Below are 137,959 nucleotides of genomic sequence, written 5' to 3'. Positions count from 1 at the left end.
ACACACACACACACACACACACACACACACACACACACACACACACACACGTCACACACACACACACACACACACACACACACACACACACGTCACACACACACACACACACACACGTCACACACACACACACACACACACACACACACACACACACACACACACACACACACGTCACACACACAGACACACACACACACACACGTCACACACACACACACACACACACACACACACACACACACACACACACGTCACACACACACACACACACACACACACACACACACACACACACACGTCACACACACCCACACACACACACACACACACGTCACACACACACACACACACACACGTCACACACACACACACACACACACACACACACACGTCACACACACACACACACACGTCACACACACACACACACACACACACACACACACACACACACACACACACACACACGTCACACACACACACACACACACACACGTCACACACACACACACACACACACACACACACACACACACACACACACACACGTGACACACACACACACACACACGTGACACACACACACACACACACACACACACACACACACACACGATTTCCTGTTTCTGGTTCACAGAGTATCAATATCAGTAGCTCAAGGAGGCGTCACTGCGTTCTTACAAATCCATATACGCTACACCACATCTGCCAAGCAGATGCCTAACCAGCAGCGTAACCCAACGCGCTTCGTCAGGCCTCAAGAAAAGAAATATATATATAATAAATAAAATTAAAATAAAATAAAACCAAATAAAAAACACACACACATATATATATATATATATATATATATATATATATATAAATAAACCAACACTCTTTATCTTTCCACAGTGGCGGAAACATTGCACCGCACCACTTTATTTGCACAGTGACTCATGTGTGTGTGTGTGTGTGTGTGTGTGTGTGTGTGTGTGTGTGTGTGTGTGATACACATTCTTCTGAATGCCTCTTGTTTTATTTGTGAACGGGCTGATCTAGTTTTGCGCTGGGATACATCGATACAGTTGTTTTGTATCAATTTTCATTGTAACTGCCCTGCATTGCAGTTCAAGTTACACAAGCAGATGAATCAGTATGAATATACATTTGATGTATAACGACTACACAAGGATGCTGTGCCATCACACGTGGAGACGGAAGACCATTTCATAACTCATATCACATTGTCAAATGTATCTGGGTATAGCAGATAATCATACTGAACGAAGTAATAATCAGTCATAATGCAATAATCACGATTTCACATTTTCTTAATACTCGCGTGCGCGCGCGTACACACACACACACACACACACACACACACACACACACACACACACACACACACACACACACTCACTCACTCACTGACAATCACACACACTGCACACTTCCCACGCACACCTGAGACAGGATGAGGTTAATGTCAGGAAAAAAAAAAAGAGGAGAGACCCACATCCTGTTCGATCGTTCAAGCAGTTATTAGGAGTGGTCCACCAGAAAACCTGAATAATTGACAAGACAAAATAGACATAGCCCACCCTTCCCTGAAGCGATGAACTGCAGTGTGCACACTCCACAACATCAGTTCACGGCTAAAGCGTCAACTTGTCCTGTTCCCCAACCAACCAATCGCGCGCTGTGTCGCAAAGACGGAAGCTGAAACCGCGCACCCCAACTTTGAGGCAGCTGAAAAGCGCTGAATGTTGATGTCCACAGAGCTGTGAGTGATCCCAGCGGTTAACATTGTTAACGGCTATTTTTTGATAATAATAACAATAATAATCAGGCTTATGTTGCGCAGTAACCCAATGATCTACAAGATATACAAATTGAAGACGTAAAAGTATGTAAAGAAAGAAAAAAAAAGAGAATAAATGAACAAATAAATAAAACAAATAAACATAGCCTCACATCACTTTTGCTAAAATATACACATTTCAGACTAGTACTCACATCACACTGACTAAAACTGACATACTTCAAACAAAGTGACATAAAAAAAAAAATGTAGATCGTCACAAGCGATATCACAGCCTCCGTATCACATAGGTCCAAATCACAGAAAGACAAAACATATCACATTCACCCCCAGTCAAAACATGCACCAAGGAACCAGGCCTCGCAGAACCACATCAAAAATCAATATTTATCATATACTGTGTACATGTATTCTGTGTGTCTGTGCTAATGATATTCGGTAAGATAATTCGGCATAATCGTTGTTTCTTGTTATTATGCTTATTTCTTTCTTTCTTTTCTTTGCCCTTATTAATATAAAAAAAAAAGTGTGGTTTTCTCATAGAAAAAAAAAGAAAAGGAATATCTTTGCTCATTCCATACCACTCATAAAGAAAATTCAATCAATCAACCTCTCAAACAAAAGAATGTTGTTTGCCACGCTTACTTTTTTCCGTTTTTTTTTCGGGCCGCGAGCACGCGCGCGCATACACACACACACACACACACACACACACACACACACGCACGCACGCACGCACGCACACACACACACACACACACACAAACACACACACACACACACACACACACACACGCACACACACACACACTGACGCACACACACACACACACACACACACACACACATACGCACGCACGCACACACACACTGACACACTGACACACACGCACACACACACACACACACATACACACACACACACGCACACACACACACACACACACACACACACATACACACACACACACACACACACACACACACACACACACACACACACACACACACACACACACACGAGCAGGTACAACAACACACAACTTTTCTTTATTGATGAAGACGCAGCGAACACCTTGCTGAGGAGTTTGATCAGCTGTGAAGGACGACCAGGTGAATGATAACGCGGAAGTGGTGCTTGTAATCTGATAATAATAATGATAATAATAATATTAGTGTTCATTTAGCGCTGAATCTTGCGCCGAGACAAATCTAAGCGCTTTCACACCAGTCATTCACACGCATGCATAACTCTAAAACAGAAGAAAACTGAAGACAAGGAAGAGGAAGGAGGGTCGGGGGGGGGGGGGGGGAGAAGGGGGGGGGGGTTCTTGTGAAGAGGTGGGTTTTAAAGCCAGACTTGAAAGTGCTGAGTGCGGAGACCTGACGAAGCGAAAGAGGAAGTTCATTCCAAATCAAGGTCCAGAGACAGAGAAAGAACGTTGTCCAACAGTGGAGTGTTTGAATCTGGGTATGCGTAAACAGAGTGGATCCGTAACCGATCGTAGTGAGCGAGATGTAGTGCAGAGGTGAAGGCAGCCACAAAGATAGGAAGGGGCAGATTTGTGAATACATTTATAACATAGAGTGCTGATCTTATACTTTATTCTGTGTGAGACAGGGAGCCAATGGAGATGTAGAAAAATAGGAGTGATGTGCTCAGGTCTTTTCTTTCTGAGGACGAGTCGGGCAGCAGAGTTTTGTATGCGCTGAAGGGACTGAATGGATGAAGCAGGCAAACCAGATAATAGGGAGTTACAGTAGTCATGGCGAGAGAGAATGAGAGAAACGACAAGTCTAGATGTTGCGTCGGTGGACAGATATTTCCGAATGGAACTGATGCGTCGCAATTGACAGTAGCAGGAGTGTCAGCTCACAGCCCACAACCGGGTAGATCTGACTGGGGCTGACAGTCCTGGACAAGAAGACACGATAAACCGCCAAGGCCCCCCCTTGTGCAGCGTAGTGAACTGAGCGCACATGGTTCCGTAAAAGTGGAGGAAGCGGTCGATCTTGACCAGCTATAAATGACCACGAGGATCATTCAGTTCGAGGCAAAGGCAAGGCAAGGCAAAAGGTTTATTTCTTGTGTCCCACGGGAGCATCGAAACGTTACATACATACATATTTTACATATACCATACAAACAATACGAGTGATATCAAAAGAACAAAGAGGAAAAAACAAAAGACCAGTAGGCACCGCCAGTATACATCAATAAATAATTCGTCCTCATCTATTAACCACAGGCGTAGCTTTACCGAAAGGAACTACAAATAGAAGAGACAAATGCTTAGTTTTAACGATAATTTTTATTCTTTTTTTTTCTTTTGTTTTGTTTTGTTTTGTTGGGGGGGGGGGGGTTGTTTGTTTGTTTTGTTTTGGAAAGCAATAAGTGGAAATTAAGTGAGTTTAGGCGGTTTCTATAATATCTAGGTAGATACTTTTGTCTGTCACTTTCAAAGAGAGGACTCATCAGCAATGTCGGTAGTGTAACATTTATCACAGCTTCTTTCGTTTCTTGGTAAATTGTTGAAGCGCTGACTATTAACAGGCAAAGCAGGCTAGCCTAGAATGATCCAGGGTTAAAGTCCAGCAGAGGGGTAATAAGAGGGCTAATTACACCGGGGTTTATTTGAGGCTAGCCCAGAATGACCCCGAGGGTACAATTCAACGGGGAGGAGAGCTAGTTTAAGGCTGTCACACCAAACAGTTTCTTACAGTTCTACAATCAGCCGTTTCGCTGACTACTGTGTGCGGCGCGCGCACACACACACACACACACACCACACACACACACACACACACACACAGAGAACGTAGAAACAAGCTCCACGCTCTTTAGTGAACTGCTGTGTCTGGCATACACCACTGACCTCATTTCGTTGCGTCGTTCCTGTGCACTTCTACCCGCGGTGTCAAGCTGAGTTGGCCACCCCCCTATTCAACCACTCTAAGATAATTTTGTCCCTCGTCAAGATGAAATGAACAATATTTTGTCTCGAGAAGAAAGCGGTTAGAAACCATGATGGCTCGTTTGCCTTTGATAGTTTTTCGGCCCTCTGCAAATGTGGCGACGGTTCCTTTTCAAATTTTGTCACCCAGAAGCAGAAGAGAAGAAGAGGAACTTGAGAAGAGAGCGACTGAGCGAGCTAGCCGGAGAGAGAGACAGACAGACAGACAGACAGACGTGTGTGTGAGAGAGAGAGAGAGAGAGAGAGAGAGAGCGATGGGGAGAAACAAGGGTAGAGAGAGGGAAGGAGAGAGAAAGTGGTGGGAGAGCGAGAGAGACAGAGAGAGAGACACTGAGAGAGAGAGAAGTATGTAACAGAGAGAGGGGGAGAGAGAAGGGGAGAGAGGGAGGGGGAGAGAAAGTGGTGGGAGGGAGAGAGAGGGAGAGAGAGAGAGAGACACACACACACACACACACACACACACACACACACACAGAGAGAGAGAGAGAGAGAGAGAGAGAGAGAGAGAGAGAGCGCACAATGAATCACATAAAGAGAAACAACTACTTAACTACTAAACATTTAACATGAACAAAAATACAAATATCGACAACAAAAATGATGACAAATAACCAGCTGGATTGCTGAACATACCTTAGCATAAGTTAGGGATTCCTTGTCTTATTACATTAGATATACCTATAATATATATATATATATATATATATATATATATATATATATATATATATATATATATAGGGACCCTCTTAGACAATAAGCTGACTTTTGACAGAAATGTTGATCCCATTCATAAGAAATGCCAATCTAGAATTTTTTGTTTACAGAAACTTAGAAATGTTGGTATAAAATCAAATATTCTTCGAAGTTACCATCGATGTTGTATCGAGTCCGTGCTCACAGTTTCATTTTTGTGCTGGTATGGAAGTTTGGGAGTGAGGAGTAAGCGTGTTTTGAACGATGTCATGAGTGTGTGCAGTAAAATTGTGAGAGTGAAGCAAGCTAGTATGCAAGGGCTGTATGAAAAGCGAGTGGTTTAAAAAAAAAAAAAAAAAAAAGCAGGCAGATTGCAACTGACGACACCCATATTTTAGCAAAGTACTATGAGCTTCTGCCATCAGGACGACGCTACAGAACTTTTAAACTGAATTCCAGAGCTCTGAAGACTTTTATTCCACGTTCAATCCACCTTTTAAATTCTTGAAAACTCTGTGTGTGTGTGTGTGTGTGTGTGGTGTGTGTGTGTGTGTGTGTGTGTGTGTGTGTGCGTGCGTTTACTGAGCTTAAAACTGACGTGACAATTGGTTATTATGAATCTGCAATATGTAGGATGAATAATGTGCAATATGCAGGATGAATGTACAATGGAATATGCCTAATGTTAACGTTCATATTCTAAATATATTTTTGTTAATAATTACGATGTAATAATTAAGTGCAATGTTTTTAAAGCGAATATGTGAAATGCTTTTATTTTAGAACATATGTTTATTATTACTGTTCAATCAAGTAAACCGTGTGTGTGTTGTGTGTGGGGGGTGGGGTGCGGGTGTGTGCTGATTATCTGGTTGTGGTTTTTCCGCACCTGATGCAATTTATCTTTATTCTTATCTTATCTATCTATCATAATCAATGAGCAATATAGTAGGCTATGCTCATAGTTATATTCAAAATAATGTTTCTTAATTCTTCCTGTTTTTACATTAAGAATACTAGTTATTACCTGCAATGTGCGGATGAATGTATGAAACGGTGTATGTGATATTTTCACATTTGTGTCTTCGTTATATTCGTAAAAGCTGTTGTTGACTTTTACAGTTATGGTCCCCATGTAGTATATTTGTCTATGTTGTGATAATGAACCTGACCAAATTTCTATAGTTGGAGATAATAAAGTTATTCTTATGTTATCTCATCTTATCACGATGTTGTTGGTGGTGGTGATGTCATTGTTAATTTTGTTGTTGTTCAATATGTTCTTAACTGACGATTTTGCTGTTGTTGATGTTGTTATTGATGTTAATGTTAATTCAGTTGTTGTTATTAATGTTGATTTTGTTGTTGTTAATGCCATTGATGTTGCTGTTAATCTGACTGTTGTTTTTTAGTGTTGCAGTTGCTGTTGTTGCTAAAGTTAATGTGAGTGTTGTTAACTGCTAATCTTGATGTTATTGTTTTAATGTTAAAGGTTGTTGTTCTCAGTGATTGTTGTTGACCTTAACACTGCCGCTCTGGTTGTTGTTGTTGTTGTTGTTGTTCATGTATTATTAACGTTTTAATGCTAATGTTACTTTTACATTGCTGTTGATTTTATCTTCTTTTTTTTTCTTTTTTCTTTTTTTTGTTATTATTGTTCATGTTGCTATTAATGTAAAATGCTGTCGTTGTTGCTGTTATTTTTAATGTTGTTGATGTTGATGTCACTGTTGTTGATATTAGCGTTGTCGTTTATGTTGTTGTTGTTGTTCTCATACTGCTGCTACAACTTCAGCTGAACAACCGTTTCTGTTGCTGTTGACATTGTTGTGAGCGTCTGCATTTACACCTGGGGCCTTTTTAGACCTGACACCGCATGACCCAATACCACCCCCTTCCCGTCTTCCATCTCTCTCCCCCGCCCCCTACCTACCCCCCTCCCCGCCCCCCCACCCCCCTCCCCCCTCTATCTCCGCAAAACGGCAGGTACGGCTGTGAGGAGTGTTTCCGTGACTCTCGAAAGTGTGTCATGTGCCTGTACAAACCCTATGGTCTATGTACTGTAAACCATCTTGTAAGCGCCCACCCCTACTTTGCAGTTATTTTTCACCCTGAATATTCAATGTTAGCATCCTAAATCACTGCACCTATTGCTTACATCTCCATGGTTTGTAGGATGAAAAACGGGAAACAAAAACAAGAGGGTGGCACGTTAGTTTGGTGATGGAATTCCGCATCAAACTGAGTATAATAACGTACAAAATATTTGTATTTGCATTTGTATTTCTTTTTATCACAACAGATTTCTCTGTGAAATTCGGGCTGCTCTCCCCAAGGAGAGCGCGTCGCTATACTACAGCGCCCCCCCCCCCCACCCCCACCCCCCCCCCCCCCCCCACCCCCTTCCCCCCTATGGGGGGGGAGAAGGAGAGGCAGACAGAGGAAGAGATGGGAGGACAACATCCCAGAATGGACGGGCTTGAGGTTGAACGATACTGTCAGGAGGCAGGGGGGATGGGGGATTGTGGGCGTTTACTGAACACTGGTCGTTTACTAGATAGTTTACAGTAGTCAAAGGAAAAAGGGCGGTCGCTGCTCCCGTGACTTCGATAAACATCTCGTGTGTGCAGTGTTTGAAACTGTGCTATCTTGCTGGAGATTTAAACACCTAGTCCTCCACCCCCACCCCGGCCACCCTCACGCCACCCCTACCGGGCCCTTTCAGTTACCCCTCACATGCCTACTCTGAACCTTCCACACACACACACACACACACACACACACACACACAACAAAAAAGGCAACCCAGGCATGCCAGTAAATACATTCTTTTCCATGGCGTGTCCTTCACCGATTTGTTTGTTTGTTTGTTTGTTTAGTTTACGTTTACGTTTTTTTCTCTGTATTTAGGTCAGTCTGTACGTTAAACTGGGTAAACAGGTTTACGTGTTGTTGTTTTTTGGCAGAAGCCAGAGCCGCAGCCAGGCAAGGTAGACTAGGGAAGGCAGTGCGCTGGTTTTTTCTTCTTTATTCTTTCATTCTTCCAGACCAGGAGAGTCCTCTCTTTGTCTGGCACTCGCTCACTCCTTATATTCAGTTCCGCCGAACCGCAAAGTCAGCGCCGTGAAGCGACTCACGAAACCGGCCCTCCGCGAGCCTTGACGGAGGGGCCAAGCTTGTGTTTGTTTGACCAAATTTAGCGGCTTCTGACTTTCGGCTCGGGGAACTAACATAGACATATTATATATCACACAAAACTACAAGAGACGAGAATTTTCTTAAGATAAACCATTTTCTACAAAAATAATGTAGTTAAAAACTGTAAACAAAAAGAGTCACTGAATGAACTGACGAGCTTTTAACGAGTTCATGTATCATTTTTGTACATTACAACAATTAATACGTCGCGATATGTAATATAATTGCAACAGTTAAGTAACTGAAAATCCTGAATTTCCAACTATATAGAATCTGCTTCTAGAGTAAAGATTTTTTATGTCAAAATTCAAGTGAAAACTCAACGGACAGCTTCCGTGCTGGTACCGCTTGGCGGTGTTTTTGTGATCGACAATGAAATACTTCGTTTAAACCAACAACAACACAACTATACATGTATGATACGAATCAGATTGATAACAGAAATGTAAACATCTGCAAGACACGCTATAAAAATGTCTAGGTGTTGTAAAACCGTATTTTGCTCAAATCGGCACTGACGAATTCCAATGGCTTGAAGAAGAGATAGTTTTGTGGGGCCGAAATGCTGTCAGACATTTCGTACTATCGCATGCCTATAACTTAGGTGTACACGGAAAGCGGTATACAAGAAGAAAGCTTAATCATTTTCAATTTAATGCACAATCTAAATTCCACGGCAACTATATCGATTTATAGAAAACGAAGGTATTTTGTATGTTTCAACTGAGTGGATTTCGACTGAGATCGCGCCAAAATTCATTCACATAAATATTAGTTTAATAGTTATAGGCTACCTGGCCAAATGTTATCATTACAGTTGAGAAGTATGATCTTTCTGAAGTCCATTAACATAAAAACTATAATCTCATCTATAAGGAAGCGTTATAATTTAACAAATTGATGAAAAATCATACGGTTCCCTGTAAAGGGAGATAACTTGTGACCGATTTACAAACTTCTTTGGTAACCTTCGGCGAGTCACAAAAGTCGTCTGCTGAGCTGGCCCAACGAAGATTGTATAGCCAACCCGGCTACACCTGTATTTAGGTCAGTCTGTACTTTAAACTGGACAAACACGTTTTCGTTTTTTTCTCTGTATTAGGTCAGTCTGTACGTTAAACTGGGTAAACAGGTTTACGTTTTTTTCTCTGTATTTAGTTTTCCCCCACCCCCATCCCTCTCTCTCTCTCTCTCTCTCTCTGTCTTGTCTGTCTGATGTATGTATGTCTCTCTCTGTCTCTGTCTCTTTCTGTTTTTCTTTGCTTTGCTCTTCTTTTTCTCCTCCTCCTCCTCCTCCCCCTTCTTCTTCTTCTCCTCTTCCTCCTTCTTCTTCTTTTTCTCGTCCTCCTCCTCCTCCTCCTTCTTCTTCTTCTCCTCTTCCTCCTTCTTCTTCTTCCGTTGATTTTTTTTCTGTTGTTTTCAATTCTCGAATCCTTCAAGGCGCGCTGAAACACGTTCTGTAAAGGAAATGTGCCGCCACGAAATCTGCATATTCAGTTTCATCGGAAACCATTGCGTAAACGATGTCTGTAGACCGTGTGTGTGTGTGTGTGTGTGTGTGTGTGTGTGTGTGTGTGTCTATGTGCCTGTATTTGTATTTGTATTTATATTTTTTTCCTTTTTGTCACAACAGATTTGTCTGTGTGAAATTCGGGCTGCTCTCCCCAGGGAGAGCGTGTCGATACACTTCAGCGCCAACTTTTTTTTTTTTTTTTTTTTTTTTTTTTTTTTTGCCTGCGTGCAGTTTTATTTGTTTTTCCTATCGAAGTGGATTTTTCTACAGAATTTTGCCAGGAACAACTCTCAAGTTTGTTGCCGTGGGTTCTTTTACGTGCGCTAAATGCATGCTGCACACAGGTCCTCGGTTTATCGTCTCATCCGAATGACTAGCATCCAGACCACCACTCAATGTCTAGTGTAGGGGTGAGAAAATATCGGCGGCTGAGCCGTGATTCGAACCAGCGCGCTCAGATTCTCTCGCTTCCTAGGCGGACGCGTTACCTCTAGGCCACACTCTTGTGTCTGTGTCTGTATCTGTGTATGCGTCTCTGTGTGTCAGTGTGCGTCCGTGTCTGTGTGAGCCTGCGTTTTTGTCTGTCTGTGTAGTGGTATGTGATCACCGTCACCGTCACCGATCCCTCAGATTCCGAATCCTTTGGGGCGCCTTCGAAGCCGTTTGTCAACCACCTTTCTCCAGTCCTCGCGTCTCTCGGCCGCTCTCAGGGTGTCTCTCAGCTCCATGCCTGTCCACTCTCGAATGTTGTCCTCCCATCTCTTCCTTTGTCTGCCTCTTCTTCTTCCTCCCCTCACTGTGCCTTGTAAGATTGTTTTAGCAAGACCAGAGGAGCGTGTGACATGACCAAACCACTTCAGTTTTCGTTGTCTGGCGAGTGTTTTAAAGTCAGTATAAGGCCCGATTTCATTGCGGATGCGTCTCTTGACTTCCTCATTCGTGATGTGGTCTTTGTATGAGATGCCTAAGAGTCTTCGGAAGCACCTCATTTCTACAGCTCTTATTCTTCTCTCTAAGTCTGCTGTGAGGGTCCATGATTCGCATGCATATAAGAAGATTGACATGACCAGAGAGCGCATCAGTCTGATTTTGGAAGTGATGGCGATTTTTCTGTTTCTCCAGATGGGTTTGAGCTTGGTCATTGCGGCTGTGGTCTGGGCAATTCTTGACAGTATTTCTGGTTTTGATCCCTCGTCTGTCACGATAGATCCCAAATATTTGAACTGTGAACATTTTCAAGTTTCTGGTCTTTGATTTTGATTTCTTATGTGAAGTTGCTGTTTGTCATCACTTTTGTTTTTTCCCCGCTGATTTCCATACCAAATTTTGTTGATTTTTCTTCTAAGCGGTTCACTAAGTCTGTTAGTTCTTGCTCGTGACCAGCTAATCCGTCAATATCATCAGCGAAGCACAAGTTTGTGATTGTTCGCCCTCCAATGCTCACTGTTCCTTCATGTTCTTCTAGTGCTTCTTCCATGATTCTCTCAAGAAATAGGGCCGGGGTATGTGATGTGTTGCATTTATTCGCGTTATTGGTTATGCCTTGGTTTAGTTTATTTGTCCAATCATCATAAGACAAATCTGTCTCTGTATATTATTTCAAAACTAACACGTGTTAATGCCGCGGTATAGAATCACCGTGGCTGACGGGATACTTTTTTTTTTCCTCAGCGCAGTCAGTACTACCTGTATCAGTTATTATTATGGATAACCTCAGTCCCCGGCCCACTCTCACCCTCAACTCTCACTCCCAAGCTCCACTCGCCTCCCCCCCCCCCCCCCCCCTCCCCCCGGCCCCTTTTTTCGTACACTGATTAAAACAAACAAGAGTTTCGCCACCTTCCTCCCCTCCACCCCCCTCCCCACCCCGCCCCATTTTAACCGCACTTTTTAAAACAAACAAGAAATTCCCCCACTTTCCCCCACCTCCCTGCTCCCCCCCTCCTCCCTCCACCCACCCACCCACTCCCCTCCCCCCTTCCCCCCACACACCATAACCGCGCACTTTTCCACCACTGCTTGCCGCTGCAAATGTCAGCCAGTGCTGGGAAAGCAAACGGTTCTGTTGACATGATGATGTCATTTCCGTGCCGACCGCTCCCCACCGGCACCCGTTCACAACCGAAGGCTGCGCTGCACTCGACACCCGCAACAACGAACAAAGAGTGGTGGTTGGCACAGTGCCAGACTGTTCTGCAAATCACCATGACGCAGCATTTTTTTCCATTTTCATGCTGTCCGATCCCCCCCCCCCCCCCCCCACCCCCCCCTTCTTTCCCTCTCTCGCCTTCCCTCGTTCCTTTCCAGCAATGTCACGGTCAATGATTATTCATTATTATTAACCCCAGGGTCAGCCGCATGACGTCTGCATGACTGGTCAAGCGTGACATGCAAAGCCTCGTTACTTCGAGTATGATCTCTAAAAGTCAGGCTGAGAGCCGTTAATCAATATACAGGCGTCCTCACATGAGCTAATATGTATATATATTATATATGTAAGCTCATGTATATATATATTATATATATTTTATATATATATACATACAGAGAGAGAGAGAGAGAGAGAGAGAGAGAGAGAGAGAGACAAACATACGTACATATATACATGCATACATACATACAGAGAGAGAGAGAGAGAGAGAGAGAGAGATTGCCCAACTGTGTGATTAGCCATAGTGAGACCATGTAAATCAGGCCTCATTGTTCACACCTGGAAAGTCATAAAACCTTTTCGTACAACAAACAGTCTTTAAAAAGAAACAACTGGAAAGGGAGCTTGACCTCAAGTGAGATACCGCACGCACAACAGTCACAGAAAAATCCACAGCACTGTTAGTGGTCAGGAGCGGCCAGCAGTGGTCAGCGGTCAAGGAAAACACCTGCCAAAGACATCGTTTATGCGCCGGCGTGACCAACTAACGCACTCTGGACACTTTTGGGTTGTGATCAATAGTGTGGTAGGGGTTGTGGTCAGCAGTGGTCAGCATTGGACCTGAAGGAACATAGACCCGGAAGACAATGGGAGGTGGGGGGATGGGGGGGGGGTATACATGGCTGAATATAACTTTTGGGAATACAGGCCTGGAGGAGGGGGAGGGGGTAGACCTGGCTGAAAGTAACTTTGGGGAACATAGACCTGGGGGGTGGGGGTGATTAATTTAGACCTGGCTGAAAGTAACTTTGGGGAACATAGACCTGGGGGGGGGGGGTGATTAATTTAGACCTGGCTGAAAGTAACTTTGGGGAACATAGACCTGGGGGGTGGGGGTGATTAATTTAGACCTGGCTGAAAGTAACTTTGGGGAACATAGACCTGGGGGGTGGGGGTGATTAATTTAGACCTGGCTGAAAGTAACTTTGGGGAACATAGACCTGGGGGGTGGGGGTGATTAATTTAGACCTGGCTGAAAGTAACTTTGGGGAACATAGACCTGGGGGGTGGGGGTGATTAATTTAGACCTGGCTGAAAGTAACTTTGCGGAATACAGACCTGGGCATGGGGGTAGGGAGAGGGATTTTAGACTGGGGAGGCGGGGTGGTAGGATTTAGTCCTGGCTGAAAGTAACTCTCTCTCTCTCTCCCCCCCCCTGCCCCCCCCCCCCCCCACCTTCTCTTTCTTCTTTATTTCTAAAGTATCTGGTCCCTTTTATATTCTTTCCCTGTCCTCCCCTCCCCCCATAAACACACTAATAACCTACTTTTCCATTCACACACAGTTATTGGTCTGCTTTTCACTTCTTCGTACATCTGTAGACACTGAGTTTGCAAGATTTTAGTGCTGAATGCGTGTTTTTCTTTCTTTGTTTGTGTGTGTGTGTGCGTGTGTGTGTGTGTGTGTGTGTGTGTGTGTGTGTGTGTGTGTGTGTGTGTGTGTGTGTGTGTGTGTGTGCGCGCGCGTTTTATCTTCAGTTTAACGTCTATTCACTATAAGTGTTTTTAGACGGAAAGGAGTCAAGTAGTGGATAAAGGAAAGGGAGTGCATGTGAATATTAGTGTAAAGAAGTGTTCATGTTATGTATCAGAGGAAAGGTAGATTATTATAAGAAAAAGACTAAAGAGATTGTGGTGTGTATTGAATGAGATGTCATAGGGGTGGGGGGGGGGGGAGAATATGTATATGCATATCAAGTATTAACCTACAACAATGTAGATATAAATAATAACGTGTGTGTGTGTGTGTGTGTGTGTGTGTGTGTGTGTGTGTGTGTGTGTGTGTGTGTGTGTGTGTGTGTGTGTGTGTGTGTGTGTTTTCATTGCTCTGGTGTCTCTTTTGTCTGTTTGCCCCCCAACTCTCTCTCTCTCTCTCTCTCTCCACCTCTCTCTCTCTAAGTGATGATTAGGAACACACACACACACACACACACACACACACACACACACACACACACAGAGTACACACACACAACACGTAAACTATTACTTGTAGATGAAAACTGAAGAGAGTAAGTCATAATGACCTTCACTTTATTGGACATTTTGTATACTATGAATGAGTATTTTCTAACTGGAGTGTGGGAACATGGACGTTGTGTCGTAGTGTGGATCAAGACAACAATTTATTCTGTAGAGATCACAAAGTCATAAAAAGATTATATGTATATATATGTATATATACACTTTCCTCTCGGTATATCAGTGTTTTCCATACCTGGTCAAAAGCTCAAATGTTTGTTCCCGGATACCACCATTAGCTTCTACAATCACTTGTAATTCTGCTCCATGGGAGGGCGCCACCGCTAAACGGTCCCTGGCTGCCGGGTCACGTAGTTTATAGGTATTTTTTCTTCCTGCAAGAAAAAGGAGTCATCCTTTTAAGTTCGCTTAGGTCAGTGATCACCCAGGTCTATACTCCCCTGGATTTATTTTTTGTCAGGTCTGATAAGGTTTTCTGTTTTGCTTTGGACTGGAATCAGTTCAAGAAGTCAGTTGAGTTGCAGTAGACACCGTGGTTCGTTTCTCTTTGGTTTGTCTTGATTATCGTGTTCACAGTCCGTAAACCTGTGAGCATGGTTCCCGGCGATGTTTTCCTGTCCACCCCCCACCGGGCCCCCAACTCTCCCCCGCCACCCCCCCCCCCCTCCCCCATCTGTGTCCCTCTGACTTGACTTTGTCGGGTCTGATTAGGATTTCTGGGCCCAGATCAGCTTAGGTGTCATGGTCAGTTGGTGGTTTCTAGCTGGCCGGGTGATTTCATTCATAAGTGTTTTTCTGTTCTGCACGTTTTATTAAGTTAGCCTTTTCGGCAACTGTTTCGTTGTACATTGGCATTCGAATAGTCAGCGCGAAAATTACAATAGGCCTACTTGTGTGGTTAATTGGCCCTTGGCTTCTTCGATTCCCGCCCCACTTCTTATATAGTCTGTCTCCGTCAGGCAAACATGATTCCCGCCTCAGTTCTTATATAGTCTGTCTCCGTCAGGCAAACATGGTTCCCGCCTCAGTTCTTATAGTCTGTCTCCGTCAGGCAAAGATGGTTCCCGCCTCAGTTCTTATAGTCTGTCTCAGGTAAGCATGATTCCCGCCTCAGTTCTTATAGTCTGTCTCAGGTAAGCACAGTGATTCCCGCCTCAGTTCTTATTGTCTGTCTCCGTCAGGCAAACATGATTCCCGCCTCAGTTCTTATATAGTCTGTCTCCGTCAGGCAAACATGATTCCCGCCTCAGTTCTTATATAGTCTGTCTCCGTCAGGCAAACATGATTCCCGCCCCAGTTCTTTTGTCTGTCTCCGTCAGGCAAACATGATTCCCGCCTCAGTTCTTTTGTCTGTCTCTGTCAGGCAAACATGATTCCCGCCTCAGTTCTTATAGTCTGTCTCCGTCAGGCAAGCATGGTTCCCGCCTCAGTTCTTATAGTCTGTCTCTGTCAGGCAAACATGATTCCCGCCTCAGTTCTTATAGTCTGTCTCCGCCAGGCAAACATGATTCCCGCCTCAGTTCTTTTGTCTGTCTCTGTCAGGCAAACATGATTCCCGCCTAAGTTTTTATAGTCTGTCTCAGTTAAGCATGATTCCCGCCTCAGTTCTCATTGGCTGTCTCAGGTAAGCACGATTCCTGCCTCAGTGGGAGTGTTTACCGGTGTAGTATCCCAGATTGTCCCCCACCTTGAAACGTCCACGGGGGACAAATTGACCGCTGGAAACGTCCCCCGGGGACTTTTTCACATTTCATAATGTCCCCTGCGGACATTGTTAGCGGCCAAAATGTCCCCTTCCTTCCTTGGGTTTTAGCCTCGATCTGAAATGTCCCCCTTACCCTGAAAATGTTCTCCCCATGTGTCCCGTAACGTCCCCTTTGCCAAAAATGCCCACCTGTGTGAGTGTGTGTGTGTGTGTGTGTGTGTGTGTGTGTGTGTGTGTGTGTGTGTGTGTGTGTGTGTGTGTGTGTGTGTGTGTGTGTGTGTGTGTGTGTGTGATTGTGTCTGTAATTGTCTTCAGTTGTCTTATGCGTGCATGTGTGTGTGTGCCCGGAGTGTGTGCGTGGGAGGGGGGCCGAAGAGCGTGTGAATGTGTGTCTGTATGCATATACGTGTGCGCGTGTAGGTATATGTGAAAGTTATTTAAGTGATAAAACCATTTTTCAATGCAAAATCTTTTTGTATTTTTTTAATTTGTATTTTGTATTTCTTTTTATCACAACAGATTTCTCTGTGTGAAATTCGGGCTGCTCTCCCATGAAGGGAGAGCGCGTCGCTACACTACAGCACCACATTTTTTTTTCTTTTTTCTTTTTTTTCCTGCGTGCAGTTTTTTTTAATTTGTTTTTTCTGTTATCAAAGTGGATTTAAAAAATAAAAAAAATTTTTTTTACAGAATTTTGCCAGGACTGAATAACCCTTTTGTTCACGTGGGTTCTTTTACGTGCGCTAAGTGCATGCTGCACACGGGGCCTCGGTTTATCGTCTCATCACAATGACTAACGTCCAGAATACCACTCAAGGTCTAGAGGAGGGGGAGAAAATATCGGCGGCTGAGTCGTGATTCGAACCAGCGCGCTACTGAGGATTCTCTCAGCAGAGGGGACGCAACGGGGTACAAGGGGGTGACATTTTCAGCCTGTAAGGGGGACATTTCAAAACGAGGCTAAAACGCAAAAAGGATGACATTTTGGCCGCTGAAAATGTCCGCATGGGACATTATGAACGGTGAAAAAGTCTCGTGGTCAAATTGTCCCCCGGGGACGTTTCCGGGGTGGGGGACAGTCTGGGATGCTACACCGGCATACATTCATATATGTCTGCACACTCACACACACACACACACACACACACACACACACACACACACACACACACACTGAAAGCGGCAATACACACGCCCTTTCTAGTCAGTCAATTTAGATGAGATATTTTATACCATTCTGAGATAGTTTGTTGTTTTTTTTTTTTAACTCATGCCTATAGATATATAGGCCTACATAAATATAACCAATGCAGTTAGTGATTAACCATGCACCTTTTTGATAGGCCTACTTTTTAGTAGACATTTTCTATTTTTGATTGAAGGACAGCCAAATTGCAAGGTTAATCAGTACCTTTTTCTTTTCTTTTCTTTTAAACATTTAAAAAAAAATCTCGATCACCATGCAGTTTCAGTACATTTAACTGAAAAATCAGTTTAGAATCGCATCACTGATAATATGGTAGCACTGAGTCCATCGAAGGTCAACACAAGATCAGCGCGGTGTGTTATAATTGCCCGTGTGTGAGCAGATTGACTATGGGGGCCAATTTTCTGACACCGTACATCGACAACTCGACCGACGCGGCCTCGAAAAACCCCACTGTGCGCGTGCGAGCAGTGAAAGCCGGCAATAACGGTTTGGAGTTCAGTCCACCAAAAGCCACACACATCTCTCCGACACTCGTTGCATCACGAGGTTCAGAAAGGTTGACTTTCGACGAGCAACTTAGCGTTTTCGTAAATTATATCAGTGAACAGCTCTGTTCAGAATGGAGAGAGAGAGTGAAGTGAGAGAGAACTGGAGCAAGAAAGTGGAGTATCTGCTGGCCATCATCGGTTATGCAGTCGGTCTTGGTAACGTATGGCGATTTCCGTACCTGTGCTTCGAAAGTGGTGGAGGTAAGCATCATGATATACTGTTTACTGGCTGGCCCCATTCATGAATGAGCTTACGTCACTGTTCGTCAGTTTTATTGAGAAGTGACATGTGATATGACGAATCGGCTTTGAACGGTTTTTAATCCACTATGTATGTTGGTTGATGACATTTTGAGCCGTTTGGGGAAATGATGGATGCTTTGTTTGATTTTCATTGTCATTCACATTATCAGTGTGACCGAGCAGCTGGGGACAGCACCAGCCGTACTGATGAAATCGTTCTGCCACAGGAGGGGGAAGGGGAAAGGGGTGGTGGTAATTAGGGGTGAGGTAAATCTCCTGTAAACTGGGAAAACAACAAAAACAACAAGAAAAACATCAGAGAGAGAAAGGACGACCACACCCTCAACCGTTTCTTTGTCAGTTCAGTCAGAGAATTATGTAAGTTGAGGTAAATCATTCTGTTATGTGCAAGTTTCGGTTTCTCAAGGAGATGTCACTGCGTTAGGACAAATCCATATTCGCAACACCACATCTGCAAGGCAGATATCTGACCTGGAGCATAACCCATCACACTTGGTCAGGCCTTGAGTGCATGCTTATTATAACTGTGTATCCATCAGGGTGGATTTTCTGCTGTAGAAATTTGACAGAGGACATCACTTACTCACGTCACCATGGGTTCATTGTACACAGGACCTCATTTTATCATCTCATCTAAGTGACAAGGGGGGTTGGGGGGGGGGGGGGGGGAGTTGTACATTGGTGGGGAGAGTTGTACATGGGTGAGGGTGGGGTGAGTTGTACATGGGTGTGGGGGGGAGTTGTACATGGGTGGAGGGGGGAGTTGTACATGGGTGAGGGGGGGAGTTGTACATGGGTGTGGGGGGGGGGGGGTGAGGGGGGGGGAGTTGTACATGGGTGGGTGGGTGGGTGGGGAGTTTTACATGGGTGGGAGGGTGAGGGGGGGGGGAATTGTACATGGGTGAGGGGGGGAGTTGTACATGGGTGAGGGGGGGGGGGGTTGTACATGGGTGAGGCGGGGGGGAGTTGTACATGGGTGGGTGGGTGGGTGGGGAGTTTTACATGGGTGGGGGGGGGGAGGAGTTGTACATGGGTGGAGGGGGGAGTTGTACATGGGTGAGGGGGGGTGTGTGTTGTACATGGGTGAGGGGTACGGTGGGGGGGGGGAGTTGTACATGGGTGAGGGGGGAGTTGTACATGGGTAGGGGGGGTGGTGGTGGTGAGGGGGGGAGTTGTACATGGGTGAGGGGGGGAGTTGTACATGGGTGGGTGGGGGAGTTGTACATGGGGGAGGGGGGGGGAGTTGAACATGGGTGGGTGGGGGGAGTTGTACATGGGTGGGGGGAGTTGTACATGGGGGAGGGGGGGAGTTGAACATGGGTGGGTGGGGGAGTTGTACATTGGTGGGGGGAGTTGTACATGGGGGAGGGGGTGGAGTTGTACATGGCTGGGTGGGTGGTTGAGTTGTACATGGGTGAGGGGGGGAGTTGTACATGGGTGAGGGGGGAGTTGTACATGGGTGGGTGGGTGGGGGGGGAGTTGTACATGGGTGAGGGGGGAGTTGTACATGGATGGGTGGGGGGAGTTGTACATGGGTGGAGGGGGGAGTTGTACATGGGTGACGGGGTAGGGTGGGGGTGGGGGGGGTAGTTGTACATGGGTGAGGGGGGGGTTGTACATGGGTGAGGAGGGAGTTGTACATGGGTGAGGGAGTTGTAGTACATGTGGGGGGGGAGTTTTACATGGGTGAGGGGAGTTGTACATGGGTGAGGGGGGGGTGAGGGGGGGAGTTGTACCTGGGTGGGGGGAGTTGTACATGGGTGAGGGGGGGGAGGTGAGGGGGGGAGTTGTAGATGGGTGAGGGCAAAATGATTGCTGTAATCCCACATGTCCATTACCCCTGTTCTCCTGTTCCTGTGTGTACTAAATATATATTGAAAAAAATAACAAATGAAAACATGCACTGTCTGTCTGTTAGTACCACTGCTAGTTTTAAAATGAGATGTCTGTTGCTATGATTAATTCTGTGATTGAATATCATCTGTTACTAATAGTAATGGCAGATTGTTTTTAGAATGAAATACCTGCAGTACGTGTTGGTCATTAAGCAGGGTTAATTGTAAATTAATCAGCAAATATCAGTGTTGCTTATTAAAAACAGTAATATGATTATATACCAGTGGAGACAAAAGCAGAACATAGAATGTGGTTGACTTACCAGTCATAAAAGCCCAAATCAAAGCCAGTTATTACAATGAAAAGGAACAAAAAAACAAAACAAAAAAAAGCCTGGATAAAAAATTAGATAATAATCCAATGTATTTCTTACCAAAAGAAGTATTTCATCTGACTGATAATAAAAGTAAATCAACTTTCTTTATTTCTCAGTCATTTATCTAACATACCGTCTCTGTTGACTTTATTGTAATCGTGATGATGCTTCAACAACAACACTACAAAATTAACCATTCTGATTTGGACTTGTTTTTAACACAGTGTGACCATTTACACCAGTCCAGTATTTTGAAATCCTGACACATCTGTGCAGTTCTTTAATTCGACAGAACACACCTTGATTCAGTTCTTTAACTATACAGACCATACCTTGATTCAGCTCTTTAACTTGACAGAACACACCTTGATTCAGCTCTTTAACTTGACAGAACATACCTTGATTCAGCTCTTTAACTATACAGAACATACCTTGACTCAGCTCTTTCACTATACAGAACATACCTTGATTCAGCTCTTTAACTATACAGACCATACCTTGATTCAGTTCTTTAACTATACAGAACATACCTTGATTCAGCTCTTTAACTTGACAGAACATGCCTTGATTCAGCTCTTTAACTTGACAGAATACACCTTGATTCATCTCTTTAACTTGACAGAACATACCTTGATTCAGCTGTTTAACTTGACAGAATACACCTTGATTCATCTCTTTAACTTGACAGAACATACCTTGATTCAGCTGTTTAACTATACAGAACATACCTGACTCAGCTCTTTCACTATACAGAACATACCTTGATTCATCTCTTTAACTTGACAGAACATACCTTGATTCAGCTCTTTAACTTGACAGAACACACCTTGATTCAGCTCTTTAACTTGACAGAACATACCTTGATTCAGCTCTTTAACTTGACAGAACATACCTTGATTCAGCTCTTTAACTTGACAGAACATACCTTGATTCAGCTCTTTAACTTGACAGAACATACCTTGATTCAGCTCTTTAACTATACAGAACATACCTTGATTCAGCTCTTTAACTTGACAGAACATACCTTGATTCAGCTGTTTAACTGACAGAACATACCTTGATTCAGCTCTTTAACTTGACAGAACACACCTTGATTCAGCTCTTTAACTTGACAGAAACATACCTTGATTCAGCTCTTTAACTTGACAGAACATACCTTGATTCAGCTCTTTACTTGACAGAACAGCACCTTGATTCAGCTCTTTAACTTGACAGAACACACCTTGATTCAGCTCTTTAACTTGACAGAACATACCTTGATTCAGCTCTTAACTAGACAGAACATACCTTGATTCAGCTCTTTAACTATACAGAACATACCTTGATTCAGCTCTTTTAACTTAGACAAACTAACAACCTTGATTCAGCTTTTAACTTGACAGACATACCTTGATTCAGCTCTTAATCTGACAGAACATACCTTGATTCAGCTCTTTAACTTGACAGAATACCTTGATTCAGCTCTTTACTTACAGAACACACCTGGATTCAGCTCTTTAACTTGACAGAACACACCTTGATTAGCTCTTTAACTTGACAGAACATACTGATTCAGCTCTTTAATTGAACATACCTGATCAGCTCTTAACTTGACAGAACAACTTATAGCTTTAACTTGAAGAACACCTTTTAGCTCTTTAACTTGACAGAACTACCTTGATTCAGCTCTTTAACTCGACAGAACATACCTTGATTCAGCTCTTAAGTTGACAGGACATACCTTGATCCAGCTCTTTAACTCAACATACCTTGATTCAACTCTTTAACTTGACAGAACACACCTTGATTCAGCTCTTTAACTTGACAGAACATACCTTGATTCAGCTCTTTAAGTTGACAGAACGTACCTTGATTCAGCTCTTTTACTTGACAGAACACACCTGGATTCAGCTCTTTAACTTGACAGAACACACCTTGATTTAGCTCTTTTAACTTGACAGAACATACCTTGATTCAGCTCTTTAACTCGACAACATACCTTGATTCAGCTCTCTAAGTCGACAGAACATACCTTGATTCAGCTCTTTAAGTTGACAGGACATACCTTGATCCAGCTCTTTAACTCAACATACCTTGATTCAGCTCTTTAACTTGACAACATACCTTGATTCAGCTCTCTAAGTCGACAGAACATACCTTGATTCAGCTCTTTAAGTTGACAGAACGTACCTTGATTCAGCTCTTTTACTTGACAGAACACACCTGGATTCAGCTCTTTAACTTGACAGAACATACCTTGATTTAGCTCTTTTAACTTGACAGAACATACCTTGATTCAGCTCTTTAACTTGACAGAACATACCTGGATTCAGCTCTTTAACTTGACAGAACACACATTGATTCAGCTGTTTAACTTGATAGAACACACCTTGATTCAGCTCTTTAACTTGACAGAACACACCTTGATTCAGCTCTTTAACTTGACAGAACACACCTTGATTCAGCTCTTTAACTTGACAGAACATACCTTCATTTAGCTCTTTTAACTTGACAGAACACACCTTCATTTAGCTCTTTTAACTTGACAAAACACACCTTCATTTAGCTCTTTTAACTTGACAGAACATACCTTGATTCAGCTCTTTAACTATACAGAACACACCTTGATTCAGCTCTTTAACTTGACAGAACATACCTTCATTTAGATCTTTTAACATGACAAAACACACCTTCATTTAGCTCTTTTAACTATACAGAACATACCTTGATTCAGTTAATGCAGTCTCCTCCATTCCTCCTTTCACCCCAGCCATCACCTTTTTATTTCCCTACATATCACTTCCACTCACTCTCCTCCATGTAATATATATATATATATATATATATATATATATATATTCCATTCCAAGTTTCACCACTACCTGAAAGAGATTTTTCTTTTGGTGAGGTGAAATCCACTGAGCTGAGAATAAATTTAATTCATAATATAAGCTGCATATCCGAGTCTGGCGTTCACCACTATCTGAAAATTGATTTTCCTTTTTTAATTGGGTGTGCTGATAATAAATTTAATGTCATAACCATCTTGGGTTGACGGTGTTTTCTAATGAAATGAAGGAAGAGATATGTCTGATCTTATTTCAGGGAGGGGGACTTTTTTTTTATATGACATATGATATTAAAACTGTGTGTGTGTGTGTGTGTGTGCCAGCATGCTCGCGCATGTGGTGTGTGTGTGTGTGTATTTGTGTGTGTGTGTGTAAGTACACATGTGTGCACGTCGGCATGCATGCACATGCGAGTCGTGTGTGTGTGTGTATGTGTGTTTGCGAGCATGCGCGAATGTGTGTGTGTGTGTGTGTGTGTTTGTGAGCATGCGCACATGTGGTGTGTGTGTGTGTGTGTGTGTGTGTGTGTGTGTGTGTGTGTGCTGGGGAGGAATGTTAAAGTCTGAGACTGTGGGGAATAAAAAAAAAAAAAAATGAAAAGTTTGTTTTCCCTCATCTTGAGATCATGCACTTTCTTATTTTATATATTTTTCTATCCTGTTGTTTATGAATTTATGGCCTCCCATGTGTGAACCATGAAGCCTAATTCACATGGTCTCACCAGTCACTCACACATTTAAGCCAGTTATATTTTGGCAGCTTGTGTGAAGAAGCATAAAAAGTGATTGACAGTTTTCAGCTGAACTTTAAAGATTGTGCTTGGTGGAGCCTTGCAGGAAATCCGTCATACTATTGTGCTTGGTGGAGCCTTGCAGGAAATCCGTCATGCTTGGCCAGTCAACAGTGCACTGGTGATAATGTAGTAAACCGTGGCATTGGTAGTTGATGACCATGATATTGATTGAAAGGAACGAAAGGAGGAGACAGGGAAAGGGAAGAAACAGAAAAGAAAGAAGGAAAGAAAGAAAAGAAAAGAAAAAAAAAAAAAAAGGTTCATGGACAGCATGAGTATGGAAAATGCAAGGTCATGGTGATCTGCAGAAGTTTCTTGGCAAGTGCGTCTACAGTTGGTGGTGTTGAACGTGATTAGTCTTGGTTTTGAGTGGGCATCGTTGGCAGTGGCCTAGAAATGACGTAGACGTATAAACATAGCCCATTTGCTGTCCATGACTTGCAGATTTTTTTTACGCATGCACTGGTTAAGCGCTGGGTTTGGAGAAGGAAGTTGGTGCAGGGCTTAACTTAAATAAATCATGTTTGACGCCCTTCCCATGCTTTTTGTCATCTGTGTGATTATGCAATGTTGTTTCTTTGAATGAAAGAAAAAATTGTTTTAGCAAGGAACTTTTGTAAAATAGGCAAGCTCATGTTTGTTTTGATTGAAAAAAATTTTTTTTTTTTTTTGATCAGAAAGGGAGGCGAGTGGGGAAGTGGGGGTTGGGGAACTGGATGGGTGGGGGTGGGTGGGGAACTAGGGGGTGGGTGGGGAACTGGGGGGTGGGGGTGGGTGGGGAACTGGGCGGGTGGGGAACTGGGTGGGTGGGGGTGGGTGGGGAACTGGGCGGGTGGGGGTGTGTGGGGAACTGGGTGGGTGGGGAACTGGGTGGGTGGGGGTGGGTGGGGAACTGGGCGGGTGAGGGCGGGTGGGGAACTGGGCGGGTGGGGAACTAGAGGGTGGGGAACTGGGTGGGTGGGGGTGGGTGGGGAACTAGGGGGTGGGTGGGGAACTGGGCGGGTGGGGAACTGGGTGGGTGGGGGTGGGTGGGGAACTGGGCGGGTGGGGAACTGGGTGGGTGGGGGTGGGTGGGGAACTGGGCGGGTGGGGAACTGGGTGGGTGGGGGTGGGTGGGGAACTGGGCGGGTGGGGAACTGGGTGGGTGGGGGTGGGTGGGGAACTGGGTGGGTGGGGGTGGGTGGGGAACTGGGCGGGTGGGGAACTGGGTGGGTGGGGGTGGGTGGGGAACTGGGCGGGTGAGGGCGGGTGGGGAACTGGGCGGGTGGGGAACTAGAGGGTGGGGAACTGGGTGGGTGGGGGTGGGTGGGGAACTGGGCGGAACTGGGCGGGTTGGAAACTGGGCGGGTGGGGGTGGGTGGGGACCTGGGCAGGTGGGGAACTGGGGGGTTGGGGGTGGGTGGGGAACTAGGGGGTGGGGAACTGGGCAGGAGGGGGTGGGTGGGGAACACACACACACACACACACACACACACAGACACACACACACACTCACTCAGACAGAGACAGACAGACAGACAGACAGACAGACACACACACACACACACACACACACACACACACACACACTCATTCTCTCTCTCTCTCTCTCTCATGATGGATTTCACTTTATCACATTTTAATGTATGTACTAATTTGATAATATTGTTTAACTATTATTATAGGAGGAATGTGGCATAACGGTTAAGATAAAGAGTCAGTACAGAAAGTCCCTGAGGGTGTGTGTATGTGTGTTTGCGAGCATGCGCGAATGTGTGTGTGTGTGTGTGTGTGTTTGCGAGCATGCGCGAATGTGTGTGTGTGTGTGTGTGTGTGTGTTTGTGAGCATGCGCACATGTGGTGTGTGTGTGTGTGTGTGTGTGTGCTGGGGAAGAATGTTAAAGTCTGAGACCGTGGGGAATAAAAAAAAAAAAAAAAAAAAAAAAAAAAAAAAAAAAAAAAGATGGCAGAAAAGTTTGTTTTCCCTCATCTTGAGATCATGCACTTTCTTATTTTATATATTTGTCTATCCTGTTGTTTATGAATTTATGGCCTCCCATGTGTGAACCATGAAGCCTAATTCACATGGTCTCACCAGTCACCCACACATTTAAGCCAGTTATATTTTGGCAGCTTGTGTGAAGAAGCATAAAAAGTGATTGACAGTTTTCAGCTGAACTTTTGAGATTGTGCTTGGTGGAGCCTTGCAGGAAATCCGTCATGCTTGGCCAGTCAACAGTGCACTGGTGATAATGTAGTAAACCGTGGCATTGGTAGTTGATGACCATGATATTGATTGAAAGGAACGAAAGGAGGAGACAGGGAAAGGGAAGAAACAGAAAAGAAAGAAGGAAAGAAAGAAAAGAAAAGAAAGAAAAAAAAAAGTTTCATGGACAGCATGAGTATGGAAAATGCAAGGTCATGGTGATCTGCAGAAGTTTCTTGGCAAGTGCGTCTACAGTTGGTGGTGTTGAACGTGATTAGTCTTGGTTTTGAGTGGGCATCGTTGGCAGTGGCCTAGAAATGACGTAGACGTATAAACATAGCCCATTTGCTGTCCATGACTTGCAGATTTTTTTTACGCATGCACTGGTTAAGTGCTGGGTTTGGAGAAGGAAGTTGGTGCAGGGCTTAACTTAAATAAATCATGTTTGACGCCCGTCCCATGTTTTTTGTCGTCTGTGTGCTTATGCAATGTTGTTTCTTTGAATGAAAGAAAAAATTGTTTTAGCAAGGAACTTTGTGAAATAGGCAAGCTCATGTGTGTTTTGATTGAAAAAAAAAAAATTATTTTTTTTTTGATCAGAAAGGGAGGCGAGTGGGGAAGTGGGGGGGGGGGGGGGGAACTGGGGGTTGGGGTTGGGTGGGGAACTGGGGGTGGGGAACTGGGGGTTGGGGTTGGGTGGGGAACTGGGGGTGGGGAACTGGGGGTTGGGGTTGGGTGGGGAACTGGGGGTGGGGAACTGGGGGTGGGGAACTGGGGGTTGGGGTTGGGTGGGGAACTAGGGGGTGGGGAACTAGGGGTTGTGGAACTGGGGGTTGGGGTTGGGTGGGGAACTAGGGGGTGGGGAACTGGGGGGTGAGGTTGGGTGGGGAACTGGGGGGGTGGGGAACTGGGGGTTGGGGTTGGGTGGGGAACTGGGGGGTGGGGTTGGGTGGGGAACTGGGGGGGTGGGGAACTGGGGGTTGGGGTTGGGTGGGGAACTGGGGGGTGGGGTTGGGTGGGGAACTGGGGGGTGGGGGGGGGGCAACTGGGGGGGTGGGGAACTGGGGATGTGGGGAACTGGAGAGTGGGGGTGGGAGGGGAACTGGTGTGTGGGGGTGGATGGGGAACACACACAAACACACACACACACACACACACACACACACACTCTCAGACAGATACAGACAGACAGAGAGACAGACAGACACACACACACACACACACACACACACACACACACACACACACACACACACACACACACACACACACACACACACACACACACGTCTCACACAGATACAAACACACACGCACACACCCACACACACACAACACACATACACACACACACACACACACACACACACACACTCTTCTCTTTCTCGCTCTCTCTCTCTCACACACTCTCTCTTTCTCTCTCTCTCTCATGATGGATTTCACTTTATCACATTTTAATGTATGTACATATTTGATAATATTATTTAACTATTAATTATTATAGGAGGAATGTGGCATAGCGGTTAAGATAAAGAGTCAGTACAGAAAGTCCCTGAGGGTGTGGGTAGAGAGTCCATACAGAAAGTCCCTTAGGGTGTGTGTAGAGAGTCCGTACAGAAAGTCCCTGAGGGTGTGTGTAGAGAGTCAGTACAGAAAGTCCCTGAGGGTGTGTGTAGAGAGTCCGTACAGAAAGTCCATGAGGGTGTGTGTAGAGAGTCCGTACAGAAAGTCCATGAGGGTGTGGGTTCAAATCCCGCTCTCGCCCTTTCTCGCAGTGTGACTGGAAAATCAAACCCAGCGTCCAGTGATTCAGTGGAGACGATAAACCAAGGTCTCATGTGCAGGGCGCATTTGGCTCACTGAAAAAGAACCCATGGCAATGAGAGTGTTGTCCTCTGACAAAATTCTGTTGAAGAAATCCACTCTGATAGGTACACAAATATATATATATATATATATATATATATATATATATATATATATATATATATATATTTACGCATGCACTCGAGGACTGACTAAGTGTGTTGGGTTATGCTGCTGGTCAGGCATCTGCCTATGGCAGAAGTGGTGAAAAGCGTGGGGGAGTGGGGGCTAGAAGTTGAGATGTTTGTTTCAGGGGCCTTTCTGATGCCCTTCATCATGCTGGTTCTGTGTGGGGATGATTTATGGTATATTTAGCCCATGAAGTTGAGGTGTGTGTGTGTTTCAGGGGCCTTTCTGATCCCCTTCTTCATCATGCTGGTGCTGTGTGGGGTGCCCCTGGCCTACATGGAGATGGCCATTGGTCAGTACACCCGCAGGGGTCCTGTGGGAGCCATCGGCAAGCTCTGTCCATTCTTTAAAGGTGGGTTTTCAGTGTTGGTTTGTCTTCACTCTGTGTGTGTAGGTGTGTGTGTTTGTAGCTCTGTGTGTGTGTGTGTGTGTGTGTGATACTCTGAGTTCCTGTGGGAGCCATCGGCAAGCTCTGTCCATTCATTGAAGGTGGGTTTTTAGTGTTGGTTTGTGTTGATTGTGTGTGTCTCTGTGTGTGTTTGTTCGTTCTTTAGTTTAGGGGAGGGGAGAGGGAAGAGAAAAACAGAAAAGGTAGAAAACTACAAAAAAAAAAAAAATGCATAACTAACATGCAATTACATTTAACAGTAACAATTCAACAATAATAATAATAATAATCAGAAACCATTAACACAATTCTGAAGTACATTAAAGGAATGTAGAAATAGGGCTATGAACTAATGCCTGTGAAAGTTCGACCGTAAGAACCTCTTCAGAAATAACTTTCCAAAAATCATCTGCAGAGTAGTCATTCTGTTCGAAATACTTGGGCAAGAAGGTATGTAACTGCTGACAGTGAAACAAACAATGATGCAGGCTGAACTGCTTACCACAGATGCATGTAACTTTTTTTTTTTTTTTTCACTTTTCTTTGTCTTCAGCGTATCAAATTTTATACGGAAGAAAGTAGAGGTTATTAATCTTGTATAGCAAGCTGATGGATTCAGTATCTGTTCTTTAATAACATTCTTGGGGAATAATGTCCCTTTATGTTTTAAAAACTTTTCCTTCCATCAGTTATGACATCAACCCCATGCTGATTTTTCTAACAAAATGTATGCCTCTTTTACGGAAAGACGGACATGTATTTTTGTTGATTTTTCTGAATCTTGTGCTCCTCTTTTAGCTGCTTTATCAGCAGTTCCATTGCCAAGAATGCCCACATGAGAAGGCACCCAAAAGAAACTGACTCAGTCCCTTTAATCCTCAAACAATGTACCAAATGATTTGCCTCAATAACTGAGACAGGTCTTGTTTCAAGGCTAAACAATTCTAGAGCGTAAAGTACTGATTTGGAATCAACAAAGAATGCTATTTTCGTGTATGTGTGTGTGTGTGTGTGTGTGCATTTGTATGTGTGTGTCTGTGTCTGTGTCTTGAGTGTGTATATGAGAGAACCTAGGTCAACTTTATGCCTTCATTGAAGTTCTGGGGAGTTGGTTACTGTTTGCAGTATGCACTTTGTGTGTGTGTGTGTGAGTGTGTGCACCGAGTGTGTGTGAGTGTGTGTGTGTGTGTGTTGGGGGGGGGGCTTGTGTGTGTGTGTGTGTGTGTGTGTGTGTGTGTGTGTGTGTGATGGACATGTACCAGTCTATGATTGTTCCTATTTTCTTGTATGGTGCAGAAATATGGGGTTATGAAAATGTAGATATACTTGAAAAATTAGAATTGAAATTTTTGAAACTCTTGTTCAAACTGAACAGAAATACTATGACCCAAATTGTTTATGGAGAAACTGGTATTTATCCAGTTAGTGTGTTAGTGAAAATGAGATTAGTTCGATTTTGGACCAGCTTAGTGATATCAAACACAGAAAAATATTCTGTGAAAATATATCTGATATTACTTGACTTATATTGAAATGGTATTTATTCTTCAAAATGGATGAGTTGCATCAGACGAATTTTAATAGAAGCAGGGTATGACTGTGTTTGGGATATTCAATTCTTCTTGGAGAGGGAATCTTTCTGCAAGAATGTCAACATTGCTCTGAGAGATAGTTTTCAAAATCTATGGAGACATGCTCTAGAGGCGAGTAGTAAATGTTTGTTTTATTGAAATTTCAAAAGTGGATTTGGTAGAGAAAAATATATGTCAGATGCCTGATAATTATGTTATCAACTTCTTCAGATTTCAAAGTAGTAATCATAAGCTGGAAATAGAAACAGGGAGACACAAAGGCATACCATGAGAGTTACGGCTTTGTAAGGTTTGTAACATGTCTGTGATTGGGGATGAGTTTCATTTTATAATGGAATGTCCCAATTATGATCAGTTACGAAATAGATATGTTCCTAAAAAATATTTGTCTCCAAAATCGGTTTTTAATTTTTGTAATATGCTCAAAGGGGGCAAAAATGTTATTTTAGCTGTAAGTAAGATGATTAGATTTGCAAATGTTGCCTAGCTATACTTTTGGAGTTAAAAGACATTTGTGTTTTCTCAGCTTTAATGTGACATTGTTGTGTATTTGGAAATGTTTGTTCTGGGCATGAAAATAATATTTTGCAGTAATCCTCCATACTCCAATAGGAGTGAAAGGATAATTAAAACTTGAAACTTGAAACGTGTGTGTGTGTGTGTGTGTGTGTGTGTGTGTGTGTGTGTGTGTGTGTGTGTGTGTGTGACTGTGTGTGTGTGTGTGTGTGTGTGTGTGTGTGTGTGTGTGTGTGTGTGTGTTTGTGTGTGTGTGAATATGGAATATGTGTGTGAAAACATTTGTGTTTATGTCTGTAACATTATATGTGTTCAGTACATAGGGAGAAGTCCTGGTTTGCCACTGTCTGTCACAGATCCTTCATGATAATTGTTTTCAAACAATCCAGTTTCAAATATGCATAGAAATGGGAACCTGCAGTGTGATATTGTTGGGAGAAGAAGGAAAGACGACAGTTATGTTGGAGCAAGAGGAGCTCTGCAAAGAGACATGATTCGACAGACGCAATAGCTGAGTGGCTTCAGCGTTGGACTTTCATTGGACTTTCAGTCTGAGGGTCCCACGTTTGAATCACCGTAACGGCGCCTGGTGGGTAAAGGGTGGAGATTTTTCCAATCTCCCAGGTCAACATACATACAGACCGTCTGATGCCTGAACCCCCTTTGTGTTTATATGCCCGCAGATCAAATATGTGTGTTAAAGATCCTGCAATCCATGTCAACATTCAGTGGGTTTGGAAACAAGAACCTACCCAGCATGCGCACGACTGAAAACGGAGTATGGCTGCCTACATGGCAGGGTGAATAAACAAAACAGTCATATACATGTAAAATGTTACATGTGTGCATGACTTACACCTGACATTGGAAACAAGTGATGAGCGCCCAGTGGCAGCCGTCAGTCAGCTCTACCCAAGTAGGAAGACTGTTGAGAAAATGACCCCATGTTTGTAAAGCGCTTAGAGCTTTGTCTCCAGCAGAGGATAGGCGCTATATTAGTATCCCTATCTGTCATTCATTCATTCATCAGACAGACATACAAACAGAAATAGAGAGCATCAAGTGAAATAAAGAGCAATCAGTTTAACCCTTTCACCGCCAAGCTTGCATTTATGCACAGGCGTGGTAGAGGACCCATGTCACTGAATGAATGGTCTGTTATCCATAAACCTATTGCTCTTAATGTTTGGTGGTAGGATAGGACGTATTTTCTATACGGCGCAGGGGGAATCCCCAGCTATTCTTAGCCACTGTCTTTTCTGTGTTTACACAACAAGGGAATTTTGTACTCTAGATTGACTGGCAGGTGAAAGGGTTAAGAAAATTATGTCATAATGTTTTAGTGTTTGAATTATTGATTTCACAAACTCTTATACAATACAATAAAAAAAAAAAAAAAGAAAGAAAAAGAAAAGGAGAATGAAGTTATTAATAACTGCCATCAGTTCCAGTCAGCATGAAATGAAGTGAAAGTACCATGATGATGGTTCCAAAGGGCAGCATGAAAGAACCAGTCGGTGTGACATTTGCATTGCTACTATTATCAGAAATATTGTCATCAGTAAAATATAATCATAAGCACTTATTTTGAGATGTATTGTTGCTTTGTATTTGCACCAAACGTGCGTGTGCGTGTGTGTGTGTGTGTGTGTGTGTTGTGGCTAAGTTTGTGTGTGTGTGTGAATGTATGGACCATATTTTCAGTGTGTGTGTGTGGGAGTGGGTGGGGGGGGGGGGTGCATGTTTAGATAGCACTGTATTAGTGTATATTATCCTGCCAATGTAAATTGCTAACAGCACTGAAGAAACTAATCATAACATTGGTTTTGTTGATTTTTCAGTCATGGACATCTATTTTTACTCTGTGTGTGTGTGTGTGTGTGTGTGTGTGTGTGTGTGTGTGTGTGTGTGTGTGTGTGTGTGTGTGTGTGTGTGTGTGTGTGCTGTATGTTCCACTGATACAAATTTATGTTAGTGGAAAAGCAGTTTGGAAGCTCTGTATAAATGTATGATTTTTTGTTATCATTATTGGTGGAATAGTTTCTCGAGTTTGAGCACACAGCCACACAAAACAGGCTCACACACACACACACACACACACACACACACAGGAGTGGTTTAAGCGTTGGACTTTCAATCTGAGGGTCCAGGGTTTGAATCACGGTAACGGTGCCTGGTGGGTAAAGGGTGGAGATTTTTCCGATCTCCCAGGTCAACATATGTGCAGACCTGCTAGTGCCTGAACCCCCTTCGTGTACATATGCACACAGAAGATCAAATATGCACGTTAAAGATCCTGTAACCCATGTCAGTGTTCGGTGGGTTATGGAGGCACGAAAATACCCAGCATGCATGAAACACGACAGAGTCATCGACAAGTTGATGTTGGTCGTGTAACGGAAAGAAGAAGAAGAAGGCCCCCCCTGACCCTCTCCCCCTCCCCCCCGCACCCCCCAAAAAGAAAGAAAGAAACAAAAAAAGCTGTTTCTGTTGCATGTTTGTCATGCTGGCCAGTTGCTAGGGGAGCTACACACAGCTTGTGTACAGGGAGGGGAGGGGAGGGGAGGGGTGGGGGGTAAGCAAAGCAAATGGAAAACGTTCTCTGGACATGTAAGAAATCCAATCAAATTATGGGGCTTGGAGCCTCGCCGACCACTAAGGCCACCTCCGGGCTGTCGCCACGTTAGCACCTACTTCAAGTCAAGGGTAAAAAAAAAAAAGAAAAAAAAAAGAAGCTAAAAACCCGTCATCGCTACAAGCTTTCCACTTGAAGTTTAGGACGTGTAACAAGTACTGAGGTGTATAAATAGAATTGTGCAACCAACAACCATCTACCTGAATATTTCGTCATCAGCCCCATCCACATGTAATATGCAGCTTCTGTTCAAATGTGTGTGTGTGTGTGTGTGTGTGCACAAGTTTTTATATTGATATGCACTTGTATGTATCTTATTTCTACTGTATCTGTGTTTGTGTATGATTTTTGATTTATGTTCGTACCTTGTTATGTACTATCCCCCCCAATATTCCTTGTGACCCCAATACACTTGGTAATAAAGACATATTCTATTCTATTATATTCTGTATATAAAAATGTATATTGTATTGTATTGTACTACTCATTGCAGCAACAGATTTCTTTGTGTGAAATTCAGACCAGACGGCTCTCCTGAAAGAGGATACCTTGCTACAGTACAGAGGGCCACACTGTTTTGTTTTTTTTTTCTTCTGCCAGCAACTGTGTGTTTTTACCTACCAAAGTGGATTTTTCAACAACCCTTTTGTCATGATGGGTTCTTTCACTGTGCTAAATTGCATGCTACACACAGGACCAGGGTTTATCGTTTCATCTGAACAGCAAGCGTCCAGACCACTGCTCGTGTCGAGTGGATGGGGCGGCTGGGTGGAGGGGGGAGGGTTGTGGGAGGGGGGTGGAGAGAAAGAGAGACTCGGTTACATGCGCGGTTACATGCGCTTGGGTTCTCCAGCTTCTCCATGTTCTCCAGCAGACGCATTAGCACTGGACTGTGTGTTTGTAATGTTGAGGTGGGTGGGGGCCGGGGTGGGAGGAGTAATGGTGGCCAGATGGAGCGAGCACACCCCCTTGCAGAAGTGTTCAGGTGGAGGTGTGAAGCCGTTCCCCCTTTTTCTCTTCTCCTTCACATGCACGCCCCTATACCTCCCCTTTGCCCCTCCCCCTCCTCCCTTCTCCTGTCCTCTGACCCCTTCTCTCCCCCCCCCAACCCCCCACCCCTCTCCCCCCACCACTCTCCCCCCCCACTCTCCCCCCCCAACCCCCTCTTCTCCATCACCCCTCTTCACCCTCACCCCTCTACCCCTTCTCCCCCCACCACCCCTCTCCCCCACCCCCTCTCTCCCCACCCCCTCTTCCCCCTCTCCCCCCACCCCTCTTCCCCCTCTCCCCTCACCCCTCTTCCCCCTCTCCCCCCACCCCTCTTCCCCCTCTCCCCCCACCCCTCTTCCCCCTCTCCCCCCACCCCTCTTCCCCCTCTCCCCCCACCACCCTTCTCCCCCCCACTCTCCACCCCACCACCCTTCTCCCCCCCACTCTCCACCCCACCACCCCTCTCCCCCCAACCACTCCCCCCCCACCCCACCCCACCACTCCCCCCCACCCCTCTCCCCCCCCCCACCAATCTCCCCCCCCCACACCCCTCTCCCCTCACCACCCCTGTATTCTGTCTGTCTGTATGTATGTATTGCACTCATTCTCTCTCCCCTGCTCTCTCTCTCTCTCTCTCTCTCTCTCTCTCTCTCTCTCTCTGTCTCTCTCTCTCTCTCTCTCTCTCTCTCTCTGTTGCACTGTTTTACCCCTTGGTTGCTAGCAGCAGATCCAATGCTGTGTTTGACAGGTAAATATTTACATGTCTCCATGACACCCAGAGACTCGCCTCACATTCACACATATTTGAGTACGTGCACAAGCATCCACATACATGTATGACACATACACACACACACACACACAATCTTCAGTAAAAAAAAAAAAAGAAATTAAAAAATGAAAAGTTTTATTTGCCTCCATTCTCATCCTTTGTATTTTTCTATGTAGCCTGTTCATTTCTTCGTTGCAAGTTGCCTGTGTGTGTGTGTGTGTGTGTGTGTGTGTGTGTGTGTGTGTGTCTGTCTGTATGTGTGTGTGTGTGTGTGTGTGTGTGTGTGTGTGTGGTGTGTGTGTGTGAGAGAGAGAGAGAGAGAGAGGGAAATGTGTGCTCTTTAACATTAATTAAGCATGTGACTCAACTAATTCTGGAAAAAAAAGAAGTTTGTCATTGAAACTCAATTTGCACAGCTTAATATCTTGTGATGCAAATCACTGCAGCAAGCCAGTGCACAACGCTGAATGCGGTGACTTCAGCACACCATGGCTGCACATCTTCGACAGGAACAAGGGAGACAAAACTGTCACCATAGAACATGAAATGAAATGATCAGATGACGGGCGCAATAGCCGAGTGGTTAAAGCGTTGGACTGTCAATCTGAGGGTCCCAGGTTCGAATCACAGTGACGGCGCCTGGTGGGTAAAGGGTGGAGATTTTTACGATCTCCCAGGTCAACATATGTGCAGACCTGCTAGTGCCTGAACCCCCTTCGTGTGTATATGCAAGCAGAAGATCAAATACGCACGTTAAAGATCCTGTAATCCATGTCAGCGTTCGGTGGGTTATGGAAACAAGAACATACCCAGCATGCACACCCCCGAAAACGGAGTATGGCTGCCTACATGGCGGGGTAAAAACGGTCATACATGTAGAGGCCAACTCGTGTGCATACGAGTGAATGCAGAAGAAGAAGAAGAAGAAGAAATGATCAGATGCAGGTGTGCTTGAATGTGTACACATACATAATGGAGCCATTACAACCAAGGACATGATTATCCGGTGGCCTTGTATGAGACGCTCATCTGCCAGAGCAGTCTGTCAGGTCTGTTAGCTTATTGAAGTTAGCTAGTTATGTGTTAAATAGTCCAGTTGGTTGTTTATTGTAGGTCCCCACATGAACCTCTTTTCAAATAATAATATACAGAAGTAGTGCATACAATATTTGATTATTGATAATTTTTTTGGGTCCTAATCCCACTTCCCCTGTCCCGCCTCTCACACACCCCCTTCCAGTATTATGTGTTTTTTTTTCTTTCTCCAGTCTAATATCATCATCTTAGATGAACAGACTATAAATAAATAAACGAACGAAGTCTTTGATGGTGTCGGTTCTGACAAATCCATATAAGCTACACCACATCTGTTAAGCAGATGCCTGACCAGCAGCATAACCCAACCTGCTTAGTCAGGCCTTGAGTGCATGCATATATTTGTATATTTATCAGAGTGGATTTCTTCGACAGAATTTTGCCAGAGGACAACACTCATTGCCATGGGTTCTTTATTCAGTTTCCCAAATGTGTGCTGCACACGGAACCTCGGTTTATCGTCTCTGAACGACTAGACACTGAGTTCAATTTTCCAAACTTGGGAGAAAGTGCGAGAGTGGGATTTGAACCCAAACCCTCACAGACTCTGTATTGGCAGAAGAGTGTCTTAGCCATTCTGCCACCTTCCTCCATGCTTGCCCATTGTGGACAAGTGGAGCCAGCATTTCCTCCAAGAAAGGGCAAGAGTAGGATTCGAACCCAGACCCAATTGGACATGTTATTGGCAGACGAGCATCTTGACTCCCTTCGGACAAAAGGCCCCAATAACAGCCCTACTGTTTACAGCCGTTTCAGACGAAGGGCCCCTGATTGGGGCTGTAGACAGTTTTTAATTTTTGGAGTGCCACCTAATTTCCATAATGACATTATGAGCTAAGAATACCTTAACTGACCATTCCACTCTCCACTGTGACCAATAAATGCAGTGTGTGTTGCTGTGCTCGCCAGCAGGAGAGTTATTTTCGTGGTGACTGGTTCATGTGAACAGTGCATGTCAACAATGGTGTCTGACCCAGTTTCGTCTCAGTCACAGGGCAGACAACAGAATTAGACGAACGGTTTCTATCGTGGCTGTGTTACGTTCTGAATTTATCTGTTTCTAACTCTTTATGCTTTTCTGGATTCGTATACAATTCATCAGTGTGTGCCAATTTTGAACAAAAAATATGGATACTTTCATCATCTCACTGTGTGATAGCATAAGAAGGGAGGAAGTTTTATATTTTGTCCCCAACTAACTCGTTACGTTACTGATCAGTTTGGAAGTTTTCAGTCCATGAATTCTAACGTTTTTTTGTTGTTGAGATTTTATTTCTTTCCATACCAATGGGTCATCTGTGGGGGGAAGTCAGGGGAGCACCAGCCACCGTGGCGAAGTGGTTAGCGTCGCAGACTGACGGCTGGGAGGACGCGGGTTCGAATCCCAGCGGAGGTGGGTTTTTCGGCCCATGGCCGGCTCCTACCCAGAGTTGAGTGTGCTGTGGGCTTAAATGAGGAGACTGGGACCACACAGTCGAGTGTCATCCACTTGAAGGATGTGTCTTTGGGTGTGTTGCTCTAATTACCTGACCAACACTGCAAGTGTTTGTATCTCTCGGGCCTGGTTAACGCAGGGATATCATTATGACAGGAAGCGTAGAGTACAGCCTTGTCACGCAGTCCCAAACCAAAATGGACCTCCATAGCAACATCGTCATCGTCATCGTCATCCTCCTCCTCCTTCATCATCATCAGTATAAACAAAACAGTCTCAAAGTCTGTGGCCTTTCATGCCCTGCTCTCATGGTGACCTCAGTTTCGATACGAGCGGTGTGGGAGTAATACCACTGAAACGGTGCCAGATGATGGGGCAGCAAAAAAAAAAAAAAAAAAGAAAAAAAAAGAAAAAAAACAAACTCAGGGGAGCTAACTGACTGGAGCACTAAGTGAGATAACCCTTCTGCCATCTTCCTTTCCTGTTAGGAGCGGGGCTGGCGACAGTGGTGATCTCGTTCCTGTTCACCACGTACTACGTGATCATCATCACCTGGGCCTTCTTCTACATGTTCTCCACCTTCCAGTCCCAGCTACCCTGGGTGGGCTGTGGCCACCCCTGGAGTTCCCCCCGCTGCTGGGTCAACTCGTCCAATGCCACCCTGCCCCGCCCCAACGACTCACGCTCACCCACCGAGGATTTTTACCTGTGAGTATCGTGTGCTGTTTCTGGCACAGGTTAGTGAAGTTTGGTGGGATTTTTACCTGTGAGTATCGTGTGCTGTTTCTGGCAGAGGTTAGTGAAGATGGGTTACCTTTCGCTCACACACTAAGGACTTTTACCTGTGAGTAATAATAATTAAAAAAAATGAAGGCTTATATCTAGCACATTGCCCCCATCTCAGATAGCTCTCACCATGCTTAACAGTATAATATATAAATTTAAGAATAAGTGACATAAAAGTGTGTATTAAAAAAAAAAACAAACCCAAAACACTGGCAATATCACAATCACGCATCACAAAGGCCCCATATCACAGCAAAATGATTTATACGGCACATTCACATGGTCCAAATAAATGCCAAAGAACCAGGCATCACAAAAACTATGCCAACAAAATCACCACTACATACAGAGCAACAACACAAAGAGCACATCCAGCATTCAGATGAAAGCAAGCGGATGTATAAATGGAAGAGATTTACTGAGTATCTGTGTCTGTAGATTAATGTCGCAGAACCCAGATGACTGGCGTTAGTAGCGACATGGGGGGGGACTCAGCTGGCCTACTGGTGGTTGGTGGCCAGCCTTTTAGTCAACAGCGTCTGGAAGCTGGCGGCCGATTCAGCGTGAACGACACTGTTGTCCAGGGTGTTCCATTCAACAGTAGTACAGTAAAAGAAAGAGTTTTTATACTGATCCGTTTTACAGGGTAGTGATAGTGAAGCACCTGTTGTTGTTTCTAATGTATGTGTCGATGACGTTACTAGACACATACCCTGTAGTCTGTCAGGAGAAACGGTCCACCTTTCACCCCCCCCCCCCCTAATAAATTTTTCATATGTATTTTTTGGTGCTTTAGAGTGTTTTGGACCGACGAAAAGCAGCTGTGGCACCTGAGATGGGTACCCTTCAAAATTAAGCCAGAAGGGACAGTGAGTCCCAAGATTTTTGATGTTAACATGATTTTTCGTGATCTATACACTCTAAAGCACCAAAAAATACATATGACAAATTTATTAGGGGGGTGGGGTGGGGGGGGGAGGTGAAAGGTGGACCATTTCTCCTGACCGAGTACTGGGTCTCTGGTGGAGTGGATCAGTCTGTGTGATTTTTGTGGAGTCAGAAAGTTTTGAACTGGTATGGCCGGCACCACATAGCTCTCACTGCGTGTCCGGGTTCTGGCCCAGGTTGGTGAATTCGGTCACCTGTCTTGCATGACTGACCACCATTTGGGTGGGTTATAGCTGCTTTGTTGTGGTCAGAAGGTTTTTTGTTGTGGTTAAAAGGGTGTTTTTTTTTGTTGTTGTGGTGAGAAGTGAAAGCCTGATCAGCATTTTGGGGTTTTGCCAAGGTCAGGCAATCTGCTGTTGTGGCAACAGCTTTGTTGGTGAGACTGCACAGTCAGTCTCTCCTGATCTCTCTCTCTCTCTCCTCTCTCTCCTCCCTCTCTCTCCATCCCTCTCTCTCTCTCTCTCTCTCTCTCCTCTCTCTCGCTCTCCTCTCTCTCTCTCTCTCTCTCTTTGTGTAGCTCTTTATAATATTCATCTCTCTTCCTTTCTCTCTCCCTCCCTCTCTCTCTCTCTCTCTCACTATCCCTCTCTCTCTCTCTCCATCCCTTTCTCACTTTCTCATCTCTCCCTCTCTCTCCATCCCTCTCTCTCTTTCTCTCTCTCTCCTTTCTCTCTCTCTCCTCTCTCTCTCTCTCTCTCTTTGTGTAGCTCTTTATAATATTCATCTCTCTTCCTTTCTCTCTCCCTCCCTCCCTCTCTCTCTCTCTCACTATCCCTCTCTCTCTCTCTCCATCCCTCTCTCAATTTCTCATCTCTCCCTCTCTCTCCATCCCTCTCTCTCTCTTTCTCTCCTCACTGTCTCTCTCCATCCCTCTCTCTCTTTCTCTCTGTGTGTGGAGGGCCGGGGGGTGTTTTCTTCATTGTGTATACAGTTCTGCATGAAAACCTTTTCCTTTGATTTATGTGTGTGCTATTTGTAATAGATGTAGATCAGCAAGGACAGATTGGAAGAATAGGCAATGCCTAAAATCTTAATCCTTGAATAAAAACGTTTTGAGTTCTGAGTTCTGAGTTCTCTCCTCTCTCTCTATCCCTATCTCCCTCTCTCTCCATCCCTCTCTCTCTTTCTCTTCTCTCTATCCCTTTCTCCTCCTTCTCTCTCCATCCCTCTCTCTTTCTCCTCTCTCTCCCCCTCTCTCCTCCCTCTCTCTCCCTCTCTCTCTTTCTCTCCTCTCTCTCTATCCCTCTCTCTCTCTCTCTCCCCCCTCTCTCTCTCTCCCTCCCTCTCTCCATCCCTTTCTCTCTTTCTCCCTCTCTCTCCATCCCTCTCTCTCTTTCTCCTCTCTCCCTCTCTCTCCATCCCTCTCTCCTCCCTCTCCATTCCTCTCTCTCTTTCTCTCTCCCTCTCTCTCCATCCCTCTCTCATTCTCTCTCCATCCCTCTCTCTCCTCTCTCTCCATCCCTCTCTCTTCTCTCTCTCCATCCCTCTCTCTCTCTCTCTCTCTGTCTGTCACTATCCCCACCACCCCCACCCCTCTCCTACCATTTTCAGCCCCTGCCCTCTTGTTCTCTCTCAGTCTCTGTCTCTCTCTCCCCCTTTCTCCCTCCATCTCTCCCCCCCTCTCTCTCTCCCTCTCTCTCTCACTCTCTCTGTCACTCTCTCCCCCTTTCTCCCTCCATCTCTCCCCCTCCCTCTCTCTGTCACTCTCTCCCCCTTTCTCCCTCCATCTCTCCATCCCTCCCTCTATCTCTCTCTCTTTCTGTGTGTGTGTGTGTGTGTGTGTGTGTGTGTGTGTGTCTCCCCCCCTTTCTCCCTCCATCTCTCCATCCCTCCCTCTATCTCTCCCTCTTTCTGTGTGTGTGTGTGTCCCTCTCCCCCTTTCTCTCTCCATCTCTCCCTCCCTCCCTCTATCTCTCCCTCTTTCTCTGTGTGTGTGTGTGTGTGTGTGTGTGTGTGTGTGTGTGTGTGTGTGTGTGTGTGTGTGTGTGTGTGTCCCTCTCCCCCTTTCTCCCTCCATCTCTCCCTCCCTCTATCTATCTTTCTTTCTTTCTGTGTGTGTGTGTGTGTGTGTGTGTGTGTGTGTGTGTGTCTCCCCCTTTCTCCCTCCACCTCTCCATCCCTCCCTCTATCTCTCCCTCTTTCTCTCTCTCTCTCTCTCTCTCTCTCTCTCTCTCTCTCTCTCTGTGTGTGTGTGTGTGTGTGTGTGTGTGTGTGTGTGTCTCCCCCCTTTCTCCCTCCATCTCTCCCTCCCTCCCTCTATATCTCCCTCTTTCTGTGTGTGTGCATCTCCCCCCTTTCTCCCTCCATCTCTCCCTCCCTCCCTCTCTCTCTCTTTCTGTGTGTGTGTGTGTGTGTGTGTGTGTGTGTGTGTGTGTGTCTCTCCCCCCTTTCTCCCTCCACCTCTCCATCCCTCCCTCTGTCTCTCTTTCTGTGTGTGTGTGCATCTCCCCCCTTTCTCCCTCCATCTCTCCATCCCTCCCTCTATCTCTCTCTCTTTCTGTGTGTATATGTGTCCCTCCCCCCCTTTCTCCATCTCTCCCTCCCTCCCTCTATCTATCTTTCTTTCTTTCTCTGTGTGTGTGTGTGTGTGTGTGTGTGTGTGTGTGTGTGTGTGTCTCCCACCTACCCCTCCTACCATTTTCAGTTACTCCTGTCTTGTTTCTTTCTCTCTCTCTCTGTCTTGCGGGCCAGAGGCTTCACAAACCAACCGTTGTCTTGTCTGTCTTTCCTGTTTGTATCTCTCTGGATGGGCGGAATAGTCGAGTGGCTAAAGCATTGGACTTTCAGTCTGAGGGTCCCGGGTTCGAATCTTGGTAACGGCGCTTGGTGGGTAAAGGGTGGAGATATTTCCCATCTCCCAGGTCAACATATGTGCAGACCGTCTAATGCCTGAACCCTCTTCATGTGTATATGCAAACAGAAGATCAAATACCCACGTTAAAGATCCTGTAATCCATGTCAGCGTTTGGTGGATTATAGAAACAAGAATATACCCAGCATGCACACCCCAGAAAATGGAGTATGGCTGCCTACATGGCAGGGTAAAAATGGCCATACACGTATAAGCCCACTCATGTACATACGACTGAATGTGGGAGTTGCAGCCCATGAATGAAGAACAAGAAGAAGCCTCTCTCTCTCTCTCTCTCTCCCTTCCTCCCTCTCTCTTCCTCCCTTCCTCTCTCTCTCTTTCTCTCCCCCTCCCTCCTTCCCTCCCTCCCCCCCTCTCTCTCTCCCTCCCTCCCTCCCTCTCTCTCTTCCTCCCTCTCTCTCTCTCCCTCCCTCCCTCCCTCTCTCCCTCTCACTCACACACTCTTTTTCCCCTTCTCTCTCTGTGTCTCTCCCCCCCCCTCTCTCTCTCCCTCCCTCCCTCCCTCCCCCTCCTTCTCTCCCTCTCTCCCCCTTTTTCTCTCCCTCTCTCTCTCTCCCTCCCTTTATTTAATAACCACCAAGAAATTCCGAGATACCCTTACACGATTCCGATTCCGACTAAGAGCATGCGGATTGAGGAGCCATAAGGTATGGTGTCTAACTGAGGCTGAGGCAAACAGCACTTGCCCAATGTGCGGCTCTGAAAAAGAAGACAAAATTCACGTTTTATTCCACTGTCCTGCACATGCACACATCCGAAACAGATATCCAGTCAACATAGAATCAAGTCCCGTTGATGACATAGAATCAAGTCCCGTTTAGGACAGTTGGCGTTGGGATGATTCCCAAAGGCCAACTAGCCCACAAGGCTGCAGCACTAAGAGCCAGTGCAATTTTGCCTCCTAGTTTGAGTCGTAGTCCTTCACAAAAGACTAAGCTATAAATGGTTTCCCATTGACTGGAGAAACCATTGACTATACAGCTCTCACTTTGCTGTTGGCCCAAATGTAAACTTACATCAATCTGTGATATGAGGCGAGTGTTGGGTCTAACTTAATGATATACAACCACAATCAGTGTCCTGCATACTTTGTGGGTTTAAAAAAAAAAATTTTTGTTTTGTTTTTTTGTTTTTGTATTTTTGGGGGTATGGGGGTGGGGTGGGGGTGGTGGTGGTGGTGGTTGGGGGGTGGTGGTGGTTGTTTATTTTGTTTTTTGGAGGGGGGGGGGGTCTGGATTGATCTTTTTCCTTCATAATATGATGTTTGTATCAGGATTATGTACATGTGCATGTTTAATTGTGTATGTGAATGTCATGTCCTTATTTCTTCATCTCTTTGTTACTTTGTGGATGTTTTGATTCATTTTCATTTTCTATTTGCCCTGAGGGCTGGATGAAAAAAAAGCACATGTATGCTTATTCCACTTCCCTCAATAAAAAAACTTCGTTCATTCGTTTGTTCCCTCTCTCCCTCCCTCCCTCTCTCTCTCTCCCTCTCTCTCTCCATCCCTCTTTCCCTCTCTCCCTCTCCCTCCCTCTCTCACTCGCACACTCTTTTTCCCCTTCCCTTCTCTCTCTCCCTCCCTCCCTCTCCTCTCTCTCCCTCCCTCCCTCTCTCTCCCTCCCTCTCTCTCTCTCACACTCACACACTTTTTCCCCCTCCAGCCCCTTTTCTCTTTCTTTCCCTCTCTTCTCACAGTTGTTAGACCAGAATTTTTACGCGCACTCGCGCGTGTATGTATGTGTGTGATGGTTTTAAAAGCTGCATTTCCCTCTGGTGGCTGTATAGGATTCCCCCTTTTAGTACACCCAATCCTACCTTTTCTGTCTCTCCTAAGGTACCTCAGCTTGTTCCGCCTCAGCGGTCAGGCTAATCGTTGATTATAGTGGAGAGTGTCTTGCCCAAGTATCCCCACTCAGTCGGCGTTGGGATGGTTCCCAAAGGCCAACTAGCCCACAAGGCTGCAGCACTAAGAGCCAGTGCAATTTTGCCTCCTAGTTTGAGTCATAGTCCTTCACAAAAGACTAAGCTGTAAATGGTTTCCCATTGACTGGAGAAACCATTGACTATACAGCTCTCACTTTGCTGTTGGCCCAAATGTAAACTTATGTCAGTCTGTGATATGAGGCGAGTGCTGGGTACTCCCCCTTTTAGTACACCCAATCCTACCTTTTCTGTCTCTCCTAAGGTACCTCAGCTTGTTCCGCCTCAGCGGTCAGGCTAATCGTTGACGGGTTTGCCTTACGTTCAGTGTGGTTGTGTTGTCTGTGTCCGTCATCATGGGTGTTTGTCGTCCGTGTCTGTCATCATGGGTGTTTGTCGTCCGTGTCTGTCATCATGGGTGTTTGTCGTCGTGTCCGTCATCATGGGTGTTTGTCGTCATGTCTGTCATCATGGGTGTTTGTTGTCCGTGTCCGTCATCATGGGTGTTTGTCGTCTGTGTCCGTCATCATGGGTGTTTCATCATGGGTGTTTGTCGTGGTGTCCGTCATCATGGGTGTTTGTTGTCCGTGTCTGTCATCATGGGTGTTTGTTGTCCGTGTCCGTCATCATGGGTGTTTGTCGTCCGTGTCTGTCATCATGGGTGTTTGTCGTCGTGTCTGTCATCATGGGTGTTTGTCGTCGTGTCTGTCATCATGGGTGTTTGTCGTCCGTGTTCGTCATCATGGGTGTTTGTCGTCTGTGTCATCATGGGTGTTTGTCGTTGTGTCTGTCATCATGGATGTTTGTCGTGGTGTCCGTCATCATGGGTGTTTGTTGTCCGTGTCCGTCATCATGGGTGTTTGTTGTCCGTGTCCGTCATCATGGGTGTTTGTCGTCGTGTCCGTCATCATGGGTGTTTGTCGTCGTGTCCGTCATCATGGGTGTCCGTCATCATGGGTGTTTGTCGTCGTGTCCGTCATCATGGGTGTTTGTCGTCATGGGTGTTTGTCGTCATGGGTGTTTGTCGTCGTGTCCGTCATCATGGGTGTTAGTTGTCCGTGTCTGTCATCATGGGTGTTTGTCGTCCGGGGCTGTGATTTACACAGGAATTAGAGCATGAGTACACTCGTCAAGTGGACAGACAGACCCGTGTTTCAACTCCACTGTTGGGTGGTTGTGTATGTGGGGGTGTGTGTATGTGTGTGTGTTTGAAGGGTGGGAGTGCGACGGGTGGGAGTGGTGTCTTCATCAGTAGATGGTATCTTGTTGAATTAGACACGGCAGGTTCTCTCTCTCCACTGCTGACAGTATCCATTGCAGTGTGTCAGGTGAAGCCTGTCATTTAAAGAAAAAAAAAAAGGGTGGGTGAGGAGGGAGGGAAATGGGGTTGTGGGGTGGGAGGGGGGTGAGGAGGGAGTGGAAATGGGGTTGTGGGGTGGGAGGGGGGTGAGGAGGGAGGGAAATGGGGGTGTGGGGTGGGAGGGGGGTGAGGAGGGTGGGAAATGGGGGTGTGGGGTGGGAGGGGGGTGAGGAGGGAGGGAAATGGGGGTGTGGGGTGGGAGGGAAATGGGGGTGTGAGGTGGGAGGGGGGTGAGGAGGGAGGGAAATGGGGTTGTGGGGTGGGAGGGAAATGGTGTGGGGTGGGAGGGGGGTGAGGAGGGTGGGAAATGGTGGTGTGGGGTGAGAGGGGGGTGAGGAGGGAGGGGAAATGGGGGTGTGGGGTGGGAGGGGGGTGAGGAGGGAGGGAAATGGCGGTGTGGGGTGAGAGGGGGGTGAGGAGGGAGGGAAATGGGGGTGTGGGGTGGGAGGGGGGTGAGGAGGGGGGGAAAATAGGGGTGTGGGGTGGGAGGGGAAATAGGGGTGTGAGGTGGGAGGGGGGTGAGGAGGGAGGGGAAATGGGGTTGTGGCCCACCAGCCCACCCTACTTTTCTCCCACCCTCCTGTGGGCTGAGTTGTGAATGAAGGGCAGGGTTCAGCAGGGGTCGTGGGTCAGGGGTCGCTGTGCTGGATTGCTCCACTGCCAGCTCTTGTTCTTCCCCAGCCCTTGTGCTTTTCCCTTGTGCTTTTCCCTTGTGCTTCCCCCGCTCTTGTGCTTTTCCCTTGTGCTTCCCCCGCTCTTGTGCTTTTCCCTTGTGCTTTTCCCTTTTGCTTCCCCCGCTCTTGTGCTTTTCCCTTGTGCTTTTCCCTTGTGCTTCCCCCGCTCTTGTGCTTTTCCCTTGTGCTTTTCCCTTGTGCTTCCCCCGCTCTTGTGCTTTTCCCTTGTGCTTCCCTCGCTCTTGTGCTTTTCCCTTGTGCTTTTCCGTTGTGCTTCCCCCGCTCTTGTGCTTTTCCCTTGTGCTTTTCCCTTGTGCTTCCCCCGCTCTTGTGCTTTTCCCTTGTGCTTCCCCTGCTCTTGTGCTTTTCCCTTGTGCTTTTCCCTTGTGCTTTTCCCTTGTGCTTCCCCCGCTCTTGTGCTTTTCCCTTGTGCTTTTCCCTTGTGCTTCCCTCGCTCTTGTGCTTTTCCCTTGTGCTTTTCCCTTGTGCTTCCCCCGCTCTTGTGCTTTTCCTTGTGCTTCCCCCGCTCTTGTGCTTTTCCCTTGTGCTTCCCTCGCTCTTGTGCTTTTCCCTTGTGCTTCCCCAGCCCTTGTGCTTTTCCCTTGTGCTTTTCCCTTGTGCTTCCCTCGCTCTTGTGCTTTTCCCTTGTGCTTTTCCCTTGTGCTTCCCTCGCTCTTGTGCCTTTTCCCTTGTGCTTTTCCCTTGTGCTTCCCCCGCTCTTGTGCTTTTCCCTTGTGCTTCCCTCGCTCTTGTGCTTTTCCCTTGTGCTTTTCCGTTGTGCTTTTCCGTTGTGCTTCCCCCGCTCTTGTGCTTTTCCCTTGTGCTTCCCTCGCTCTTGTGCTTTTCCCTTGTGCTTCCCCCGCTCTTGTGCTTTTCCCTTGTGCTTCCCCCGCTCTTGTGCTTTTCCCTTGTGCTTTTCCCTTGTGCTTCCCTTGCTCTTGTGCTTTTCCCTTGTGCTTCCCTCGCTCTTGTGCTTTTCCGTTGTGCTTCCCCCGCTCTTGTGCTTTTCCCTTGTGCTTCCCCTGCTCTTGTGCTTTTCCCTTGTGCTTCCCCCGCTCTTGTGCTTTTCCCTTGTGCTTTTCCCTTGTGCTTCCCCCGCTCTTGTGCTTTTCCCTTGTGCTTCCCTCGCTCTTGTGCTTTTCCATTGTGCCTTTTCCCTTGTGCTTTTCCCTTGTGCTTCCCCCGCTCTTGTGCTTTTCCCTTGTGCTTTTCCCTTGTGCTTCCCCCGCTCTTGTGCTTTTCCCTTGTGCTTCCCCTGCTCTTGTGCTTTTCCCTTGTGCTTTTCCCTTGTGCTTTTCCCTTGTGCTTCCCCCGCTCTTGTGCTTTTCCCTTGTGCTTTTCCCTTGTGCTTCCCTCGCTCTTGTGCTTTTCCCTTGTGCTTCCCCCGCTCTTGTGCTTTTCCTTGTGCTTCCCCCGCTCTTGTGCTTTTCCCTTGTGCTTCCCTCGCTCTTGTGCTTTTCCCTTGTGCTTCCCCAGCCCTTGTGCTTTTCCCTTGTGCTTTTCCCTTGTGCTTCCCTCGCTCTTGTGCTTTTCCCTTGTGCTTTTCCCTTGTGCTTCCCTCGCTCTTGTGCCTTTTCCCTTGTGCTTTTCCCTTGTGCTTCCCCCGCTCTTGTGCTTTTCCCTTGTGCTTCCCTCGCTCTTGTGCTTTTCCCTTGTGCTTTTCCGTTGTGCTTTTCCGTTGTGCTTTTCCGTTGTGCTTTTCCGTTGTGCTTCCCCCGCTCTTGTGCTTTTCCCTTGTGCTTCCCTCGCTCTTGTGCTTTTCCCTTGTGCTTCCCTCGCTCTTGTGCTTTTCCCTTGTGCTTCCCCCGCTCTTGTGCTTTTCCCTTGTGCTTTTCCCTTGTGCTTCCCTTGCTCTTGTGCTTTTCCCTTGTGCTTCCCTCGCTCTTGTGCTTTTCCGTTGTGCTTCCCCCGCTCTTGTGCTTTTCCCTTGTGCTTCCCCTGCTCTTGTGCTTTTCCCTTGTGCTTCCCCCGCTCTTGTGCTTTTCCCTTGTGCTTTTCCCTTGTGCTTCCCCAGCCCTTGTGCTTTTCCGTTGTGCTTCCCCCGCTCTTGTGCTTTTCCCTTGTGCTTCCCTCGCTCTTGTGCTTTTCCCTTGTGCTTCCCTCGCTCTTGTGCTTTTCCCTTGTGCTTCCCCCACCCTTCCGCCTCATTATCCCCTCACCTTCTGCATGGTGTTGGTGCTGAGATCCTCCCCAGTTATCCCCCCCACCCGGACAAAAGTTTTCCTCTCTCGCAATTATGTATTACAGATCAGTGTGGCGTGTGTGTGTGTGTGTGGTTTATGTGTGTAAAGTGTGTAAGTAAGAGTGTGTGTACATGAAATCATGATTGTGTATTTTTGTGTGTAGTGTGTGTGTAAAATGAGAAAGTGAAAAAAGAAATTGTGGCGCGGTTGATTTCTTCAGATGATTGCAGCAGCAGCTTAGACGTGCATGTGCCAGTATTCTGTCAGAACTCAAACTTTGAGAAAGGCCACAAAATGAATCACCAAATCAACATGGTGATGAAGAGAAATGCATGTGAGAACTACACTGAAATGACTCTCAGCAGAGATGAAAAGAATGCGTGTGGATCACAGCATCAGGCAAATCAGTGCAAGTGTCATCTTCAGCTGTGCGACAACCCAGGAGCTACAATGAGTTTTCCCAGATGTGGCTTTGTGATGGGGTGTTGACATAAACTTGGTTTGTTCTGGAGGCTCCAGTGCTGACAGATTGTAGTGCAGGCACGTCACTGGCTCAATGTTGGGTTTATATCAGAGACTGACAAAAGCTTACAGTTGGGTGTCACGGATGTAGCACATAAAGGCCCCTCCTGTGCGCCACTGTCACTCAGCCGTGACGAGCGTGATCACACATGTACATATCTCACCTTAGTTTTTGTTGTCTTGTTTTGTCTTTTCTCACCCTCTGCTCCTTCTCTTCCCCTCCAATCCGTGTTATTGTGTCATTTTAGCCACTGCACGTGCTTTATATACTCTTTGCACAGGCTCGCGCTTGAAGATTCCTCACCTAGTTATAGAAGGTAAAATTTCATCTGACATACAGACATCAGATGCGTTCGCTTCTAGAACTTCATTGGCGTCTGGTCGCCTCGAGCCTAGAGCTGTAGGGTGGATAGGGGTACCTGTTCATCCAGGTACTCCCAAAAGATCCCCTGTATCCCTCCGACCCTGTGGCCTCTCTTCAATGAGAATGGTAAAGTTGAGCAAGAATAGTTCCACATCATCTGGAACTGGAATGGACCTCCCCCCCCCCCCCCCCCCACCCCCGCCCCAGGCTCTCTCAAGTTTGTTCCCCTGCCTCATCACTGACCAGTGTGTGGCACCCAGTCTGTGCCACACGCTATTGCTACCCATCGACCCACCAGGCGCTGAGCTGTTTGAGCCGTTCATCTGAGCTGTTGAACTGAGCTGTCTGATGTCTGACTGACTGTTCCCCAGTTTTTCCTGTTTCTCATGAAGTCTCCGAGAACCACGCCCCATCGAACCCTGACCTGATGTGGCCTCCAACAGACCACACCCCATTGAACCCTGACCTGATGTGGCCTCCAACAGACCACACCCCATTGAACCCTGACCTGATGTGGCCTCCAACAGACCACACCCCATCGAACCCTGACCTGATGTGGCCTCCAACAGACCACACCCCATTGAACCCTGACCTGATGTGGCCTCCAACAGACCACACCCCATCGAACCCTGACCTGATGTGGCCTCCAACAGACCACACCCCATCGAACCCTGGTCAGATGTGGCCTCCAACAGACCACACCCCATCGAACCCTGACCTGATGTGGCCTCCAACAGACCACACCCCATCGAACCCTGGTCAGATGTGGCCTCCAACAGACCACACCCCATTGAACCCTGACCTGATGTGGCCTCCAACAGACCACACCCCATTGAACCCTGACCTGATGTGGCCTCCAACAGACCACACCCCATCGAACCCTGACCTGATGTGACCTCCAACAGACCACACCCCATTGAACCCTGACCTGATGTGGCCTCCAACAGACCACGCCCCATCGAACCCTGACCTGATGTGGCATGCAACAGACCACGCCCCATCGAACCCTGACCTGATGTGGCATGCAACAGACCACACCCCATCGAACCCTGACCTGATGTGGCATGCAACAGACCACACCCCATCGAACCCTGACCTGATGTGGCCTCCAACAGACCACACCCCATTGAACCCTGGTCAGATGTGGCCTCCAACAGACCACACCCCATTGAACCCTGACCTGATGTGGCCTCCAACAGACCACACCCCATTGAACCCTGACCTGATGTGGCCTGCAACAGACCACACCCCATTGAACCCTGACCTGATGTGGCCTCCAACAGACCACACCCCATTGAACCCTGACCTGATGTGGCCTCCAACAGACCACACCCCATTGAACCCTGACCTGATGTGGCCTCCAACAGACCACACCCCATTGAACCCTGACCTGATGTGGCCTCCAACAGAGTCGCAAGATCCCCTGGACGAGTTGACTGTGTTTTATTAAGGGGAGAGGGTTGAGGGAACAGAAATATTGACTTCATAGGGGCATAGTTTTTGTTCTGTTTGTTTCATTTGTTTGTTGTTTTTTGTGTGTTTTTGTTTTTGTTGTTGTTGGGTTTTTTTTCCTTAATTTATTCATCACCCATCACCCTTTGACTTTGGGAAAAAAAAAAAATTTTTTTTTTTTTTTTTTTTTATATATATCCCCTGGATAGAGGTATAGATTGGGGTGGTTGGGTGGTGTAGTTCTCTTTCCTATTGGTTGGCTAGCTAGTATGTATTTTTTGTCCCGTTCTCATTCTGCCTCTTCTTTCTGACATCATGCGAATGTGAGAATAACAGTTGTAAAATATATTTCATTTTTAGTGGTCGGCTGTTTGTGTGTGAGGATGGTCGACTTGAGCGAATCCTGCTGGGTAAAATAATTATGCAAAACATCCCTTAGACATGACATTGGGCCAACAGCAAAGTGAGGGCTGGATGATCAGTGGTTTCTCCATTGCTATGGGAAATCATTTCCAACTTAGTTTTTTTTTGTGAAGGACTATGACTGTCAAACTAGGAGGCAAGATTGCACTGGCTCTTAGTGCTGCAGCCTTGGGGGCTAGTTTGTCTTTGAGAGGGCTGACTGTCCTAAAACCCTCTTGGCCGAGAGAGTGGGGATGTAACTTTGGCAAGACACTCTCCATTGTCATCAAAGTCTAGCCAGTATAGTCGGGACAGCAGTTGCCTCCACTGCGGTTCTGGTGGTCATAGTGGGACATGACTGTCGTCCATGTATGTTGGTGGTGTGTGTTCAGAGAGATGCCAACTGTCACAGTTTTGCTTATTTTGTTACGCTTGATTGCATTTTGTTCCGACGTTACGCAAACGTCAAAATTGTTCCCACAAGTTCATTTTTGAGTGCATAGCATGGTCACATGTTTTCCTTTCATAACATTACCTGGACATTCCAGACCTATCGATCATGAGGCCAGGGCAGTCACTACTAACCTTGTTTTCACCTGATGACATTGAGCTAATTGTGTGTTTGCATTGTTTGTATGCCTTGTTGATAAGAAATACATTTGCTGATGTGGCTGGGAGTCCAAGTGTTCGTACCAAATTCAAAATGTTCCTGCCAAATTTCCTGATTGTTCCGACAAACACTCCACAGGGGTTGGCACCTCTGTGTGTTGTGCAGGGAGAGTGTATGAGGGACACAACTGATTGTTCTACATGTGTTGTGGTGTGTTGTGTGCAGGGAGCGTGTGTTGGGAACACGACTGACTGTCATACATGTGTTGTGGTGTGTGTTGTGCAGGGAGCGTGTGTTGGGAACACGACAGACTGTTCTACATGTGTTGTGGTGTGTGTTGTGTGCAGGGAGCGTGTGTTGGGAACACGACAGACTGTTCTACATGTGTTGTGGTGTGTGTTGTGTGCAGGGAGCGTGTGTTGGGAACATGACGGACTGTTCTACATGTGTTGTGGTGTGTTGTGTGCAGGGAGCATGTGTTGGGAACATGACGGACTGTTCTACATGTGTTATGGTGTGTTGTGTGCAGGGAGCATGTGTGGGGAACACAACTGACTGTTCTACATGTGTTGTGGTGTGTTGTGTGCAGGGAGTGTGTTGGGAACATGACGGACTGTTCTACATGTGTTGTGGTGTGTTGTGTGCAGGGAGCATGTGTTGGGAACATGACGGACTGTTCTACATGTGTTGTGGTGTGTTGTGTGCAGGGAGCATGTGTGGGGAACACAACTGACTGTTCTACATGTGTTATGGTGTGTTGTGTGCAGGGAGCGTGTGTTGGGAACACAACGGACTGTTCTACATGTGTTGTGGTGTGTGGTGTGCAGGGAGCGTGTGTTGGGAACATGACGGACTGTTCTACATGTGTTGTGGTGTGTGTTGTGCAGGGAGCATGTGTGGGGAACACAACTGACTATTCTACATGTGTTGTGGTGTGTGGTGTGCAGGGAGCGTGTGTTGGGAACATGACGGACTGTTCTACATGTGTTGTGGTGTGTTGTGTGCAGGGAGTGTGTTGGGAACATGACGGACTGTTCTACATGTGTTGTGGTGTGTTGTGTGCAGGGAGCATCTGTTGGGAACATGACGGACTGTTCTACATGTGTTATGGTGTGTTGTGTGCAGGGAGCATGTGTGGGGAACATGACGGACTGTTCTACATGTGTTATGGTGTGTTGTGTGCAGGGAGCATGTGTGGGGAACACAACTGACTGTTCTACATGTGTTGTGGTGTGTTGTGTGCAGGGAGTGTGTTGGGAACATGACGGACTGTTCTACATGTGTTGTGGTGTGTTGTGTGCAGGGAGCATGTGTGGGGAACACAACTGACTGTTCTACATGTGTTGTGGTGTGTTGTGTGCAGGGAGTGTGTTGGGAACATGACGGACTGTTCTACATGTGTTGTGGTGTGTGGTGTGCTGGGAGCGTGTGTTGGGAACATGACGGACTGTTCTACATGTGTTGTGGTGTGTGTTGTGTTGGGAGCGTGTGTTGTGAACACAACTGCCATACATGTGTAATTGTGGCAGGTAGTGCGCAGGGAGTGTGTGTTGGGGACACAACTGACTGTCATACACGTGTAATTGTGGCGTGCTGTGTGCAGGGAGCGTGTGTTGGAGCGCACCTCTGGCATCGAGGAGCAGGGCGGCATGCGGTGGGAACTGCTGGGTCTGCTGCTCCTGTCATGGGTCATCGTCTACTTCTGCATCTGGAAGGGGCCCAAGTCCACCGGCAAGGTGTGGGGTGTCGTCTGCTTTCCCTTCACCAAGATATACCTGGCTGTGATGGTGTTGTGTTATTATGTTGTGTTAGGTTATGGTGTTGTCTTGTGTTGTGTGTATTATTGTGTTGTGTCATATAATGTGTTGTATTGTTGTGTTGTGTTAATGTGTTGTGTTATTGTGTTGTATTGTTGTGCTGTGTTGTATTATTTTATGTATTGTTGTGTTGTATTATAGTGTAGTATTGTGTTATTGTGTTGTGTTGTATTGTTGTATGTATTGTTGTGTTATTGTGTTGTATTATTGTGTTGTATTGTATTATTGTATGTAGTGTTGTGTTATTGTGTTGTATTGTTGTGTTGTGTTGTTCTGCTGTGTTGTGTTATTGTGTTGCATTGTATTGTTGTGTTGTTTTATTGTGTTGTGTTATTGTGTTGTGTTGTATTATTGTATGTATTGTTGTGTTGTATTGTTGTATGTATTATTCTGTTGTGTTATTGTGTTGTGTTATTGTGTTGTTGTATTATTGTATAGTGTTGTATTGTTGTGTTCTATTATCATGTTGTGTTGTATTATTGTATTGTGTTGTAGTATTGTGTTGTGTTGTATTATCATGTTGTGTTGTAGTATTGTGTTATTGTGTTGTATTACAGAATGTATTATTGTGTTGTGTTGTTTTATTGTGGTGTGTTGTGTTATTGTATTGTGTCATGTTGTTGTGTTATTGTGTTGTGTTATTGTTGTGTTGTTTTGTATTGTTGTGTTGTGTTGTATTATTGTATGTATTATTGTGTTGTGTTGTTGTATGTATTATTGTGTTGTGTTGTTATTGTGTTGTTGTATTGTTGTATGTATTATTGTGTTGTGTTATTGTGTTGTGTTATTGTGTTGTGTTATATTATTGTGTTGTATTATTGTGTTGTATTGTTGTGTTGTATTATCGTGTTTTGTTGTTGTGTTGTGCTGTATTATCATATTGTGTTGTATTAGTGTGTTGTGTTTTGTTGTGCTGTATTATTGTGTTGTTGTTGTGTTGTGTTATTGTTGTGTTGTATTAGTGTGTTGTGTTCTATTACTGTGTTGTGTTGTATTATTGTGTTGTGTTGTATTGTTGTTGTGTTGTATTATTGTTGTGTTGTATTATTGTGTTGTGTTGTATTGTGTTGTATTATTGTTGTGTTGTGTTGTATTATTGTGTCATATTATTATATTGTATTGTTGTGTTGTATTGTTATGTTTTTTTGTTGTTGTAGTATTGTGTTGTGTTGTCTTGTCTTATATGATATTGTATTTTGTTCTGTTGTTTTGTTGTACTGTATTGTAGTATTGTATTGTGTTTGTCTCAAGGTCTAGTGGAGGGGGAGAAAATATCGGCGGCTGAGCTGTGATTCGAACCACCGCACTCAGATTCTCTCGCTTCCTAGGCGGACGCGTTACCCCTAGGCCATCACTTCCTTTGGGAACCATCCCCAGTGCTGACTGTCCTAAAACCCTCTTGGCCGAGAGAGTGGGGCTGTAACGTGGGCAAGACACTCCTCACTATAATCAAATTCTAGCCCATATAGTTCAGACAGCAGGTACCTCTGCTGTTCTGATGGTCATAGTCAAACACGACTATCATACATATATTTATATATATAAAAAGTTGAGTGTCACAGGTAAGGTGGTGTGTTTTCCAGGTGGTGTACTTCACGGCCACCTTTCCTTACGTGGTGCTGATCACCCTGTTGGTGCGCGGCGTCACGCTGCCCGGCTCTGAACAGGGCATCAGCTACTTCATCAACCCTGACTGGAGCCTGCTGCTCAACGCCAAGGTGGGACTTGTTGACAGGGGGCGCTGGTGCTGGCCGGAGGAATGAGTGGAGGAGTTAGGGAACTTGATTTGTATGTAGGGTGTGTCGGTGTGTCGGAATGACATGGCTTGGGGTGTGTGCGTTCATGCGCCTGCACACACACACCAGCACGCGATGCACATGTGTATGCACACACACACACACACACACACACAAGCACACACATGCATACACGCACTCTCTTTCTCTCTCTCTCTCTCTCTCTCACACACTCACTCTCACACACTCACTCTCACACACTCTCTCTGTCTCACACACACACACACACACACACACATACACACACACTCTCTCTCTCTCTCTCTCTCACACACACACACACACACACACACACTCTCTCTCTCTCTCTCACTCTCTCTCTCTCACACACACACACACACACACAGATATATTTAGAAAAGGTGGGGGGTGGGGGGGGAGTTGTGCTGTTCTGGGGGTGTATTTTCGGGGACCATACTTTTTGTGGGGGGTTTGCAGGTTGAATGTATCTAATACCACATTCTTTGCACACACAAATACTCCACTTGTGTGTGATTGGACACTTTTTGACTCGCTTGTTTAAACAAAGTGAGTCTATGCTATAACCTGGTGTTTGGTTGTCTGTGTGTCTGTCTGTCTGCTTGTATGTATGTCTTTGTGTCTGTGGTAAACTTTTTAACATTGCCATTTTCTCTGGATATACATCGTCTATCAATACCAATTTTAGCTTAAAAATAGTAGGAAAAAATCTTCACAGTCATACCAATAATAGATTGTGAGTCTCCCAAATTAAGCTGAATTTCACATAATCATTGACTCTCTCCAGATGACTGAATGCATGAGCATTCCTACATAAAATGTATTTGGTTTCTGACGATGGAATGGAATAGCATTTTCCAAAAATAAAAATCCATCACATGCTGTACATGTGATTTTATTATCAGCCAAGCAGAGTGCGCTATTCTGGGTCACTCCACAACTGAATGGTGTGATTGGCCAGCCTGTCATGTGTGGCCTGTCTCGCACACACGCTGACAAAGTCACTGACCGCTCGTCTGCTCACGTGCCAGCCTGTTAGCAAAGCGCGTTCTTAAAATGTGAAGCGAACAAGGCATCAATGGCAATGTTTTAGTGTTTCCATACTTGAAATGCTACAAACTGAAGGGTCGAACATTGAAGAGGTGGATGATTACGAAGAAGAAAGTGAATTAAGTGCAGAAAGCGAGCATGGGTATGGTGATTCGGGTTGAAAAATTGGCATTATTTTCTACATGTGGCAAAACTGTAAAAATACGATGAGAAGTTTGATTTTTTTTATATGTTATAGCTCAGCACGTAATAAACAAGCTCTTTAAGTTTCATTTTCTTACTCTGTATTTTGTATTTTTTTTGTAATTTTTTTCCCAAACCCTTACAAATGGGCCGTCTGTGGGGAAAAGCAAGGGAGAAAACTTGTCGTCCCGAATGAGTTAACGATTTATTTTGTTGAGGCTGTTTGAGGATTCTGAAAACACCATTTTCCCCACATCCCATTCACAGGAGTTGGCAATGCTTGGTCAGAGGTTGGTGTGACCTCATTTTTCTTGTTCCCAATTAAAAGGAAAGAAATACAAATTCTGGACAGAACACATACAGTGACACTTTATACACCGTCGACGTGTTTACTGTATATGAATATTCTAATGTGGACACTGAATTAAGCAGAAAGAACAACAACAACAACAACAAAAAAACAACTGAATCGACCGTTTCACTGAGTGTCAGTTAACCATGTCTAGGCTGGTCTGTGCAGATCTGGTTTTTTCTTGTTCGCAATTAAAAGAACAGAAATACAAATTCTGGACACAACACATATAGTGACACAGACTACATCATTGAGGTGTTCACTGCATATGAATATTTTAAAACAGATACTTAATTAACTAGAATGAATATAAAAGAGAAATTGAACCAACCATGTCATACTTTCCCGGCGAGTGTAACTGAACATGTCATACATCTATCTAGACCCAGAGAAAACGGCTAAATGTTACAGTGTGATTAGGCGATGTCAACATATCCTTTACAGGGGACTTTAAAGAATTCTAAATGCCGGAGATATACCAAAATAACATGATTCAAACAGTGTTATCACTTCGAATACTGCAATTGATTTATTACGCATAAAAAAAGCATGCTTGGATTTTAATTTTCGAAGGTCATTGATCTGTGGTAGTGCTGTGATGTAGACAATGTCTTCCAACCTGAACATGTTAGGTTCAAATCTGATTTCAGGCGCTTTTTTTTTCCATTAACCCAAAGCTTTTATTACAAATACAGAACACATTTTAACGATTGAATTAATTATTTTTTTTTTTAAGTGTATCACAAGTGAGTTTTGAAGGCCGTTTAAAAATTTTTTTTTAATGTGAACAGATATTAAATCATTGACCAACCAGTCAACGTCTCCAAAACTACCACAACTGCAACAAAAGGAAAAAAAAAAACACGCAACACCAACACCAGCAGTGACCACAATACCACCTCCACATGACTGATGGAATGACCAACTTTATGTTTCTGTGATCTTGAACACAGCATTCCGAACTTAACGATTATGGCGCTGCTGGTTGACACATAGCATTCATTGCTTTTTCTGTTTTTCTTTTCTTCTCCCCCCGACCCCCTCCCCCCCAACCCCCCACCACCCTTTTTTTTATGATGGGGATAGTAGGTGTCCTTTTTCCCTTTTTTTTGTTTTTGTTTTTTCGAACAGTAGGAATTAAAGTAAACATAAGGTTATATTATTGTGTGTTGTGTAAGATGTATGTGGATATTTAGTGCTGATATTTATTGTGGTTTTGTAATAACATTGTGTTTTTTTGCAAACTTTAATTGATTCAAAACATTTGCGTGGGCCAGCCATTGATGAGAAAGACCAGATGAGCCATTCATCATCAACACCACATCACTCCGGTCACTTGTATACATGTGTAATGTGATCACACTTTTCAACTTGTAACACCATGCAGCTGTTAATTGGTCTGGCCCCTTTTGAAATTCTAACAGCGTGAGGTTCTGTTGACTGGTGTGCTAATGTTTGTTGCACTTTTGAAAGTGCTTATTGCTCTCCTGAAACACAGGTGTAATGAGTGAAAGTATTATACGCATGCAAGCTGATGATCAAAAGGGGGCCATGTTAGATTATTAATGCAGTGGCATAGTTGATATAGCATCAGAGGCAGTGTGATAGGGTTTTGATAGGTTTGATACGAAATGGAATTTTGTGTTAATTAATACCTGTTTTCACAGACAGTTCCCAACAGCAGGAGTTTTCCCTGGCAGTTGAGGGGTTAACACAGCTGTTGTTTCTATTCAATTCAGCTGTCATGTTATTTTAAAAAAATTTCTTTTCTTTTATTTATTTATTTTTCTCAAGGCCTGACTAAGCGCGTTGGGTTATGCTGCTGGTCAGGCATCTGCTTGGCAGATGTGGTGTAGCGTATATGGATTTGTCCGAATGCAGTGACACCTCCTTGAGCTACTGATACTGATAGTGTCATGTTGTGGGTCTGTGTGAGACTGATACTGATAGTGTCATGTTGTGGGTCTGTGTGAGACTGATACTGATACTGTCATGTTGTGGGTCTGTGTGAGACTGACACTGATACTGTCATGTTGTGGGTCTGTGTGATTTGCTGGACCGTAAGCAAGTTGAGTGTTGGCCAAGTGATAACTCGATCACCTAGGAAGCGAGAGATGTGTTGAAAAATGAACTTGAAAAAAACTAAAACATTTGCAGGCCGAAGAAAAAGGGTGAACCAGCACTTCAGTGACATTGTCCCCTGGAGGAGAGCAGCTGGACTTTCACTCTGAGAAATGTGTTGTGGTGACAGAGGTTGATACAATACACTGCAATGCGGCACAACGCAATGCGGCACAAAACAGCGGAAGGCAATACAACGCAACACAAGACAATACAGTACAAAACAAGAGAGGCAAGGCCTTCAAGACTCACTTGTGATACACTTAAAAAAAAAAAAAATCTAATTATTAAAATGTGTTCTGTATTTGTTATTACAAAGCTTGGCGTTAAAAAAAAAAAAAAAAGAAAAAAGAAAAAAAGTCCTGACGGCAGATTCAAACCCCGCATATTTGGGTATTACCCAATACACTATCGTGGCTCCATAACTGGCATTCAAAAATTTAACATTTAAACATGCTTTTTTAAAGGGTGATAAATCGATTGCAGTATTCGCAGTGAGAACGCTGTTTTAATCATATTATTCTGGTGTATATTGGGCATTCAAAAAATCTTTAAGGGCAATTAAAAATTCTTTTTAAGTCCGAGGTAAAGGAGACGTGGCTATCGCTGCAATCACACTGCAACATTTAGCCATTTTCGCTGGATCTAGATAGATGTACAAGTTTAGTTACACCCGCAGGGAATGAACGATACGGTCGATTCAATTTCTCTTTTATGTTCATTCTAGTTTTATAGTTTTAAAGTTGATATGAAAATTGAGTATTTTGTTAAACTAATAACATGTAGAGCCAAGTACAAGCACTTTTTAACATCATATGAAGTGAAAAGGACTTCATTTTGAGAAAAGTTGAGACTGGAAATTTTTAAGTTTCATCAAGGGTATTAACTCTCATGGTTTATTATTTTAAACTGTGAATTCCGACTGATTTTGTTGATATTTTTATGGCAGTTTGGGGCATAACCCAGTAAGTGATGAGGCGTTCACAAATCTTTCTCTGAATAAATATTTAAGGGTCTTCTTCTCCAACTTTCCATCACATGTTATCGTGTATTGTTGTTTGAATATAGGATTGAACGGGCAGGTCAACAACTTGAGACAATATGAGCACGCGCTTTGAATATGTATAAATATGTGTACATAATTGATTTTTGCCTATGACCTTCAGGGCCCAGCCAGTAGACCTGTATTATAAAGTCCACTCGTATTGATTTTAGTATTTTCCGAAAAAGACCACTTGGGTGAATGAACATAGTGAAAGCCCTGTACACTGAGAGTAAAACACACAAGCTTTTTATGTATTTAGTATAATTTCAAAATGTAATGTTTAAGATGAGAATGATCAGTTTAAAGCAAATTAATCCCCCTAGCATTAATTACAGATTAATTTCCCTTTTGTACTATCTGCAGCAAAGACATGCACCAGAAATATAACTACCATGCTTAGCAAAAGAAGTTCCTGTTTGAACAAAAAATGATAAAAATGACTGCTTTTGTTGTTGTGTCAGAATATCAGATCAAAGTGCCAAGTTTAGAGAATAATAATTAAAAAAAAAACCCAGTAAATTCAGTTTATATATAATTTGGCTTCTTTTTAAAAATTTTTTGTGCCCATCCAAGAGGTGCAATATTGTTTTAAACAAGTTGACTGGAAAGAACTGAATTTTTCCTATTTTTATGCCAAATTTGGTGTCAACTGACAAAGTATTTGCAGAGGAAATGGCAGTGTTAAAGTTTACCATGGATACACAGACACATACATACACACACACACACACACACACACACACACACACAGACAACCGAACGCCAGGTTAAAACATAGACTGACTTTGTTGACACAAGTGAGTCAAAAAAGATAGTCGTAAAATGGTTCTGTGGGATGGTCGTGACCATTACAAACAACAACATCGTCAAGTGTGTCAGGGGGTAGGGGTGCTATTTTGCTTTGCCTTTATATTCTTTTATTCTCTTTTATTTTATTGTGTGTGTGTAAACATTTACTGCAGTGATGTTGTGATTTTCTGTGTTATCAGTATGTGTGTGTGTGTGTGTGTGTGTGTATGTTCTTCAGTTTAACACCTATCCACATAACGTGTTTTAGACCCCCCCACCCCAACACCCCTCCCAAAAAAAAAACAACAAAAACAACAACAAACCAACCCCAAAACAAAATAAAACAAACAAAAAAACAAAGGAGCGAGAACCAAGAACAAAGCTAACTGTAAACTTCATTAAATCAAATATCCAACTGCGGACTGTGAAGCAAACTTCCAGAAATTTTTAACAGCAGCACAAAATTACCTACAACATATTTAAACGATAAATCTAGATAAAAAGGGCTTTAAAGCCTCGCATTCAAAGAGTGCATGTGCATTTGAGAGTAGTCCTCCACGGCAGCATGTGATGTTGTGATGTTTTTGTTATAGTTAGCTTTTAAAGCATTTAGTTTTAACCTTTGTTTGTAGTGAACCTGTGTGTATGTGTGCACGTACATGCGTGTGGGCAGGTGTGGGTGTACGCAGCAGCCCAGACGTTCAACTCTCTGGGGGTGGCCTTTGGCGGTCTGATCACCATGTCCAGCTACAACAAGTACAACAACAAGATCCTCAGGTACCGGGACCACACACATCCTTTGCTTTCTGTGTAGCTGTGTTTGATGCCTGTTGAACTGGTCAAGTGTCTGTGTTCTGTCCCTCTTTCTTTAGGTCAATGTCTTTTCACTGGTAAGTGATATTATACGGAAGTGTCTGTGTGTGTGTGTGTGTGTGTGTGTGTGTGTGAGTGCACTTAACACTCTTTCAAATGAACATGTATGTGAGTCTGTGTCTGTGACTGTCTGTGTGCATGAGAGTGTGTGGGGGGGAGATGCCTGTTGTTATTGGAGGAAAGGTGAACGTTTCATAAAGCATGGATGGACCAAACTTTGTTGGTTTGTGGATAATACGTGCCATATCTTCTGTATCTAAAAGAAAACAAAAAGATTTTTTTAAAAGAGAGAGGAAAACAGAAAGCACAAGCTGCTATTGTCAATTGTGGCAAATCATTTGCACATGGAAATATCTGTCCAGTGACGCAACATCTAGACTTGTCATTTCTCTCATTCTCTCTTGCCTTGACTACTGTAACTATTGTCTGGTTTGCCTGCTTCATTCATTCAGTCCCTTCAGCGGATACAAAACTCTGCTGTCTGATGTGTCCTCAGAAAAAAAAAAGATCTGAGAACATCACTCCTCTTTTGCAACATCTCCATTGGCTCCCTGTCTCACACAGAATAAAGTACAAGATCAGCACTCTGTGTTATAAATGTATTCTGAAATCAGCCCCTTCCTGTCTCCGTAGCTGCCTTCATGTCCACACCCAATCTCACTGTCTGTGATCGGCTTTGGATCACTCTGCGCATACCCAGATTCAAACACTCCGCTGTCGGCCGCTGTTCTTTCTCTGTCTCTGGAACCTGCTTCTGGAATGAACTTCCTCTTTCGCTTCATCATGTTTCCGTACTAAGCTCTTCCATGTCTGGCCTTAAAACCTGTAAAACCCACCTCTTTTCAAGTAAGCCTCCCTCCACTGCCTGTTCTTTGTCTTCACTTTCTCAAGTTTACAGTTATGATGAAGTGAGAAGTGATTGACTGGTGTGGAAGTGCTTTGATTTGTCTCTGCACAAGATTCAGCGCTATATAAATTCTAATTGCTATTGTTATTATTATTATTATGACTGATCAGGGAATCAAGGAATGGGTTTGTGCCTTGTCTGTTCATCTCTCTGTCCCTGAAGAGGGCTGTGCTGTGGCTGTGATCACTGTCTGTCAGTGAAGAGGGCTGTGCTGTGGCTGTGATCACTGTCTGTCAGTGAAGAGGGCTGTGCTGTGGCTGTGATCACTGTCTGTCAGTGTAGAGGGCTGTGCTGTGGCTGTGATCACTGTCTGTCAGTGAAGAGGGCTGTGCTGTGGCTGTGATCACTGTCTGTCAGTGAAGAGGGCTGTGCTGTGGCTGTGATCACTGTCAGTGAAGAGGGCTGTGCTGTGGCTGTGATCACTGTCAGTGAAGAGGGCTGTGCTGTGCTGTGGCTGTGATCACTGTCTGTCTGTGAAGAGGGCTGTGCTGTGGCTGTGATCACTGTCTGTCAATGTGGAGGGCTGTGCTGTGGCTGTGATCACTGTCTGTCAGTGAAGAGGGCTGTGCTTGTGTGGCTGTGATCACTGTCTGTCAGTGAAGAGGGCTGTGCTGTGTTGTGGCTGTGATCACTGTCTGTCAGTGAGAGGGCTGTGCTATGCTGTGGCTGTGATCACTGTCTGTCAGTGAAGAGGGCTGTGCTGTGCTGTGGCTGTGATCACTGTCTGTCAGTGAAGAGGGCTGTGCTGTGCTGTGGCTGTGATCACTGTCTGTCAGTGGAGAGGGCTGTGCTATGCTGTGGCTGTGATCACTGTCTGTCAGTGAAGAGGGCTGTGCTGTGCTGTGCTGTGATCACTGTCTGTCAGTGAAGAGGGCTGTGCTATGCTGTGGCTGTGATCACTGTCTGTCAGTGAAGAGGGCTGTGCTGTGCTGTGCTGTGATCACTGTCTGTCAGTGAAGAGGGCTGTGCTGTGGCTGTGATCGCTGTGTCAGTGAAGAGGGCTGTGCTGTGGCTGTGATCACTGTCTGTCAGTGAATAGGGCTGTGCTGTGGCTGTGATCACTGTCTGTCAGTGAATAGGGCTGTGCTGTGGCTGTGATCACTGTCTGTCAGTGAAGAGGGCTGTGCTGTGGCTGTGATCACTGTCTGTCAGTGAAGAGGGCTGTGCTGTGCTGTGGCTGTGATCGCTGTCTGTCAGTGAAGAGGGCTGTGCTGTGGCTGTGATCACTGTCTGTCAGTGAAGAGGGCTGTGCTGTGGCTGTGATCACTGTCTGTCAGTGAAGAGGGCTGTGCTGTGCTGTGGCTGTGATCACTGTCTGTCAGTGAAGAGGGCTGTGCTGTGCTGTGATCACTGTCTGTCAGTGAAGAGGGCTGTGCTGTGCTGTGATCACTGTCTGTCAGTGAAGAGGGCTGTGCTGTGCTGTGGCTGTGATCGCTGTTTGTCAGTGAAGAGGGCTGTGTTGTGGCTGTGATCACTGTCTCTCAGTGAAGAGGGCTGTGCTGTGGCTGTGATCACTGTCTGTCAGTGAAGAGGGCTGTGCTGTGCTGTGGCTGTGATCACTGTCTGTCAGTGAAGAGGGCTGTGTTGTGTTGTGGCTGTGATCACTGTCTGTCAGTGAAGAGGGCTGTGTTGTGTTGTGGCTGTGATCGCTGTCTGCCAGTGAAGAGGGCTGTGTTGTGGCTGTGATCGCTGTCTGTCAGTGAAGAGGGCTGTGTTGTGTTGTGGCTGTGATCGCTGTCTGCCAGTGAAGAGGGCTGTGTTGTGGCTGTGATCGCTGTCTGTCAGTGAAGAGGGCTGTGCTGTGCTGTGGCTGTGATCACTGTCTGTCAGTGAAGAGGGCTGTGTTGTGGCTGTGATCGCTGTCTGTCAGTGAAGAGGGCTGTGCTGTGCTGTGGCTGTGATCACTGTCTGCCAGTGAAGAGGGCTGTGTTGTGGCTGTGATCGCTGTCTGTCAGTGAAGAGGGCTGTGTTGTGTTGTGGCTGTGATCGCTGTCTGCCAGTGAAGAGGGCTGTGTTGTGGCTGTGATCGCTGTCTGTCAGTGAAGAGGGCTGTGCTGTGCTGTGGCTGTGATCACTGTCTGTCAGTGTAGAGGGCTGTGCTGTGTTGTGGCTGTGATCACTGTCTGTCAGTGAAGAGGGCTGTGCTGTGGCTGTGATCACTGTCTGTCAGTGAAGAGGGCTGTGCTGTGGCTGTGATCACTGTCTGTCAGTGAAGAGGGCTGTGCTGTGCTGTGGCTGTGATCACTGTCTGTCAGTGAAGAGGGCTGTGCTGTGCTGTGGCTGTGATCACTGTCTGTCAGTGAAGAGGGCTGTGCTATGCTGTGGCTGTGATCACTGTCTGTCAGTGAAGAGGGCTGTGCTGTGGCTGTGATCACTGTCTGTCAGTGAAGAGGGCTGTGCTGTGGCTGTGATCACTGTCTGTCAGTGAAGAGGGCTGTGTTGTGGCTGTGATCGCTGTCTGTCAGTGAAGAGGGCTGTGTTGTGGCTGTGATCACTGTCTCTCAGTGAAGAGGGCTGTGCTGTGGCTGTGATCACTGTCTCTCAGTGAAGAGGGCTGTGCTGTGGCTGTGATCACTGTCTGTCAGTGAAGAGGGCTGTGCTGTGCTGTGGCTGTGATCACTGTCTGTCAGTGAAGAGGGCTGTGCTGTGGCTGTGGTCACTGTCTGTCAGTGAAGAGGGCTGTGCTGTGGCTGTGATCACTGTCTGTCAGTGAAGAGGGCTGTGCTGTGGCTGTGGTCACTGTCTGTCAGTGAAGAGGGCTGTGCTGTGCTGTGGCTGTGGTCACTTTGGAAGGTGTCAGATTCTGCACAGTCATGTTGGAGCCAGTCTGTAACCCTGTGAGTTGTGACAAAAAAGTTTAAAAAAAAAAAAGTTTGTCAGAAGTTTTGCTACAGCTGTTTTTTGTAGTTATGTCTGCTCTTGACATGGGGCTGAGAATTTCTGTTGCTGCTGTTTTTTTTAGGGCTCACAATTTCTGAAACTGCTGGTTTTTTAAATTATTTTAACTTGATTTAATTTTTTTAGTTCAGACAGTTTGTGTCCCAGCCAGGCCTCCCAGCTGTCACCTTGGTTCAGTCTGTCGTTCACAACCCCTGTTTGCATTGTTGTACCTTTCTTTATTTTTATTTGCTTTTGATGATGATATGAGGTCCTATATTGTGCTTTTCCTTGGCCAGAGACCAATCTCTAAGCGCTTTACATTGAGGCATTTGCTCAACAGGCTGTCTACCTGGGTACAGCCACGTAACAGCTGCCATAAGGTTTCAGTCAAGCACACTTACACACTGATACAAGCATGTAACATTTTTATGTTTATAGCCGTTTTGTTCATTTGCCCCACCATGTAGGCAGCCATACTCTTGTTTTCCTGGATGTGCATGCTGAGTATGTTCTTGACGCCATAACCCACCCAAATGCTGACATGGAGTACAGGATCTTTCACGTGCGTATTAATTTCTGCATGAGTATACACATGAAAGGGATTCAGGCACTAGCAGGTCTGCACATCTGTTGACTGGGGAGATTGGAAAAATCTTCACTGTTTACCCACCAGGCACCGTTACTGAGATTCGAACCTGGGACCGTCAGATTGAAAGTCCAGCGCTTTAACCACTGGGCTATTGTGATAGCCTGTGGTGCCAGGTGCACTGGTGTGATAGCACACAATACAGGGTTCCTTGCATTGATGGGGGTCACATCACTCCACCATCAGTTGCTGTGTTGTCCTCACCACACACACACCTGTCATGATTCTCCAGGTTTCTGTCCTGCAGCTTTCCGTTTCTGCGTCTTGCTTCTGTTGGAATGGCTTATCCGCCCCCCCCCCCCCCCCCCCCCCCTGCAGGACTCTTCCCATTGTCTGTAGCGTCAAAGACATGGCCTCTGTTTCTTGAGATGAAATCTTTCCTTGCTCGGTCCTTTCCTCGGCAGGTTTGTCTGTATCAAGCTATGCAGTCTTTGCGTGAGGGGCTTTGGCCTTTATTGGAATAAAACATTTCATTTTCGCTGTGCGCTATTGTTCTGAAAGTGGCCGGGACTGTCTGTTTGTGGGAGCTGTTTGACGGAAGAAGTGGAAGTGTCTGTCTGTGGGAGCTGTTTGACGGTAGAAGTGGAAGTGTCTCTTTGTGGGAGCTGTTTGATGGAAGAAGTGGAAGTGTATGTTTGTGGGACCTGTTTAATGGAAGAAGTGGAAGTGTCTGTTTGTGGGACCTGTTCGACAGAAGAAGTGGAAGTGTATGTTTGTGGGAGCTGTTTAATGGAAGAAGTGGAAGTGTCTGTTTGTGGGAGCTGTTTGACAGAAGAAGTGGAAGTGTATGTTTGTGGGACCTGTTTGACGGAAGAAGTGGAAGTGTCTGTTTGTGGGAGCTGTTTGATGGAAGAAGTGAAAGTGTCTGTGGGAGCTGTTTGACGGAAGAAGTGGAAGTGTCACAGGGATCTGTTTTAGGCCCAGTGCTCTTCACACTGTACACTGGATCTCTCGCTGAAATTATCAACCGCCATAATATCAGTCATCATTCTTATGCTGACGACACTCAACTCCAGAAGAGTGATACCCCTGAAAAATTGTTGTCGCTCTTGCAGGAAACATCCAACTGCTTCCTGGACATTCAAAACTAGATGACTCGAAATAAGTTACAATTGAACACGGACAAAACTAAAGCAATGATCATAGGAACTAAACAAAAACTGTCTTCCATAACAATTGACACAATCAAACTTGGCAGTACATCCATATCCCTCTTTCCACGTCAGTCAGGAACCTCGGTGTTGTCCTTGACAATACACTGTCCATGCAAAAATTTATCAGTCAGACATGTCAGTCCTGCTACTGTCAACTGCGGTGCATCAGTGCCGTCCGGAAATATCTGTCCACTGATGCAACATCTAGACTTGTCGTTTCTCTCATTCTCTCTCACCTTGACTACTGTAACTCTCTATTGTCTGGTCTGCCTGCTTCATCCATTCAGTCCCTTCAGCGCATACAAAACTCTGCTGCCCGACTCATCCTCAGAAAGAAAAGATCTGAGCACATCACTCCTCTTTTGCAACATCTCCACTGGCTCCCTGTCTCACACCAAATGAAGTACAAGATCAGCACTCTGTGTTATAAATCTATGCATTCACAGAACTGCCCCTTCCTATCTCTGCGGCTGCCTTCACCTCTACACTCCATCTCGCTCACTACGATCGGCTTTGGATCCACTCTGTTTACGCATACCCAGATTCAAACACTCGACTGTTGGCCGCCGTTCTTTCTCTGTTTCTGGACCTTGCGATTGGAATGAACTTCCTCTTTCGCTTCGTCAAGTCTCCACACTCAGCTCTTTCAAGTCTGGCCTTAAAACCCACCTCTTCCCAAAATAGCCTCCCTTGCCTGCCCTTCATTGTCTTTAGTTTCTACAATTAATTTTTAGAGTTATGCATGCGTGTGAATGACATGTGCGAAAGCGCTTTGATTTGTCTCTGCACAAGATCCAGCGCTATATAAATACCATTATTATTATTATTAATTGTCTGTGGGAGCTGTTTGATGGAAGAAGAGGAAGTGTCTGTGGGAGCTGTTTGATGGAAGAAGTGGAAGTGCCTGTCTGTTGGAGCTGTTTGACGGAAGAAGTGGAAGTGTCTGTCTGTGGGAGCTGTTTGATGGAAGAAGAGGAAGTGTCTGTCTGTGGGAGCTGTTTGATGGAAGAAGTGGAAGTGTCTGTGGGAGCTGTTTGACGGAAGAAGTGGAAGTGTCTGTGGGAGCTGTTTGATGGAAGAAGAGGAAGTGTCTGTGGGAGCTGTTTGATGGAAGAAGTGGAAGTGTCTGTCTGTGGGAGCTGTTTGACGGAAGAAGTGGAAGTGTCTGTGGGAGCTGTTTGATGGAAGAAGTGGAAGTGTCTGTTTGTGGGAGCTGTTTGACGGAAGAAGTGGAAGCGTTTGTGGGAGCTGTTTGATGGAAGAAGTGGAAGTGTCTGTCTGTGGGAGCTGTTTGACGGAAGAAGTGGAAGTGTCTTTGGGAGCTGTTTGACGGAAGAAGTGGAAGTGTCTGTTTGTGGGAGCTGATGGAAGAAGTGGAAGTGTTTCTGTTTTTGTGGTGTTTTGGTTTTGTTTAATTCTTTCGTAAAGGTTGTTTCTCTGTATCTTGGTTACATTCCTTTTTTTTTTTTTTTTTTCCAACCGTTCTTTCTTCCTTTGCTTCTTGCTAATTTGTCTGGAACTTGAAAGATATTGGGCAGTGTTGGGTATTGTTCATTTTTGACTCGTGTGTGTAAAACATGCTTAGTTTGTGTAATACTCCTGTGTTTCACTATTGTGTGTGTGTGTTTGTGTGTGTGTGTGTGTGTGATTCTGTGTGTCTGTGGTGTGTATGTGTGTGTGTGTCTGTGTGGTGTGTGTGTGTGTGTGTGTGTCATTGTATATGTGTGTGTGTATGTGTGTGTGCCTATGGTAAACTTGAACAATCTCATTTTCTCTGGAAAAAAAAAAAGGATTTGGTTTAAACATTGAAGAAAATTTTTTTTTTCACACATACCAGGTTTAGGGGTGTGATTATACTGCGTTAAGGCCAGACACTATAGTCAAATAACGACTTTTTTTTTCTCCAACAATATATCTTTTTTCTTTTTGTCTGCTAGGTGTATCATCACTTGTGGATCACAGAAAAAGTTATCTTAAATTTCTGTGAATACCTGTTGCTATCAAAATGGCTGCCAAACAATGTATCAAAGAAATTGGGTTTGTGGTGCATGTAAACATTTTTTGTTATGTGGACTTGATACACAATGACATTATCTTCATTTTCACGTGAGATTGTGTTGATTCTTCAATTATTGTATTTTTTATGAATTTTTGAAATTTTGGGTATTGCAAAATCCTCAAAATTTACAATGGGTGATTGGAACCGCTATGAATTCAAACCCAGAGAATATTTTCATACATACTCACGACAAAACTTCAATAACATATTATAAAATAGTCATGCAAAGTCTCATGGTTGTAGGTTTACTCATCATTGAGCAAGTCCAAGGTATATTGTCAAGGCCAGAAACTTGACGACTTGCGTGGAAATTGAACAAGATAAACACTTCCGTGATTTAGCAAGCAATTTTTTCATTGTTAAAGACATCTTTACAGTGGAAAAACTTATGCATATGATAGAAGAGATGTTCAAGAATCAAAATCCATCAAAAACCCAAATCATGAAAAATCATCATTTTGGTCTCTTTTGCACTGCCGTGTCCCCCCTTAGACCATGTTTGTAAATGGTGAAGTCTGTTTAATTTTGCAAGACTTCCGTGGGGTCTTTCCTGGCTCTGTTCCAGATTTTAGCATTTGGTCAGGTTGTGTTTCTGAGACAGCGTGACACTCCCTTTCATGTTCACAGTTTGGAGAAAGAAAAAAACAATTCTGAGAAAACATGGAATGACACTACACCAAAATATTTTTGCACACCGATATTTCAAAGAGGGTATGGAATTAACTAGAAAACGCATGCTGAACATTCCAGTTTACAAAAATAATGAAAAATAATTTTTTCATCCACTAATACTATCTTGCCTGAAAAGTGTGGAATTCACCCAGCATGCAATAGCTGCTGTGTTATGCAATGCCTGAGTGGTTAAATCATGGAAAAGACAGTAACAAGTTAAAATTCGACATGTATGATAGTTTGTGACCCATCGCAGTAAGCCAGTTGTTGACACAAAAGAAAATAACCCAAAATAAGAAATTACGAAAAACTCTTTTTTTGTGTGTGGAATGCTTGTTATGATTTATGAAAGTCACAAAGCTGTGTTGAAGAGCAGATCCTAAGAATGTGAAATTCCTATTGACATGGTCTGCTTAAATGGAGTTGTTTTGTTTCCAGCACAGAACTGTAGGTTTGACAAATTCCTATTGACATGGTCTGCTTAAATGGAGTTGTTTTGTTTCCAGCACAGAACGTTAGGTTGGACAAATTCCTATTGACATGGTCTGCTTAAATGGAGTTGTTTTGTTTCCAGCACAGAACTGTAGGTCTGACGAACACTCATTTTACTGGTGTTCAAGAGTAAGACAAAAAAGGGGGAGGGGGGGGGGGGGAAGGAAGGAGAACTGGATCAAAGTAACACGTAAGAACTGTAAAACATCCATCCCTCACTCCCCCTGCACCCATCCCCCCCCCCCCCACACACACACACACACACACTACTCTCTTCTTCCTCCTGCATGTCAGTTTTGTTGTCGTTGTTGTTGTTGTCTTTGAATCAGCAGGAAATTTCGTATGAGCCATGAAGGCATTGTCTTCTTGTTGTAGTTTGATAGAATTCCCTGGTAATCATTGTTGATGCAACATGTTCATTTTTCAGGACAGGTGAGAGAAGGGTGTTTGATTTTTTTTGATTTTTTTATATTTTATTTTTTTTTTTAAACATATGAATCAGGTACTCTGTGTGTATCTGACAGAAGCTAGGATATTAGGAATTACTGCAAATCTAGAGTGCATGCTTATGGTTTTACAGAAGAAAAAAAGATTTTGTTATTGTTGCTTTTACAAATTAGTGGGCATTCCTTATATGCATGCTTGACAAGGTGATACCACTGAATGGTATTAGTTTTGAATAATTTGATTTTATGTTTATAGTGCTTTTGCATGTTTTGTTTGGTTTCAGGTGTAGTCATAGTGCCGCTGTTGGCTGATGAAGAAATAATAACTGCAGCTTGAAAGAAAAGGGTTATATTTTGTTGAAAACAATGTAGATTTAAAAATTTTGATTGTTTATGTATCAGAGATAATTTTTTTTCCAGGATATATTACACAGTTTAAAGTGAAAAATGACTCCGTGCAACAATTTTGCTTTCTGTGGAAGGGATTATTTTATAATTACACAGGTTATTGATATTGCATTCAAATCCGTATTTCAAATCATGCAGCATGCTTTGTTGTGTCATATCATATCACATCAAACCATATCATGTATCAAACCACACTACACCACACCGTATCGCAACGCAACACAACACCCCACACCATACCACAGCACAACACACCACACCATACCATACCATAACACAACACAACACAACACAACACAACAAAACACAACACAACACAACACAACACAACACAACACAACACATTCCACTGCATCACATCACATCACATTGTATCACATCACACCACATCACACTGTATCACATCACACCACATCACACCACACCACATTGTATCACACCACACCACACCACACCACACCACACCACACCACACCACATCACATAACACCACTACAAATGACATCACATCACAACACATTGCTACATATCACTTTACATCCCATCGCATCCACTTTCACAAAAGAACCATCACACCACACCACACCACACCACACCACACCACACCACACCACACCACACCACACCACACCACACCACACCACATCTCACATCACACCACATCTCACATCACACCATATCACACCACACCACACCACATCTCACCACATCTCACATCTCATCACATCACACCACATCTCACATCACACCACACCACACCACACCACACCACACCACACCACACCACCTCTTGTCATGTCATGTCATGTCATATCATGTCATGTCAATGCATTATCATGTCACACCATGCCATGTGATAAAGATGACAAAAATAAGGATGATAATAAGATGATTTCTGACTGTTGATAGTGTTCATCTTTGTGCAAGTAAAGAGGCTTTGGGGGTTTATATTTTCAGTGCTTTGCGTTTTTCCCCAATAAGTGCACAGAGCAAGCTGTGGAAGTGAACTCACAAATACCTGTCCATATCTAGTGGTCTGGGTCACGTTTCTTAACAGACTCAAATTTCAGACTCGCCATTGTACATATCGGAAAACTGATCATATCTTACCTTATGTCCTATAATAATTTCTCACTTTGTTTCAAATAGATTTGATCATTTTAGACATTTGGTTGGAAGCAGCATTCATTAAAAAGTTTAACAGTTGTTGTTGAAATCCTGTTGTAACTTTGACAGACGAATCCTTAGACGAACTGCTTGTCTGGTTTAAAGAAAAACAACACATCAGTAAGGTTATTAATGCTTGTTTATTTACAGAGATGTGCCCTGTTCAAGTCATAGTATTCACTTACAGTAATATTGTAGCCAGGAAGATTGTTAAAGTTAATTAAAAGTTCCTCATAAATGTAGTGTGATTTAATCCTTAAATTCTGCAGTGTTCCAGGCTTGAGTTTGCAACAGATTATTATGGCATGGGTCATTATAAAATTCTGGGGGAAAAAAGTCTTCATAAACTTCATGATTTAAAACTCCTGATATTCTTTAGTATTCTAGGCTGACTGAGTAAAGAGTTTGCAACAGACTATTATGACATGGGTCATTCCTTCCTCTTGATTGGTTTTATGAAACTTTTTTTGATAGCACTGTTACTGGTAGAGTTATTTGAGTTCTTTTTTTTTTTCGTCTCATGTTTGAGGACTATTTCAAGTTCTAAAAAATTATTGGGGACTGCATGTGGACCTAAAAATGAAGAGTTCACTTTCATATCGCATCCACACCTTGAAGGGTTTGAAAGAAATCAGAGTGAAACACTCTGCTTGCATGATTCTTTTACTTTTGTTTTGGTCGCAATAAAAATGAAACACTAAAAAGCCAGACAAAAGAAAAATGATTTAATAAAAGTTTAAACCATAGTTGGATTTTGAATAGAAACAAGTCATGGGCAAAGAACATTCAAAATACTTGTAAAAAGAAAACCCCACACCAAAAAAACAACTAAAACACCTCTGACAAATGTATATACAAGACTACTGTTATATTCTGGAGTAACAGAAAAAAAGACAGTGGTGGAGGGGGGGAGGTGAGGGGGGGGGGAGTCAGCTTTAGGAAAGTTGTATCCTGAGTGGTTTTCGTTTTGACCGAACTCTTTGATAGGAAGGTAGAGAAATAAAGTTCACATTGCGCTTGGGTGAGGGGTCACAGGGTACGTCATGGTATCAGCCAGAGAGAAGCTGACAAAGGACCTCAGGACTTGCCTCAACATAGCTCTGCTTAGTGTAGCAAGGCCCAGGAATTCAATCAATCAAATCAAAAACACTGTATTGATCCAAATGGAAATTGATTATCCAGTGCAGACCTGCACTGCAAGGCGAGCCTGGGGCCATAACTGTTGGTTTGATAAAGGAGAGCTAAGGCCTAGGATGCCATGCTGTTTGCACTTGATTAATCCACATGGAAATTGATTATATCCAGTGCACGTCTGGTCTTCAAGGCTTGTCTGGGGCCATTGATTTGATTTGATTTGATATGATATGGACACTTATACAGCGCCTATCCTCAGTCAGAGACCAAGCTGTAAGCTCTTTACAAACATTGGGTCATTTTCGCGGCAGGGCTGCCTACATGGGTAGAGCTGACTGACGGCTGCCTTAGGCACTCATGTGTCATTGAATCAGATTTCAGGCATGAAACACATACACACTAAGACAGACATGTAACATTTTATGTGTATGACTGCTTTGTTTATTTACCCTGCCATGTAGGCAGCCGTACTCCATTTTTGGGGTGTGCATGCTGGGTATGTTCTTGTTTCCATAACCCACTGAACAATGACATGGATTATAGGATCTTTGACGTGCGTATTTGACCTTCTGCTTGCATGTACACATGAAGGGGGTTCAGGCACTAGCAGGTCTGCACATGTGTTGACCTGGGAGATTTCCAGATCCACCCTTTACCCACCAGGCACTGTTACCAAGATTCGAACCTGGGACCCTCAGATTGATAGTCCAACGTTTTAACCGCACAGCTATTGCACCAATTACTGTTGGTTTGATGAAGGGGAGGTAAGGCGTAGGATGCCATGCTGTTTGCACTTGATAACTCCACATGGAAACTGATTATCCAGTGTAGGTCAGGACCTCAGGACCTGGTCTGAACGTAGCTCTGCTTAGTGCAGCAAGGCCTAGAAATTCAGTCAGTCAAATCAGAAACACTGCATTAATCCACATGGAAATTGATTATCCAGGTCAGGCCTGGCCTTCAGGGGCCATTACTGTTGCTTTGATGAAGGGGAGGTAAGTAAGGCAGTAGGATGCCATGCCATATGCCCAACCACAGGTGTGTGTGTCGCTCCTTTCCAGAGATGTATTAGCCTTGGCCGTTGTGGATGCGATCACCTGTCTGCTGGCGGGCTTCGCCATTTTCTCCATTCTTGGCTACCTGGCCTTCAATCAAGGGAAGGACGTGGTGGAGGTGGTCAAGGAAGGTGAGAAGGGGCCACGCGAGTTGGAATTGAACTCTGGACAGGTGGTTTTTTTTTTTTTTCTCTTGCCCCCTTCCCCCCTTCCCCAACACACCTCTGCTTTTTTTTCTTTTCTTTTTTTACTTTTTTTTGGGGGGGGGGTGGGGGGGTTATTTCGTACACTCGCTCGCGTGGCCTCACGGCTCACAATGGATAGAGTTGAGTTTGTTTCTGTATTTGGTGTTTCATCCTGTTTGTTTATCTTATTGGCTCACTTGTGTATTTACACACAACTTGAGTCTGTGTGATAACACAGTGTTTTAATTGTCTGTGAGACTGTGTGTGTGTGTGTGTGTGTGTGTGTGTGTGTGTGTATTAAACTTGAACAAATTCATTTTCTATGGAAATACTTTGTTCTGTCAGTACCAAGTTTGGATTAAATAAACATAGCGAAAAAAAAACCAAACCCATTCCACTCATTCCTAGGATGAGTTGTAAGTCTTTCGGATGAAGCCATATTTCCGGTTTATGAATGGTTTATTTCATTCAGCCTCCAGATCTGCAAGATTTTATTGCGGTGATCCCACTTTGTTGCCGGAATGTTTGTTTTGGGTTTGAAGACAGCATGACAGTTTAGTTCTTGTCTGCAGTTAAAAGAAAATCAGCTGGACAGAACTCACAGAATGGCACAAAGTACACCATCTATGTGTTGACAGTATATAAATACTAACAATCATCATTATGATAGGAATGATAATAATCTAAATGATAATAATAATATCATTTATTTTCAGTCTAATATCATCATCTTAGATGAACAGACAATAAATAAATATAGGAACGAACAGTATATAAATATTTTAATGAGGATACTGATTTATCTAGATTGGATATATGATTATTGCCAGTTGAAGGTGGACCTCTAGCCACAAAATGTTGTCACCGTTGTAATCATGCTTGATAATGTGCAATGTCATTTTATTGGAAGGAGGCAAAGGAGGCCACTAGATTCTAGTCAGAGAAAGATTTGTGCACAGGTCTGATGATTTATTTGCATAATGTCCCCAATAGAGTTGTAATGTTGTGTGTAAGTTGTAATGAAGACCAGGAAAGTTTTGAAAACTCTATATTGTGATCGTAGGACAAAGAAATGCCGATGTGTGTGGGCTGCTTAAGATAGAATTGCTCCGTTTGCAGCACACAAGTTACCTAGACACAGGAGAAGAGGGAAAGGTTTCTCTGGTGATGTGGAACATTGGTTGGGATTTGTTCCAGATCATCATCGTTATTAGAAAAATGATCAATGAAATAAATTGATTTTAAAAGAAATCAAAAAAAAAAAAAAAAAAGAAAAAAAAGAATTTAAAAAATGACAATAAAAAGCACCATGTTGTTTTCTTCTGCAGAAAAAACCACAACAAAAAGATCAAAAAGAAAGAATACGTTTGCATTTTGAAATATCCTTGAAATGACTTTTGTATACACATACAGACACACATGCACAAGTATTCACGGGCAGGCACACGAACACACAGAGAGAACATTAGAATTGAAAACTAGAATATTGTGCGAAATCCACCTTTCCCCCTACACATCAACACTGATTCATTTGACAGTGTGTACTAACTTCTCCATGTCCACCTGTCATCCACATCCACGTTTCCGTCCTTCTGTTTCAAGAGAGTTGGGTTTTTTTCTGTTCTTTTTTTTGTGCTACACAACCAAAAGTACTTAGAAAAGGAACCTTCAATCCTTATCTCTTGTGTGATTGGTAGCAGTGTGTGTGTGTGTGTGTGTGTGTGTGTGTGTGTGTGTGTGTAAATTAGATACATCTGTATTATGCATATATCTATCTTTGTGTGTGTGTGTGCCTCTCTCTCACTTTCTGTGTCTGTCTGTCACACACTCTCTCTTTATATATATATATATATATGTGTGTGTGTGTGTGTGTGTGTGTGTGTGTGTGTGTGTGTATTTATAATTATGTATGTATATGTATCCTGTGTCTGTTAGAGATGGGGAGCAGTTTTGATGATGTGCATGTTTTATGAGTTAGAGGTGGAGTATACACATCTGAATGTGTGTGTGTGTGTGTGTGTGTGTGGGCGCGCGCGCGCATGTGTGCGTGTATATGTCAGCATGTGTGTGTGTGTCTGCGCATATGTATGCGTGTGTATGTCAGCATGTGTGTTTGTGTGACTGTGTGTGTGTGTGTGTGTCAGCATGTGTGTGTGTGTGTGTGTGAGTGTGTGTGTGTCAGGTGATGATGTTTTGATCTTTGCATCTTGGATGGGGCAAAGGTTGAACAAACATGTTCTGATAGATCAGGAGAAGTGGGAGGTTTGTGGCGTCCTTTTCTCTTTCTTTCCTTCTCCTTCCTGAAAATGTTCAACACATTTCTGGACGTTCCAGCGTTCTTTAGAAATACTTCTTTCAAAGCATCAATAATGCTAAAAGTGATGATTGTTTAGGACAAAGGCATCAAATCACTTCGGTTAATCGCACCCACTCTTGAGGGTTTTTTTTGGGGTGGGTGGGTGGGGGGGGGGTCTTTCTGGGGCTGGGGGAAGGTGGGGGTGGGGTGGGAGAAGAAGCACAAGAGGGTGGGGACTAAACATTAGAATTTGTAAACTGAGTCGCCTGTTACCTGTTAACTGTTTCTTTCAATGTGGAATGAACATTTCAGTGGAAAAGCTTGAGGGTGGTGATCCGGCTGATGGAATGCAGTGATTTAACTCACTCAGTACGGCCAGTCCTCTCTTCTCTTCTACACAGACCCCTCGGATGTCCAGTGGGTGTCTGAATGACCCAACCTTTAGCTTCCGTCGTCAGAATTTTGGTATCTTTGTCAACATTCACCTCTTCAGTATAAGAGCCTTCCACTTGCAATATTTTGATGATGGTAATTGGGGTGAAACGCTGTTAACGTCGTCTCTTTCGCTGTTCGTATGGAGAGAGTTAACTGGAATGTTTTCTGTCTTCATAGTATTTATTTTGGTTGTCTCTCTCTGTGATTCTCAAATTATATATATATATATATATATGTTGTTTTTGGATGAGATCTTGAACTGAATAATCTGTATTTAAGGTTGACGTAATGTAAGATTATAAGTTAACTGAAATTGAAAACGAGCAATGATCCAGTGTACTTTTTATTTACCTGTGTGCTAGCTGAATCGGTAGTGCAAGCATCAATGACTTGAAGTTGTGTACCTTGTGTAAAGGAGAGAGTTACCACTCTTTACTATTTGTTAAGCAAATAAAGCAGCAAAAAAAGGATGGGCATGAAAGTCAGTGCAGTGCCCATCAGTTAAACCCTTGACCGCTGCTGACCAGTTGGCTGGGCAGTGAAGGGCAGTTAACTGGCTGATAGGAGACAGCTTACAGGTCAGGGTGTCAGTGAAGGGCTGTTAACTGGCTGATAGGACACAGCTTACAGGTCAGAGTGTCAGTGAAGGACTGTTAACTGGGTGATAGGAGACAGCTTACATGTCAGGGTGTCAGTGAAGGACTGTTAACTGGCTGTTAGGAGACAGCTTACAGGTCAGGGTGTCAGTGAAGGACAGTTAACTGGGTGATAGGAGACAGCTTACAGGTCAGGGTGTCAGTGAAGGGCAGTTAACTGGCTGATAGGAGACACAGCTTACAGGTCAGGGTGTCAGTGAAGGGCAGTTAACTGGCTGATAGGAGACAGCTTACAGGTCAGGGTGTCAGTGAAGGACTGTAAACTGGCTGATAGGAGACAGCTTACAGGTCAGGGTGTCAGTGAAGGGCTGTTAACTGGGTGGTAGGAGACACAGCTTACAGGTCAGGGTGTCGGTGAAGGGCTTTTACCTGGGTGATAGGAGACAGCTTACAGGTCAGGGTGTCAGTGAAGGGCTTTTACCTGGGTGATAGGAGACAGCTTACAGGTCAGGGTGTCAGTGAAGGGCTTTTACCTGGGTGATAGGAGACAGATTACAGGTCAGGGTGTCAGTGAAGGACTGTTAACTGGCTGTTAGGAGACACAGCTTACAGGTCAGGGTGTCAGTGAAGGACTGTTAACTGGCTGATAGGAGACAGCTTACAGGTCAGGGTGTCAGTGAAGGGCTGTTAACTGGCTGATAGGAGACAGCTTACAGGTCAGGGTGTCACAGCTTACAGGTCAGGGTGTCAGTGAAGGACTGTTAACTGGCTGATAGGAGACAGCTTACAGGTCAGGGTGTCACAGCTTACAGGTCAGGGTGTCAGTGAAGGACTGTTAACTGGCTGATAGGAGACAGCTTACAGGTCAGGGTGTCAGTGAAGGGCTGTTAACTGGCTGTTAGGAGACAGCTTACAGGTCAGGGTGTCAGTGAAGGACTGTTAACTGGCTGATAGGAGACAGCTTACAGGTCATGGTGTCAGTGAAGGACTGTTAACTGGGTGATAGGAGACACAGCTTACAGGTCAGGGTGTCACTGAAGGGCTGTTAATGGCTGATAGGAGACAGCTTACAGGTCAGGGTGTCAGTGAAGGACTGTTAACTGGCTGATAGGAGACGGCTTACAGGTCAGGGTGTTAGTCCTTTGTTTGGATGTACCTCATGGGGATTGTACGACTCAGTCCAGCAAAACCCATGACCCCATTGAAAAGTAAGCAGAGATACAGCTGTTATGATTTCGCCGTATTTTGTTACTCTCAATTGCAGTTTGTTCCAACCTGCATTACGCCAGCATCAAAATTGTTCTGATGAATTTATTTTCGACTTCATAGCATGGTCACGTGCTTTCCCATAGTAACATTACCCAGACGCTCTAGACCTATCGATCACGAGGCCAGGGCAGTCACTGCTAACCTTGGTCTCATGTGATGATGCTCAGCCTATCATGTGCATAAACATTGAAACAGCATTGAGTGGACCAGTCAGCCCGAACAAGAGAGAACGTGGCTAAATCAAGTTGCATCTTGGTCAAACAGCGTCTGTGCTTAGTGGATGTACGGCCAGTCCTCTCTTCTCCTCTACACAGACCCCTCGGATGTCCAGTGGGTGTCTGAATGACCCAACCTTTAGCTTCCGTCGTCAGAATTGTGGTATTCTTTGTCAACATTCACCTCTTCAGTATAAGAGCCTTCCGATTGCAATAGTTTGATGATGGTAATTGGGGTGAAACGCTGTTAGCCTCGTCTCTTTTGCCGTTCGTATGGAGAGAGTTAAGCTATGGAGTACAAGGAAGGAACAAGTGTCTGGAATCAGAGAAAGTCAGCCATGGATTCTGATCAGGGGAAGACAGGTAAAGACCAGGGAAGCGACACAGTGCCACAGATGTGTCGGGTGTAAAGAAGTAACGGCAGGAACAGAAGTTTTGACAAATGCACACAGACCTAATGTAGCAATTACAGACAGCCTCCGGTAGCAGTTAGCTGCAGGTAGGCTCAAGTGTTTGTATACCTTGTAGATAAAATGAACGTTAGCTGATGGTGGGTTGGAGTCTGAGTGTTCCTATCAGAATCAAAAAATGTTCCAGCCTGATTTTCTGATTGTTCCTGCAAGCACTAGACAGGGGTTGGTGTCTCAGAGTAAGCAGACACAGGAAAGCAGCACTGAACTTCAAAGTCCTGCTCCACTGATGTCATTCATTTCACCAAGGTTCAGTGGTCAAGGGGTTAATAATGAACCAGAATATTTCAGTAAAAGGAAGGATTTTGGATTTTTTTTTCTTATATTTTTGACTCACTTGTGTAAACAAAGTGAGTATGTTTTAACCCGGTGTTCGGTTGTCTGTGTGTGTGTCTGTGTGTCCGTGGTAAACTTTAACATTGACATTTTCTCTGCAAATACTTTGTCAGTTGACACCAAATTTGGCATAAAAATAGGGAAAATTCAGTTCTTTTCAGTCATCTTGTTTAAAACAATATTGCACCTCAGGGATGGGCACAAAAAAAAAAAAAAATGAAGCCGAATTATATGCAAACTGCATTTACTGTTATATTTATAATTTTTTATTCTCTAAACTTGGCACTTTGATCTGATATTCTGACCAACAACAAGAGCAGTCATTATTATCATTTTCTGTTCAAACAGGAACTTCTTTTGCTAAGCATGGAAGTTGTATTTATTTTGCAAACGTTTTGGTGCAGATAGTAAAAAAGGGAAATTACTCTGAATTAATGCTAGGGGAGTTAATTTGCTTTAAACTGATCTTTCTCATCTTAAACATTACATTTTGAAATTATACTCAATACATAAAAAGCTTGGATTTTTTTTTTAAAGTGTATCACAAGTGAGTCTTGAAGGCCTTGCCTCTCTTGTTCTATTTATTTTACTTCCCTGGTTAAACTTTGGATGTTGTTCTTGGTTAAACTTTGAATATTGTTCTTGGTTTTCCCCCAGCAGTGTGCAGGTAAGTGTGCAGGACTGTCACTGCCTGGTGTCTGTTGATCCGGAGGATTGTCACCTCTGCTGCAGTATCTGTCGGTCAGGTTGATCCTGTTATTTTACGGAGTCTGTGGTGGCCAGCATTTTGTAATTGTTCTCTCTGGTCAAGGTGAAAGCGGCCTTGATCCTTCAGTTTGGACTTGGTTCACTTCTGGCTGCAGTCAGTGGTGGCAGCTTTCTACTGTGTTGGGTACTTGTTTAAAAGAAATTAGTGGTGTGTGTGTGTGTGTGTGTGTGTGTGTGTGTGTGTGTGTGTGTGTGCGTGTTGTGTGTGTGTGTGTGTGTGTGTGCGTGCGTGCGTGTGTGTGTGTGTGTGTGTGCGTGCGTGCGTGCGTGCGTGCATGCGTGTGTGTGTGTGCGTGTGTGCGTGTGTGTGTGTGTGAGAGAGAGAGAGAGGGAGTTGGTGTGAATCAGAACATGTTTGGAAAGAAACAAGGGAGAGGGAAAGAATGAAATAAGCAAATGCACACACACACACACACACACACACACACACACAACACACATTCACACTCAACATGAACACACACACATATATTCACACTCAACATGCACACGCACATGCACACATACACATACACTCATGCACACGCACATGCATACACACACACACACTCTCCCACTCGGATACATTTCACGCACATGCACATACACTATCAAAAAATGTTGAACGGAAAGTTGAACTCCGCATTGCAACATGCATGTGTAACAGGCTTTCCTTTTCCCTTCTGTTTATCTCTATGTCTGTCCATCTTTCTTAATTTTCTTGCTGGAGACATGCTGCGTTATGCATGGAGACTGTGACACCAAGACGACACACCACACCTCAGCTGACGTGTCTGATTGACACCAGTTTGAATTCTCTGTGTGTGTGTGTGTGTGTGTGGTGAACGCTTCATTATCCACAGGAAACTCTCTGACCTGAGCTCTGTGATTTAGAACTGACAGTTGTGTTTTCTTTGACGGTGCAGCACTAGCGGTGTGTTTGTTTGACGGCTTCGTTTTCTGTTCCTGGCAAAATCGTGTAAGGATGTCGTTAGTAGGGGGCTTAGTAGGTGGTGTCCTAAGTACGTTAAAACAGAACAGGCACCACTGAACACCACCGAAGTGACTCAGCAGCAGTGCAGGGTCTCCTCTGGTGTGTGGCCTCCTGGCGACCTAACATCGATGGTTCCCTGTGGACTGCCGACGCTGGAACTGCGACGGACGAACCTGGGTGTGGCTGTGTATGGGGGGAATCAAAATGAGCGGCGTGGGAGTAATGCCACTGAAATGGTGCAGATGATGGGGCAGCAAAAAAAAAAAAAAAAAAAAAAAAATCGTGTAAGGAAAAGTCAACTTCGGCAGTGAAACAGTTACGCTTGCAAACGGAAGAAAAGAAGTAGTAGTAAACCAAAGGGTGTCGCTGCAGTGTGGGGACGCGCTCTCTCTGGGGAGGAGAGCAGCCTGAATTTGACACGGCATGACCCGACATGGCATGACACGACATGGCATGACACGACACGACACGGCATGACACAACATGACACGACACGACATGACATGACACAAGATAAAGAGCTGCAGCAGTAGCAACACAAAGAGAAATTTGTTTTGAATGATCAGTTTGATTATCATTCATTGGTGTACCCTTTGACTGTCTGAGATAAGCTTTGAAGGACAGGTAAATTTGTTGATATTTGTATAGACTGAGATAAGGACAAGATGAGACAAGATGTGTGTGTGTGTGTGTGTGTGTGTGTGTTTGGTATTCTATATTCTGTTGTGGACAAAGACAGGAGAGTGAAGGCGGGCGGGGTGTGTGTGTTTCAGGGCCAGGCCTGGTGTTTGTCATCTACCCGGAAGCCTTCGTGGCCATGCCGGCCTCCCAGCTCTTCGCTTTCCTCTTCTTCTTCATGCTCGTCTGTCTGGGCATTGACAGCCAGGTGGGTGTGTGTGTGTGTGTCTGTGTGTTGTGTGTGTGTATGTGTGAGTGTGTTGTGTGTGTGTGTGTGTGTGTGTGTGTGTGTGTGAGTGTCTGTGTGTATGTGTGAGTGTGTTGTGTGTGTGAGGGGGGGAGGGGGGAGGGGCGGGGAGGGGATGAGGGGGGGAGGGGTCTTTGTGTGTGTGTCCTTGTGTCAAAGTCAAGATTTTATTTCATGATGGTAAATTGAATAGGCAGTAGTTGCCTTTTTACATCAAGACATCAATGAAAAAAATGAAAGAAAAATCTCCCACCAGTCGGCCAACTGAGTCCCCCCCTGATCCCCCCCCCCTTCCCCCATCTCTCCCCCCCCTACTCCCCCGTCAACTGGATTCTGTGTACCAGGATGTGATAATCCGTCAACCAATCACTTTCAGGATACAATAATCCATCAACCAATCACTTTCAGGATGTGATAATCCACCAACCAATCGCTTTCAGGATACGATAATCCACCAACCACTCACTATCAGGATGTGATAATCCATCAACCAGTTAATATCAGGATGTGATAATCCATCAACCAGTCAATATCAGGATGTGATAATCCACCAACCAATCACTATCAGGATGCGATAATCCATCAACCAATCACTATCAGGATGTGATAATCCATCAACCAATCACTATCAGGATGCGATAATCCATCAGCCAATCCCTATCAAGATGCGATAATCCATCAGCCAATCCCTATCAAGATGCGATAATCCATCAACCAATCCCTATCAAGATGCGATAATCCATCAGCCAATCCCTATCAAGATGCGATAATCCATCAACCAATCACTTTATTGTCTGGTACAGAATTCAGAAAGGCACCTTCAGGCTTGTTGTAAGGAAAAAAAACAAACAAACAAACTTTTTTCAAGAAAGAGTAATTTTAAAGAAGACAAAGACTTTCATTACATCATCGGTGCTGTGCAGGTGATGGGGCAGCCAAAAAGAAAAAGAAAAAAAAAAAGAAAAAAAAAAAGGCAAGTTCCATGTGGACTGTTAGTATGGGGAACATCAGAATGAGAGAAAAGCCACAGAAATGGTGCAGGTGATGATGCAGCAAAAAAAAAAAAAAAAAAACAAAAAAAAAGGACTCTGTGTAAGAAAAAACAACAACAAAAGGTTGTAACACCTAGTGAAAACATTAATAAAGGGAAACAGGTGGAAACAGGTTTTTGATGCTTGTCTCTTTGTTGTTGGCAATCTGTAAATGACTCCTGCATGTGATGCTGTTGATTTTTTTATTTTTATTTTTTTTTTTTTATCTGTTCATTTTAAAGCACGCTTATCTGGACATTATTGCGCATAAATTTGGTCTCTGTGATATCAGTCAGACATGAACTGTACTCTGTCCCACACATGATGACAGTGTGCTTTGACCATCATCAGTCATGAACTGTACTGTGTCCCACACATGATGACAGTGTGCTTTGACCATCATCAGACATGAACTGTACTGTGTCCCACACATGATGACAGTGTGCTTTGACCATCATCAGTCAGACATGAACTGTACTCTGTCCCACACATGATGACAGTGTGCTTTGACTATTATCAGACATGACATGAACTGTACTCTGTCCCACACATGATGACAGTGTGCTTTGACCATCATCAGACATGAAATGTACTCTGCCCCACACATGACAGTGTGCTTTGACCATCATCAGTCATGAACTGTGCTCTGTCCCACACATGATGACAGTGTGCTTTGACCATCATCAGACATGAAATGTACTCTGCCCCACACATGACAGTGTGCTTTGACCATCATCATTCATGAACTGTACTCTGTCCCACACATGATGACAGTGTGCTTTGACCATCATCAGTCATGATATGAACTGTACTGTGTCCCACACATGATGACAGTGTGCTTTGACCATCATCAGTCATGATATGAACTGTACTCTGTCCCACACATGATGACAGTGTGCTTTGACCATCATCAGTCAGACATGAACTGTACGCTGTCCCACACATGACAGTGTGCTTTGACCATCATCAGTCATGATATGAACTGTACTCTGTCCCACACATGATGACAGTGTGCTTTGACCATCATCAGACATGAACTGTACTCTGTCCCACACATGATGACAGTTTGCTTTGATCATCATCAGACATGAACTGTACTCTGTCCCACACGTGATGACAGTGTGCTTTGACCATCATCAGTCATGAACTGTACTCTGTCCCACACATGATGACAGTGTGCTTTGACCATCATCATCAGTCATGAACTGTACTCTGTCCCACACATGATGACAGTGTGCTTTGACCATCATCAGTCAGACATGAACTGTACTCTGTCCCACACATGATGACAGTGTGCTTTGACCATCATCAGACATGAACTGTACTCTGTCCCACACATGATGACAGTGTGCTTTGACCATCATCAGTCATGAACTGTACTCTGTCCCACACATGATGACAGTGTGCTTTGACCATCATCAGTCATGAACTGTACTCTGTCCCACACATGACAGTGTGCTTTGACCATCATCAGACATGATATGAACTGTACTCTGTCCCACACATGATGACAGTGTGCTTTGACCATCATCAGTCAGACATGGACTGTACTGTGTCCCACACATGACGACAGTGTGCTTTGAACATCATCAGTCAGACATGAACTGTACTCTGTCCCACACATGATGACAGTGTGCTTTGACCATCATCATCAGACATGAACTGTACTCTGTCCCACACATGATGACAGTGTGCTTTGACCATCATCAGTCATGAACTGTACTGTGTCCCACACATGATGACAGTGTGCTTTGACCATCATCAGTCAGACATGGACTGTACTGTGTCCCACACATGACGACAGTGTGCTTTGACCATCATCAGTCAGACATGAACTGTACTGTGTCCCACACATGATGACAGTGTGCTTTGACCATCATCAGTCATGAACTGTACTCTGTCCCACACATGATGACAGTGTGCTTTGACCATCATCAGTCATGATATGAACTGTACTCTGTCCCACACATGATGACAGTGTGCTTTGACCATCATCAGTCATGAACTGTACTCTGTCCCTCACATGATGACAGTGTGCTTTGACCATCATCAGTCATGAACTGTACTCTGTCCCACACATGATGACAGTGTTCTTTGACCATCATCAGTCATGAACTGTACTCTGTCCCACACATGATGACAGTGTTCTTTGACCATCATCAGTCATGAACTGTACTCTGTCCCACACATGATGACAGTGTGCTTTGACCATCATTAGAAGACATGAACTGTACTCTGTCCCACACATGATGACAGTGTGCTTTGACCATCATCAGTCAGACATGAACTGTACTCTGTCCCACACATGATGACAGTGTGCTTTGACCATCATCAGACATAAACTGTGCTCTGTCCCACACATGATGACAGTGTGCTTTGACCATCATCAGACATGAACTGTACTCTGTCCCACACATGACAGTGTGCTTTGACCATCATCAGTCAGACATGAACTGTACTGTGTCCCACACATGACAGTGTGCTTTGACCATCATCATCAGACATGAACTGTACTCTGTCCCACACATGATGACAGTGTGCTTTGACCATCATCATCAGACATGAACTGTACTCTGTCCCACACATGACAGTGTGCTTTGACCATCATCAGTCAGACATGAACTGTACTCTGTCCCACACATGATGACAGTGTGCTTTGACCATCATCAGTCAGACATGAACTGTACTCTGTCCCACACATGATGACACTTTGCTTTGACCATCATCAGACATGAACTGTACTCTGTCCCACTCATGATGACAGTGTGCTTTGACCATCATCAGACATAAACTGTACTCTGTCCCACACATGATGACAGTGTGCTTTGACCATCATCAGTCATGAACTGTACTCTGTCCCACACATGATGACAGTGTGCTTTGACCATCATCAGTCAGACATGAACTGTACTCTGTCCCACACATGATGACAGTGTGCTTTGACCATCATCATCAGACATGAACTGTACTCTGTCCCACACATGATGACAGTGTGCTTTGACCATCATCAGTCAGACATGGACTGTACTGTGTCCCACACATGACGACAGTGTGCTTTGAACATCATCAGTCAGACATGAACTGTACTCTGTCCCACACATGATGACAGTGTGCTTTGACCATCATCAGTCATGAACTGTACTCTGTCCCACACATGATGACAGTGTGCTTTGACCATCATCAGTCAGACATGAACTGTACTCTGTCCCACACATGATGACAGTGTGCTTTGACCATCATCAGACATAAACTGTGCTCTGTCCCACACATGATGACAGTGTGCTTTGACCATCATCAGACATGAACTGTACTCTGTCCCACACATGATGACAGTGTGCTTTGACCATCATCAGTCATGAACTGTACTCTGTCCCACACATGATGACAGTGTGCTTTGACCATCATCAGTCAGACGTGAACTGTACTCTGTCCCACACATGACAGTGTGCTTTGACCATCATCAGACATGATATGAACTGTACTCTGTCCCACACATGATGACAGTGTGCTTTGACCATCATCAGTCAGACATGAACTGTACTCTGTCCCACACATGATGACAGTGTGCTTTGACCATCATCATCAGACATGAACTGTACTCTGTCCCACACATGATGACAGTGTGCTTTGACCATCATCAGTCAGACATGAACTGTACTCTGTCCCACACATGATGACAGTGTGCTTTGACCATCATCAGTCAGACATGAACTGTACTGTGTCCCACACATGATGACAGTGTGCTTTGACCATCATCAGACATGAACTGTGCTCTGTCCCACACATGATGACAGTGTGCTTTGACCATCATCAGACATGAACTGTACTCTGTCCCACACATGACAGTGTGCTTTGACCATCATCAGTCAGACATGAACTGTACTGTGTCCCACACATGACAGTGTGCTTTGACCATCATCAGTCAGACATGAACTGTACTCTGTCCCACACATGATGACAGTGTGCTTTGACCATCATCATCAGACATGAACTGTACTCTGTCCCACACATGACAGTGTGCTTTGACCATCATCAGTCAGACATGAACTGTACTCTGTCCCACACATGATGACAGTTTGCTTTGACCATCATCAGTCAGACATGAACTGTACTCTGTCCCACACATGATGACAGTGTGCTTTGACCATCATCAGTCAGACATGAACTGTACTCTGTCCCACACATGATGACAGTTTGCTTTGACCATCATCAGACATGAACTGTACTCTGTCCCACACATGATGACAGTGTGCTTTGACCATCATCAGACATGAACTGTACTGTGTCCCACACATGACAGTGTGCTTTGACCATCATCATCAGACATGAACTGTACTCTGTCCCACACATGATGACAGTGTGCTTTGACCATCATCAGTCATGAACTGTACTCTGTCCCACACATGATGACAGTGTGCTTTGACCATCATCAGTCATGAACTGTACTCTGTCCCACACATGATGACAGTGTGCTTTGACCATCATCAGTCAGACATGGACTGTACTGTGTCCCACACATGATGACAGTATGCTTTGACCATCATCAGTCAGACATGAACTGTACTCTGTCCCACACATGATGACAGTGTGCTTTGACCATCATCAGTCATGAACTGTACTCTGTCCCACACATGATGACAGTGTGCTTTGACCATCATCAGTCAGACATGAACTGTACTCTGTCCCACACATGATGACAGTGTGCTTTGACCATCATCAGTCAGACATGAACTGTACTGTGTCCCACACATGATGACAGTGTGCTTTGACCATCATCAGACATAAACTGTGCTCTGTCCCACACATGATGACAGTGTGCTTTGACCATCATCAGACATGAACTGTACTCTGTCCCACACATGACAGTGTGCTTTGACCATCATCAGTCAGACATGAACTGTACTGTGTCCCACACATGACAGTGTGCTTTGACCATCATCAGTCAGACATGAACTGTACTCTGTCCCACACATGATGACAGTGTGCTTTGACCATCATCATCAGACATGAACTGTACTCTGTCCCACACATGACAGTGTGCTTTGACCATCATCAGTCAGACATGAACTGTACTCTGTCCCACACATGATGACAGTTTGCTTTGACCATCATCAGTCAGACATGAACTGTACTCTGTCCCACACATGATGACAGTGTGCTTTGACCATCATCAGTCAGACATGAACTGTACTCTGTCCCACACATGATGACAGTTTGCTTTGACCATCATCAGACATGAACTGTACTCTGTCCCACACATGATGACAGTGTGCTTTGACCATCATCAGACATGAACTGTACTGTGTCCCACACATGACAGTGTGCTTTGACCATCATCATCAGACATGAACTGTACTCTGTCCCACACATGATGACAGTGTGCTTTGACCATCATCAGTCATGAACTGTACTCTGTCCCACACATGATGACAGTGTGCTTTGACCATCATCAGTCATGAACTGTACTCTGTCCCACACATGATGACAGTGTGCTTTGACCATCATCAGTCAGACATGGACTGTACTGTGTCCCACACATGATGACAGTATGCTTTGACCATCATCAGTCAGACATGAACTGTACTCTGTCCCACACATGATGACAGTGTGCTTTGACCATCATCAGTCATGAACTGTACTGTGTCCCACACATGATGACAGTGTGCTTTGACCATCATCAGTCAGACATGAACTGTACTCTGTCCCACACATGATGACAGTGTGCTTTGACCATCATCAGACATAAACTGTGCTCTGTCCCACACATGATGACAATGTGCTTTGACCATCATCAGACATGAACTGTACTCTGTCCCACACATGATGACAGTGTGCTTTGACCATCATCAGTCATGATATGAACTGTACTCTGTCCCACACATGATTACAGCGTGCTTTGACCATCATCAGTCATGATATGAACTGTACTCTGTCCCACACATGACAGTGTGCTTTGACCATCATCAGACATGATATGAACTGTACTCTGTCCCACACATGATGACAGTGTGCTTTGACCATCATCAGTCATGAACTGTACTCTGTCCCACACATGATGACAGTGTGCTTTGACAATCATCAGACATGAACTGTACTCTGTCCCTCACAAGCACACTGACACGAAGTCCTAATTATGTAGATCATTTTCTCTTGTTTTCTGATTCACTGATGTCAGTTCTTCTTCTGTTTCTTCTCCTTTCGTGGGCTGCAACTCCCACGTTCACTCGTATGTACACGAGTGGGCTTTTATGTGTATGATCGTTTTTATCCCGCCATGTTGGCAGCCATACTCCCTTTTCAGGGGTGCGCATGCTAGGCATGTTGTTTCCATAACCCACTGAACACTGACATGGATTACAGGATCTTTAACGTGCGTATTTGATCTTCTGCTTGCATATACACACGAAGAGGGTTCAGGCACTAGCAGGTCTGCACATATGTTGACCTGGGAGATCAGAAAAATCTCCATCCTTTACCCACCAGGCACTGTTACCAAGATTCGACCCCGGGATCCTCAGATTGAAAGACCAACGCTTTAACCATTCGGCTGTTGTACCCGTCTGATGTCAGTTCAATTTCACAACAAACGAACGTTCAGACAAGAGTGAAGTGCTGGCCCAGTGGTAATGCATCCGACTGGGAAGTGAGTGTCCTTTGGTTCGATTCCCATGTATGATTTTTTTTTACTGTTACATTACGATACAACCCAGTGCAATACAAAGCAGGGCAGTACAGTACAACAAAACAGAGTATCATGCTTTCTCTGCGGACATTATCAGGACACACGGAATTGTCACAAGGCAAGGGGGAAGAGGCCCCTTGATGTATTCCCTGTGATGAGCCTCTCACCGTGAAACACGTGCTCCTTGATTGTTGGGATCTGCATGACGTTAGACACAGACATTACACGGAGGTTTCTTTGAAGACCTTGTTTCGTGATGTCCCTCCGTGGGCGCTGATGGACTTCTTGAAAGAAGTGAACATTTTTAATTAGATTTGAAGGTTTTAAACTATGGAAGGTTTTTGAGTGGAAAGCTTAAAGTGGTGACTTGTTTTTATTGTTTGTTCTTTTACCCTTGTAGTAGGTATTAACGCGATAGCCTTGAGAAAGCCTTAGTGGTCGGCGAGGCTCTAAGCACCATAATTTCATTTCATTTGCCACAAAGCAGCTGTGATGGTGTGAACTTGAAAGAATCACAACTGCACTCTGGTCCTAGCCGCAAGGATTGCAACAGGTGGAGCAGATTCTGCCTGTGGCAGCTGTGTGTGTTCCCTGATCACGCCGGCAGAGAAAGCACAGTGCTGTATTATTATTATTATTACTACTTTTTTATTAAATTTTTTTTTTTTTTAATGTACGCTTATAGTTGACTTCATCAAGTTTTTGCGCATTATGCATATTATTATTAGTAGTAGTAGTTCTTTTTTTTAATATGTATTTATCTATTATTTATTCACCCTTTTTTTTCTTCTCAAGGCCTGACTAAGCGCCTTGGGTTATGCTGCTGGTCAGGCATCTGCTTGGCAGATGTGGTGTAGCGTATATGGATTTGTCCGAACGCAGTGACGCCTCCTTGAGCTACTGAAACTGAAACTGAAACTGCTGTATTCTGTTGTACTGTGTGTGTCCAAACTGAGAAGAGTGCACTTTGATAGGGAAACAAATACACTGGCAGAAAACAACAGAGAGTCTGTGTAGGTGGGGGTTCCATTCCCATCTCTCCCTTTGCTCCCAAGTCTGACGGGCGCAATAGCCGAGTGGTTAAAGCGTTGGACTGTCAATCTGAGGGTCCCGGGTTCGAATCACGGTGATGGCACCTGGTGGGTAAAGGGTGGCGATTTTTACGATCTCCCAGGTCAACATATGTGCAGACCTGCTAGTGCCTGAACCCCCTTCGTGTGTATAATTATGCAAGCAGAAGATCAAATACGCACGTTGAAGATCCTGTAATCCATGTCAGCGTTCGGTGGGTTATGGAAGCAAGAACATACCCAGCATGCACACCTGTGAAAACGGAGTATGGCTGCCTACATGGTGGAGTGAAAACGGTCATACATGTAAAACCCCACATGTGTGCATACAAGTGAACGCAGAAGAAGCTTTCAAGTCTGACTGGAAAATCAAACTGAGCGCCTAGTCATTCGAATGAGATGATAAACCGAGGTCCTGTGTGCAGCATACACCCGGCGCACTGAAAAGGGAACCCATGGCAACAAAAGCATTGTCCTCTGGCAAAATTCTGTGGGAAAAATCCACTCTTGAGTGGTACACTCGTTTATGTATATACGCATGCACTCAAGGCCTGACTAAGTGCGTATGGTTATGCTGCTGGTCAGGCATCTGCCAAGCAGATGTGGTGTTGTGAATATGGGTTTGTCAAATGAATTTACTGACGTTTACCATGTATGCAAACACACACAGACACACACACACACACACACACACACACACACACATGAATGAATGTACATGTGCACAAGCATACACACACTCATAAACGAACACACACACACTCACACAAGCTTGCATACATACACACAGACACAGACACACACACACACAGACACACACACACACACACACGTATGCATGCGCACACAAGGCACACACAGTTACACCCCCTCCCTTCCTCCATGTTTTCCCTCGTCAACGCTCGGAGTGATGCCTCCTCGATAAATTGAAACTGAAACTGAAAACTGTGTGTGTTTGGTGAAGACTGCAGGCCAGAGCAGGATGGATTGTAAACATTTACAGTTTGCAGCCATCTAGGAACCTTAAACATGAAGCATAACCAGTACCAGTAGTAGTAGTAATAGTAGGCCTCCTTCGGTCATGGCTGACTATGGATAGAGTATATCCGACCTAATGTCTAATTGGGCTGTCTGCTTGGACCAAGCAGCGTCACCTGTGGCTGTAGAGACCGATGCGAGAGAGACAGTCTCTGTCGCAGCGATCACATGTGTAAGCTGATGCTGGTCTGTCGGCTGCCGTCCCTTTTCTGCGAGCTCGCTTTTCTGCTGCAGCAGCTGACAGTTTGTCCTCGCCAATCCGTAGCTGATTCTTGAGAGTGCTTCTCCATCTGTTGCGGTCATCTGCAGGGCCCTCCCAGGACTCAGTGTTGATCTCAAGTGCCTTCATGACAACCCCACCAACCAGTACCACAGAAAGCATTAAAATGCGCATAGATAATTATGCTTATCAGAATGATGAAAGGCAGGGTCATAGCGATGTTTAGCAACGATAATGATAGCAGTAGAGATAACAATGATGATGATTATGACAGCAATAGAGATAACAACGATAATGATAGCAATAGAGATAACAACAATAATGATAATGACAGCAATAGAGAAAACAACGATAATGATAGCAATAGAGATCACAGCGATAATGATAGCAATAGAGATAACAGCGATAATGATAATGATAGCAATAGAGATAGCAACAATATTGATAGCAATAGAGATAACAACGATAATGATAGCAATAGAGATAATGATAATGATAGCAACGATAATGATAGCAATAGAGATAACAACGATAATGATAGCAACGATAATGATAGCAATAGAGATAACGATAATGATAGCAACGATAACGACAGCAACGATAATGATAGCAGTAGAGACAACAGGGATAATGATAGCAATAGAGATAACAGCGATGATGATAGCAGTAACGATAACAAATTTGTATGCTGCTTTGCATCTAGCCCTCAGGACAAAAGAGGAACAGATAAATTCAAATTAATCAGCAACAACAAAAGGCTAGATAATTGTAAAAAGCATGGCAATCATACATACGTAACATATGCTGTGCACGTACACTGCACAGCGACGACTGAACAAGGCTGTTTGAAGTCAGTGTCATCATTCCAACAAGAGACTGTCCAAAGGGTTGTCATAATTGTTGGTTTATGTGTGTAATAGGCAGTCTGTGTAATAATTGTTTCTCTCTCTCTCTCTCTCTCTCTCTCTCTCTCTGTGTGTGTGTGTGTGTGTGTGTGTGTGTGTTTGGTTTTGCATCTTTCCACTCTGAGTGTTGATGAGGGGGAAAAATGGAGGAAGGAAGGGTGTGTGACTGTGTGTGCCTTGTGTGTGTGTGTGTGTGTGTGTATGCAAGTTTGTGTGAGTGTATGTGTGTGTGTGTTTGGGTGTGTGTGTGTGTGTGCTTGTACACATGCACGTTCATTCATTTGTGTGTGTGTGTGTTTGCATGCATGGTAAACGTCGGTAAATTCATTTTCTCTTGCGTCTGTCATCAAGAAAGCTGGCTTCATGTGAGAAAAAAATCATTTCTTTGCATTCATTCCTATTTTACAACACTGCATTGCCAGGAAAGGTAAAAGAAGAAGTGAACACTTCACAGTTGCGCTGTTATGTTTTTATCAATGTTTCAACAAAGTTCAGCACTGTTATCTTACAAATTGACAAGGTAAATGATAGCAGTTACTTTCGCATGTAATGGCGACATGAGGCTGTAAGACCTTAGACTCCTTGATACTGACTGCTCTTTAGTTGTTGTGGACAGTTTGTGACGTTCGTGTGAGACCTTGGACTGTGTGACACTGTCTACAGTTTGTGGTGTTGTTGTGGACAGTTTGTGATGTTGTGGACAGTTTGTGATGTTGTTGTGGACAGTTTGTGATGTTGTGGACAGTTTGTGACGTTCGTGTGAGACCTTGGACTGTGTGACACTGTCTGCAGTTTGCGTTGTTGTGAACAGTTTGTGTTGTTGTTGTGGACAGTTTGTGTTGTTGTTGTGGACAGTTTGTGACGTTCGTGTGAGACCTTGGACTGTGTGACACTGTCTACAGTTTGTGGTGTTGTTGTGGACAGTTTGTGATGTTGTGGACAGTTTGTGTTGTTGTTGTGGATAGTTTGTGTTGTTGTTGTGGACAGTTTGTGACGTTCGTGTGAGACCTTGGACTGTGTGACACTGTCTACAGTTTGTGGTGTTGTTGTGGACAGTTTGTGATGTTGTGAACAGTTTGTGTTGTTGTTGTGGACAGTTTGTGATGTTGTTGTGGACAGTTTGTGTTGTTGTGGACAGTTTGTGATGTTGTGGACAGTTTGTGATGTTGTTGTGGACAGTTTGTGTTGTTGTGGACAATTTGTGATGTTGTTGTGGACAGTTTGTGTTGTGGACAGTTTGTGATGTTGTTGTGGACAGTTTGTGATGTTGTGGACAGTTTGTGATGTTGTTGTGGACAGTTTGTGATGTTGTGGACAGTTTGTGATGTTGTTGTGGACAGTTTGTGATGTTGTGGACAGTTTGTGATGTTGTTGTGGACAGTTTGTGTTGTTGTGGACAGTTTGTGATGTTGTTGTGGACAGTTTGTGTTGTTGTGGACAATTTGTGATGTTGTTGTGGACAGTTTGTGTTGTTGTGGACAGTTTGTGATGTTGTTGTGGACAGTTTGTGTTGTTGTGGACAGTTTGTGTTGTTTTGGACAGTTTGTGATGTTGTTGTGGACAGTTTGTGTTGTTGTGGACAGTTTGTGATGTTGTTGTGGACAGTTTGTGTTGTTGTGGACAGTTTGTGATTTTGTGGACAGTTTGTGTTGTTGTGGACAGTTTGTGATGTTTTTGTGGACAGTTTGTGTTGTTGTGGACAACTTGTGATGTTGTTGTGGACAGTTTGTGATGTTGTTGTGGACAGTTTGTGTTGTTGTAGACAGTTTGTGTTGTTGTGGACAGTTTGTGTTGTTTTGGACAGTTTGTGATGTTGTTGTGGACAGTTTGTGTTGTTGTGGACAGTTTGTGTTGTTTTGGACAGTTTGTGATGTTGTTGTGGACAGTTTGTGTTGTTGTGGACAGTTTGTGATGTTGTTGTGGACAGTTTGTGTTGTTGTTGTGGACAGTTTGTGTTGTTGTGGACAGTTTGTGATGTTGTTGTGGACAGTTTGTGTTGTTGTGGACAGTTTGTGTTGTTGTTGTGGACAGTTTGTGATGTTGTGGACAGTTTGTGTTGTTGTTGTGGATAGTTTGTGATGTTGTGGACAGTTTGTGATGATGTGGACAGTTTGTGATGTTGTGGACAGTTTGTGATGTTGTTGTGGACAGTTTGTGATGTTGTGGACAGTTTGTGTTCTGGACAGTTTGTGATGTTGTTGTGGACAGTTTGTGATGTTGTTGTGGACAGTTTGTGATGTTGTGGACAGTTTGTGTTCTGGACAGTTTGTGATGTTGTGGACAGTTTGTGATGTTGTGGACAGTTTGTGATGTTGTTGTGGACAGTTTGTGATGTTGTGGACAGTTTGTGTTCTGGACAGTTTGTGATGTTGTTGTGGACAGTTTGTGATATTGTGGACAGTTTGTGTTCTGGACAGTTTGTGATGTTGTGGACAGTTTGTGATGTTGTGGACAGTTTGTGATGTTGTGGACAGTTTGTGAACAGTTTGTGATGTTGTGGACAGTTTGTGTTGTTGTTGTGGATAGTTTGTGTTGTTGTGGACAGTTTGTGATGTTGTGGACAGTTTGTGATGTTGTGGACAGTTTGTGATGTTGTTGTGGACAGTTTGTGATGTTGTGGACAGTTTGTGTTCTGGACAGTTTGTGATGTTGTGGACAGTTTGTGATGTTGTGGACAGTTTGTGTTGTTGTGGACAGTTTGTGAACAGTTTGTGATGTTGTGGACAGTTTGTGAACAGTTTGTGATGTTGTGGACAGTTTGTGATGTTGTGGACAGTTTGTGAACAGTTTGTGATGTTGTTGTGGACAGTTTGTGATGTTGTGGACAGTTTGTGTTCTGGACAGTTTGTGATGTTGTGGACAGTTTGTGATGTTGTTGTGGACAGTTTGTGATGTTGTGGACAGTTTGTGATGTTGTGGACAGTTTGTGTTCTGGACAGTTTGTGATGTTGTGGACAGTTTGTGAACAGTTTGTGATGTTGTGGACAGTTTGTGAACAGTTTGTGATGTTGTGAACAGTTTGTGATGTTGTGGACAGTTTGTGATGTTGTGGACAGTTTGTGTTCTGGACAGTTTGTGATGTTGTGGACAGTTTGTGTTGTGGACAGTTTGTGAACAGTTTGTGATGTTGTGGACAGTTTGTGAACAGTTTGTGATGTTGTGGACAGTTTGTGATGTTGTGGACAGTTTGTGATGTTGTGGACAGTTTGTGATGTTGTGGACAGTTTGTGAACAGTTTGTGATGTTGTGGACAGTTTGTGATGTTGTGGACAGTTTGTGAACAGTTTGTGATGTTGTGGACAGTTTGTGAACAGTTTGTGATGTTGTGGACAGTTTGTGATGTTGTGGACAGTTTGTGTTGTTGTGGACAGTTTGTGATGTTGTGGACAGTTTGTGAACAGTTTGTGATGTTGTGGACAGTTTGTGATGTTGTGGACAGTTTGTGATGTTGTGGACAGTTTGTGATGTGGACAGTTTGTGTTGTTGTGGACAGTTTGTGATGTGGACAGTTTGTGATGTTGTGGACAGTTTGTGTTGTTGTTGTGGACAGTTTGTGATGTTTGTGTGAGACCTTGGACTGTGTGACAGTGTCTGCAGTTTGTGTTGTTGTGGACAGTTTGTGATGTTTGTGTGAGACCTTGGACTGTGTGACAGTGTCTGCAGTTTGTGTTGTTGTGGACAGTTTGTGATGTTTGTGTGAGACCTTGGACTGTGTGACACTGTCTACAGTTTGTGTTGTTGTGGACAGTTTGTGTTGTTGTGGACAGTTTGTGTTGTTGTGGACAGTTTGTGTTTGTGTTGTTGTGGACAGTTTGTGTTTGTGTTGTTGTGGACAGTTTGTGATGTTTGTGTGAGGCCGTGGACTGTGTGACACTGTCTGCAGTTTGTGATGTTGTGGACAGTTTGTGTTGTTGTGGACAGTTTGTGACATTCGTGTGAGACCTTGGGCTGTGTGACACTGTCTGCAGTTTGTGTTGTTGTGGACAGTTTGCGTTGTTGTGGACAGTTTGCGTCGGTGGAGGTGGTGGTGACGACGATCCAGGACCACTTTGGGGACAGCGTGAAGCATTACCTACGTCGGAAAGAGGTGTTGGTGGTCATCGTCTGCTTCATCTCATTCCTCTGTGGTCTGCCCAACATCACACAGGTGTGTAGTGTATGGTGTTGTGTTGTGTTGTGTAGTATGGTATTGTATTGTATAGTACATGTATAGTACGGTATTACGTGGTATTGTATTGTATTGATGGGATGAAGCGTTACCTGAATCATGGAGAGGTGTTGGTGGTCATCGTCTATATGTTATCCTTCCTCTGTGGTCAGCTTAACATCACACGGGTGTGTAGTGTATGGTATTGTGTTGTATTGATGGGGTGAAGCGTTACCTGTGTTGTAAAGAGGTGTTGGTGGTCATCGTCTGCTTCATGTCCTCCCTATGTGGTGTGCCCAACATCACGCAGGTGTGTATCGTATTGTATTGTATAGTAATATGATATTAGTATGGTATGATATTGTGTTGTATTGATGGGGTGAAGCGTTACCTGCGTTGTAAAGAGGTGTTGGTGGTCATTGTCAACCTGTCTCCTTCCTCTGATCTGCCCAACATCACGCAGGTGTGTGTTGTATTGTACTGTGTTGTATTGTGTTGTATAGTACAGTGTTGTGTGGTATTGTTTAGTATTTATGTCATTGTATTGTATGGCACTGCATTGTTTGGTATTGTATGGGATTGTATTGCTTTGTTTTGTATTGTACGGCATTGTGTTCTGTGGTATGGTTGATGGGGTGAAGCGTTACCTGCGACTTAAGGAGGTGCTGTGGTCATCGCTTCCTTCCTCTGTGGTCTGCTGAACATAGTGCAGGTGTGTATTATATGGTATTGTGTTGTATTGATAGGGTGAAACATTACCTGCATCATAAAGAGGTGCTGTGGTCATCGTCTACCTGTCCCCATCCCCTGTGGTCTACCTAACATCACTCATGTGAGGACATAGGGGTTCTTCTGTGGTCTGCCTAACATCACTCATGTGAGGACATAGGGGTTCTTCTTCTTCTGTGGTCTGCCTAACATCACTCATGTGAGGACATAGGGGTTCTTCTGTGGTCTGCCTAACATCACTCATGTGAGGACATAGGGGTTCTTCTGTGGTCTGCCTAACATCACTCATGTGAGGACATAGGGGTTCTTCTGTGGTCTGCCTAACATCACACATGTGAGGACATAGGGGTTCTTCTGTGGTCTGCCTAACATCACTCATGTGAGGACATAGGGGTTCTTCTGTGGTCTGCCTAACATCACTCGTGTGAGGACATAGGGGTTCTTCTGTGGTCTGCCTAACATCACTCATGTGAGGACATAGGGGTTCTTCTTCTGTGGTCTGCCTAACATCACTCGTGTGAGGACATAGGGGTTCTTCTTCTGTGGTCTGCCTAACATCACTCGTGTGAGGACATAGGGGTTCTTCTTCTGTGGTCTGCCTAACATCACACATGTGAGGACATAGGGGTTCTTCTTCTGTGGTCTGCCTAACATCACTCATGTGAGGACATAGGGGTTCTTCTTCTGTGGTCTGCCTAACATCACACATGTGAGGACATAGGGGTTCTTCTTCTTCTGTGGTCTGCCTAACATCACTCATGTGAGGACATAGGGGTTCTTCTGTGGTCTGCCTAACATCACTCATGTGAGGACATAGGGGTTCTTCCACTGTGGTCTGCCTAACATCACTCATGTAAGGATGTAGGGGTTCTTCTGTGGTCTGCCTAACATCACACATGTGAGGACATAGGGGTTCTTCTGTGGTCTGCCTAACATCACTCATGTGAGGACATAGGGGTTCTTCTGTGGTCTGCCTAACATCACTCATGTAAGGACATAGGGGTTCTTCTGTGGTCTGCCTAACATCACTCATGTGAGGACATAGGGGTTCTTCTGTGGTCTGCCTAACATCACTCATGTGAGGACATAGGGGTTCTTCTTCTGTGGTCTGCCTAACATCACTCGTGTGAGGACATAGGGGTTCTTCTTCTGTGGTCTGCCTAACATCACTCATGTGAGGACATAGGGGTTCTTCTTCTGTGGTCTGCCTAACATCACTCATGTAAGGACATAGGGGTTCTTCTTCTGTGGTCTGCCTAACATCACTCGTGTGAGGACATAGGGGTTCTTCTTCTGTGGTCTGCCTAACATCACTCATGTAAGGACATAGGGGTTCTTCTTCTGTGGTCTGCCTAACATCACTCATGTGAGGACATAGGGGTTCTTCTGTGGTCTGCCTAACATCACTCATGTGAGGACATAGGGGTTCTTCTGTGGTCTGCCTAACATCACTCATGTGAGGACATAGGGGTTCTTCTTCTTCTGTGGTCTGCCTAACATCACTCATGTGAGGACATAGGGGTTCTTCTTCTTCTGTGGTCTGCCTAACATCACTCGTGTGAGGACATAGGGGTTCTTCTGTGGTCTGCCTAACATCACTCATGTGAGGACATAGGGGTTCTTCTGTGGTCTGCCTAACATCACTCATGTGAGGACATAGGGGTTCTTCTGTGGTCTGCCTAACATCACTCATGTGAGGACATAGGGGTTCTTCTGTGGTCTGCCTAACATCACTCATGTGAGGACATAGGGGTTCTTCCACTGTGGTCTGCCTAACATCACTCATGTAAGGACATAGGGGTTCTTCTTCTTCTGTGGTCTGCCTAACATCACACATGTGAGGACATAGGGGTTCTTCTGTGGTCTACCTAACATCACTCGTGTGAGGACATAGGGGTTCTTCTGTGGTCTGCCTAACATCACTCATGTGAGGACATAGGGGTTCTTCTGTGGTCTGCCTAACATCACTCATGTGAGGACATAGGGGTTCTTCTTCTTCTGTGGTCTGCCTAACATCACTCATGTGAGGACATAGGGGTTCTTCTGTGGTCTGCCTAACATCACTCATGTGAGGACATAGGGGTTCTTCTGTGGTCTGCCTAACATCACTCATGTGAGGACATAGGGGTTCTTCTGTGGTCTGCCTAACATCACACATGTGAGGACATAGGGGTTCTTCTGTGGTCTGCGTAACATCACTCATGTGAGGACATAGGGGTTCTTCTTCTGTGGTCTGCCTAACATCACACATGTGAGCACATAGGGGTTCTTCCACTGTGGTCTGCCTAACATCACTCATGTGAGGACATAGGGGTTCTTCTGTGGTCTGCCTAACATCACTCGTGTGAGGACATAGGGGTTCTTCTGTGGTCTGCCTAACATCACTCATGTAAGGACATAGGGGTTCTTCTGTGGTCTGCCTAACATCACTCGTGTGAGGACATAGGGGTTCTTCTGTGGTCTGCCTAACATCACTCCTGTGAGGACATAGGGGTTCTTCTGTGGTCTGGCTAACATCACTCATGTAAGGATGTAGGGGTTCTTCTGTGGTCTGCCTAACATCACTCATGTGAGGACATAGGGGTTCTTCTGTGGTCTGCCTAACATCACTCATGTGAGGACATAGGGGTTCTTCTCATTGGAGAAAGGCTGCTCAGCTTCAGTTTCTCAAGGAGGCGTCACTGGGTTCGGACAAATCCATATAAGCTAAACCACATCTGCTAGCCAGTTTCCTGACCAGCAGCACACCCCAGCACGCTTTGTCAGGACTTAAGCGGATGCACATGTATTTGTGTACCTGTGTAGAGTGGATTTCTTCTACAGAATTTTGCCAGAAGGTTGCCATTGCCATGGTTTCTTTTTCAGTGCTGTACACAGGACCTCGGTTTATCGTCTCATCTGAAAGACTAGACGCTCAGTTTGATTTCCCAGCCAAACTTGGGAGAAAGGGCGAGAGCAGGATTCGAACCCAGACCCTCACAGACTCTTTATTGCCAGATGAGCGTCACACAGTGTTGCACAGTGGTTGAGACAGGCATCTGCCATTACAATTTACAGTGTCAGTGATGGTCTAGGCTCGAGTCCCAATCTCGACTGGAAAATCAAACTTGAGTGTCTTGCCACTTTGCTAAGAAAATAAACCCAGGTTGTGTGTGCAGCATGCACTTGGAGCACTGGAAAATAACCCATGGCAGCATATCTGTTGTCCTCTTTGCAAGACTCGGTGGAAGAAATCTACTCTGATAGGTACCGGTACACAAATATACTCAAACGCATCATTCAGAGTCTGACAAGGTATGCTGGCCAGGCATCTGTCTTGCAGATATGGTGTGGCGTTTTTGGGTTCGTCTAAATGCAGTGATGCCCCCTTGTGAAACGGAAACCATCTGGTTTGTTATGTATTCACTGCAAGGTGATTTTGGTGTGTGTGTGTGTGGTGTGTGTGTGTGTGGAAATGTGTGTGTGTGTGTGTGTGTGTGTGGAAATGTGTGTGTGTGTGTGGAAATGTGTGTGTGTGTGGAAATGTGTGTGCAGGGTGGACAGTGGTTCTTCTCCCTGATTGACCATTACGCTGCCGCCCTGTCCCTCATGATCCTGGCTTTCTTTGAGGTCATCGCTGTGTCCTGGTTCTATGGTGAGACACACGGACACACACCTCTCTCTCTCTCTCTCTCTCTCTCTCTCTGTTTCTCTCTCTTTCTCTCTCGCGAGAGTGAGCGTGCGTGAATGAATTTGTTTCTGTTTGAAAGCGTGCATGCGCGTCGGTGTTTATAGTTCAAATGACCATGCAAATTACCTGAGGTGTTCACTGGAACGCATGTTGTTTCTTGTCCCCTTGTCTGAAGGGCGTTGTAACGCTGAATGGACATTAAAATCTTTGTCTTGTCTTGTCTTTCTCTCTCTTTCTCTCTTTCTCGCTCTCTCTTTCGCTCTCTCTGTCTTTGCTGTCTCTCTCTTTCTCTCTCTTGCACTCTCTGTCTATCTGATTCTGCCTTTTACTGTCTTTCTGTCTTGGTTCCTAGCTCTGTCTGTCTCTGTCTCTCTCTCTCTCTGTCTCTTGCTCTCTCTCTCTCTCTCTGTCTCTTGCTCTCTCTCTCTGTCTCTGTCTCTTGTCTCTCTCTCTGTCTCTTGCTCTCTCTCTCTTCTTTAGTTGTCTCTCTCTCTCTCTTGCTGTCTCTCTCTCTTTTGCTCTCTGTCATTGTCTCTCTCTCTCTTGCTCTCTCTCTCTCTCTCTCTCTCTCTCTCTGTATCTATCCACCTTCATCAGTGTTCTAAAAATGATTATGATGATGACTATGATAACTATGATGATAAGAACAATTATTGATATTATTGTTAAGATGAAATAAGAATAACTTTATCTGACAAAGAAAAACTGCATCAGGTGTTGCAAAACACAACTCGCCAATCAGCACACACACGCACACGCGCATGCACACACACACACACACGCACTCATGCACACACATAAACATTAGTTGAGTAAACAGGAGCAATAAACATATTCATTTTCCATGTAAAAAGCATTTCACATATCCGCTTTCAAACATTCTAAAACATTGTGAACAACCTTTGAAATGATTCTAGTTTATGGATTTGCCCATGTTTTACAGTTAGTGCCATTGCTTCTAGGGTAGGCAGAGTGGGGTGATGGCCTAGAGGTAACGCCTCCGCCTAGGAAGCGAGAGAATCTGAGCGCATTGGTTTGAATCATGGCTTAGCCGCCGATATTTTCTTCCCCTCCACTGGACCATGAGTGGTGGTCTGGACACTAGTCGTTCGGATGAGATGATAAACCGAGGTCCTGTGTGAAGCATGCACTTAACGTACGTAAAAGAACCCATGGCAACAAAAGGGTTGTTCCTGGCAAAATTCTATAGAAAAATCCACTTCGATAGGAAAAACAATAAAACTGCATGCAGGAAAAAATACAAAAAAAAAGAAAGGGTGGCCCTCTCAGTGCAGCGATGTACTCTCCCTGGGGAGAGCAGCCGGAATTTCACACAGAGAAATCTGTTGTGACAAAAAATACAAATACAATACAAACTTTTTGATCTACCCTGGTACTTGCACTCACGTCTGGGAAGGAACCAGTCACAGGCTGGAAAAAAACAAACAAACCCCGCAACTCTGGGTCTTCTTCATCATCTTCTGCGTTCATGGGGTGTAAGTCCCACGCTCACTGGTACGAGTGGGTCTTTATGTCTGTGAACATTTTTATCCCGCCATTTGGGCATCTGTGCTCCATTTTCGGGAGTGATTTTACCCTGCCATTTAGGCGTCTGTGCTCCATTTTCAGGGGCGATTTTACCCTGCCATTTAGGCATCTGTGCTCCATTTTCGGGAGTGATTTTACCCTGCCATTTAGGCGTCTGTGCTCCATTTTCAGGGGCGATTTTACCCTGCCATTTAGGCATCTGTGCTCCATTTTACGGGGGCGATTTTACCCTGCCATTTAGGCATCTGTGCTCCATTTTACGGGGGTGATTTTACCCTGCCATTTAGGCATCTGTGCTCCATTTTCGGGAGTGATTTTACCATGCCATTTAGGCATCTGTGGTCCATTTTCGGGAGTGATTTTACCATGCCATTTAGGCAACAGTGCTCCATTTTGGGGGCGATTTTATCCTGCCATTTAGGCATCTGTGCTCCATTTTACGGGGGCGATTTTACCCTGCCATTTAGGCATCTGTGCTCCATTTTGGGGGGTGATTTTACCCTGCCATTTAGGCAACAGTGCTCCATTTTAGGGGTGATTTTATCCCACCATTTAGGCGTCTGTGCTCCATGTTCGGGGCGATTTTATCCTGCCATTTAGGCATCTGTGCTCCATTTTGGGGGGGCGATTTTACCCTGCCATTTAGGCAACAGTGCTCAGTTTTGGGAGGGGGGGGGGGTGTGTTTTGACTCAAACCCATGTCGTTTCTCCCAGTGATGAGTGTGTGGTGGTGTGAAGCACTGTGGCCGAGCGGTGTGGTTATTTGTTGGTGTGTGTGTCTTCACCAGGGGCCAGGAGACTGTCGAGAGATATTCAAGACATGACGGGCAGCGGCGCCAACCTCTTCTTTGTGGTGTGCTGGCTGGTTGTGTCTCCACTGCTCATCCTGGTGAGTTGTGTTGTGCTGTGCTGTGCTGTGCTGTGTTGTGTTGTGCTGTGCTGTGCTGTGCTGTGTTGTGCTGTGCTGTGCTGTACTGTGCTGTGTTGTGTTGTGTCTGCTGCTCATCCTGGTGAGTTGTGTTGTGCTGTGCTGTGCTGTGCTGTGCTGTGCTGTGTTGTGCTGTGCTGTACTGTGCTGTGCTGTGCTGTGCTGTGTTGTGTTGTGTCTACTGCTCATCCTGGTGAGTTGTGCTGTGTTGTGTTGTGTCTCCACTGCTCATCCTGGTGAGTTGTGCTGTGTTGTGTTGTGTCTCCACTGCTCATCCTGGTGAGTTGTGCTGTGCTGTGCTGTGCTGTGCTGTGCTATGTTGTGTTGTGCTGTGCTGTGTTGTGTCCACTGCTCATCCTGGTGAGTTGTGTTGTGTTGTGTTGTGCTGTGCTGTGCTGTGTTGTGCTGTGCTGTACTGTGCTGTGCTGTGCTGTGCTGTGTTGTTTCCACTGCTCATCCTGGTGAGTTGTGTTGTGTTGTGCTGTACTGTGTTGTGCTGTACTGTGCTGTGTTGTGTTGTGTTGTGTTGTGTCCACTGCTCATCCTGGTGAGTTGTATTGTGCTGTGCTGTGCTGTGCTGTGTTGTGTTGTGTTGTGTTGTGTTGTGTCCACTGCTCATCCTGGTGAGTTGTGTTGTGTTGTGTCCACTGTTCATCCAGGTGAGTTGTGTTCTGTTGTTTTGTGTTGTGTTGTGTTGTGGTGTGTCCACTGCTCATCCTGGTGTGTTGTGTTGTGGTGTGGTGTGTTGTGTTGTGTCCACTGCTCATCCTGGTGAGTTGTGTTGTGTTGTGTCCACTGCTCATCCTGGTGAGTTGTGTTGTGTTGTGTTGTGTCCACTGCTCACCCTGGTGTGTTGTGCTGTGTTGTGTCCACTGCTCATGCTGGTGAGTTGTGTTGTGCCCACTGCTCATCCTGGTGAGTTGTGTTGTGTTGTGTTGTGTCCACCGCTCATCCTGGTGAGTTGTGTTGTGTTGTGTTGTGTCCACCGCTCACCCTGGTGTGTTGTGTTGTGTTGTGTCCACCGCTCATCCTGGTGAGTTGTGTTGTGTTGTGTTGTGTTGTGTTGTGTTGTGTTGTGTCCACCGCTCACCCTGGTGTGTTGTGTTGTGTTGTGTTGTGTTGTGTTGTGTCCACCGCTCACCCTGGTGTGTTGTGTTGTGTTGTGTTGTGTTGTGTTGTGTTGTGTTGTGTCCACCGCTCATCCTGGTGAGTTGTAGGGGGGAGGGGATTGATGAGATTGTGGATGTGGGTTGTCAATGTTGAATGCTCTTTTTTATTTTTTTAATTATTTTTTTATATTCATCTGTTCATTTTACCAGTGTGTGGACATTGAAGTGTATCTGTGTAATAATCCTACACTGGTTGTCCTGTGGACATTGAAGTGAATCTGTGTAATAATCCTACACTGGTTGTCCTGTGGACATTGAAGTGAATCTGTGTAATAATCCTACACTGGTTGTCCTGTGGACATTGAAGTGAATCTGTGTAATAATCCTACACTGGTTGTCCTGTGGAAAATGAGGTGAATTTGTGCAGTAATCCTACACTGGTTGTCCTGTGGAAATTGAAGTGAATCTGTGTAATAATCCTACACTGGTTGTCCCCTCAAGTGTTGGTGTGTGAGCGTGTGTGCATGTTGTAATCTTAAATATTAGCATTTGTGTGTGTGTGATTGATTGTGTGTGTGAGTGACAGTGTGTGTGTGTGGGTGATAGTTTGTGTGTGTGAGTGATAGTGTGTGTGTGTGAGTGACAGTGTGTGTGTGTGTGAGTGATAGTGTGTGTGTGTGTGTGTGAGTGACAGTGTGTGTGTGTGTGAGTGACAGTGTGTGTGTGTGTGTGTGTGGGGGGGGTGATAGTCTGTGAGTGAAAGTGTGTGTGTGTGTGAGTGACAATGTGTGTGTGTGTGAGTGACAGTGTGTGTGTGGCCATCATGTAGTTTAACCCCATGACCACTGTCTGATGAGCATGTTCATCAGTTCAGAGCTGTCAGCTGAAGGATGGGACTTCACAGGTCAGGAGATCAGTCACCTTGCTGTTCCTGGTGGGAATGCTGGGTGGGAATTTGGAAGCCTTTTTAACGCTTTCAACCTGGAGGGGTTTACAGCCTCAGAACTGTGTGTTGACTCTCTGGGTGTTTATTTTTGACAGTGGTGAATGTGGCGTGCTTTGTTTTGCTTGTGCTTTGCACCTGTGGGATTTGAGACTGTGATGGCACCTGTGTCAATTTACACATATATATATATATATATATATGTGTGTGTGTGTGTGTGTGTGTGTGTGCATGTATATATGTGTATGTATGTATATATGTATATGTATATGTGTGTATATATATATATATATGTATGTGTGTGTGTGTGTATATATATATATATATTTTTTTTTTTTTTTATTTTTTTATTTTATTTTATTTTTTATCATGTCAGTCTTACATATTCATATTTTAGCCATTGTCATGTTAAACTTTGTAGACTTTGTACATATTTTACGACACTTAGTCTTAAATTTCTATATTTTTTATTGTGAAGTGTGGTGAGCCCCATCTGAGATGGGGGTACTGCGCTATATAAGCCTACATTTTATTATTATTATTATTATTTTTTATGTGACTAGGTCAGTGTGTGTGTGTCTGTGTGCGTGCATCTGTGTGACTGTGTGTGCGTGTAGAGAGAGAGAGAGATATATATATAGATGTATATAGACACACACACACACATGCTGCGTGACTGTGTGTTCCAGAGCATCTTCATCTTCAGCATGGTGCAGTACAGCCCCCTGTCGTTCGCGGGGTACACGTACCCGGTGTGGGCGCAGGTGATGGGGTGGGGCATCGCCCTGCTGTCCGTGGCCTGTATACCCCTGGGTATGCTGCACGCCGTCTACAGGGCCAGGGGCACGCAACTCTGGATGGTCAGTACTGTCCCCTGTCGCCACCCGTACCTCTGTTTGAAATTCAGGGCTGTTGTCTTTCCCTGGGGAGTGTTGCACCCTGTCGCTCTCCTGTCACAACCCGTACCTCTGTTTGAAATTCGGGGCTGTTGTCTTTCCCTGGGAAGTGTTGCACCCTGTCGCTGTCCTGTCACAACCCGTACCTCTGTTTGAAATTCAGGGCTGTTTTCTTTCCCTGGGAAGTGTTGCACCCTGTCGCTCTCCTGTCACAACCCGTACCTCTGTTTGAAATTCAGGGCTGTTGTCTTTCCCTGGGAAGTGTTGCACCCTGTCGCTCTCCTGTCACAACCCGTACCTCTGTTTGAAATTCAGGGCTGTTGTCTTTCCCTGGGAAGTGTTGCACCCTGTCGCTGTCCTGTCACAACCCGTACCTCTGAAATTCGGGGCTGTTGTCTTTCCCTGGGAAGTGTTGCACCCTGTCGCTCTCCTGTCACAACCCGTACCTCTGTTTGAAATTCAGGGCTGTTTTCTTTCCCTGGGGAGTGTTGCACCATGTTGCTCTCCTGTCACAACCCGTACCTCTGTTTGAAATTCAGGGCTGTTGTCTTTCCCTGGGAAGTGTTGCACCCTGTCGCTGTCCTGTCACAACCCGTACCTCTGTTTGAAATTCAGGGCTGTTGTCTTTCCCTGGGAAGTGTTGCACCCTGTCGCTGTCCTGTCACAACCCGTACCTCTGTTTGAAATTCGGGGCTGTTGTCTTTCCCTGGGAAGTGTTGCACCCTGTCGCTGTCCTGTCACAACCCGTACCTCTGTTTGAAATTCGGGGCTGTTGTCTTTCCCTGGGAAGTGTTGCACCCTGTCGCTGTCCTGTCACAACCCGTACCTCTGTTTGAAATTCAGGGCTGTTGTCTTTCCCTGGGGAGTGTTGCACCCTGTCGCTCTCCTGTCACAACCCGTACCTCTGTTTGAAATTCAGGGCTGTTGTCTTTCCCTAGGGAGTGTTCACACCTCGGTGCAGTGCCACCCTTTTTTTTTTTTTCCTTTTTTTTTTTTGTCTCCTCTTTTTTGTTGTTGTTGTTTGCTTGCTGGTGTATCTGTTTTCCTTACTAAAGTGGATTTTTCTGTTTTCTTTACTAAAGTGATTTTTTTCTGTTTTCCTTACTAAAGTGGATTTTTCTGTTTTCTTTACTAAAGTGGATTTTTTCTGTTTTCCTTACTAAAGTGGATTCCCCCCCCCCACCCCCCTGTTTCCCTTACGAAAGTGGATTTTTCTGTTTTCCTTACTAAAGTGGATTTTTCTGTTTTTGTTGTTGTTGTTTTTTAACTGAAGTGGATTTTTCTGTTTTCTTTACTAAAGTGGATTTCTCTGTTTTTCTTACTAAAGTGGATTCCCCCCCCCCCACCCCTGTTTTCCTTACTAAAGTGGGTTTTTCTGTTTTCCTTACGAAAGTGGATTTTTCTGTTTTCCTTACTGAAGTGGATTTTTCACACCAGATTTCACCAGAGCCAGCTCTTTTGTTGCCACAGGATCGTTACATGCATAAAGTCCATGTCACACACAAGACTTCTGTTTATTGTTCTCTTCCAAATCACTAGCATCCAGACCACCACACAAGGTCTTGTGGAGGGGGAGAAAATTTCAGCCAGTGTGGGTTTGAACATGGACAGGATACTAGTTGGCCGTCACTCCACCAGTAGACTGATCGGACCAGCCACCGTGGCCAAGTGGTTTGCATCAGGGACTGACGACTGGGAGGACGCTGGTTCGATCCCCATTAGAGATGGGGTTTTTGTCAGCCCATTGCCAGCTCCTACCCAGAGCTGAGTGTGACATGTGCTCAAATGGGAAGGCTGGGACCACGCAGTTGATGGTCATCCACTTGAGGGATGCGTCTTGGGGAGTGTTGAGGTTCAAATTTCATGCCCAACACTGCAGGTGTCTGCATCTCTCAGGCCTGGTTGATGCTGTGAGGTATCTTGAGAGTACTGTACAGCCTTGTCATGTAGTCCCAGATCTAAATGGACCCCATATAGCTGTGTCTTTATCTCCCCCCCCTCACCCCCATCCCACCCGTCCCGCCCTATCATTCACTGCCATCAAACTGTAGAGAAACAAAGAAGGTAAAAGTTGACTTACATGGGATAAAAGAGGTGAGATACTGAGCCACAGGCTCTTCTTTAGGCAGATGAAATGAGTGAGTGACAGACAGAAAGACACAGACAGAGAGGGAGAGCGCAGTTCAGGAAAGGAAAGGGATGAGAAGTAGTCACATGAGAGGACACAAGAAACAAAGAAAGCTGAGCCCACCAACCCCCCCCCCCCCCACCACACACACACACACACACACACACACACACCCCCCTTGTCTCTCCGATCACAGTGCTCGTTTTGGGATGGGAAGTGCAAAGATGGGTTTGACGGAGAGACTGTTTCATTCAGGTGTTGAGTCATCTTGCTAGAGGTGACAGACTGTTTCATTCAGGTGTTAAGAGTCATCTTGCTAGAGGTGACAGACTGTTTCATTCAGGTGTTAAGAGTCATCTTGCTAGAGGTGACAGACTGTTTCATTCAGGTGTTAAGAGTCATCTTGCTAGAGGTGACAGACTGTTTCATTCAGGTGTTAAGAGTCATCTTGCTAGAGGTGACAGACAGACTGTTTCATTCAGGTGTTAAGAGTCATCTTGTTAGAGGTGACAGACTGTTTCATTCAGGTGTTAAGAGTCATCTTGCTAGAGGTGACAGACAGACTGTTTCATTCAGGTGTTAAGAGTCATCTTGCTAGAGGTGACAGACAGACTGTTTCATTCAGGTGTTAAGAGTCATCTTGCTGGAGGTGACAGACAGACTGTTTCATTCAGGTGTTAAGAGTCATCTTGTTGGAGGTGACAGACAGACTGTTTCATTCAGGTGTTAAGAGTCATCTTGTTAGAGGTGACAGACAGACTGTTTCATTCAGGTGTTAAGAGTCATCTTGCTAGAGGTGACACTGTTTCATTCAGGTGTTAAGAGTCATCTTGTTGGAGGTGACAGACTGTTCCATTCAGGTGTTAAGAGTCATCTTGTTAGAGGTGACAGACTGTTTCATTCAGGTGTTAAGAGTCATCTTGCTAGAGGTGACAGACTGTTTCATTCAGGTGTTAAGAGTCATCTTGCTAGAGGTGACAGACAGACTGTTTCATTCAGGTGTTAAGAGTCATCTTGCTAGAGGTGACACTGTTTCATTCAGGTGTTAAGAGTCATCTTGTTGGAGGTGACAGACTGTTCCATTCAGGTGTTAAGAGTCATCTTGTTAGAGGTGACAGACTGTTTCATTCAGGTGTTAAGAGTCATCTTGCTAGAGGTGACAGACTGTTTCATTCAGGTGTTAAGAGTCATCTTGCTAGAGGTGACAGACAGACTGTTTCATTCAGGTGTTAGAGTCATCTTGCTAGAGGTGACAGACTGTTTCATTCAGGTGTTAAGAGTCATCTTGTTGGAGGTGACAGACAGACTGCTTCATTCAGGTGTTAAGAGTCATCTTGCTAGAGGTGACAGACAGACTGTTTCATTCAGGTGTTAAGAGTCATCTTGTTGGAGGTGACAGACTGTTTCATTCAGGTGTTAAGAGTCATCTTGCTAGAGGTGACAGACAGACTGTTTCATTCAGGTGTTAAGAGTCATCTTGTTAGAGGTGACAGACTGTTTCATTCAGGTGTTAAGAGTCATCTTGCTAGAGGTGACAGACAGACTGTTTCATTCAGGTGTTAAGAGTCATCTTGCTAGAGGTGACAGACTGTTTCATTCAGGTGTTAAGAGTCATCTTGCTAGAGGTGACAGACTGTTTCATTCAGGTGTTGAGTCATCTTGCTAGAGGTGACAGACTGTTTCATTCAGGTGTTAAGAGTCATCTTGCTAGAGGTGACAGACAGACTGTTTCATTCAGGTGTTAAGAGTCATCTTGCTAGAGGTGACAGACAGTTTCATTCAGGTGTTTGGAGTCATCTAGGTGAAGGAGGTCTTCAGAGTCCACAGGGGCTGGTGTATACATAATCAGTTCTTGTGAAGTCGTATGGTGCTCAGAAATCTGACGCTTGGGTCACAGAAGTGTGATAATCTTGGGATTATCCTGCACACGTTATCAGGCTTGGTTCGGAGAGTGTTCCAGAATTGTTCGCTTGCATTGTTAGCTGAGCTTTGTAGTGATTTGAAGATCATGTCTGCTCGTCTTGTTTTGATAATAATAACACCAGTGATGATGATAACAACATGCATTTGATAATAATAATACCAGTGATGATGATAACAACATGCATTTGATAATAATAATACCAGTGATGATGATAACAACATGCATTTGATAATAATAATACCAGTGATGATGATAACAACATGCATTTGATAATAATAATACCAGTGATGATGATAACAACATGCATTTGATAATAATAACACCAGTGATGATGATAACAACATGCATTTGATAATAATAATACCAGTGACGATGATAACAATATGCATTTATGTATGGTTTACCCTGCAACTCTTAGCTCATATTTCAGTGATATAAAGAAGGTACTCCACAGATGTATGATAAGAAATGTTAAAATACCAATTAGCTAAAAGTACTATATCAAAATATTGTGACATTGCTTGCAACTCAACACCTCTTCCTTCACATCCCTACCAACTACACACACATCAGTGCACACACACACACACACATCAGTGCAGACACACACACACACACTCACACACACACATCAATGCACACACACACACACACACACACACACACACACACACACACACACACACACACACACACACACATATCAGTGCACACACACACACACACACACACACACACATCAGTGCAGACACACACACACACTCACACACACACACACACACACATCAATGCACACACACACACACACACACACACACACACACACACACACACACACACATCAATGCACACACACACTCACACAGATGAAGACAGACTGCTGGGAGTGAAAGATCTATATTTTAAAATAATGTGTGAACAGATGTGTTTTAAGATAAGTTTCAACAGATTTGATAATGGAACAGTGTCTGATGTATGTGGTAGAGATTTCCAGAATCAAAGTGACTGTATTTCCTTTCACTTTGCTTTGTAACGCTGTACTCAGTTCGGTTGTAGGACAGAAAAAAAACAACAACTGATAAATGTGTGTGTGCACTGTGCAGAAAATCAAACACAGCCTGAAACCAGTGCCTGTGCTGGACTCAAACAGTGGAGCCCCCTTCAGCGCCACGCCCATGTTGATGACGGAGAAACCTGCAGCCACCTCCCCGCCAACCTTTGTCGCCATGGGGTCCAAAGGGGCGTGGTTGGATCCCCCCAGAGACTGCACCAAGCTTTGAGCCCAGGGGGGAAAACGTCTGCCGGTGTTCTTGTAGCTCGTTAGTCTGTAAACCAGAGCGGCTTGTTCAGTTGTCTAGAAATCACTGCTTAGTAATGCCATCGTTTAGTTTGTTAGTAATGGCATCGTTTAGTTTGTAACTTATCCATAAACGTTCAGTGTTGCTTTGGGTCGAGAGCATTTTATGCCACTGTTTAGTTTGTAACTTATCCATAAACATTCAGTGTTGCTTTGGGTCGAGAGCATTTTATGCCACTGTTTAGTTTGTAACTTATCCATAAACGTTCAGTGTTGCTTTGGGTAGAGACCAAATGCATTTAAGGTGTATGTTGTTACTGTTGTGGGGGTTTATCATTTAGAAACAAAAGTTTTTGGCTGTTGTGTGTTTGTTGGTATCTGTGCAACATGATTTGCTCTGTTGTTTGAAAATGAAAACGTTTGTGATGTTCCTCACTTGTGTCATGTAGACTGATGAACAGAATCTACCTGTAAAGCCACGTTTCTTTCTGTAGAAATGCTTTTTATAGCTGTGTGTGCAAGCGTTCATTTGCCTCACAATTAAAAAAAAAATTTTTTTTAATCGTAAATACATTTAAACATACAGACGTACACAGAAACAGACCGGCACAGACCACAAAGACAGATGCAAGTGCTCCTCACAGCTTGTGAAGTCACTGAAAATGGAGTCATGCTGTTCAGAAACTGTATACAGTCAATAACGCAGAATTTTACAGTCACATTGAAACTTCAAATAGACAACAACAATCCTGAACGACCCCTGTGCAAAGCATGCATGGAGTTTAACACTCATACCTTGATTAACGACAGATCTATTCCTTGCGAAATTGTGACAAAGGGAAGAAATCTGTTGCATTTTCCAGTACCCAATTAAAATGTCCTCATTATTACATTGCAGAGAAGGGGGGAAATCTATTGCATTTTGCAGTTCCCAATCAGAATGTCTATTGCAATTTGCAGTACCCAATCAGAATGTCTATTGCAATTTGCAGTACCCAATCAGAATGTCCTCATTATTACATTGCAGAGAAGGGGAGAAATCTATTGCATTTTCCAGTACCCAATTAAAATGTCCTCATTATTACATTGCAGAGAAGGGGGGAAATCTATTGCATTTTGCAGTTCCCAATCAAAATGTCCTCATTATTACATTGCAGAGAAGGGGAGAAATCTATTGCATTTTTCCAGTACCCAATCAGAATGTCTATTGCAATTTGCAGTACCCAATCAGAATGTCCTCATTATTACATTGCAGAGAAGGGGAGAAATCTATTGCATTTTTCCAGTACCCAGTCAGAATGTCTATTGCAATTTGCAGTACCCAATCAGAATGTCCTCATTATTACATTGCAGAGAAGGGGAGAAATCTATTGCATTTTGCAGTACCCAATCAAAATGTCCTCATTATTACATTGCAGAGAAGGGGAGAAATCTGTTGCAATTTGCAGTGCCCAATCAAAATGTCCTCATTATTACATTGCAGAGAAGGGGAGAAATCTGTTGCAATTTGCAGTGCCCAATCAAAATGTCCTCATTATTACATTGCAGCAGAGTATAACTGAGTGATTTAATACCATGACTGCTTTATCCAAACCCGCCCGTTGTGCTGCTGGCCTTTCCCATCATTCTTCTTCTTCTCCTTCTGCGTTCACTCGTATGCACACGAGTGGGCTTTTACGTGTATGACCGTTTTTACCCCGCCATGTAGGCAGCCATACTCCATTTTCGGGGGTGTGCATGCTGGGTATGTTCTTGTTTCCATAACCCACCGAACGCTGACATGGATTACAGGATCTTTGACGTGCGTATTTGATCTTCTGCTTGCGTATACACACGAAGGGGGTTCAGGCACTAGCAGGTCTGCACATATGTTGACCTGGGAGATTGTAAAAATCTCCATCCTTTACCCACCAGGCGCCGTCACCATGATTCGAACCCAGGACCCTCAGATTGACAGTCCAACACTTTAACCACTCGGCTATTGCACCCATCATTCTGATTATTTTCATTCTGGAATACCAGTGATCGAGGACCATTCTGCTGCAAACTCCAGGTCATTCATGTGGAGACGATTCATTTCTCGAGTTTCCATGTGACTCGTGACTGCTGCCGTTGAAAGGCGTACAACTCGTTCAGCTTTGTGACAATCAGACGTTGAAGTAATATTTGTGATCATTGTGTGCAAAGGCTGCCAGTTTGTTTTGTAATACATGTTGCTTCCACTCTTGTTTTTTTTGTTGTTTGTTTGTTTGTTGCTGTGTTCTTCTTTTTAGCACCTGGAAACATATCTTTCCAAGGTTAGTAAGTTTATGTATTGTCTAGAATTTACACTGGTGGACAATATCAAGTTAAGAAGTATCAGTAAATCCAAAGTGAAGCCCTGTATGTATTTTCAGGACACTTAACAATACCATACTTCCACTATTTTCACTGCCCTTTTTTTGTTTTATCGTGCATCATGTACATGATTATTATTACTCTTAAACAATGAGATCTCATTTAATGGACCTGGTAAACAGTGAGATCTCATGTAATGGACCTGGTAAACAGTGTGATCTCTGTAATGGACCTGGTAAACAGTGTGATCTCTGTAATGGACCTGGTAAACAGTGTGATCTCTGTAATGGACCTGGTAAACAGTGTGATCTCTGTAATGGACCTGGTAAACAGTGAGATACTCTGTAATGGACCTGGTAAACAGTGTAATCTCTGTAATAGACCGGGTAAACAGTGAGATACTCTGTAATGGACTTGGTAAACAGTGTGATCTCTGTAATGGACCTGGTAAACAATGTGATCTCTGTAATGGACCTGGTAAACAGTGAGATCTCACGTAATGGACCTGGTAAACAGTATGATCTCTGTAATGGACCTGGTAAACAGTATGATCTCTGTATTGGACCTGGTAAACAGTGAGATACTCTGTAATAGACCTAGTACAGTGTGATCTCTGCAATGGACCTGGTAGACAGTGTGATCTCTGTAATGGACCTGGTAGACAGTGTGATCTCTGTAATGGACCTGGTAGACAGTGAGATCTCTGTAATGGACCTGGTAGACAGTGTGATCTCTGTAATGGACCTGGTAGACAGTGTGATCTCTGTAATGGACCTGGTAGAGGTAAATCTCATCAAACACTGCCTCTCTTGCCCCCGTGGGATGCCGTGGGTCTTTCAGCGTAAACAGCATCCCTGGTCAGTTCAGTTCAGTTTGGTTCAGTTAATCAAAGAGCCGTCACAGCGTTCAGGCAAATCCATAATTATACGCTACACCACGCCTGCTGAGCCGATGCCTGACCAGCAGCGGAACCCAGTGTGCTTTAGTCAGGCCTCAGCTCACTCCGGACGAATAGTTCTCTCCCTTGCTTTTCCCTTCAGACGATCCATTTGTTAGGGTTAGGAAAAAAAAAAATCACAAAAAATACAAAACTTCAGGTAACTGAATGAAACTCACTGTACTTGACCCACTGACCCCTCTCCTCACGTTGTGTGAACGCCCACCACCCTCCCTCTTCACTGCTCTCAGAAGCTGAGTCACTGTCAGTACCTTCTTGCCAGTAGCTTTCTTCACTGCAGATACTTTATTCAATGTCTTCGTCATCCTCGTTGATGTCGAAACTTTCAGTTTGAAGCATTTCAATCACTTCAGCAGCGGTTAAAGCCGCTGTCATGATCTAGTTTGCTCCAAAAATTTCCACTTGTATTGCCTGCAACGCCATTTTCGATACATATGCGGATTTGCTTGTCTTTTGGGGTCCCTCAACGTGCTGGCTCGCTGTGGAGTGTGTTGTTACAGAATCTCATGAAGAAACTTTCCATTCGACCCTTGACACGTTCGCAATGCCCAGTGTAGCTGCAATTGTCAAGCTACCCCATGATTAAAACAGGGAAAAAATTTTAATTGTCGAAATCACTGTAGCGTTCCGTGGTCCAGAACGCAGCCTTACGTCAGGAACATTATAGCGTTCCATGGTCCGGAGTGAGTAAAGGTGAAAACAAAAAGGGATACACAAACAAATAAATGGATAAGTCATCAAATAAATAAATAGATAAATTAGAATAAATAAGTAAATAAAACTGAAAATGAACTGGAAATAAGCTAATAGAGAGAGAAATAAAATTAAATGTAGAAAAGAAAAAAAAAGGATGCACACACACACACACACACACACACACATGCACAACAGATATGCAGTCTCACAGATATGAAAGCACAAAATAATGTACACAGACACAGCACTCCATAAAAAAAAAAAAAAGCATCCTTGCCTTCTGGAAATTCTGAGCTGGAAATTTCCTCTTTTCTATCACTCTTTTTGTTTCTGCCTTATTTTCGTCCTTCGCTGTTGTCTCCTTTTTCTGCCTCCGCAGTCCATTCCCCTTTCTGTTTTCTCAAGCAAGCCTTGACACTTTTTTCTCTTTCCCGCAGTCTATGATGTACTGCCTGTGCTGTTTTGCTCTGACGACTAGGTAGTGAGATGTAAACACTGGGATGAGCACCAGCTGTCCATTCTGTAGTGTTATTTGCCTTTATGGCCTTTTTTTTGTATTTTTTTGTTTGGCTTTGAAGTATTGTTTTTTTTCTTATTTTATGATTTTTTTTGTGTGTGTGTGTGTGATCTGGGGATGATAAATTATGCAGAAGGGCTGACGTCCTCAACATGGCCTAATTTTATTTGTTTTGAGGAGCTAAATGGTTGAGATATTGTGTCATGAACTATGTTTTGTAGGTTTATCTTAATGATATATAATAATAATAATAATAATAATAATAATAATAATAATGGATACTTATATAGCACACTATCCAGAAATCTGCTCTGGGTGCTTTACAAAAACGCTTTTGTTAACATAAAACGTTACATCAGTGTTACATACACACACCAAAGTGTGACCACACACACACACACACACTGCATACATACATTTTAACATGCATGTGTATCTAACAGCTACCCTAACACATACGCACACATAGGCAGGCACAAAGTTACATATATATATATATATGTGTGTGTGTGTGTGACAGTTTTGTGTTAGCGTGGTTGGACATTTGTGTAGTTGAGCAGTCCTAATATGGCCCTTCGCAGTCGGCAGAACCAAAAGCAACAATTATAAAGATAATAAAAAAAAAAACACTGCCCAGATTAGAATGCATCTGCCCACAGTTTGGTAAAATTCACCTGTGAAATCAAAAGTTTCATCCTTCATGTGAAAGTAAAGCTTTAGTTGCGAAATTGTGAAATTCTGGTCTATGAATTTACATATGACAAAATGATTGTTGCAATTGGTTTTTTCCTTAAGTGTGAAGTTGGCATGTGAATTTTGCATTGTTTTTTTTTCAGGTCTGTGGAATCTCACCTTTAGGAATCTTATTACCAGACGTCACATCTTCAGATTTAGACCATGTTTTCAACACACTGAGCGCATCTTGTGTACAGTTACTAGCCATGTTCAGCTTCGTTTGCTGTGTAATGTTCATTGATGGTATCCATCACAATTCACATATTCAGTTTTGTGTGCGTGTGTGTGTGTGTAAACTTCCTTATGTACATCAGGATGTGACTAGACTGCGGGTATGACTGCTTTGCTAAAATTAAATGCTAAACCATCTTTATAGCGTTGCGAATTGACAGGCTTGGTTGATACCCGTTGTCGGTAAAGCTAAGATATATCTGCTGATGTTTTTGAAGGTTTTGGGAACATCTTGGATCGTATTTTCTCCTGTGGGGCTGTTGGAAGCTCTTCAGTTTAAACAGCATCCCTGCCTTCTGGAAATTCTCTGCTAGAAATGTCCTCTCTTCTGTCAGTGTCTTTGCTTCTAGAAGCCTTTTGTCTCCCTTCACTGTTGTCTGTTGGGGGGGGGGGGGGGGGGAGTCTTCCCGGTCTTTTTCCAGCCAGCCTTGTCATGTCTTTTCTCTCTTTTTTGCTGTCTGTCTGTGCTGTTTGTGCCGTTTTGCTATTGTGATTAGGTAGTGGTGTTGTAAACTGTCTGTGTGTACTGTTTGTGCCGTTTTGCTCTGTACTGTTTGTGCCGTTTTGCTATTGTGATTAGGTAGTGGTATTGTAAACTGTATGTACTGTTTGTGCCGTTTTGCTATTGTGATTAGGTAGTGGTATTGTAAACTGTATGTACTGTTTGTGCCGTTTTGCTATTGTGATTAGGTAGTGGTATTGTAAACTCTGTGTGTGTACTGTTTGTGCCGTTTTGCTATTGTGATTAGGTAGTGGTATTGTAAACTGTATGTGCTGTTTGTGCCGTTTTGCTATTGTGATCAGGTAGTGGTATTGTAAACTGTATGTACTGTTTGTGCCGTTTTGCTATTGTGATCAGGTAGTGGTATTGTAAACTCTGTGTGTGTACTGTTTGTGCCGTTTTGCTATTGTGATTAGGTAGTGGTATTGTAAACTCTGTGTACTGTTTGTGCCGTTTTGCTATTGTGATTAGGTAGTGGTATTGTAAACTCTGTGTGTGTACTGTTTGTGCCGTTTTGCTATTGTGATTAGGTAGTGGTATTGTAAACTGTATGTGCTGTTTGTGCCGTTTTGCTATTGTGATCAGGTAGTGGTATTGTAAACTCTGTGTGTACTGTTTGTGCCGTTTTGTTCTTGTGATTAGGTAGTGGCATTGTAAACTGTATATACTGTTCGTGCCGTTTTGCTATTGTGATTAGGTAGTGGTATTGTAGACTCCAGGATAAGCACTAGCTGTCCATTCTGCATTGTTATTTGTGTATATTTCACTTTAAATGGATTGTTTTGTGGCTTTGAAGTAGGTTTTTTTTTTTTTCTTTTTCGCGACTTATTTAAAAATGAGGGGATGATGAATTAAGTGAAAGAGCTCACGTCCTCAGCACAGCCTATAGAGATATTCATGTTAAGGACGTAAATGGTTAAGATAATGTCATAAAAAGTGTGAAAGGTTGGACCATAACAACAATTATAAACAACCACATTTCCTGTGCCTGGACCACGTCTTGGCTAAATTAATTAATTGAGCAGGGATTGAAAATCAGCCATGTGGGGATGTGGGGGTGTGTTCTTTTCATTCTCCTTCAAAGTAGATGTGTCACAGTTATAGTATGTGCTGAAAGGCAGACCTGTGTGTATATCGTCAATATCAGATTCTGTTCCAGACTTTCAGATTAAGGCACTGTGTGTATATCATCAATATCAGATTCTGTTCCAGACTTTCAGATTAAGGCACTGTGTGTATATCATCAATATCAGATTCTGTTCCAGACTTTCAGATTAAGGCACTGTGTGTATATCATCAATATCAGATTTTGTTCCAGACTTTCAGATTAAGGCACTGTGTGTACATCATCAATATCAGATTCTGTTCCAGACTTTCAGATTAAGGCACTGTGTGTATATCATCAATATCAGATTCTGTTCCAGACTTTCAGATTAAGGCAGGTTGAATACAGACAAATGTCTGTTGGAATAACTTGCATTGCTGCAGATTATAACCATAGAGGAAGGCAGCATTGTCACATGAGATGCTTTACTGTATTTTCATCCTTCAGATTTTGTTTATATACTTGTTTCAGTTAAAAAAAAATTTTTTTGATTTTTTTTTATTCATTTTATTTGTTTATGAGTGAATGGATCTGTGTTTGTCAAGAAACCTGAACCAAAAGTTTGAATGTCCGAATATTATCCAATGTATCATACTTGCATACACACACTTACCAGAACTGAGATTCCTGTTTTTTCTTTTGAAGATATTTACAAGTCTTCACAGGTACATGCTAAATGAGACATATTTGCTGAATGGAAATGTTTATTGGTATTTGAGGATAGGAAATTTTTTTTATCATCTTTCTTTCATTTAATCTCTTGTCTTTTGATGTAATTTTAAACAGAGATCATGATTTTAAGTGTTTTTTTTAATGAATTATTTTCATGTTCATGATAGACTGCAGCACATTTTCATACATTTTGCTGCTGCCAAAGTGCCCTTAATGCTTCCAAGAGGTATTCAAGTACATTGTCTTCTTTCACAAGTCTTGTCTTATTTGATTTCATATAGTTCAACGCATAAATTTGACCAAGCAAAATCTGCTGAATTGTTGCCCCTGGACCAGGCAGTGGTTGACAGCAGCAGTCAGCGCTAAAGGTTGAGCAGTGTGAGAAGCTGGCTTTGCCATAGTTTCAGATCATTTTTCAAACACTGCTTTCACAAGAAGTTCAGGAGAATAGTTCTACCCTGACGTGCTCACGTTGCACAAGTCCAGTGTCCCAGAACTCCCTTTGTAGAGGAGGAACCATTGATCATACAGCTGTCTCGGCCTTTGGCCCAACTGTCAGCTGTTGTCTACAGCTGTCTCTGCTGTTGGCCCAACTGTCAGCTGTTGTCTACAGCTGTCCAACTGTCAGCTGTTGTCTACAGCTGTCTCTGCTGTTGGCCCAACTGTCAGCTGTTGTCTACAGCTGTCTCTGCTGTTGGCCCAACTGTCAGCTGTTGTCTACAGCTGTCTCTGCTGTTGGCCCAACTGTCAGCTGTTGTCTACAGCTGTCTCTGCTGTTGGCCCAACTGTCAGCTGTTGTCTACAGCTGTCTCTGCTGTTGGCCCAACTGTCAGCTGTTGTCTACAGCTGTCTCTGCTGTTGGCCCAACTGTCAGCTGTTGTCTACAGCTGTCTCTGCTGTTGGCCCAACTGTCAGCTGTTGTCTACAGCTGTCTCTGCTGTTGGCCCAACTGTCAGCTGTTGTCTACAGCTGTCTCTGCTGTTGGCCCAACTGTCAGCTGTTGTCTACAGCTGTCTCTGCTGTTGGCCCAACTGTCAGCTGTTGTCTACAGCTGTCTCTGCTGTTGGCCCAACTGTCAGCTGTTGTCTACAGCTGTCTCTGCTGTTGGCCCAACTGTCAGCTGTTGTCTACAGCTGTCTCTGCTGTTGGCCCAACTGTCAGCTGTTGTCTACAGCTGTCTCTGCTGTTGGCCCAACTGTCAGCTGTTGTCCCTCAGCATGCACCAGCTGACCAAAGGGACGGTCAGTGCACTACACACATTTTGAATTCCTGTAGGTGTTGATCACATCCGTTGATTTTTCTTCTCTGGCAATTACTCTGTTCCATTGATTTTTACTGTGGGCAAAATGCCAACATAACACATGCTTTGACCAAGATTTGCTTTAATTGCTTTGTCAGAAATGCAGTTAATGCTGTATGGACAATCAGTCATTAATGTTTACTTTAGGGATGTTGTGTCAATGAATGTTGTGTCAATGAATGTTTGTGCCAGTACCAGTAATAATAATAATAAGTAATGAGTTAACGATACTTGGTATGCATTGTGAGATACTCTGATTAATGGCAACCATATCTGGTAATCACTGCAAGATGCACTGATTGACGTGAAGGGATACATGAGATGTGGTGAAATCACAGAGCTGCCATTTTATTTTATTTTCTAATCTTTATTTTATCTATTTCATAAAATTTGAGGATGACTAAGCAGAAAGGCTGAAGTCCTCAGCCCCAGTTTGCCTTTAGGAGCTGTAATGGGTCAGATGATATGTTCAGCTATTTGTTCTGCAGGTGACTGATTTAATTTCATACATGACAGAGTTGGATTTTATTTTATTTTATTTTATTTTTTGGAAAGGCTGTTGAATTGTTTTGTTTGGTTGAGCAGTCCTGATATGACAAAGGACCGTTCCTATGTGGTCATCTGGACTGGACAGTCAGCAACATTGTCAAATCTCATGCCCCTCTCATACAGTCCTTTTGTCTGGGGGGTGGAGGGGATTGTTTTTAAAATGAATCTCATCTTTGTTTTTCAGTTGTTTTTGTTGTTTTTTTTGTTTTTTTTTACAGAACACATGTCAGGTTATGACAACTCAATAATGTCCTCACCTCTTGTATGGAAAGAAAGGGGTCTCTGCTTGTACTGTATTTTATCATAGTGTAGCACTCTTTGTCATAACACATTTCTCTGTGTCAAATTCTGGTTGCTGTCCTCAGGGAGAATGCATGGCCACAGTGCATGGTGCACGGCCACAGTGCATGGTGCATGGCCACAGTGCATGGTGCATGGCCACAGTGCATGGTGCACTGCCACAGTGCATGGCGCACGGCCACAGTCCATGGCCACAATGCATGACCATGGTGCATGGCCACAGTGCATGGCCACAGTGCATGGTGCATGGCCACAATGCATGGCACAGTGCATGGTGCATGGCCACAGTGCATGGTGCATGACCACAGTGCATGGTGCATGGCCACAGTGCACGGCCACAGTGCATGGTGCATGGCCACAGTGCATGGTGCATGGCCACAGTGCATGGTGCATGGCCACAGTGCATGGCCACAGTGCATGGTGCATGGCCACAGTGCATGGTGCATGGCCACAGTGCATGGCCACAGTGCATGGTGCATGGCCACAGTACAGTGACACAGTGCACGGCCACCTTTTTGATGTTTGTTCCCTTGTGTTGCTTTTTTCCTGTCTTTTCCTATCAAGGTAGATTGTTCTGCAGAATTTGGCCAGGGACTGCGCATTTCTTGCCCTGGGTTCTTTTTATGTGCTCTCTGAGTTCATACTGGATGGACCCCCATTGATCACCACAGCCAGACCACCACTCAGGGCCCAGTGGAGGGGGAGAAAATTACCGGTGAGAGCGGGATTCGACCCTATGAGTTCAGAGTCTCTGGCTTCCTGGGCAGATGCGTTAGCACAAATGATTTTTTTTTTAATTCCATTTCACTTTTCATTTAATTTTTTTTCATTTTACTGTTAACTTGGGATCACCTCTTGCCAAGCTGATCTGGATTGTTGGTTTTTGTGTGTGTTTTTTTCTTCTTTTTTTTTTCTTTTCTTTTCTTGGTGGCTAGTTTTTGTTTGTTATATGTGAAAGGGGAGGGAGGGGGGTGTTATACTGGTGAAAGGGGGGGGGGGGTTATTCTGGTGAAAGGGGAGGAAGGGAGGGGGGTTATTCTGGTGAAAGGGGAGGGAGGGAGGGGGGTTATTCTGGTGAAAGGGGAGGGGGGGGGGGTTATTCTGGTGAAAGGGGAGGGAGGGAGGGGGTTTATTCTGGTGAAAGGGGAGGGAGGTTATTCTGGTGAAAGGGGAGGGAGGGAGGGGGGTTATTCTGGTGAAAGGGGAGGGAGGGAGGGGGGTTATTCTGGTGAAAGGGGGGGGTGGTTATTCTGGTGAAAGGGGAGGGAGGGAGGGGGGTTATTCTGGTGAAATGGGAAGGAGGGAGGGGGGTTATTCTGGTGAAAGGGGAAGGAGGGAGGGGGGTTATTCTGGTGAAAGGGGAGGGGGGTTATTCCGGTGAAAAGGGAGGGAGGGGGGGGGGTAATCTGGTGAGAGGGGAGGGAGGGGGTGATGGTGTTTTATTCTGGTGAAAGGGGAGTTTACGTCTTTTTGTTCTCGATGATCTCATTTTTGTTTTTGGAGCTCACTCTTGTGCTTTGTTTCATTATGAATCTCTCTCTCTGAACAAGAAGTGCTGATGATGATGTTTATTTCATTCTACATAATGTTGACCAGATGTTTATTTTGGTGTTTTGAGGATGTTAGTTGAAACAAACGGCTTATATGGCATACATCATTGATGTAAGCGTTACACTTTTCAGTGCGAGTGCACATGTTATTTTTATAATCAAAAGCACTTTAATTTGAGATGTATTGTTATAAGAGATGTTGGAAAAGACAAAGAAGGCTGTCTATTTCATTGGTTTCTTTGAGTTTAAATGAGTGTGTGACACACGCACATACATCTACACACACACACACACACACACACACACACACACACACACATGCACCTACACACACCCCTATGCACATACCCCTACACAAATACTACTCACACACACACACACACACACACACACACACACTCTTTCTCCTTTGCTCTCTCTCTCTCATGCATGCATGCATGCGTGCGTGCATGCACACACACACACATATATACACATGGACACACACTTGCACACACACACATTCTCTCTCACATATGCTCACACACAACACACACACACACATCAACACACACAACACGCACATCAACACACATAACACACACACACACATGAAAGAGAATGATCTGAACAATCTAGAAAGAAAAGACAAACAGGTTACTGATATGGTTCACTTCACAAAATAAATATAAAAATTGCACAGGCAAACTTGAGCTTACTGGTATTTTTAAGTTTACTTTTTCACAGGACTTTACATTGTACAAGTGTATTTGGTTTACAGACAGATTTTTTCCACAGAACTTTGCTTTGTTGCCATGGGATCTTTTACGTGCGCTAAGTGCATGCTGCATAAAGGAACCTCAGATCGTCTCATCCAAAAGACACCACTCAAGGTCCAGTTGGAAGGGAAGTAAAAAGTATGGTCCAGAGTGGAACTTGAACCCATGGACACCGTCCCAGATGGGTGTGTCACCGCTGGACCAAAACTACACTGCAATGTGCTGGACGTGTAAAGTCACCAAAAATAAAGGGGGAAGAAAGAAGAAAAAAATCAAAAGGGCAATAAAACAAAAAGGAAAAAAAATATCAGAAAAAGAAAAAACATTACTACTGACTTATTTTATATTCCTTGAGCCGATACGTTGTTGCCAAGAATCACCTGTATGGAATGCAATAGGTAAATTTTATATATACCAAAGATGTATTTTCTTTAAATTTTGATTTTACACCCCAACATTTTACATATCGTTAATTGATAATTGATAAGATTACACAACATAATAAATCTAAAATATTGTCAAAGTTTATTGGAGTTGTATGCTCAGCCTTTGCCATACGTTGTGGGTGAAAAATGACCCAAACTCTAACTGAAGTCTTCACAACTGAGTCTCACTACCATTTCACTGAAAGTTGACTACTTTGTCCATCAATGATTTTTTTTTTTTTTTTTTTTTTGCTAATCCACCACCAGTTATGTTCTTGCTTTGTTCATAAACAAAGGAATAAATGAGCAATGAAATCTTTAAATTGTTTCTGCTGTCAGTTGTCCATTAATGATTCACACCAAATATGTTGTTTTGTTCTCCACCTTAAACAAAGGAGTAAATAAACAATGAAACCTTTCCATTGTTTCTGCCGTCAGCCCTGGACACAAATCATTCCTTCAGTTACTAATTCTCTCCCTTGCCTTACAAGACAAACACGACGGGCGACCAAAGAGAAAAAGAAACACGAAAACAATGAGGTTTAGGTGTTCCTGTTCCAGCGATGACAGGTCAACAGTTTGGTCCTGACCAGTACCTTTGACATGTGTGTGATATGGTATAATATACACCTACAATATAAATTATATGCCATATTATGGTCACATACAAGACACATACATGTGTTGATAGTACCATTAATTGTTTGCCAGATAATGCCACATATCCTCCCCACAGTTATAATTATAATAAGAACACTACTACTACTACTACTACTGCTGCAACCACCACCTGTAATGATGATACTTGTGACAATGGTAATAATAATAATATATTATATATATATATATATATATATATATATGATAATAAAAACGACACTAATGGATTTTCAACAATAATAACAAAAATACTAATGATGGATACGTAGAGCATTCTACCCAGAAAAATGCTCAAGGTGTTACACAGAATGGATGATATCCTACCCTATTTCATTGTATCAATATTACATTACACAGCAAAAAGTACCTAGCAAACTGTACTGTACACGCACAATAGCTAAGTGCATACACATAAGGCAGCACAGCATATGGATGTGTGCTAGAATATAACTAGGACAAGGCAGCATGTTAATGACACGTAATACAGCAAAACGCACAGCACAGCACAGCACAACACGCCGCAACACAGCACAACACACAGCAGCACAACACAGGACAGCACATCACATCACAACACAGCACAGCACAGCACGGCACAACACACCGCAACATAGCACAACAAGCACAGTACAGCACAGCACACCGCACAAGATACTGGAACATAGCACAGCATATCACACTACAAAACAGGACAACACAACACAGCATACCGTAACACAGCACATCACAACACAGCACAACACAACATAGTGCACCACAACACAGCGCACCACAACACAGCACAACACAGCACAACACAATATAGTACAGCACAACACAACATAGCGCACAACACCACAGCACAACACAACATAGCGCACCACAACACACCACACCACAACACACCACAGCACACCACAACACAGCGCACCACAACACAGCACAGGACAACACAGTCACAGCACAACGCAGTAACTATCATAACACAGCACAACACAGTACACCATCATAGCACAGCACAACACAGTAACTATCATAACACAGCACAACACAGTACACCATCATAGCACAGCACAACACAATACAGCACAACACAGTAACTATTATAACACAGCACAACACAACACAGTACAGCATCACAGCACAGCACAACACAGTACACCATCGTAACACAGTTCAACACAGTACACCATCGAAACACAGCTCAACACAGTACACCATCGAAACACAGCACAACACAGTACAGCTCAACACAGTACAGCTCAACACAGTACACCATCATAACACAGCACAACACAGTACAGCACAACACAGTACACCATCATAACACAGCACAACACAGTACAGCACAACACAGTACAGCTCAACACAGTACACCATCATAACACAGCACAGTACAGCACAACACAGTAAGCTTAACACAGTACACCATCGTAACACAGCACAACACAGTACACAATCATAGCACAGCACAACACAGCACAGTACAGCTCAACACAATACAGCACAACACAGTACACCATCGTAACACAGCACAACACAGTACACCATCATAACACAGCACAACACAGTAAGGACAACACAGTACAGCTCAACACAGTACACCATCGTAACACAGCACAACACAGTACAGCTCAACACAGTACACCATCATAACACAGCACAACACAGCACAGTACAGCGCAACACAGTAAGGACAACACAGTACAGCTCAACACAGTACACCATCGTAACACAGCACAACACAGTACAGCTCAACACAGTACACCATCATAACACAGCACAACACAGCACAGTACAGCGCAACACAGTACAGCGCAACACAGTACACCATCGTAACACAGCACAACACAGTACACAATCATAGCACAGCACAACACAGCACAGTACAGCACAACACAGTACAGCTCAACACAGTACACCATCATAACACAGCACAACACAGTACACCATCATAGCACAGCACAACACAGTACACCATCATAGCACAACACAACACAGTACACCATCATAACACAGCACAACACAGTACACCATCGTAACACAGCACAACACAGTACACCATCGAAACACAGTTCAATACAGTACAGCTCAACACAGTACAGCTCAACACAGTACACCATCATAACACAGCACAACACAGTACAGCACAACACAGTACAGCACAACAAAGTATACCATCGTAACACAGTTCAACACAGTACACCATCGTAACACAGTTCAACAATACAGCTCAATACAGTACACCATCATAACACAGCACAACACAGTACAGCACAACACAGTACACCATCATAACACAGCACAACACAGTACAGCTCAACACAGTACAGCACAACACAGTACACCATCATAACACAGCACAACACAGTACAGCTCAACACAGTACAGCTCAACACAGTACACCATCATAACACAGCACAACACAGTACAGCTCAACACAGTACACCATCATAACACAGCACAACACAGTACAGCACAACACAGTACAGCTCAACACAGTACACCATCGTAACACAGCACGACACAGTACAGCTCAACACAGTACACCATCATAACACAGCACAGTACAGCACAACACAGTAAGCTTAGCACAGTACACCATCGTAACACAGCACAACACAGTACACCATCATAACAGCACAGCACAACACAGTACACCATCGAAACACAGTTCAATACAGTACAGCTCAACACAATACAGCACAACACAGTACACCATCATAACACAGCACAACACAGTAAGGACAACACAGTACAGCTCAACACAGTACACCATCGTAACACAGCCCAACACAGTACAGCGCAACACAGTACGCCATCATAGCACAGCACAACACTGTACACCATCGTAACACAGCTCAACACAGTACAGCACAACACAGTACAGCTCAACACAGTACACCATTATTGCACAGCACAACACAGTACACCATAACAGCACCAGAACAACACAACAAAGTACAGCACTGCATAGCACAGCACCGTACTGCCCAACACAGCACAGCACAGCACAACAGAACACAGCAACTGCATAGCACAGTACAGCACCGCACAACACAGCACAGCACCGCACAACACAGCACAACAGAACAACACAACAAAGTACAGTACTTAGCATAGCACAACACAGCACCTCACAGCAGACACAACACAGCACCTCACAGCACAGCACAACACAACAAAGTACAGCACCTCACAGCAGACAATGTACAGTACAGCACAGCACAGCACCTCACAGCACAACACAACAAGGTACAGCACAGCACAGTACCGCACAACACAGCACAGCACAGCACAACAAAGTACAGCACAGCACAGCACAACAAAAATACAGCACAACACAGTACCGCACAACACAACACAACACACAGAGCATGGCACATCACACAACAGCGCTGTAACTGCACACAGCAGGGAGTGCAGTGACACTGTGTCACACTGACGTGCCGTGCAGTGCCAACTCACTGCACTCACGGGCTGGACTTGGGACTGTGCGAGTGGTGTGACTGGGCCATTAGGTCAGGAGCCAGAAATCCGCAGGACAGTCAGTCGCTGCAACCCGCCGTGTGTCCGGTCCTTAACCCCTCAGTGTGGCAGCGGTCACGCAGCCCTGTCCCGGCTGAAAACACGGACGTGTTTGGGGCCCGGTGTGTGTGTGTGTGTGTGTGTGTGTGTGTGTGCGTGCACGCGCATGCGTATGTAAGTGTGTGTGTGTTGGGGTGGGGGTGGGGTGGGGGTGAGGTGGGGTGGGGTATGCGTGTGTGGGGATGTGATTTTGTGGGGGGCGGGGGGTAGGGGGGTCTGTATCTGTGTGGGTGTGTGTGTGTGAGAGAGAGACAGACATACAGACAGACACAGAGACTGAGACAGACAGAGACAGAGACAGACAGACAGAGACAGAGACAGACAGACAGACAGACAGACAGACTGACAGACTGACAGAGACAGAGAGACACAGAGAGAGCAATAAAAATGCCACCTCATAATGACGCAACCTGCTTTTAGTCTACCAAACGTCGCGTCAAACACATGACAGTGCACCCCGCCTTCCCCCCACCCCCATCCAGCCCAGCCACACCCCGACGAACCACCCCTACCCCTCCCCACCTCCCCCCAAGGGGTATCAATGCACAACGTGAGTCTCTAGTGACCTGGGTGTGTCACGGTGCACATGATAGCTGGTGTAATATATAGTCACTCGCCTGCTTCTCCACTATACTTGGCACCAAAACAGGAACAATTCGTATTGTAGTGTAGTGTAGTGTAGTGTAGTGTAGTGTAGTGTAGTGTAGTGTAGTGTAGTGTAGTACAGTACAGTACAGTGTAGTATGGTGTAGTGTAGTGCAGTACAGTGTAGCATGGTGTAGTGCAGTACAGTGTAGCATGGTGTAGTGTAGTGTAGTACAGTGTAGCATGGTATAGTATAGTGTAGTGTGGCATAGTGTAGTGTAGTACAGTGTAGCATGGTATAGTGTAGTGTAGCATAGTGTAGTGTAGTACAGTGTAGCATGGTATAGTATAGTGTAGTGTAGTGTAGTGTAGCATGGTGTAGTGCAATGTAGTGTGGTGTAGTGTAGTACAGTGTAGCATGGTGTAGTGCAATGTAATGTAGTGTAGTGTAGTGCAATATAGTGCAATGCAGAGTAGTGTAGTGTAGTGTAGTGCAGTGTAGCATGGTGTAGTGGAATGTAGTGTAGTGTAGTGCAATATAGTGCAATGCAGTGTAGTGTAGTGTAGTGTAGTACAGTGTAGCATGGTGTAGTGCAATGTAGTGTGGTGTAGTGTAGTGCAGTGTAGCATGGTGTAGTGCAATGTAGTGTAGTGTAGTGCAATATAGTGCAATGCAGTGTAGTGTAGTGTAGTGCAGTGTAGCATGGTGTAGTGTAATGTAGTGTAGTGTAGTGCAGTGTAGCATGGTGTAGTGCAATGTAGTGTAGTGTAGTTTAGTGCAATATAGTGCAATGCAGTGTAGTGTAGTGCAGTGTAGTATGGTGTAGCGTAATGTAGTGTAGTGTAGTGCAGTGTAGCATGGTGTAGTGCAATGTAATGTAGTGTAGTGTAGTGCAGTGTAGCATGGTGTAGTGCAATGTAATGTAGTGTAGTGCAGTGCAGTGTAGTGCAATACAGTTTTAGCATAGTGTAGTGCAATGTAGTGTAGCGTAGCATAGTGTAGTGTAGTGCAGTTTAGTGTAACTTGATGCAGCAAAGTGTATGCTGTGTATCATTTTACAGTGTAGTGTATAGTGTTGTGTAAGGTGTAGTGTATTATAGTGGTACCGAATTACAATGCACTGTATTGTGCTACACACACTGTAGTGTAGTGTCTTGCTTAAGTTGTAAAAAAATTTTAAAAAGTGTATTGTGTTCCAGCGGAGTGTACTATATTGGATTGTATCTTATCCTATTCAAACAAACTGCAGTAACTAAATGAACCACAGAACGCTGCACCGGCAGACCAGGAATAATGTGGGTGGGTGAAACCGTTTCTTCAAAGTCTATAATGAAGAACGAATAACAGTCTCTCCTTCACCCCACCCACCCCCATGCCCACACACACACACACACCCTACACCCATCGCATAAGTCATAAGAGAGAGAGAGACAGGCAGACAGACAGACAGACAGCAGACAGACAGAATTATTGCATACCACTCCAACCTATAAAAAGGTTCTCGATCCATAACTACTTTGGCAGAGTATAGACCAAGCAGTGCCAGATGACACGACCAGTTGCGAGTGTTGACGTGCTCCGTACAGAACAAGGTCTGTGTTGTGTGTGTCCTTGTCAAAGTCATCCAGCGCGCATGTCTTCTGCCCATCTGCTTTTGAATTGCCGGACACATTGGGAGTGAACAAAGTTCGCGGCTGCTTTGATTTATTATGTTTAAAAATGGCGTTCTCTGCAGAAAACACAGTGTGTGTGTGTGTGTGTGTGTGTGTGTGTGTGTGTGTGTGTGTGTGTGTGTGTGTGTGTGTGTGTGTGTATGTGTGTGTGTGTGTGTGTGTGTGTGTGTGTGTGTGTGTGTGTGTGTGTGTGTGTGTGTGTGTGTGTGCGTGTGTGTGTGTATGTGTGTGTGTGTGTGTGTATGTGTGTGTGTGTGTGTGTGTGTGTGTGTGTGTATTTGCGAAGCCTGGCAAAGCGGAAACGAATGACGAGCGCCAAAAGGCAGCTCTCAGTCGGCTGAACCCAGGCAGGCAGGCAGCCTGTTGTGCAAATGACCCCGGTGCTTGAAAAAGCGGTCAAAGCTTTGTCTTTGTATTTGTATTTCTTTTTATCACAATAGCTTTCTCTGTGTGAAATTAATTCGGGCTGCTCTCCCCAGGGAGAGCGCGTCTCTACACTACAGCGCCACCCCCCTCCCCTTTTTTTTTGGTATTTTTTCCTGCGTGCAGTTTTATTTGTTTTTCCTATTGAAGTGGATTCTGTACACGGGACCTCGGTTTATCGTCTCATCCAAATGACTAGCGTCCAGACCACCACTGAAGGTCTAGTGGAGGGCGAGAAAATATCGGCGGCTGAGCTTGGTCTCGGACTGGAGGACAGGCGCTGTATAATTACCCGTATCAATCATGGAAATCTGTCACAGTTCCACGGACTCACAAAGAAGGAATTCAGGGAGTGTTGTTGCTGTTCTTATGCCAAAGGTCGTTGGACTATGGACGATACATAATGTATAACTTTTTCCCTTACTCAGTAACAAAAGTTTGAACTTACTGTTATTTCACAGGTCTCACCTCAGTAAAACTGTCAGGTTGGACAGTCTGGGTGAACTGACCACGGCAACATCAACGTGGCCACTCACTGACTGCCGAATGCCATGTCTGACTGGAAATAAAACGTGTCAAAACACAGCAGTTCGATTTTCGACTTCAAGCTTTGATATAATTATTCAAAGTGAAAAGGGTCAGAGGTTCTTATGCGGCAACTGAGGCATCAGATTCCTGTCACCGTCACTACGGCTCGGCACAAGAAGGCGGGAAACTCAATCGGACTGTCCGATAGTCCGACGCGTCAATAGTCCGACTTCCATTTGTCCGACGTGTCAATAGTCCGACGTGTCAATAGTCCGACTTTAATTTGTCCGACGTGTCAATAGTCCGACGTGTCGATAGTCCGACGTGTCAATAGTCCGTTTTTCATTACTCCGACGTTTGGATAGTCCGACTTTCATTTGTCAGACGTGTAGATAGTCCGTTTTTCAATACTCCGACGTGTCGATAGTCCGACTTTCATTTGTCCGACATGTCAAAAGTCCGACGTGTCGATAGTCCGACGTGTCAATAGTCCGACTTTAATTTGTCCGACGTGTCAATAGCCCGTTTTTCATTACTCCGACGTGTCGATAGTCCGACTTTCATTTGTCCGACTTGTCAATAGTCCGACTTGTCAATAGTCCGACTTTCATTTGTCCGATTTTTCATTACTCCGACGTGTCGATAGTCCGACTTTCATTTGTCAGACGTGTAGATAGTCCGACGTGTCGATAGTCCGTTTTTCATTACTCCGACGTGTCGATAGTCCTACTTTCATTTGTCCGACATGTCAATAATCTGACATGTCGATAGTCCGACGTGTCAATAGTCCGACTTTCATTTGTCCGACGTGTCGATAGTCCGACTTTCATTTGTCTGACATGTCAATAGTCCGACGTGTCGATAGTCCGACGTGTCAACAGTCCGACTTTCATTTGTCCGACGAGTCGATAGTCCGACTTTCATTTGTCCGACGTGTCGATAGTCCGATGTGTCGATAGTCCGACGTGTCAATAGTCCGAGTTTCATTTGCCCGACGTGTCAATAGTCCGACGTGTCGATAGTCCGAAAACCCACTGTACTGAAACATTTTGTCCCAACGTATCGATTCACTGATTTGATTACTTGTCTATCTATTCATTTTGGTATCTTAGTTTAGTGCATGAAAAGCCGCTGAACTGAAACATTTACCCCAAAGTATCCATTCACTTATTTGAATACTTTTCTATATTTATTTTGACATCTTAGTTTACTTACTTTCATTTCCCTCAAGGCCTGACTAAGCGCGCTGGGTTAGGTTTGTTGGTCAGTTTCAGTTTCAGTTTCAGTAGCTCAAGGAGGCGTCACTGCGTTCGGACAAATCCATATACGCTACACCACATCTGCCAAGCAGATGCCTGACCGGCAGCGTAACCCAACGCGCTTAGTCAGGCCTTGAGAAAAAAAAGAACTACTACTACTAATAATAATATGTATAAGGCACAAAAACTTGATGAAGTCAACTATATGCGTACAAAATACAATACAATACAATACAATACAATAAAATAAATAAATAAATGAATAAATAAATAATAATATAATTTTTTTTAAATGAAATAAAATAAATGAATAAATGAATAAATAATAATAATAATAATAATAATAATAATAATAATAAAAGGTCAGACATCTGCTTAGTTGGTAAGACATCTGCTTAGTTGGTAAGACATCTGCTTAGTTGGTAAGACATCTGCTTAGTTGGTAAGACATCTACTTAGCAGATGTGGTGTAGCGTATATGGACACCTCCTTGAGTAACTGAACTGAAAAAAACGTCGTTGTAATTATTCGAATGTTCCATTGTGTTATTGAAAATGATAAAACAGTTTGTTATACCACACGTGGTTTGTTCTTCCCTTTGAAGTGTATTTCCACGGAACGCCATTTGTTTGTTCTTAAACTGCTGTTTGAACAATCATTGTGAAGTCACTGGTCCACGTGTCTGTCCGTTGGTCTGTCAGGTTCTTCTTCCATCGCAGTGACCGCAGTCGTCATGTTGACGCTGTTCTGTCACCTGGAGGGGAGGTCGGATGCGCATTGGGGGAAAAAAAAAAAATCTGGACTACTATGGGGAGACGGGAGGCCCGTGACACAACCGTGGTCATGGTATTGGCATCCACGACTTCCTGGGGAAGGTCGTTCCAGTCTCTGGTGGTCCGTGGTAGGAAGGACGCCTGCTGGTACTGGGTCCGGCACTGAGGCAGAGCGAGCTGCTGGTTGTGGCCTCTTCTCTGGTGAGCGGGTAGTGGCTGGAGCTTGTCCCTGATGCTGCCAATGGTGACAGTGTTATGATGGATGCGGTACAGCATGGGAAGGCGGGCAGTCCGGCGCCTGGATTCCAGGGAGGGCCACCGCAGTTCATCGATCGTGGTCGACACGCTGGAAGTGTTGCGGTAGCGCCTCATGACGAACCGGGCTGCGCGACGCTGAATAGCCTCCAACCTGTCGAGGTTCTGCTGCGTGTGGGGATTCCAGACTGCTGGGGCGTACTCTAAGACAGGCCGTACGTAGGCCTTGTACGCCGTCAGATTCATTTACTGCTTTGTCTTGTGTGAAGGACCATGACTCTCAAACTAGGAGGCAAGACTGCACTGGCTCTTAGTGCTGCAGCCTTGGGGACGAGCTGGCCTTTGCCGCGCGGACCATCCCCAACACCGACTGTCCAATAACCCTCTTGGCCGAGAGAGTGGGGATGTAACTTGAGCAAGACACTGTCCACTGAAATATAAAAACAATTTCTAGCCCAGATAGTCTGGACAGGAGTTGTCTCCTCTGTTGTTCTGACGGCCCAAGTCGGACGATCAGGAAGAACACACAGAAGAAGACAGTTCATCAGAAAAAAGACGAGGAAGAAGCATTGAACTCACACACTATCCAGGTACCAGCAAAGTCCATGCAGCCTCTGCCTGTTATTTCAGTACTGTTCACTTGCGCTTGGCTTCACCATTCCTTTGCTCCCCCTCCCCCCCCCTCCCCACACACACCTGAAACAGCTAGTGTAAATAGCACGTGGACCCAAAAACTTGTGGAAGTACGGCTGGGCTGGGGCTCAACGCACGTGTCCTGCACTGTTCTTTTTCTTCACACGCGACATGCACGCGTACAAATGCATTCACCCCTATCACACACACAGACACATTCGCGCGAACACGAACACACACACACACGCACGCATGCACGCGCGCACGCACGCACGCGCGCACACACACACACACAGAACGGTGATGCATATGAACAAAATGTATGTCGGGCATAATTCCTTAAAAATATATTTATCACACACATATACACACACGTGCGGACACACACGCACTCATGAAATATAAAGAGTCGTACGTCAACTTTTCAACAAACGCCATGCAGGAAACTGTTACACGTCACCACTTTAAAAACTAAACGCTTATTCTTTGAAATTGTCACACTGACATCACAACTGCAACACGCGTCATGTTGCAAACTGTCACACGTCACAAGTGCCGGCAAAAGAAACGTCATGCTGAAAGAGGACATACGTCACAACTGCGACAAACATCATGCTGCGAACTCGCACGAAATAACTGGCAACAACAACAAAATATGCTGCAACTTGTCACACGCCACCACCCGTTAAAAAAAAAAAACCAAAAACCAAAAAAACCCACCTCATACGTCACAAGTGCAAACAATCTCCAGCTGACTAGTGACGCTTCTCGGGGCAAGCCGCTTTCATGTAGCCTACGTCTTGTTTCAAGGAAAGTCCGACCCATGTCCTTCATCTCTGTATCAACGGCACACAAGTCGAAGAGTCAGGGAATACAAGTATCTGGGAACAACGATTGACGGTAAACTCAGTTTGACACCCAGCACCTGTCACACCCAACACCTGTCACACCCAACACCTGTCACACCCAACACCTGTCACACCCAACACCTGTCACACCCTGTCACACCCAGCACCTGTCACACCCAACACCTGTCACACCCAGCATCTGTCACACCCAACACCTCGCACCCAGCACCTGTCACACCCAGCACCTGTCACACCCAACACCTGTCACACCCAGCACCTGTCACACCCAACACCTCACACCCAGCACCTGTCACACCCAACACCTGTCACACCCAGCACCTGTCACACCCAACACCTGTCACACCCAGCACCTGTCACACCCAACACCTCACACCCAGCACCTGTCACACCCAACACCTGTCACACCCAGCACCTGTCACACCAAGCACCTGTCACACCCAACACCTGTCACACCCAACACCTCACACCCAGCACCTGT

At 44.5% G+C, this 137,959-nt stretch overlaps 1 protein-coding gene across 1 annotated transcript; it reads left to right on the top strand.

Moving 5' to 3' along the window:
* The first annotated feature begins 17,998 nt into the window (after nucleotides 1-17,998).
* LOC143274933 (sodium- and chloride-dependent GABA transporter ine-like) lies at nucleotides 17,999-115,603 on the top strand. Its single transcript, XM_076578937.1, has 13 exons — nucleotides 17,999-18,266; nucleotides 28,560-28,694; nucleotides 38,254-38,473; nucleotides 53,466-53,598; nucleotides 55,263-55,397; nucleotides 61,668-61,771; nucleotides 74,894-75,018; nucleotides 83,204-83,316; nucleotides 98,308-98,448; nucleotides 102,712-102,811; nucleotides 105,184-105,284; nucleotides 108,065-108,235; nucleotides 113,427-115,603. The coding sequence occupies exons 1-13, from the start codon at nucleotides 18,137-18,139 to the stop codon at nucleotides 113,601-113,603; spliced, it is 1,785 nt and encodes a 594-aa protein (XP_076435052.1). The 5' UTR covers nucleotides 17,999-18,136; the 3' UTR covers nucleotides 113,604-115,603.
* Nucleotides 115,604-137,959: the final 22,356 nt, after the last annotated feature.

This window comes from Babylonia areolata, chromosome 29 (genome assembly GCF_041734735.1).
Source record: "Babylonia areolata isolate BAREFJ2019XMU chromosome 29, ASM4173473v1, whole genome shotgun sequence".
Lineage (NCBI taxonomy): Eukaryota > Metazoa > Mollusca > Gastropoda > Neogastropoda > Buccinidae > Babylonia > Babylonia areolata.
Note: the sequence above shows the minus strand (reverse complement) of the source record. Positions and strands in the feature narration are given on the sequence as shown.

What these genes read in the sequence shown, in the direction of transcription:
- LOC143274933 (XM_076578937.1), top strand. Translation starts at nt 18,137, where the DNA reads ATGGAGAGAGAGAGTGAAGTGAGAGAGAACTGGAGCAAGAAAGTGGAG. An exon ending in GCTCTGTCCATTCTTTAAAG is followed by an intron (nt 28,695 to 38,253) that starts GTGGGTTTTCAG and finishes CTTTCCTGTTAG; the next exon opens with GAGCGGGGCTGGCGACAGTG. An exon ending in CCCACCGAGGATTTTTACCT is followed by an intron (nt 38,474 to 53,465) that starts GTGAGTATCGTG and finishes TGCTGTGTGCAG; the next exon opens with GGAGCGTGTGTTGGAGCGCA.